Source organism: Panthera leo, chromosome D4, assembly GCF_018350215.1.
Source record: "Panthera leo isolate Ple1 chromosome D4, P.leo_Ple1_pat1.1, whole genome shotgun sequence".
NCBI lineage: Eukaryota > Metazoa > Chordata > Mammalia > Carnivora > Felidae > Panthera > Panthera leo.
In genome coordinates this window covers 15,136,332-15,280,510 of record NC_056691.1, presented here as the reverse complement: position 1 = coordinate 15,280,510, position 144,179 = coordinate 15,136,332, and the positions used below count along the sequence as shown (strand labels likewise).

Here is a 144,179-nt window from a genome sequence, read left to right as displayed (position 1 = left end):
CAGTTCTAGGGTATGGACGTATCTCTGTGAAGGCCACTAGTCAACCCACCGCAGATGCGATACCACAATCATTACCGTTGCCCCACGATCAAAGAATTGTAATCAGGCCATTCAGATTCTATTTTATTTTTATTATGTTCCCTATGAGAAGCAGCTTAGCAGAATCTCTGAATCCGTATTTCTGGGGTTCAAATACAAGCTCTGTTATCTCATGGGTTCATAAATGTGAACACTTAAAAAATCTCTCTCTACCTCAGTAGCCCTTATCAGTAAAATGAGGACTTAAAACAGTACTTCCCTTAGAGGTTTGTCAAAAGAATAAAAAGTATTTAATAGCTGCAAAACACTTAATACTTGGGACGCAGTCATCATTCAGAAAACAGTAGCTTCTATTCACAGAAAAGGAATGTTATACCCTTAGGGATTACGAAGAGGGGGCGCTTCATGGAAATGGTGATATTTGACATAAATTTAAAGCATAAATGGGAAGAGATGCTAAGCAGAGAAAAACATTTGAAAAACCAGAGATATTTAACAGAACTTGGCATGGTTAAGAAATGAAGTGAGATATAAAATGGTGGAAGGTAAGCCTAGAACCTGGCTTCCTAAGCCAAAACCTCCAAATAATTCCTAAATCTTTAATCTCTCATACCCCACAACTAGTGGCCTGGCCTTACAAATTTGGCCACCTATATATTTCTCACTGTCCTGGCATCTTTATTCCCAATTGCCATTAACTAGATCTGGTCCATTTTAATCTTTTGTCAACTCTTTTTTAATGTTTATTTATTTTTGAGAGACAGAGAGAGAGAGAGAGAGAGCACGAGCCAGGGGAGGAGCAGCGAGAGAGGGAGACACAGCATCTGAAGCAGGCTCCAGGCTCCGAGTTGTCAGCATGGAGCCCGATGCAGGGCTCGAACTCAGGAACTGTGAGGTCATGACCTGAGCCAAAGTCGGATGCTCAACCGATTGAGCCACCCAGGTGCCCCAATCCTTGTCAACTATTATGACAGCTTTCTATATTAGCCAAGACCGCAGTTAGCAGCCAGTACGAACAACAGGAACTTTAGAATGGCTTAAATAAAGAGGATTTATATTTCTGATATAACAAGTTGCCTAAAGGTAAGTGGCTGCTTCCACTGGTTCAACAACTCCATGAGAGTTGGGGTGATATCTCTACCACTATGGTCTTTTTCTTTTGGTTGCTATAAGGCTACTGCAGCTGTAGCCATCACATCCATATTCAAAACGACAAGGAGAACCACCATGTCAGCCACACCTGTACAATTCTAACATTTAAGAAACAGTGAGTTTCCCAGAAACCACAAGCAGACATCTGCTTAAGTCTCATTACTATAAGAGAAGCTGAGACGGTAAATATTTGGCTCTCCATAATTTCACTGCGCAGAAAAGAAGGCTTAGCTGTAAAAAAGGAGAGCAGGCTGGATATCAGCTGGGATATCCAGCTGTAAAAAAGGAGAGCAGGCTGGGAGTCTAATTCACTCACGAGGAGTGGTCTTGTCTCCAGTCTCTCCCCAACCAGGTCCCACTCCAATGGTCCAATCAGCTTCCAGATAGATGAATGTGATCGTATTATTTCCTTAACTTCCAGTCGGCCTGCAGAGTGCGTGCCCTTCAATACCACCTGTGACTTCATCTGTCTTTCCAGTGTCATCTTTTGCTGTTTACTCCCTTATGTTTCGTGTTATGTCTGCTTTCTCTTTGTCTGTTTGGATTTTGTCTAGAAGACAGGAGAGGCTCAACACCTGTGTGTGGTGTGAATGAGAGAATTCTTCACACATCCAAAGGTTTACCCCTGTCTCTCCAGTTTTTACCATTTCCTTGGCCTGGTATGTCCTTAAGCTCCACATTGTGGACCTGAAAAATGCCACTTTAATCTTCAGGGCTCACTTGATTCTATGAGACCTGCTCTGGCTTGCTCTCTTTTCTCTTTCTTGATTGTTGCAGTAGCTACCGTATCACCCAGATCTGCTCTTCGGGGTCAACACACACATCTCAGCAGTCACTGGGGAATTTCTGTGGATGATAGCTCTCCAGACGATTTCGCCCTTGGTTTCAGGAAATCCCCTAACTCTGGGCTTCCCTCTCTTCCAGGAGGCTGCAGCTAGCGACTGACTGATGTCGAGAAACAGACACCCTACTGCTTTGACTCGCTCAGGACAGCTGCAAAGTCTCATTCCTACTGAATCACTCCCAGGAGGATCCACTGAGACGTTGGTTCAGCTGCACATACATTATGATTCAAGTTCCTCTTCTGCCCGAATCTGTTTTTCCTCCCTTCCTTGCAAATGTATCTTCTGGCAGTTCTCCTCAACAAGACTTCTATGTAGAAATTTCCATTCAGAATCTTTCCCGGGAAGCCAATCGAAAACCACTACATGGGAATTTGTGACAAATAGCATATCATCTTTTGGTCAGTCCTGGCCATGTAGGGATATTTGGCATTTTTATAAACTGACTGTTGCCTAAAGTCAGCTCTGCTGGGCAGGTCTGGACTCCTACCATCCCAGGAGGATTACGCATCTCGCATTCAAAGTTTAAAATAGGAAGATATTTTCTAGAGAAAGTGACATTTAAAAACTTCCTTAAACAACTAGAGACTTTATTTAAGGCTTCTTTTTTTGTCTTATCAAAATTACAATCATAAAAGCCACAATCCTACAGGCACAAATGTCTGTATCGATACAGAAGACTTACATTACTTTTTAACGTTGTCCCTCTATGCGATCACACCTTCGTGCACCCAAGCCCACCCCACTGCCACCATGCACGTAAATACCCTCCTACATACACACAAGCAGTGTTCTTGACAGTGAGTATGAGGTATCCAAGAAGTCTCAAATATAGGCCACCTACATTGGCACTTTCTCAGAAAAGTAGCTTAAATCTCTTTTCTAGGTGCGCATATAATATAGAATAAAATTGACTTGCTACCCATTTTGATAAATGCAATGGAATTTGGTGGATACACTAAAGGTAACCATCTGTGGATGAAATAGAGCAGATGGTGCCTGCCTGAGTTTCTTTGCTCCTGCCACGATCCAACCGTTTCCTTGCTGGTAAGAAACAGCACAGGAAATGATGAAAAATTAACTTCATGATAACCATTTGAGGGCTACCAGATATAGGAAAAAGAAGCAGTAAAATATGAGTTCTACACTTCTATTTTGATACCCAGTCCAGACTCCTTGGAATGACACCTTCTTAGAGAGACGTACGTGGGATATTAGTAGTGCCGAAACCTGGTATTTCAATCTGACGGAGTCCGCGATCAGAAGCTAAGGATTCCGCAGATCATTTCATTAGCCAACAATCCCTCTTAGAGTCCGAGATGCCCTAGTTGAGCAAGTATTTGCAGCCTGTTGGTAGATCACTGGATGCCTATCGGGGACCCCTGAGGCCAGTTGATGGCTGTGGCTCACAAAGGCAGTTGTAGTTGGTGCCTGTGTTAGACAACCGAGTGTCATCAGCAAAAAAGGACCGTGTAGCCTTAGGAGAGCCTCATTTTGTTCACTAAAACCTAATACCGATTCAATAAGGTACCACAGGAAAATACAAAAGTGGGCTTATATATCACTTATTACAAGTATTTGAGTATAAAGTTTGGCAAAGCAGTCAAAGCAGCTAATAACGCATTTCTACTTTTCTAACAGAGTGTCTTCTGGTTTCATACTGCGACATCGTGCTTCGATCCTTGGACCCAGACAGCCAACTTCTTTGGATTTGTCATAAAGAGATAATCAGCCAAGGACTTAAAATGTGTGCACAAAGATGCTAATCACAACATGATGACAAGGAAAATTCTGAAATCACCTAAATTTCCTTCAGTATAACATTCCATATGAGGACTACTTTGCATCCCTAGAAGGTATAGTAGTAACTCAATATTTATAACCATGGAAGAGGTTTACGCCATATTGCTTAGTACAAAACTGGACACCACACCACATGCACTAGGAAGAAATTATCTCTATAAAATTATACATACACAACCAAGCACGCACACATATTCACAAAGACATGGTATCTGGAAGCATATTCTTACCTGTTCCTAAAGGAATTGGAGAAAATATTTACTTCTTCATACTTTGCTGCATTGATCAAACTTGTTTACAGCGTGTGTATGTCATTCTGTTAATTTCAAAATGTCAAAATCTACTTTTGATTTGTTAATAATGTTTTTACACGTCACCCTTTCTAATCTGTATGTCCATTTCTGTACTTACTCTACTTAGTTACTCGTTTTTGCCTGTTATACTCCTATTTGCGTTATTCTGATTGCTAATGATATAATCCTCAACATTACTCGAAGATACCAAGTTGGTGGGTTGCAAACCTTCCCAGAAAACGGGGCTGATACACGTAGCATGAACCCTGACATGACCAGCTAGCTACTCTGACATGACCTCCCAGCAGCAGGGAGGAAAATGGATCCCTTGACTTTGAGGGCATAAGGCCTGGCGGGGAACGCGCAAACGTAATCAAGGGGTTGTCCAGTTATGCACAGGTGGGAGACATGCTGACATCAAAAAGAAATAAAAGATTTCTAATGTCAAAAGGCTAGAGAAGAGGGAATAGAGCATGGTCCTAGCTGAGTAGCTCACCTGTCCTTTCTGAACCTACATTTCTTTTTTTTTTTAAATTTTTTAAACGTTTATTCATTATTGAGAGATAGAGAGAGACAGAGCATGAGCAGGGGAGGGGCAGAGAGAGGGGGGACATAGAATCCAAAGCAGGCTCCAGGCTCCGAGCTGTCAGCACAGAGCCTGACGCGGGGCTCGAACTCCCAAACCGTGAGATCATGACCTGAGCCGAAGTCGGACGCTCAGCCGACTGAGCCACCCAGGCGCCCCTGAACCTACATTTCTTTTCTCATATACAGTTTGCTATGGTAATGAGAAAAGTGTGTGTCACGTGCCTGGTTTATAGTAAGCTTCTAACTGATGATAGCTGTGATTGCTATTATGACTAATACTGTGACTACTCTCACAGTGTTGCCATGAAGAAATGCAGTATTGAAAATCACATGCTGAGGGGCACCTGGGTGGCTCAGTCAGTTAAGCGTCAGACTCTTATTGGCTCAGTTCATGATCTCACGGTTCCTGGGTTCAAGCCCCGCATCAGGCTCTGTGCTGACAGCATGGAGCCTGCTTGGGATTCTCTCTCTCCCAATCTCTCTTCCCCTTCCCCACTCATAATCTCTCTCCCTCTCTCTCTCTTTCTCTCTCTCTCTCACTCTCTCAAAATAAATAAATAACTTTTTAAAAAAGAAATAAAATCATGTGTTGAATTTTATCATGTATCCATTTAAAACGGATAACTTATAGAAAGGAGAAAGGAGGGTTCTTATCCCACAACACCAGAAACTTTTCTTTTCTTAAAAACATCAAGTATTACCAAATTTCTACACTTCTTTACTCATAATGATTCACCCTGAAAGGAAGAACTTTTTCTTCTATATTTCACTAGAATGTAATAAAATATAAATTTTAATTTAACAGCACCTACTTCATTCCTAGAAAATCCAATTTTCTGTGCAGGAATTGCACAATTAATTTTGCCCTCGGATAGACAACGCTTGGTCTGTAGGATATTCTGCACCCACACTGTGGGATAAACTTTTCCCTTGGTCTCAATTTCCACAAAGCACAAGCAGTTGCCTTCAAACACTGCAGAATATTTTTCATTCTGATACATTTCATATTACCAGGGTAAGAAATTACATATAAAAATTGCACACGTTGAAAATGAAGGCTGCCCTAATGAGTTTCTTTTTAATTTCTCATTTCAGACTTGAAAAATAAATTGCAATCACACATATTGGCCTGTGATGCTGTTTATTAGCCTCATATGTCCTATATCTAACATGCGGTACCATGGCAAAGAAATAAAATCAATCAGCTAGTAAGTTTTCATCATCACAGCAATATTCAATATGAAGCTGTTCACATCAGATAAACTTTAGAATCTGATATTCAAAACTCCAGAATACAGATATTAACATACAATGATCTCTCAGGTAGTTTAGAAATGTGACTTTCTGGTTAATTTAGTACTTTGATTAACTGTATGGGAGAAGCTAATTAACTATATGGGACTCACTAATGGGAGAAAATACTTGCAAATCACATGCCTGACAAGGAATTAATATCCAGAATATATTTAAAAAACGTCTCCAACTCAACAAAAACAACAATCCAAGAGAAAAAGATGGACAAAGGACTTGGATAGACCTTTCTCCAAAGAAGACACACAAATGGCCAAAAAGCACGAGAGAGATCCTCAACAGCATTAATTGTCAGAGACATGAAAATCAAAGCAACAATATGGTATCACTTCACACCCATCAGGGCTGCTATTACAAGAGCAGAACAAAAAATCCCAGGAAATGACACGTGTGGTCAAGGTTGTGGGGAAATTGGAACTTCCTGTGCATCACTGGTGGGAATATGAAACAGCGCCAGCAGCTGTGGAGGACAGAATAGCAGTTCCTAAAGAAACTGAGCATATGATTGAAAGACGCTCCTTGACCAAACGATAATTAGTCTCCTCCGAACCTTCTCTCTCTTTTCACTATTAAATTAAAACCATTAATTCTGGTGTCGTTGACATACAATGTTATGTTCGTTTCAGCAATATAGTGATTCAACAAGTCTGTACATTACACAGCGCTCACAGTGATACCTGTGCTCTTGATCCCCTGCACCTGTTTCACCCATCCCCCCACCACCCCGCCCTTGGTAACTGTCAGCTTGTTCTCTGTATTAAGACTCTGTGTTCTGGTTTGTCTCCTTTTTCTTTTGTTCCTTTGTTTTGCTTCTCATGAAATTCGACTTTGAGTGAAATCATGGGATATTTGTCTCTGATTTGCTTCGCTTAGCGTTACACCCTCTAGCTTTGTAACATGTTGTTGCAAATGGTAAGATTTCATTCTTTTTGTGGATGAATAATATTCCACTGGGATATATACCACATCTTCTTTATCTAGTCATCCATCCATGGACACTTGGGTCGATTCCACAATTTGTCTGCGATAAATAGTACTGCAATGAAACATAGGGGTGCAGATATCATTCCAAATGATGTGTTTTCATACTCTTTGGGTAAATAAATCCCTCATAGTGGAATTACTGGTTCATATGATAGGTTTCTTTTTAGTTTTTGAAGAACCTCCACGCTGTTTTTGAAAGTAGCTGCACCAGTATGCATTTCCATAAACAGTGCACAAATGTTCTTCACGTCTTCTCAGAACCTTCTTTTTGACCGGGCCTTGTCCTCAGCCCTGTCTTCATTTAGCATAGTACACTTGTAGCAAGAATCCTGCTAACTCAGGTAAGACAGAATCTTTTACCCTTGATATCTGTTAAAGTTCTTCATCCCATTCCGTTGGTAACTAGTCACCATGGTCAGTCTTCAACAAGAGTCCTAAGTCAATTTAGCATGAATTCCCCTACCCTGGATGTGTTTTTCCATCCACTGACCCTCTCAATCTGCTCAATGGCCATAAATCTCTATCTGTCCTTGATGTGTTCCAAGTTGAACCCTATCTCTCTCCCCTATTGTGACAGTCTTGACCCCTACTGCAATAATCCTGAATAAAGTCTTTCTTACCGGCCTAACAAGTGCCAGAATAATTTTATCTTGAACATGATCCAAAAATTCACTTCTGGGTTTATACCCAAATAACCAAAAGTGGGTATTTGTACAGATACCTGTAACTCATGTTCATAGCAGTATTATTCACTATACACCAAAACATGGAAGCAACTCAAGTTTCCACTGGTGGGCAAATGGATAAACAAGATATGATATATACATGTAATGGAATATTACTCCGCCTTGAAAAAGAAGAAAATTCTAATTTCTATGCCACAATATGAATGAATGTTGAAGACATTATACTAAGTGAAATAAGCCAGCCACAAAAAGACAAATATTGCATAGTTTCACTTACATGAGGTGCCTGGAGATGTCAGATTTGTAGAGATGAAAAGTAGAATGATGGTTTCCAGGGAGCCGGGGAATGGGGAAAATGAGGAGTTATTATTTGCTGAATATGCATAGTTTACAAAAATTAGTTTCAGTTTGGCAAAATCAAAAAGTTCTGGAGACGCATAGTTGTGAAGATTGAACAATGTGGAATGTACTTAATACCACTGAAGTGCATGCTTAGAAATGGTTAAAGTGGTAAATTTTATGTTAAATGTATTTTACCACAATAAAAAAAAGCACTGTAATTGACATTCTCAAGTGAAAAAAATAGTTCTCGACACACTGAGCTTCTTTTTCAGTTCATAGCATCATAATACAGTTTCCACTTATTTATTATGTGTTTCTCATTCAGCTTATACCACGGTATGATTTTTTTAAAAAAACTTGTAAAAAACATAAACCAAAAAACCAAGAAAACCAGAAACAGGCGCATAAATACAGAAAACAAAATGGCGGTTGCCGCAGGGAATGGGGGAGGGGGGATAGAGAAAATAGGTGAAGGGGATGAGAGGTACAAATTTCCAGTTAGAAAATAAATTAGGAATAAAAAGTGCAGCATAGGGAATATACTCAAGACTGTAACAAATGAAGAGTGACAGATGGTAACTACATTGATCCTAGTGAGCATTTCGTAATACATAAAATTGTTGAATCACTATGTTGTATATCTGAAACTAATATAAGATTATATGTTATCTATACTTCAGTTAAGGAAAATGTGGTCTAGATTTTCTTCCAAGTATCCCCTCTTACTGATTAAAATTCTTTTTTTAGTTTAAGCCTTTATTTTTGTATTCTTGCTAAAACATTTCAGAACTAGTTAGCTGGCATTCTTTTTTTTACCCTTTATTTTAAAATTGCAGTGATTGAATACTTGAAATTTTCTTAAATAAATATAAAAGCTGCTCTTTCTTTGTAAAAATAATTTTAAAGAGTACTTGACCCCCCAAAGTAATTAGTATGACTGTATTAATAGGTCTGGATTTGACCTGAGACCTGATTTGACTGGATTTACTTCAGGGAACGAACCCATTTAAAGGGTTGAAAACAAACTCAAGAAGATATCTCGTCTGTTTGTTCTAAGAAGGACTCACCCATTCCCAGAAGGTGGCTCTTTATTATTCTATATTCACTTTTCTAAGACTTTGATTCAAAAGAATCTATTCTACTTCTTAATAATACTATTTCTGGTTCAAATTGCCTGTGTTTAACAATAGGCTCTTTATAAAATGTATTCCCTCTTTTTCTTCCTACTTAGGAAAGAATATAGTCTGTTTCTATAATGTGTGTGTCTGAAAGAGAAATGTGCCCCTATCTGTCAGGGGAATCGTGCCAGTTTAAAGAGGAAGTCAGTTTATTCAATTTGTCATTTCCCCTGGTACATTAATGTCTTCAAGTAAGTGGGACAAAATGTCTCTCAAAGAGAGAAATTATCCCTAAGGGGGGAAAAAACTTAAATCCTACAAGAGCTTTTCTTGGTGGCTGGTTGAGTGGCCATGCTTTCTACACATTAAGCTATTTGGTGAACAGAGAAGAACAATCTCCAAAAAATATTTACTCTCATTGTTTAAAACTATACAGTGGCTTGCTTAAGACGTCTATGACCTAAATCAATTTCTTAAAAACATTTTGTTTAAACCCCTCTCTTTTAAAAATCGAGATCGTCTTCAATTTACCTCCCTGGGGAGGAACCCTGAGCTGAAAGGACAAGGCTGCAAATGGTGGAATGACCAGTGAACATTTAATTGTGCAGACATCTTATTAGGATTTTAATTATTTTCATTTGTGCTCTGCTTACAAATACATTTTCGGTGATCTCTTTCTAACCCTGTTTTTTAAGTAATCCTGTAATTATTTACTTTAGCTGTTAGACTTCTTCTTCCTTCCGTTGGTAATGATTCTAATTCCTTTTCTACCTGATACAATTTGCCTAAACAAGATGTAGATTATCTAATTTACTCACCATTATATGCTGAGTTCCTACCCCATAGTATGAGCTCTATAAGCATTTGTTAAATACATAAGTGGATGAGTGCAGACCCACTAGCAAGAGTGATCCTACCTTCCACTGTACGATGACCTTCCCAAGTCATCCCTCCCTACCAAATTATTTAATCTGATCCTCACGGGACCAAAAGCATCCTTGACTGAGACTGTAAGAGATAAAGGAAACAGAAGAACCTCTTCTTGGTTGAGATTATAGTAGACCTGGGTGTCAATTATATCTGGCTAGGAAAAGTGTTTTGTTTGGTCCACACATTTCAATCAATGTCCTATATTTAGGTATTAGAAATTCTCACGTAAAAACTCAGCTTGTCTTAAAAGATCATAAGATCTGGCAACACTAGGTTCAGAGTTGGCTGGACCTGGAGTGGCTGACTGATATCCGTGGGTCGTGCGTATGTCTTTTCTTCTTGCTAGTCTTCCCTACCGGATCATGAGTCCCCCAGAGCCATCATAGCATGTTTTCTTTATAGCTGGGACTCAGCAGCCATGTGCAGAAGAATGCATAAATTATCAATGGGCCACAGACAGACCTTAAGGTCAATTTCGAGGAGGGGTTGAAATAGTTATAAGGGTTAGTCCTCTGCTCTCTTCCTCACCACATCCAAGCCCATGGCTTATCCAAGACTATGGCTTAACTACCATGTCTACCTTAAAGCTGGGTTGGCAAGCTTAGCCTGCCTCCTGGACCGTAACTGGAAATCTCTCACTGTCCCTTAGCAACTCGGACTATGTCAAGAGCTTAACCCATTGTCTAGTCAGAAAGTACTTTCCAGTTGACCACCCAGTTTTCTGTAACTCTTACCATTAGCCTCCCATCCGCATAACCTTGACATCTCAGCAAGTGTAGATTCCTCCTCTACTGACAGGCACATTCCACGAGTTGCCAGGTCTTATTCATTCCTCAAAATAGTGAATGTCTCTTTTCTCTTTCCTTCCTCTCTTGGAGGTCACGTTTTGTTATCTTGATAAACACTTAATTGCTCTTCTTGACTCAAGTCTCTTGACTTCCAATATAGATTTATTCATAATGCCAACAAATATTTATCAAATGTTTACCACTCTCTTAGGAGTTAAGGGTTGAGCAGTGAGCAAAAGTGAGTCTCTACCCTCATGCAATGTGTAGCCAGCAAATGCACGAACACATACATAATCATACAATGCCAAAGGGTAATAAATTATAGAAAGAAAAGCAGAGTAAGAGAATCGGTTGTGATGCAACACAGAGGTACAACTTTTAAAAAAAAAATAATTCTTTTAATGTTTACATTCCTATGCAATTAAAGGGAACTTATCGCATATAGCTGCCAGATTAAACTGCGTTTTTCTCTTGGTGACGCTGAGTCTATACCTGAGACAGAATCATCACTTGAAGAGTCCGCTTGAATGTGCCTTTATGTTCGCCTGCAAAGCAGTATGTCACAGTAATCCAAGCCCATCCTGTAGCATTTTGTGTCTGGGATGAAATGCTTTGCTCCATCAGGAGGTAGCTTTCTACACCTACCACAAGGGGGAGCAAGTCTTCTCCGGGACTTAAGACCATAATTCCACTCCACACTTGCCGCCCAGATAGTTTAGCTCCTCCATACTTGGTTCCCATGAATTTTTCTATTCTTGGTTTTTTGTTTTTGTTTTTGGTTTCTTTTAATCTCCTGCATGTCTTTCCCACAACAAAAGGGAAATTCCTTCTTCACCTTATGTATAGCACCTTAGAGTTTGCTTGACTCTATTCCTCTAGCCACTATTTCTACTGGATTCTTAATTCTCTATTTTTAAAGATCTGGATATCTAAAATGGCACCAGCACTTGTGGAGAATATTTATTGTTGCAAATAATTCAAGGGGAAACCAGAAATGGCCTTTCAGTCAGCAGCTTACATGGACGGCAGGTAACATATTTTTGTCCCTCAGTTTACCTGAATTATCAAATGCAGTTAGGTATTAGATACTTGCCAAATAGGAAAAGTTCTTTACTAAAACTGGGGGTTCCAATACTGTACGTATATACAGGCTGGCAGGAAGATTAGAAACAATCTGAACTCAAAATTTCCAGTTGGCCAATAAAGGCATTAAATCACAGAGTGTCAGATGATGTTGCTGGTTCAGGAACTCGTTTATGTGCATTGTTCTTCCCATGAAGCCATGCCACCTCTCTCGGGATCAAGAGGCAAAATCTGAACTCAACTAGTTTTCTCACAAGTCTTGCAATATTCTGCTGATAATCATTATAAAAATGTTGCTTTGAGTTCTGAATACTTCAACGCATCTTATACCGACACATAGTACTATCTATGTTAATTGAAGTAGGTCTATCTATGCTGATTTGAGATGCAGACTGAGTGAAGGAAGCAAGTCAAACAATAATAATGAAAACAATGGAAATAAGAGTAATACCCCATAAGGATGACTTCTGTTTATATAAAGAAAACTGTATATGTCAACGCACGGATAATATTCTGGAAGTATGTACCGTCAAAACTGCTCACCGTGATATTCTAGACAGGAAAGAAAAAGGAGGAGGTGAAATGCCTTCCAAGGAGGCTTTCAATTTACACTGTGCTTACTTCCATACTATTTGAGGTTTTGCAACAAACACGCATGACTTCTGAATTTATGACCCTTTAAGAGGCAAAAATCAAAATCATAAAAGGAAACACCACAGGAACATTATTAGGGGAAGAAAATGGCACTTTTATGAAAGGCCCTTGAACTTGATGAAAAAACAAAGACATCTGTTATTTTCCCGCTGAAAATACAGTCGGTGACTAACCAGCACAATAATAAGAACTCAAGATACAGGCCTAGTGGTGACTTATAGTGAATCGAATTATGACTAACAAAGAATGGACTTTTTTTGCAGAGGGGTTAAAAAATTCTCACGAGCTACGTCTGTGTACATCACGGACTCTACTATTCACCACAGTGGATATCCAGAAGAGATAAAGACATCTAGGCTTTTTTACTGCTCAAAGTTCAGGCTCAGAGGTGTTTCACCCTCCAATACTTGGCCTAAAAGAATGGCCAAACCCTGGGAAGTTACTACTAGGAAGCTTTCTGTAAACTTCTGACTAGTGTCTTCTTATGTCCACTAATCCCCTGTTAGCTTTGCTTATAAAAATGTAATTACATTAATGAGTTTCTTTTATCTAAATTGAGCTCTATAGTTTCTCCTTTCCTAAAATTAGAACATAAGAAATAATTTTGAACCCTTTATATATTTCATGTCCTTTATGTAATATTCATATGTTTTATTAAAGGAACATTTATCCCACTCCTCTCCTGACTCCTCACATTGCCATAAGGAAAATGGTATTCAGTCTCAACCTCCAACTTAGAAAGGTATTAAAATAATACTTCTTGCTTTTAAAGAATGTACTCTTTTTTAATTTTTTTTTATTTTGGAAGAGAGAGAGAGAATGCATGAAAACAGGAGAGGGGCAGAGAGAGAGGGAGAAGGAGAATCCCATGCAAGCTCTGTGCTGTCAGTGGGGAGCCTGGTATGAGCCCAAGAACTATGAGATCATCACCTGAGCTGAAATCAAGAGTTGGACACTTAACCGACTGAGCCACCCAGGCGCTCCTAAAATAAACTTTTCTAATCCCTTTCTCTCCCTGGCCATTTCTCCCTTGGCTGAAGGAATGGCTTATCTGATTGGTGAGTTCAGTGAGAATCTGGCCTTCTTCAGTGCCAGGTGTCTCCATTGGCTGAGATGTTTCGTGTTGAAGTTCTTGTCCATGAATGGCCTTGCACCTCGTCTATTGTTCTTTTTCTCTTGGATCGTTCTGTTCTCAAGTGGAACATGCTTTCATTCTGCTGCTCTTCAGTGCCCACTTGTCTGCCATTCTCTACTTTCTCCACCTTAGATTGGGGGGGTCAAATCCTAATGAAAGGAAGACCCACAATGTACCCAAATCCAGTATTATCAGAATAATCCTGATTCTGGATTTTGATCCTCATTTACCTCCTTGGGTTATCTCTAAGTTGTTTATGACCCATAGGAAGAGATGTGCGTGTACTTGGTAAGCTCGAGAACTACATATCCAAGTGTCTAATATGTATTTTCTCTTGGGGCATCTCAAAATAACCTAAAAAAGTTGGCACACTCAAAGCTAACTCATAATTTTCTCCCTTGGGTGAAAATAAATTAGCAAAATAGTAAGTCCCTTTTGGGTATCCTCTGTCATAGCAAATGACATTAGCTTATTTCTAGTTGTACAAGCCAGAAACCAGAAGTCTTCCCTAACCTCTTTCTTCTTTGTTTCACATATCCAATGCATTACACTTCTCTCCATCTCTGTCCCCTCCACCTTATTCTAAAACACCCTCATCCTTCACCTGAATTACTGCCATTGCCTCATAATTGGTCTGCCCACATGTTCTCTGGTCTCTGTTCAATGAGCTCACCATGTTATGGCCAGCAGCATCTTTTCCATGCCATCGATGGCATTTTATTTCTCTTTTAATAGACAAAACTCCTGGCATAGAAAGCAGTAGGAGTGAGCAAACTTTTCCCTCTAAGGGGCTAGATAATAATGTTTTAAGTTTTCTGGGCTATAATTTCTTTGTTATAACTTTTCAACAGTTACGGTAATGATCAAACAACTATGGACAATGTGCAAACAGATAGGTGGCTGTAGTCCAATAAGAGTTTACATATAAATCCAAGTGATGGGCTGAGTTTGACTCATAGGCTATCGTTTGCCAACCCCTGCCCTAGAATATTCTGCATATCACAACCTTATTTACCTCTCTGCCACCACCAATGCCACTCCAATTCACTTCCTTCATGCTTTTATTTTATTATTTTTTTTAAATGTTTTTTTGAGAGAGAGAAAGGGAACATGTGAACGCATGAGCAGAGGAGGGGCAGAGAGAAAGGGAGAAACAGAATCTCAAGCAGGGATTGGTAGCACAGAGCCAGATGCAAGGCTTGAACTCACGAACTGTGACATCACGACCTGAGCCGTGATCAAGAGTCTGATGCTGAGCCACCCAGGCGCCCCAGGAATAGTGTCTTTCTTTTGTTTATCATTGCATCCCCTGGCCCTAATGCCACTACATAGTTGGCACCATCTAAATTCTTGTTGACTGACTGAACACATGAATGAATCATGGGTGAATTGTCCCCACTCCACCACTAGCAGCCTCCGACGTCCTGTTGTAACCTGTGCCTCTATTCTCTAGCCTTCTCTTCATAAAGTGTTTCTAGTGATGTTTCTCTCTCCCTCTTTCCATATCAATCTCCCTTTTTCTGCATCATTGGAGGACTTTCTATTGCTGTGAATATACCTCCATGTCCTTCGCACACGTCTGTCTTCTCTGGTGAGTGTTCTACCTTTGGCTCCCAGATAGTCATGCCACAGATTGGTCGAATCTCTCCAGCCTCCTGGAACACATTTGTAGTAGAACACGGTTGCTTTTATTCATGTGTTGCAATGGGAGAGAACGTGCATAATGAAAAGCCATAGGAACATCTCAGTAGAAGGGTGGTAAAAAAGGATGTAGAAGATTGGGGGAAATGTTTGGTAATTTGAAGGTAGAATTCAAGGAAGCAGGGCTTTTGCTCTGGATTGGTTGCTGCTAGCAAGAAGTGAGAATAATTCTTTGATCGGCGGGCTTCTTACTTATTTTCTAGGAGGTAGGGAAGAATGTGGCACAGCTAATGCTGAGATTGGTGAAAAGACAGTGGCAGTGATATTAGCCAGATCAGGTATCTTGGGTCTTTTTAATCATTTGGACAAATGTTTCTCTTTTTATGTACTCAAGACATGATTACAAAAGGTCCTTGTTGTTGCTTTGATCCAGGAAGGTTACAGAATAGCCTTGCTTTGTTTTGTTATTCTCTGAACTTGTTTATGTTCAATAGAATACCATGATCCACCTGTAAGTGGCAGGTCTGATCCCCATAGCATGAAGGTCTTAGCATAGTGGCAGCTCCTGATTTTCAGGGTTGCTGTTCTTTTCCTCAGAATGGGTCCTCTCAGGGAAGAGTGGGTGCCCATGAAGGATGCCCAAACACACAAAGGTTCTCTGTGCTTAGTTCTGTGTCTGGTGGTCTGGATCCAGGCAGGCTAACCTTGGCCAACATGTAATAGAATTTCAAGGGTGAATACTTTTGTTTATCGTTTTTCATTTTGTCCTAGTTAAAAAGTCACATTAAGTTATGAAGTTAGATAGATAAAATTCCCCGCTTCTTGAAAACCGCATGGCATTCTTTGGCCTGTGCTCACTAGTATCACACAGATAAGATAAATACAACAGCCCTCAATAATCTCCTCCAGTATATAATTAAAAAAAAAAAAACCTCTTGGAGCGCCTGTGTGACTCAGTCAGTTGAGGGTCAGACTCTTGGTTTCAGCTCAGATCATGGTCCCAGGATCATGGAATCAAGCCCCGCATTGGCTCTGTGCTGAGTGTGGAGCCTGCTTAAGATTCTCTCTCTCTCTCTCTCTCTCTCTCTCTCTCTCTCTCATTCTTCCCCTGCCCCCTCCACACTCTCACTCTATATAAAAAAAAAAAAAATCTCTTGAGTAATTTTGCCAAGATCATCTGTACATTATCGACTGAGAAGGCAAACAACTGAATTTTGGAAAAGTGCCAATCTGCTAGCACCGATTAATGGCTGTAGCCACTGCCCCCAGGTATGGCATGTCCAAAGGATTTATGAGAGGTCACGTGTAAGGCAGAGCCTGAGGACTGTAGTAAGGAAGGGTCTGCATTCTGGAGGCAGAATCATATTACTATTAAATAGTCCATTGACACAAGAGTTACATAAACTTGGGGCACCTGGGTGCTCAGTCAGTTGAGCATCGGACTTTGGCTTGGGTCATGACCCCAGGGTTTGTGAGTTTAAGCCCCACATCTGGTTCACTGCTGTCAGCCTGTGAGCTCAGAGACTGCTTCAGCTCCTCTGTCCCCCTGTCTTTGCCCCTCCCTTGTTCACATTCTCCCAAACATAAATAAATATATTTGTAAAAAGTTACATAAACATGCATCAGGAGGTAGGAAGGCAAAGCACCTCATTTACCCAAATCCCCCTGGAATCAGTAAAGCATGAGTTCTGGAAGTCTCTGTTCAGTATGTATTTTTGAGAGGAGACTTGATCCTATTTGAAGCTATGCAAAGTAAGTGACTGGTCACCAGGACAATACTGAGGCCATTAGATTTCGCTTCTTGGCTGGAGGAGGTGGTGTTGAATGTGAAAAAAAAACTTTGTGAGTTTCAAGTACCACACACATATAGTGAATGCATATTAACGTTATTATTATTTATCATTTAATTGCATAAAGTAACCTACAAGTGTGTAAATATTAGCATGTGCATGATTATCCGGAAGAGAGAACATTGGAAATATGGTTCCTGGGGCACCTGGGTCTGGCTTCAACTCAAGTCATGATCTCATGGCTCGTGAGTTTGAGCCCCACATCGAGCTCTCTGCTGTCAGCGCGGAACTCACTTCGGTTTCCGTCTCCCTCTCTCCCTGCCCCTCCCCAGCCCTTGCTTTCTGTCTCAAAAAAACAAAAAAACAAAAAAAACAAAAAAAAACAAAAAAAACACAAACATTAGAAAACTAAAAAACTGCATGGGTCCTGAGAGAAAACTACTCAGAAATAAAAGGATTTAAAATGAGACCTCAGGAATATATGGCATTTCTAACATTCACACTACTTTTAATCTTTATCTGTCCTTAACAAGGTCCTTATCCCATCCCCCCCATATTCGCCACTTTTCTTGAGTTCTAATATTTTCTTTTTTTTAGCAAATATGCTGACCCTGAATTTCACACACTAAAATCACCAGGGATGATTACTCAACTCACCTACAACAAACAGGTCTGCAACCAGAGATATACGCCCTCTCTTGGTAAGGAGTCCCTTCTGTCCACGGTAAATGCTTCTAGTGTGTTACAAATTCTTCATCTCCCCACCTCCTCAAGGGACCTTTTTCATAAATTCTCCCTCTCTCTCTCACTGTCTCTCTCTCTCTCTGTCTCTCTCTGTCTCTCTCTCTCTCACACACAAACACACACACACACACACACTTCAATGTTTCCTCCGGTCTATAAGCTGTTTTATTTCAACACACAATATGATCAAGTCTCTCTTATTACAAAGAAATGCCTTCCAAGAGCCATATTTTTAAGAGCCATATTTTTATTAGTTATTCTCCATTTGGGAAACAAGATGTAGAGATATCTTGTCTCCCTAACACACACAAAAATATTTTCAACAGTTACCTAAACTCATTGCTTCTCCCGTTTAAATACCCATTTACTCATTGACCCACTGGCATTTTTCTCCTCTACCAATTATTCCTTGGAAACCATTTTGACCCAGATCACCATTTATGTGTAGGTTACCATTGCATAGCAAATTACTCCAAAACTCAGTGGTTTAAAGCAAGAATAACTTATTATCTCCTTTGGTTTCCATTTGTCAGGAAGTTGGTCAGGACTGAATGGTCACAGCCTATCTCTGCTCCATGATGTCTGGAACGCTCAAGGCTGAGGGTTGGAATCATTGGAAGCCTTGTTCATGCACATGTCTGTGAGTGAGATTTTAGCTGGGACTCTTCACTGGAACCCTTACATGTGGCCTTTCCCTTCTTCATAACATGGTGGCTGGGTTCCAAAGGCAAGCACCCTGAGAGAGAGCCCAGTGGAAACTTTATGACCAGGCTTTGGAAGTCACATAGCAACACTTGGTCCATTGGACAGACAGCCACAGATTCCCTCTCAGGCTCACTTGTATCATCCTGTTTCTTGCATGTATCTCTGTCTTAACACAACATGGGAATAGGAACTTCCATTAAATTGAGTTCAAGGGGAAATACAAACAAATTTGCAACTTAGCTAAAAAACAATGATAATCAAATGAAAATAAGAATTAAATTAAAAATGATAACCAAGACATTCTATACGAGCATCTATGAGATGCAGTTAAGACAGTGCTTAGATGAAAATTTCATTGACCTTAAAGAAAAGCTAATTCCAATGGTATTAAACTGTGTCAGACCTTAGAAAAGTAAGGAAAATTTTCAAGTTTGTTTTGTGAAACAAGAATAACAATGATTTTCGAAATTTTATCTTTAATGGGTAAAAGAAGCCTATTTATATGTTATTATAATTGATACATTTAGTCTGAGTTCTATCCTTTTATATTACATAGCCTGTAGACCTATCTATATATGATCTGTATTCTTTGCTCAGTTTTGAAAGTTCTTTAGATATTTTCTTATATTTTCTCATTTTCTTATATTTTCTAGTCTTCAGGTCTCAATTCAAATGTCACCTTCTCAGAAAGGACTTGTCTAACTTGGCTGAGACCTTCCATGCCACCTCTCTGTTTTCCACTCCTCTTTAAGTTTCTTCATATCATAATCAGTACTTGAAGTTAACTCACTGGTTTATTACCTTAATACTGGTAGTTAAAAAAATGTTATGCCTGAATGTTATTTGAAACTGTATGGTTTTTTTTTTTTAATTTTAACTTGTACTCTTTCTAGTAATGCCTCACTCATTTTAAGCATTTGGTAAGTTTGTTACCACTGGATTGAATGAGTGAGGACTATAACCTTATGTAAAATGTAAAATATAAATGGTGATGATGAGGATGAGAGCTAATATTTGTGGAACATTTACTATAATGCCAGGCACTGTTCTAAGACTTACATGTTTAACTCATTTATTCCTTACAATAATCCTCTGATAGGTACCAATGATACTCTCCCACTTTACAGATGAGAAAACTGAGGCACATAGCGGGTATGTAACTTTCCCAAAGTCACAGAGTTCGTAAAGACTTGCTGAAGGTTAAGTAAGAAGTTACAAAGGCTATAACTGTATTTCAGATGGGAACTATGTGTAAAATAATGTCATCCTAAAAGTGGAAGGATTGTACTCATAATATTTTATTTTGTCACTATTGTGTCCTATGTATAATTCTTATCCTTTTATTGCATTTTAAGTTTTGAAAGCAAGCACTTTAAAAGTACCCATAGATCATAGAAGGATGCTAAATTAATAGTGACAAAAAAAGTAGCTTCTATTTACACAGCACTTTCTATGTGCCAAGCACTGTTCTTACTGCTCTAAATATATTACTTCTTTTCATTCTTATGATAGTAGCTGATGCTGTTATTTGCATTTTATACATGAGACATTGAAGCACAAAGAAACTTAGTGACTTTCCTAAAGCCACTGGGTTTGTAAATGGCAAAGCCAGAATCTGAACACAGTCAGTCTGGTTCACAGTCAGTGCTTACAGGTATTATGTTCTATTACTCAGTAAATGCTTATGGGTGATTAAAGAATCTCAGAAGACATATATTTCATTATAGGATAATATAATTTAAGGCATGATTTATTCATATACTTATCTATCCAAGTTCCAGGTTTATACTCTTGGATAAACCAAGTGAGAACACAATCTAGGTTTTAGTGAATCATACTGGGTGAATTAAGAAGTACATTTAAGAAATACTTGATTTTCAGAGTCTATAATTTCTCTTGGGAACACAATGATCACAATGATCATTAATTAAGGTGAATTTTTTGAGAATCACAGCCATGTTTTATACTTCTTCAATAATGTTCTTTAAATGGTCTCCTCAAGATGCAATATATATTGCATATTAGTAAAAAATACCCATGGATTTATAGAAGCATTCCGATATTTAAAGGCATAGTTGCCAAAACAAACTTTCCAAACCAGCAATGACTATTTTATCAAAAAACAGGTTATGATGCCTCTTCAGACATAACCTTCTTTAGAAAAATATAATTTATTTTATTTTCTACAGAGTATTGATTAATTCCATATCTGAAAAGAAAAGAAAACAAGATGTGATTAAGTGCAAATTTCAAGACGAAACTTGGAATCTTCCTCATATTCTTGACTACAACTTATCACGAAACAAAAGTAATATTTTCCAAAGGAAAATCAACAAGTGTTAACAATAGCAACTATGATTATAAGCCACTGTTGAACTGAGTATGTGCATGGGGCCTTAAGAGCTATCTTGAGATCCCGGTTTTTAGATGAATCCATTCACAACAAGATAAAATACATCACAGCCACCGGAATACATATTTCATTGTTTAAGACTTTCTGAATCATCAAGCGGACCTACTAATGAGGCATTGGTATAACATGAGGACACGAATTACTGCTTCTTTAAATTAAAAAAAAAAAAAAAAAGACTAGTTTTTTATCCAAAGAAATAAATTTGTACAGTATCTTATATAAATTTCTGGCATAGAAATATTCAGTAATCACAGAATATAAAAGAAAGGAGATATCAAAAACTGCCACTACAGGGGGAAAAAGGACATTTTGTAAGGATAAAAAGGGTTAGAGAGAGTTAAAAACTAGAAGGAAATTAACCATTGAATGATAAGCATGCAGAAGGATTTTTCCCTCTCCTTACGTGTTCTTTGTGTTTCCGTATCTTCGAGAATCAGCTGCAATTACATTTAAATCTTTAAAGTGTTACAAACTTCTGCTACAAAAATAATAAAGGGAATAGTGATTTATTTGAGAGGATTAGCAACTGAAAATAGTAAATACATCTCCTGTATGGCCTGACAACCGTAACTTTTATAATTTCAAGATTAGTAGTTAGTTTAGCATTAAATAGCAGTGATCAGCTCAGCACCTCAGGAACATTAATAATAAATTTATAGTGCCTTTATTGAAACATTTCTATAAAATTTAAAAAATATATATCAACTCATATCTCCAATGGTACACTAAAGAATCACCAGAGTGTGGCATCATCTATAATATGACCTACCAATAAAAACTAACAGTAACAGGTCATAAGAACTCACCTCATCTATATAAGCAATGTACATACCCCTGGTTATTATAACTATCCCAAATAACATAACTTATTCATATTAACAGTTATAGATATTGTAACAAAAGAAAGATCATTAGCATCAGAGGGACCCACCTTCTCAAAGACTAAAACCCCCATGTATTGTCCACTTTAACTGAACTTAACTAAATATTTTTGGTGAGTGACAGAGCTTCTCTAGCTGGGTTTAAATCCAATCACAGATTTCCAGGCCAGCAATTATAGGTTCTGTCATCTTCATGCAAGAACAGCTAGAAAATGTACATGCATCTCAGAAAAAAATATTATAAACCAATGCATATATGTAAACATCATTACCCATGCTGGGCTTCTCATTCTTGCCAGAGTTTTATGCCAGCGAAGAGAACTTTCTTCTAGGTCGTTTATCTTCACCAATCCTTCTTCTTAATCTCACAGGAAATCAAGGCTTACTTTTCTTTGGTCCGTAAATAAGCATAGCTCTTCATAGGTGAGGAAGAACCCCAACTAACAATTTTGAATCATTTCCTGAAAATTCTCGGAAGTTTCACTTGACCAAACTCACTCTATAGAAAATGAAAAATCCTTATCCGCAACAAACTCCATTTCAAAGCAGTTTGAGGGAGAGGGGAGACAAACAAACAGCCAAAAAAAAAAAAAAAATTACAGGTGGAACCCATGGTGGGGCAGGCAGCAAAAGAGATCATTTGAATTTAAGTGGAGCACTTCCAGGAACTAGAGCACGGTCACGCTTTCCCATGTTCTTCTTGTCCCTCAGTCTGTATGGAGATCCAGACGGGACTCCCACTTCTTCCCAGTTAGTCAGCTGGAGTCATGCGCTTCTGTCCTCTGAATACAAGAATGGTTTCCTAGCCTCTGCATACAGAGGTGATCTGCTTTCATTGTGAAAACCTTCACAGGATGCAAGAGAGTACATGTTGGATCCTTGATTGTATCTGATTTGGGGACCAGTGAATGGAGGCATAAAGGTCTGCATTGCAAGAGAAAGGCAAAACCGCCTGCAAACAATTTCATCCTCACTGGGGACTTCTTTTGGGGGCTTCCTACAAACTCCTCCGGAAATAGCTGACGCTGATTCACTTGCTTTGGGGACACACTTTATCATGGCCAAATTTTTTATGGCACTTGATTGTGAGATCTAAGATAAGTGATGTTGCTTGGCAACACAACAGCCCCCACCTAGACCTTTTCATTTTGACTTACCTAAATTCAAATTTTAAACTTTCAGAAAGAGCACAGATGGTTTTAAGAGTTAGCATTTAATATTTGCAAGGAGAAAAGTGTTCAGTTCTAATTTATTCTCCTAGCACAAGAAATTCTAAGTTTTTGTGCTAAGCAATTCCATTTATATCCATGTGAGATGTCTTGCCATTTCCCTCAGTCTCCACCCCAGCTGTTCTCATCACTACCCACACTCAAAAAAATTTCTCTCTCTATGCGTTTGTGGTCTTAATTTCTTCTCTAGAAAGGGATGTGCGGTAATCCAAGTAATGCCTCAGCCTAACATCGTATCATGATTGATAAAAAAGAAAGAGGTAGAGATGGAAGGAAAGAAGGAAGGAAAGGAGGGAGGGAGAGAGGAAGGAAGGAAGGGAGGAACGAAAGAAGGAAAGATGGAAGGAAGGAAGGAAGTGAGTTTGCATTTGAACTGCCATTAAAGAAATTGCTTTACTACCTGCGACAAATATGACTTTCTTCTTTTTAATACATTTTATTTTTAAGTAATCTGTACACCCAACGTGGGGCTCAAACTCACAACCTTGAGACTAAAAGTTGCTCATATCACCAACTGAGCCAGCCAGGCACCCTGACACACATTACTTTCAAAGGGCTTTATATACAGAGTAAATATTGTTAAGATTCAAACAAAATGTAAGAAGGGTGAGTGGACATTTCTCCAAAATTTAACAAGTCAATAAATGTTTGTAAAGAATTTAAAAGATATTTATCAAAATATAACTTGGGGCACCTGGGTGGCTCAGTCGGTTAAGCATCCGACTTCAGCTCAGGTCCTGATCTTACAGTTGGTGAGTCTGAGCCCCACGTCGGGCTCTGTGCTGACAACTCAGAGCCTGGAGCCTGCTTCAGATTCTGTGTCTCCCTCTCTGTCTGCCCCTCCCTCCCTCACGCTCTGTCTCTCTCTCTCTCAAAAAATACATAAACATCAAAATATAACTTATTAAAACAAATTATTTATACATCCAGACATGAGCAAATGATTTATAATAGCATATACAATAGAGAGATATACTCAATATCCAATGTGGATAATAACATTAATGTTGTGGATTATTTATTTATTTAAAGTTTACCTATTTATTTTGAGAGACAGAGAGACAGTGTGAGCAGGAGAGGGTCAGAGAGAGGGGGAGAGAAGGAGAATCCCAAGCAGGTTCCGCACTTGTCAGCACGGAGCCTGATGCAGGTCCTGAACCCACGAACCAGGAGATCATGACCTGAGCTGAAATCAAGAGTCAGATGCTTAACTGACGGAGCCACCCAGGCACCCCAATGTTGTGGCTGTTTTAACGAGAAAGATGGCAACAGCGTATTGGATTATTAAGTTAAAAGTTGGTTTCAAAATTTGCATGGGGTACATGATCCTATTGTTTTGCAAATATAAAGATGTGTGTACATGTGTAATAAGGGGAGTACCCTATTTTTTTAAATTTTTTTTTAACGTTTATTTATTTTTGAGACAGAGAGAGACAGAGCATGAACGGGGGAGGGTCAGAGAGACAGAGGGAGACACAGAATCCGAGACAAGCTCCAGGCTCCGAGGTGTCAGCACAGAGCCGGACGCGGGGCTCGAACTCACGGACCGCGAGATCGTGACCTGAGCCGAAGTCGGCCGCTCAACCGACTGAGCCACCCAGGCGCCCCAAGGAGTACCCTATTTTTTAAAATAGTACGATGATGGGTGATTTTTATGTTTCTCCATTTTTCTCCATAGACACCTAATACCTTTAAAAGGCACATAAGCCAGTTCAAGTTGTTTATCCGTGTCGTGCGGTGGACAAAGTTGATGATCAATTTCATACTGTGCCATTACTGTGCTGGCCGCAAAGCTAGGGTATGTCATCTCCAAACACACTCTTCTATGCACTGCTTTGTGATGCTGAGGCTGTGAGGCTGTAAATAATCTTTCTCTTTTCCAGCTGGTTTCTTGTTATATTTGGCCATTAGGGGCACGTGACTGGAAGGCAAGAACGAGAGGAGGAGACATGTTTTCCATTTCCTTGTTTCTGTGGATGTCATCCCATTAACGACCTGTCACTGCAGCAGCAGCAACAATTTATGTCACTCCCCAGCCTCTTCCTGCACGCCCAGAACATCCCTTTGGTAGAACCAGCGTAAAGTGGTCAGTGTCCTCTCCCAGTTCCTACCACCATTTACCAAGTCACCTCTAAACACGCCATGTTTGAGTGGAGACCGGAGAAAGTTCTGCAGCCAGTTCAGGCTTCAGGGCAAGCTGCTTCTCCGCTTGCAGACCCCCCCCTGCAGGTTCAAAGAGTCTAAGTGTGGACAGGGCTGCCCCTTGGGGGTCTCCGGCAAGCCCCGACAGGAGGATCACAGTGCAGAACTTTGGGGTGTGGGAGCAAGTCTAGGTTCCCCTGAACATACTCTTTTCTTCTTTTGAGGAACAGTCCTGGAGTGATTTTGGATTCTTGTGGAGACTGAACTCCTAACCACGGGACATCAAAATGACCACATGACCTGAACTGTCCCTCACAAACTGTGTATTATATGACCCATCACGTGGGAAGATTGGGCAAGTGATTAATCATCAAGTGGATGTGCTTTGAAGAGATGTACCCACTGCATCTACCCACACTCAAAAAAAATTCTCAAAAAATTTCTCAAAAAAATGAGAAGGTGTTGCGATGCCTTCATTTGTCCTTCAGTGCCCTTCTCTGACACCTATTCCTGCTTCATTTCTCTTAACTTACCCATGGTCACAAGAGAAATAACTGTCAAATCTGGATTTGAACCCAGATCGAACTGACCCAAACGTCCATTAACCAATGACTTGATAAAGTGTGATATGCCCATACAATGGAATATTAGTTGGCAATAAAAACGAATGAAGTATTCATACATGCTACAACATGGATGAACCTTGAAATCATTATGCGAAAGAAGCTAGACAAAAAAGGCAACATAGTGTATGATTCCCTTTGTATGAAATGCCTACAGTTAATGGGCACATCTGGACAGCCAGAAGATGGATTAGTGGTTGCCAAGGGCTTGGTGGGGCAGGGAATGGGGGCTGACCGCTAATGAGTATGGGGTTTCTTTTTGGACTCTTGGAAATCTTCCAGTATCAGAGGGTAGCGATGTTGGAACAAATGCAAATATGCTGAAAACCACTGAATCACATACCATAAAAGGATGGATTTTATAGTATGTAAATTTTATCCCAAGAAAACGGTTCTGAAAACTGTAATTAAAACCAAATAATGAAACATGGAGATGAATAGCTTCATTAGTTTTTACTCTAGGAAAATGATGATTTTTATCTTTGTTCACCAGCCTAAAATAATTTCAGAGAATGGTTTTCTGCATTTGGGGAGTAAAAACCGCTATTCTGTGTTATGTGTGCATACATTTTCCCCAAAAGGCTTTCAGGCAGAGAGCACTTTAATTTTCCAAGGTGTTATTATATTGATCTTTGAGATCTTGCAAAGTATTTGTGATACTGTGCTAAAAAATACAGCAGGAGGGCGAAAGTACGAATAGCTAATATAAAACAAATGCCCAGCTTCACTAAGAGTGAAGTTCATTTATAATGTAAATGAATTGAACACAAGGCCATCACCTCTCCCCCTCAGACTGGCCAACGTTGGAGTGAGTGGTAACAAGTGAGGAAGAAAACTCTCCTGCATTACTGATGGAAGCATAGTCATAGCTTTGGAGGAGAACATTCTGACACTATATACTAAAATTCATAATCTGTGTATCTTTTCATGCAGTAATCCCACTCATTACATTCTAGCCCATTGAAATAAAAGTATCAGGGGGCACCCGAGTGGCTCAGTCAGGTAAGCATCTGACTTCGGCTCAGGTCATGATCTCAGCTTGTGGGTTCGAGCCCCGCATCGGGCTCTGTGCTGACAGCTCGGAGCCTGGAGCCTGCTTCAGATTCTGTATCTCCTTCTCTGTCTGCCCCTCCCCGGCTTACACTCAGTCTCTCTCTCTCTCTCAAAAATAAATAAACACTAAAAATTTTTTTTTTAAACAGAAATAAAAGTATCAATGCATACGGGTATAATAACAAAGATGTATTTGACACCTTTGGAAACAAGTGAATGTCTACCATTTGGGGACTTTAATATACTGTATGGTGATGACTTCATGTAATATTTCTTAACCATCAAAAAGAATGAGCTAGATCTCTATATATTTCCCTGGAGACATATTCATGATGAAAGGGACAAGAGCAAGATGCAGAGAAATCTGCACAACATTTCATTTGTGTAAAACAAAGTAGCAAAATGTGTTTTATGTGTGCCCTGTGTATTTGTATGTATCTGTATATGATTCTACGTGCATGGAAAAGAGCGTAGAGAGACATATACCAGATAGGATAATTTTTTGTTATCTGTTGCTGCTTTGGTGACTGATACTCATGACTGAGACTCCAGCCTGACAGTGGTTTCTCAAGATCTGGGGAAGGGAGGAAGGACGGCTTTCTTTCAGAGTTACGTGCAGCTGAGGCTGTTGGAGCTTTGCAGGTACCGCCTGGATCCAAGAGAAATTTTTACCTGCTGTCATTTCCTTACCTGAGTGGTGAACACTGAGTCTGTCCTTGAGAAGTAACGAATTGGATTTTCTGGGTATGTGTTCTATTAGTCGATCTGCCCCTAACTATTAGTAAGATTTTGCAACGTGCAAATAAAATGTAGATAACAAAAGGAGTGAAAATTTCTATTTTGTTATATAAATTACATTTCAAAACTTATTCTAAGTCAAGTGAAACCACTTTTATTAAAGGTCTTCCAGCAAGATAAATTTAAAGATAAATATCCTATAAAGATAAAGTTCATTATGTATTTCAGATAGAGTGCTTTCTACTCTTCAATTTATCGTAGAATGTTCACATAAATACTCTCCTTTGCTACTTGCTAATTCTCATGGAGCTGAAAATAGAATGTGATCAATTAAATGTCCATGGCTGGCGATGAACTTATGAGAAAATCCACCTTTTCTTATCTTTTATACATACATCACTAGTTTCAATGCGTGAAAAAAGAGAGCTGTGTTGTATGTTAAGAAAAAAAAATTAATTGCCCCAATTCTAAAACTGTATTGTTAAAACAGTGTGATATGTGTGAGGTCTTTTTTTCTATGCATTGAATATTTTAAATTAACAACTTATTTTGCCCCAAGTATTTTGCTAGCCACTGAAAATTCAAGGGCGAGCCAAGTATCTTTCCCATTTCCCTAGATCTTGGATTCAGTTGGAGCATTGCTCATATAAACAAAGAACAGTGGTAAAATGTGATGCAGTGGCCACAATAAAAGCAAATAAAAATGTTCACTTCATTTATAACTTTCCATTTTTCCACTTCCTCTTAACATAATAAAGTACAATGGTATGTATAAATGCTTTGATATGCTGATGTGTCTTTAACCACCAAATAAAATGTTACTATTGATCATTTTGAGAAAAGGGAGTTTATAAAAATGGTGTGAGCTAAATGAATTGCCTGCTAATTCTAAATATTAGGCGTTTAAAGTGGAGAAAAACATACATGGAATCATAGGTATATATTAGATCTAATAAAATGATTAAAATTAGATATATTTCATAGTATGTTTAAGAATACATAAACGTTTTTCGATTAGAAAAGCTGTTTTAAAATACTCTGTCAGATTTTTCTCTCCTTTCCTCACTCCTCTTATTTCTCCATCTGCTCAGTGTCGGAATTACAGTGTTAAAGCGTGTCAGGTGTTAAAATAAAATTAAAAAAAAGAAAGAAAGGAAGGAAGAACAACAACAATAACAAAAAGGGAAAGCAAAGAAAAGTCAGAAACACAACGTTCACAAAATGCATATTTAACCAAATCTGGGAGATCAAGTCAGACCGCACTTGGTAAATACTCTTTGGAGACAGTAATACTCAAAGCTTGTGTTTGCTGTTGTGCTTGGAGTTTGCTTTGCGTGGGATCTAAGACACCAGATGACCAGTAATCTCACTTGCCCTTTCTTTTTCTCCTCTCTGCGGGCTCTGCACACACCCCATTTCCCCCGCAGCCTCGCCTGCCCCTGGCCATCTCCCAGCTCCCTTGCTCTCCTACAGATGTCTGAGATGGTTAGGATTCAGCTGGTCACACCTTAGCCTGTCAGGACCCGGCGCCTCCTATGCCAAGCATTGGTTCATCGCTTCATTTCCTCTCCAAAGGGCCCGGGGACACGTCGGCCTTGTTAGAGGCCAGTCTCAGGGAGCCCAAGGCGGCGGCCGTTTCCCATTTGGTTACCTGTCATCTCCCCTTATGCTTTGGCAGTCTGAGACACCTACCTCGACCCCAGGGAGGGCCACGCCAGGGAGGGCCAGCCGTGGGCTACACCATTTCACGCAAGGCCTTTTGGATTTAACCTGCAAAGGTCAGCACTGATGGCCGCGTACGGGTAGGCACAAAATCGTGGTAAATTATTCTTAAGTTTGAGTTTGGCTTCACTCAACTTCTGAGGGGAACTCCGAGGCGCCTGAGCTTTGAAAGTTTAACACACGTGACCGGTTTTCACAACCACCTTGGGAGACAGACGGGTAAATAGGCCTTCCCGTTCCATGGCATTCCCTTCACTATCCATCCGTGTATTCACTCAACAAACTTCTTTGTCAAGACTCAGAACACTCTGTACCTGGCACTGTTCTTGCAGTGGAGCTACAGAGAGTAATAAAGTACCGTTTCATGGGAGAGCCATATAAATTAGGCAGATATGGCGCGGAGTAAATGTAACAGATCAGCAAAGAAGAACAAAGGAGAGTGTATCCGATAAAGTAAGATAAGTGGCTGCACGCAAGGCCCACGTGTTCCAAGAAGGTAGTGCCCGAGTGAAGCATGAAGAAGAGTTTACCAGGAAAACAAAACACCCTGGCATATTCCGCCCCTATTCTAGCTACACTCCCCTAAAACCCTATGGGGTTCTCATTAGGGTTCGAATCCAGGTTTAATGCAGTTAGGAATGAGGCAACGTTGGTTAGCAAATGACTGGAAAAAATGGGACAAGGCAAACTCATGCTGTCTGACTCATATTTAATGATTTTTTTTTCATGAAACAGTATTATTTCCTCAGGAGGGGCTGCTTCTGATTTGAAGAAAGCATTGATAGTAGAGAAGAAGTGAATTATAAAATGGAGATAATTTAATGTCCTCAGAAGCCAGAGAACAAAAATAAGTATGAGAATTTTTCTGAAATACTCCCAATATTCTAACTCCACCATACAAAATAAGTGGACAAGTGTCCATTTATCTGTTAAACTGGGCTTATTATGCAGTAAATGTTTTGTAGTTTTTGCAAAGTATAGGCTACCACTCAAACTTCACTAAACAAGAAGAGAGTTTAATTTATAGTTAAATTCCATACTGAAGAACTTTCCTTTCTTTTTGGGGGGCGGAGGGGGGAGGATCATCAGAGACCTTGAAACATACTCCTACCCAGCCAAAGAGGATGTTTTAAAATCAACAATTAGGGGAAGTAAAACAAGTAAAAGAATACAAATGCATTCCTCTTGTAGACTTTCCTGGAAAGACAGCAGGAGCTACCTCACAAAAGATCACTAAGAAAAATTACCAAATGGAAAACCGGGAGACTGGAAATGTCTGTTCTGACAAAGTTTGTGGTGTAGTCCCGGACCCTTTGAGTCATCAGGGTGAGGCCTTCTCTTTCCTTTTGTATAATGGAGAAAACAGTCATGATGGTGTTCCAATATATAAGGTTTTCGTAGACAAATAATATGTGGGAAATAAATTAAAACATAAAATACTATGCATAAGGTACTAAAAAAGAATGCTTTTATTTATTATTACAAATCAAGTATTTTGTGTATATTAATAAAGAAGAATATTTATAAGAGCAGCTATTCCAGAGAATGAGTTGATATAGATAAACACCTTAGGAAAACCCTAGGTCTTCTCATGGGCAGGTTATAACAATTCCTGTTGTGTTGCCTGTAGTTTATTTTATTTTATTTTATTTAAAAAAATTTTTAATGTTTATTTATTTTTGAGAGAGAGAGACAGAGACAGAGCACGAGAGGGAGCAGGAAGAAAGAAAGAGAGACACAGAATCTGAAGCAGGCTCCAGGCTCTGAGCTGTCAGCACAGAACCCGACATGGGGCTCGAACCCACGGACCGTGAGATCATGACCTGAACTGAAGTCGGACGCTTAACCGACAGAGACACCCAGGCACCCCGCCTGTAGTTTATTTTAAATACTTCAACATAGGTAGTATGAGAGATAGGTAGGGTAACTCAACTATAGTCTTCATACTAGAGTAGATTATTAGCACTTGAAGTATTCTAGTTAGGATAACTAGAAATCATTTCAAAGTTGCTAATCATGGTTGTATTGTTTCCAATAATAATGGCCTCTAATATCCCCATCTCCACCTGCAACAGGACAGAAGAGATGCCTGAAACACTTTTTTCCATGGTAAAAATGATATGAGAACCTGGTGAGCCAGGCCCGTCATGTTCTTCAAAGCAGTGCCCTAGTCCTAGGAGTCCTGTTCCTTCCCATGGCACGTGGGCACGACAGAAACCACACCTCATCCCCCCTAGATGACTAGCTGGTTCTCAAGACTTGCCAGATGGGCCTCCCTCCAGAGAAGCATTCATGCAAGTCCTGGTGGACAACTGAGGATAGAGCTGGAACTCCACATAGTCTGGGGGATAGGTTGTTGGAACGTTTTGTCCCTTGTTGGTGATAAATCTGTGGTGTGGACTCGTATCTGAGACTTGCTTCTGTAATAACATCCCCCTTGGTACTTGGGAGAGGGAACCACAACTCATCACCACCTCAAGTGTGAGGAGACAGGGAGAGAAGGACAGGAACTAGAAGCCAACAAAAAGGAGCGTAACAATTGAGAACGGGCAAATTGGCTTAAGCCACTTTACCAAAACTCTCTTTTTAGTATTATTTGGAATATCAATCCAAACTTTTCTTACAAATGTAGCAAACACCTACCTACTATAAATAGCAGACTTATGGAAGAGACTATTACTTTGTATGCCACCATGTAAGTTCTTCTTTGAAAGTCTTCCAGGAACATATTTCTCGAAAATAGTGTTTCTTCTGAGAAACTAGTGTGACTCCATCTTTTTTTAATGTTTATTTAATTTTGAGAGAGAGACAGAGCATGAGAGAGGGAGGGCCAGAGAGAGAGGGAGACACAGAATCCGAAGCAGGCTCCAGGCTCTGAACAGTCAGCACGGATCCCGATGCGGGGCTCAAACACACAAACCGTGAGATCATGACCCGACCTGAGCTGAAGTTGGACGCTTAACTGACTGAGCCACCCAGGTGCCCCTGATTCTATCTTTTTAAAATAATGACAGTCATATAGCCTATTTTATCTCCCTTTTTTCTCTAGTTTACTGAAAATTTTAAGTCTGATACTTCATTATATGTCCTTTGGGTTTAATTTTAGTCTTCCTCCTTGATACGGTTTTGCTTTTTTAAATTTGAGTCAAATTGTTCTGTATTTTATTATTACACTGGGGTGTTATTTCATTTTTTATCTTACATTCTTCCTATTGCATGGATTTGAATTACAAACATATACTTATAAGTGAACTTATCATATGATATGGATTTCAAACAACATGACTTATATAGGAGAATCTTGCAGCATGAAAAAGATGACCTTTCTCTACAAGCCTATTTTCTCTCTCTCTCTCTCTCTCTCTCTTTCTCTTTTTAATTCCAGTTGGTCAAAATATAATATCATATTATTTTCAGGTGTGTAATATAGTCATTCAAGGATTCCGTATGTCACCCGGTGCTCATCACTCCTTAATCCCCATCACCTCTGCTCTGGTAACCATCAGTTTGTTCTCTATAGAGAAGGGTCTGCTTCTTGGTTTCTCTCTCTCTCTCTCTCTCTCTCTCTCTCTCTCTATCTCTATCTCTATCTCTTTCTCTCTCCCTCTTTTTTCCCCTTTGTTCATTTGTTTTGTTTTCTAAATTGCACATATGAATGAAATCAGATGGTATTTGTCTTGCTCTGACTTATTTCACTCAGCATAAAATTCTCTAGCTCCATCCATGTCATTGGAAATGGCAAGATTTCATTCTTTTTTATGGCTGAATAGTATTCCATTGTGGATATACACCACATCTTCTTTATCTGTTCATCTATAATTAGACATTGGGCTGCTCCATATCTTGACTATTGGAAGTAATGCTACTATAAACATAAGGGTACATGTATCCCTTTGAATTAGTGTTTTCATATTCTTTGGGTAAACACCCAGTAATGTAATTGTTGGATCATAGGGTGGTTCTATTTTTTAGCTTTTTGAGGAAACCCCATACTGTTTCCACAGTGGCTGTACCAGTTTGCATTCCCAACCACAGTGCAGGGGGGTTCCTTTTTCTCCACCTCCTTGCCAAAACCTGTTGGTCTTACGTTATTGATTTTAGCTAATGTTAATACGTGTGAGGTGATATCTTGTAGCTTAGATTTGTAAGTGATAGTGAACATCTTTTCCTGTGTTGGTTAGCGATCTGTTTGTCTTCCAACCCTATTTTTTCGGAGTAAGCAAATGAGAATTCAGAGAAATTAATGAGCATTAGAAGCAACAGTATGAAAGTAAATTTTCAGAGTTGTGAACCATGAAAAAATAGAAAGTGTGTGCATTTTCAATAAGAAATTTCATCAATGTGTATCTATAATTAATAAATGGTTTCCTCAAACAATATTAGAATAAATGTTCTCAGTATACATCTTTTACAAATATCTTTAATGTATGCTGTCATACCCAGTCTTTCTAATTTGAAAGTTTGCTTAAGCAAGTTTTTAAATCAATAATATTTTTTTAAATCATTAGAGGGTTTTTCTATCGCCATGACTTCCACCCTTCCCACCCCCCAAGCTAATGAAAAATATGGAATCAAGTCCAAGAAGTGCAAAAGAAGGTTTAATGCCATTTTGAAATATGGGCTATTCTCCTTCAAGTGCTGAAATCTCTCCTTGCAGAAAGTCAGGAACTTGCATTCAAATGGGTTGAAGCCACTGCTCAGGTTAGCACTCACTTCTAAATCTTTGAAGTAGTTAGTGGCCCAATTTGTCCCCTTAACGTTTATTTCCTTTGTACCCAATGTCTTTGAGGTTTACCATTAGGATTAATTTCCTAATCTTCATGTTGTAGTAGTAATCTCTCTCATCAGTCTAATTTGAGTTAATTAGAATCTGTAGTTAGGTCTCAACCTGTGTTATAGTCGAACAACTGAAAAGACAGGCACAGACATAATTATTCTGTTTTATTGTCTGGAGGAGACAGAAAGCCAGTGGGGCTTCCTTATTAGGTTAATATCTACCTGACATCAAAATGTTTCAGTGATACAAATAGCAATGGAGACACTGGGCATTCCACACCCGTCTCTTGTGGCCTTGCCCTACCCCTTACAATCCAATTAATGCAAAGGTGATGGGAGAAGAGAAATGTTCTACATGTCAAAATGACAATGATCATTACATGACTCACAGAATGATAGATGGTGATGGCTTTGGGTAAATTCATGCTTTTACTTTTAAAATAAATTATATTTTTGTCATGTTTTATCAACACCCCCCCCTTCAATTCATTATGAAAAAAAAAAAAAAAAGTCTGTGTTGGAATAATCTCTCTTGGTGACCACAGTGACCTGATAGACATGGGAGTTAAACAAATATACAATGTTGTGGGTCCATCACCTCCAACTGGTAGTCAGTCTGGTGGTTGTGGTGTGGTTTGATACCCCAAAAGGGAACTTTGATTTTGAGCGTAGGTTGCAAGGCCAACTTTTGCTGTAAAGGTTATATACATTGCATTCTTCAAAATCTGCGTGGTTTCATCCTATTCTGAATTTCAATGAATGAATAGGCTATTAAAACATCAAAAGAGAGCATAATATTTGGTATTATTACATATACATAGCATTTATTGTATTCAAGTGAACTCTAAGCCTCCAGTTCAATGGTTAAAAAATAGTAACTGTTAAGAATATAATCAGTCTGAATGGGTTATTAATGTTTACCAAACTGAGGTTTTTAAAAAAACCGTAAGTTCCAACAACATTTGTTGTATATGTAGAAAGATCTAAAACCCACTCCTTAAGAAAATTCTAGTTGAAAATCACTGGGAGCCATTAGAACATGAATAAATGTAAAACAAATGAAAAACAGGTTTTAAGGTACCAAGATCAGGTGGTAGGGAAACAAAATAAATGTCAGCTACTTAAGAAATCTACATTGAATAAGAAACTACTTAATACTCTTTCAAAAGGGATATTAAGGAATTATCTTAAAGATATTCTCCTCAGAGTCCTGTAGATTCATAAAAGTATTAGCTAACTTGTTTTGTTCTCATCTTTGAATAAAATATATAGCATGAAAACAGTAGTTCCTATTCACTAAAAATAGATTTTAATTGACTGTAATGTAAACTTGTTTCTCAAAGGTAGCTGTTATAGTCAGAATATTTTCAAGGGAGGACTTTTGTCGTGGGCTCACTGAGGTAAATTGTACAAAACCAAAATTATAGTAAGTAATGCAGTAAATAAATTAGATTTGCGGGGGGGGGGCACAACATTGCCATTTACATTTTAATACAAGTTAAACGACAAAATATGATTAAATATTTTTATGAGAAATCAAAATTCTGATTGAATTTTGCAAACAAAATTATGATTGAGTTGTGTCCTTTTATTACAATATGTTCTTAATCTATAAATGTTACATTCATTTTAGCTGCAACGTTTATATCTATGGGGCTGCCTCATGAGTTATAGAGATTGCAATTTTATTTGCAAGGGGAAAATGAGGAAATTCAGTTCCATGTCTTTGTTGGGAAATGAGCACAATGCATACTTACCTTTATGTGTCTCCTTCAAGAATACTGATAAAATATGTGTGAAAGTTGGGAAAATAATAAAACCTTTGGCAAATGTAAGGTGATAACAGAATTCTTACTGCATCTACCTAGATGATTTGAGCAGAAAACAATTCTCTGAGAATGCATTTTGTAATATTACATGTTGCATCTTGATGTAAATACAGAGTTAGCTTGCCCAGATGCTGTCTTTGTGCCATTTAGAAAGGAGCCCCGTTTTCCAGACAAATGCAGGTCACTGCCAGCGCCATTGCTTGGTGGGTGATTGTGGGCTGGATCTTGTACTTAGGAGACCTTGTTTTGTGAACAACCTTTATGACTATACATGTGACTCAACAGATGTGCTTTAATTTACAAATTCAAGTTTTCACTAAAAATATTAACCTTAGGGACACCTGACTGGCTGAGTTGCTAAAGCGTGGGACTCTTGATCCTGGGGTCATGAGTTCAAGCCCCAAGTTGGGCATAGAGCCTACTTAAAAACAAAAACAAGAAAGCCTTACATAGGCTCTGAACACTTACTAACAGTTGAAATCATTTCACATGGAGAAACTCATGCCCCATGTGGTTAGATTAGTTATAACTATGTGAAATGCATATAATAAAAAATACATGCATAATAATTAGTGACAGGTTTATTGGATATGCCACAAATTCTGTAAACTGCAAAGATTGTTAAGTTTTAATTGCTATTGACAATGTAGATCAGTGTTGTTCCATTGAAAATGTAATGTGAGCCATGTTTGTACTTCAGAAATTTCTAGCAGCCACATAAAAATATTAAAACTGGTAAATTTTAAAAATTTCACTAATGTATTTTATTTAATGCACTATATCCTAAATATTATTAATCTAACACGTGAACAATATAAAAAATTACTGCTTTGTTGTTTTTCGTTTTTTTCCATGCTGTTTTTGAAACCCAGTGTATATTTTGCACTTAAATCACTTCAAAGGATTTGATTTTCATCAGAAATACTTCATCTGTACTTAGATTTCATAAAATTTATGGTTGACAAAGTTGTCCCAAGTATAGTTAACATGTTTTTTTTTTAAGAGAGAGAGAGCACGAGTGAGGGAGAGGGGCAGAGGGAGACAGAGAGAGAATCTTCAGCAGGCTCCGCTCTTAGCTTAGAGCCCGGCAAGGGGCTGGGTCCCACGACCCTGAGACATGACTTGAACCGAAATCCAGAGTCAGATGCTCAGCCAAGTGAGCCACCCAGGTGCCCCAACATTTTTTAAAAGTAAAATTAAAAAGCCAATTCTTCAGTCAAACTACCCATATTTCAAGTGCTCAATAGCCACATGTGACCTGTGCATGGTTAGACTGTGTAGCTACAATAAAAATGTTCAAGTATATGTTTCTCAATCAGCAGATACACTTTGGGATATGTTTCAAGTATGGCTCCTGAATATATAACAACTTTAAAAAAACAATATTCAAATAAAGACGTAAATCATTAATCAAATCCGAGAAATAGTATTTTAACAAAAGACATAGGCTTCTAGAAAAGATTTTGTAGAGTAATAGATGTTTACTTTGTTCAAGTACTAGTTTCCTATATTTGCTTATTAATTTACTCTGCTGTCATCTTTTTCTTTCATAAAATGACTTAAATCCGTAATAAGCACATTCACAATTTCCTACTTTAAAAAAAAAGCATCTTTTCTTACATATCTTTTAACTTGGGACGTTGTACGTTTTTACTTTCAAGGAATAAAGGAGAAAATTCAGTACATTTTTTTGTTCAGGACAGTGGCCCTTCCACAGATGAAGAATTTGGAGAAGACAGGTTTGATTTGTCACACTAACTTTTATTTCTTTTTAAGTTGCAAATTAGAAAATGAAATGATGAACACAATTCTGAATAGTCACACTCAACCATTCTCTTTCCTAGTCTCTAGAACAGTGCAAGCATTGCAAAGATTTCCCAAGCATTAAAAAAAACAATGTTTACTGAAAGTTTTAGTGTGCTATTTTTCTCTACTTTTATATCCTTCCCATATGTTCTGAAGAATGTTCACTTTTTAGTGATAAGATTTATTATTTTGATGGAAAAATTCTTGAGAATCTGTTCCATTACATTATTTTGTACTACCTTTGTCACCATTAAGTTAACAGGATGAAAAACTTGAATATATGTTCTCTAGAGGAAATCAAAATCCAATATGATATAATAATCTTCCTTCTTCAAGAATATGGATACATATCATTCAGATTCCTGATTTTTCTTTTGCTTAATTGACCTTAAAAATGTATTAATGTCGGGGCACCTGGGTGGCTCAGTCGGTTAAGCGTCCGACTTCAGCTCAGGTCACGATCTCGCGGTCCATGAGTCCGAGCCCCGTGTCAGGCTCTGGGCTAATGGCCCAGAGCCTGGAGCCTGCTTCCGATTCTGTGTCTCCCTCTCTCTCTGCTCCTCCCCCGTTCATGCTCTGTCTCTCTCTGTCTCAAAAATAAATAAACGTTAAAAAAAAATTAAAAAAAATGCATTAATATCATATGTAAAAACATATGCTAAATGTGTGCACCTAATAAATATTTCAAAAATTGAATATTTTCACTTTTCTTGATTTTATTCATTGAAAATACATGTACCTGTTTTCCTTCAAAAAAATCTGTAAATAACTTCCTTTTGTTTCACACTTCAATGGGATGAAAAAGATAAAATTTTTATAGTGGAAACTCATATAAATTATTTTCCTTATAAATTATTGTGCTGTTTCAGAATTATATGCTGAAAAAAATAATACTACAAGCCTTCATTGTCTGAATGTTTTATATGAATTTTGCAACCCATGACCAGTCAGTGAGAGGATCCAAAACACAGGGAGAGAATTAATCGTTAAAGTTTCAGGTCTTACTTTACTGAACCTTTTCAGTTTGCAAAATATATTCAGCGATATGGGCAGCTTTGTATCTGGACAGTTTTGTGTCTGGACTTGACTCGGTGTGAATTTGAATGACTTTTATGGTAAATGACACAGACTGGCCCTATGTTCACAGATTGTTCTTTCTCCCATTGAAAATTACAGAGTGCTCATGTAATTCTCTTCAGAGAGAGCAGATGTCTCGTTATGTTCCTGTTCATGATGTCCTGTGATTACAGAAGCATTGTAATATTTATTCCAGCAATGTAATTCATGCCACCATAAATATGCCAAACTGTCTGGTAACTCCATGAAGAGGCAATGAATTGTAGCGACAAAGGCGTGTTCTAGGCAGAGAATGATGTGCAAATAAGAAAGCATGCTGGCTCATCTCTTTAAAAGAAAATAGCTTTTACAAGACAAATCTTATTGCAGGAAGTTTGTTAATACACCTGGCAATTTTTATACTGGCATTTTATTGTATGTAGTGCTGCATGTAATAAGGAGTACACCAGTTACAGTGTAGAAAAACATTCTTTTCACATATTTTTATTTTATGGCAATAGTTGCAATGGGATTTGAGCTCCAGAAAATACAAAGGAAGCTCTATCTTGCAATTCATTGCAAGTTTATGTGCTAAATAAATCTTGTTTTGTATTTTGGTATTCCTACTGGAAAACGTTTTTCATCAATGTGTCATGCCATATTTAGCCATACAAATGTATTTATCCATATGTTTCACAAAGAACATCTACTCCTGTTTAAATTTAAAAATACTCTAGTTAAAGCATAATGATTTTTCATAGTCTTTATTTAAAAAAATATATCCAACCTTGTTCTTTTCTAATACAAAGCTGTTGAGAGTTGTCACTTTTTATGCAGAAAAAGAGTAGGATAACTTCAGGTCAGCTTTGCCCCTTCACATTTCTGTATAATTTTGGACTTTTTTTTTTTTGAGAGAGAGAGAGCATGCAAGCAGGGGGAGAGAGAGAAAAAGAGACGGAGAGAGAGAGAGAGAGAGAGAGAGGATCTCAAGCAGGCTCCATGCTCAGCACGGAGCCCGATGCGGGGCTTGATCCCACAACCCTGGGACCATGACCTGAGCTGAAATCAAGAGTCAGATGCTCAACTGACTGAGCCACCCAGGCTCCCCTAATTTTGGATTTGGGATTTTTGATGCCAAGGCTAGAGAGCTAGAGAGCTAGAGCTAGAGAATCCACTTGGGATTTTCTGGTACTTTCTTCACTCTTCCCCTAAAGTACTCTGGGTTTTTTGCCTGCAAGTGCTAGGCTCATCTTCTCGTTAATGAAACTTAAAAAGATAAATAAATGTGTGCTTCTTCCTCCCTCCATTCCCATAAAAGCACACTCCTCCCACAGCATCATCTAAAGACCATAACGCATTCTGCCAGGCTGCATTCCCTTGTCACCCCTCTGCTTCCCTCCTCAGTAAAGAGGAACAGAGTGAGAGATGTGTGAATTGGTGTGGTTCTCAAAACCTGTCCCATACCGGAAGCATTAGAAACACCTAGGGACTTGGTAGGAGATGCAGATTCTTGGGACCCACCCAACCTACTAAATTAGAGCACTAATTTGTGTTCTAACAAGTCCCCCTGCTGATTCTGAGTTTGAGAGCTGTTGGCATACAAAAAGGCAGCACAGAATTGCCCCAAATCACGTAGTCAGCATTAAAACCAGTAGAGAAATCATGTGCCCTGACTCCCAGCTTGCCCAAGACTCCACATAAGTGAACGTCATGTTCTTCTTGAGCCTTCTTTGGGTAATTTGGGAAACAGAACTTCTCCAGGACTTCACTTAAGTTGGAGAAATTTATGACGGCATTGATTGTCATATTTTAATAATGCAAACAACAAATGAGAGTATAATGAATAACGAACACTTCTTATTAAATATTTCTGGACTTTGAAGATCATATGAGAGATAATGGCTCCGATTAGACTCTGTTGTTTCTGTTTCTAGGAACATGCTCCTACCAACGGGAAAACCTAAAGGTTTAAAAGCGCTCACTAAAATCTTTGTGAAGTCCACCGGTGTTTCTGAGAAGTAAGAAGTCTCTTGCAGGATCACACCGATGTACTCAAATACCGTTCTTACTTTTCTTTATCTTGGTATCAGAGAATTCATTGAAAGCACATCGGGGAAATGGTCTTCAGTTCTCTTGGCACCTTCAGACGTTCCAATGCTTTAGTACTACGTCGTTTTATTGGCCTCAAACTTGTAAATGAACTATGGGCACCATCATAATTGTTTTGCTGTTTGCAGCTAAGATTTACTCTGGATCTTTCTACTCATAAAATAGTTCTTTCTCAATTTGTTACTGGTGATATCTATGTATTTTCATTTTGTATATTTTTAAACGTTAACACGGTGGCCTGTCTTACCCTTCAAAGTATTTAGGGATCTGACACAGTCCATAATTTGGGAGGAAAAATGAGCCGCTTTGAAGTTAACGTTTCAAAAAACGATCCCCAGAGTATCCTACTATGGCACGAGCTTGACGTTTTCAAAGGGGGCCGGCCCCAGAGCCATTTTATCACAAAATAGTTTTAAACACCCTGTATGGCAATGCATTTCTCAAGTCACAAGTTGTGGAAAGAAGACAGGTTTTCAAGGGTGGTTATACTTAACAGGCTTGATTTCCCTTATACCTCAGGTATCTCCCCCCTGCCCTCCAACCCTGCCACTGTCTTAGGAACACTTTGTGTTAAATACAATGAAATTATCATCACCTGGGGGTTTGCTCTGACAGACATAATCCAGGTGAAACACATTTGTACGAGGCAGCCAAGTGTACGATGTGGTGTGCCAGTGATGGGATTCCTTTTGGTCTGTAAATTGATAGGCACAGCCGGAGGGATTATGTAAATAACAAGGGAATGAAATGCAGTACAGAGGACGTAACTCTATCCCAGGCTGCGAAGCAAGAGGCAGCATGTACCTGGCACACGCTGGACCGGAGTGCCTAAAAATGGAAGCAGTTACTTTTTATAGTCGTGTTTCTCCAGGGGACCTATTCTACACAGTTCTGTTAGACAATCTCAGTCTTCCAGTGCTGCTGCGGGAAGGTCTAAATCATTCTGTAGATGGCTGCTTGCAGCTCTCTTGGAACAAAGTTTCGGCTTTTGAAGTTAGTGTGCCCTGTTTTCATATTTTAAAAAAGTCTGTGATGTGCCTCATGCTCGAAAGGAATGGTTTCTTGCATCATCTCCTAGGATCATGGTAAATGCTTCTTCATCTCATTTATAGTTATTTATCGAGTTCACCTCTTTAAGACACAAGTGATCCTATTTTCTGAGAATATAATGCTAACAAAACCCAGTTCTGTAATAACCCAGTGGATGTGACAGATTCATAGACACCCGGGTGTGGTAAGAGCCCAGACAGTCTTAAAGGGTCTGAGAAGGTTTCCTAGATATAAGTCCTAGTAATGCTAAAACCTGAAGTTGTAAATAACCCAGTGAAGCGAAGAGGGAATGTGGGGAGTGGGGGGCAGTAAAAAAAAAACAAAGAAAAGGAAAAAGAAACGGAGAGATTTACAGATAGAGAAAAATAGCATAATAGTATGTTCTGATCCTCAGAAGCAAGAAAGCTAATTCTGTTCAGAGAAATGACATCATATGATGAAGTTTAACATTTATGGGCAGGGAAGTGAACGGTTGGCTCGAAGGTAAGCAAGATGTACAGCATGAAGCAAATTTAACACTCCTTGCTAAAAAGCTTGAATTTTAGCATCCAGATCACAATGGGAAGCCACTTACCAGGTTTTAGCAGGAAAGTGACAGCCAGATTTGGATTTCAGAAGGATTTGTCTGGCTCTGTGGAAAAAAGATTAGAAAGACCCAGGTACAGGCAAGATACATCAGAGTGACCAATCTTGAGGCAGTCCTGTCTGTCTGCATTTCTTGTTTTTTTCCAATAAGGAACTGTTTCGAGTGCTCATTCAACCATTTTTACCTGCAATGGGGACTTTTCTTCAAATAATTATCATAGAAACACAACTTGGAAAACTATCTCATAATTATATGGAAACAAATAGCTAAGGTCATTAGGTCTAATCCCTGCCTTCAGTACAAACCAAAGTCTTAAAAGTCAAGAACATTTACCTAACCATTATTTCTCTGATATGTTGCAATTGCCCCGATGGGCTATTCTGGTATTTTCTTGCCCTTATAAACAACTCTATAGCATAGTGCCTGGAAAACTATAGAAGCTCAATAAATATCTGATGAAGTATTATTTAAAATAGTCTCTTCTGTGATCATATAGTCTAGTTTGGGTATAGAAAAATATTTGGATCTTTTTTCTACCAAATTTCTGCATATATCTCTTCCTTAAGGAAAAGCTTTCCTTAACATAGCCAGATCAATAATATCCTTTCTCTGAGCATTCAGTCTAGGTTGGGGGGGGGGGGGGAGAGCGTGCTTGATGGAGGGGGTCTTTTAAAGAATAAACTTTTAACTGTGAACTTCGACATCAAACTAATTTAACTCGAATCATTCTATAGTGGCAAAACACTTTGGACATGGCCTTTCCCAATGCAATGGAGGAGAAAATGTTTCACCTCTAAGCAGTCATTCCTGTTGTCATATATCACTACATCTATGGTTCTCCTTTCTACCTGCTTCAAAATGAAGGCCATTAAATGTGATGCTTAATTGCAAAAATATTTATCTACAGATTTACTGCCCACATATCGGGCATGTAAAAATCAAAAGGCTGCCTTAATCTTGGCTTTGAAGCCAAGATTGCTCCAGGGAAAGTTGAAAGCTGCTTAACCCCAAATGCTTTTCAGTACGAGCTGATTGCTTAAGGACTATCTGCAATCTGGTGTGGGATGGGGATCTATTAGTCTACTCATATCATATTTGATGCAGAAAAATTTATCAGCCATCCTTTAAACATTTGCGTGGAAGTAATTTTTTCTTTTTTTTTTTAAGTAGGAAAAACTCATGTTAATGTTTAATTTGCCCTCTTTAGATATGTCATTTGAGTCAGATTGTTATCATCCATGGCAAATAAGTATCTTAATGAGCAGCTTGGGAGTATAAAGTTCATATGGAATCACGCATGACAAAGATTGAAAGGCAGGTCCATCTCGTCCAAAGCATCGTTTCTCAGCTGGGGACACAGAGGACTTGAAACCCCAAATGCCTCCACCTGTCAGGCTCACACTGCTGATTTTTGGACGGATGGAGCTGGAGCCCTAGACTCCTAACATAAATCTGGGCTCTCTTCAGTCGATCCTGAGTCTCAGTTGTTATGTTGGGATTTTCAAATTGGAGCTATTAATAGACTGTGAACTACTGAAAACAAAAACAAAAACAAAAACAAAAACACACCAGTCATTTGTACGGAATAGTTTTATATTTTGATCACCAATTATAGTCATTGACCTTTCTGGAGGATATTTTAGTTTACTGACCTGTTTTTTACTTCCCACTGCCAATAATTACCTAAAATTTCACAAACGCATGCGAATTATATATATAATATAATATATAGTATGTGTTATATTATGTAACACATTATATATTGTATAGTATATTAGATATAATATGCCATATTATATATATTATATAATATATATACAATTTTGTGTTTCCTATTAGCTACATATATCCAAATTAACCCTTTTGGGGAAAGATTTTGAGGATAATTCTTTTTTTTTTTTAATTTTTTTTTTTAACGTTTTTATTTATTTTTGAGACAGAGAGAGACAGAGCATGAATGGGGGAGGGTCAGAGAGAGGGAGACACAGAATCTGAAACAGGCTCCAGGCTCTGAGCTGTCAGCACAGAGCCCGACGCGGGGCTCGAACTCACGGACCGCGAGATCATGACCCGAGCCGAAGTCGGACGCTTAACCGACTGAGCCACCCAGGCGCCCCAGGATAATTCTTAACATAATCATTGACTAGCTTTCACAGATTGTTTGACTAATTGGTAACTCCTATGATATATTAACCCATGTTATCTATTCACTGATTCCCTAAGCCACGGAAGTTACCTAAATAAGAAACCAATTATTTTTTCTCTCAAAGCCTTGTTCTTTTAATAGGATGACTTGGTTCAGAACAGGCACAGACAGTATAAGTTAGGCACAGTCTCCTAAAAGACAGAGCAAGAGGTACTCTAACAAGTCTTCTAACATCATTCAGGATCCTGGGGAAAGGTATATAGAGATCCACTATGACATGCAGAGGAGTCAAAGAATTGCAAGAGCTTGTGATTTTGAACCTAACACTTCCTAGGAAATTGTAGTTTTAATGAGAATTCTGTTCAAGAAGCACTCTCAACATCAGACCTTTGAACCCAATGACTCATTGTCCAACCATGGCCACCATGACAGCCAGATTCAGAGAGATACCCGAAAAGAGCACCTAGCTGATAACAGAGCCCTGACATTTCTCTTTCAAAGTTTGTTCTTTGAGTTGCACCGCTTCTCTTTCACAAATCTACTATCAGGGTACCTCTCCCCAACACGGTTATTTCTCGGGGATTATTACTTTCATCAGCTTTTATTTATTTTCCAGGAAATACTAATGATGTGATATGGACTATTTCATATGTTGTATTTAATATTGTCTATAATATAATCTCATATATAAACATAACTGAAAAAAATTCTTGAGCTAACACTACGTTCAGTTCATTCTAATCTATTTGATTTTAGTCTATTGCATTTAATTTTTTTAAATGCTGATCTCAACCCACTAAATTCATACCATTTCATTTTCAGTTTGAAAATTAATCTGACTGATTATTTGATTTGTCATTTGAAAATAATGTTTTAACCAAATTAAATTTTTTTAAAGACATGGTAAAAATAATTTGTAAACCTTGTTAATGATTTTCGGTTTTACCTTACAGGTCATAAGAAGCTGTTGAAGAATTTTAAGCAAAAAAAAAAAAAAATGGGGTGGTCCTGTTGGTATTTTATTTTGTACCCAATTAATATTTTAATTAGGGGTAACAGGGAACGCCTGAGTGGCTCAGTCAGCTAAGCATCTGACTTCTGCTCAGGTCATGATCTCATGCTTCGTGGGTTCAAGCCCCGCATCGGGCTCTGTGCTGACAGTTCAGAGCCTGGAATCTGCTTCAGATTCTGTGCCTCCTTCTCTGTCCCTCTCCGACTCGCCTTCGATCTCTCTCTGTCTCTTAAAAATAAATAAACAAAAAAAAATTTTTTAAAGGGTAACAGAAACTAATGAAACATGACATTTCAATTATTTTTCCCAACTATAAATAAACTGATAGAAATTATTATTAAGTCTGATTTAAATATTTCTTTGCAGGATGCCTGGGTGGCTCAGTCGGTTAAGCATCCGACTTCAGCTCAGGTCACGATCTCGCGGTCCGTGAGTTCGAGCCCCGCGTCGGGCTCTGGGCTGATGGCTCAGAGCCTGGAGCCTGCTTCCGATTCTGTGTCTCCCTCTCTCCCTGCCCCTCCCCCGTTCATGCTCTGTCTCTCTCTGTCTCAAAAATAAAAATAAACGTTAAAAAATTTTTTTAATATTTCTTTGCAAAAACAGTGACCTCAAATTACCTGTGATCAAAAACATTCCCTGGGGCTCCTGGGTCGCTCAGTCAGTTAAGCTTCTGACTTCGGCTCGGGTCATGGTCTCATGGCTTGTGAGTTCGAGCCCTGCTTCTGGCCCTGTGCTGACAGCTTGGAGCCCAGAGCCTGCTTCATACTCTGTGTCTCCATCTTTCTCTGTCTCTCCCCTCCCCACACTGTCTTGCTCTCTCTCAAAAATAAATAAAAACATTAAATTTTTTTTTTAAAAACCACTCCCCACTTTTTTTCCGGTTTTATGAAACATAACTGACATATAACATTTTGTAAGTTTAAGGTATACAACATATTGATTTTTTGCACGTAGATGTCACAAAATGGTGACCACCGCAGTTTTAGCCAACACCTCCATTACATCACATAATTACCATTTCTCTTATGTGGTAAGAACATTTAAGACCTGCTCGCTTAGCAAATTTTAAGTTTATAGTACAGCATCATGAACTCTTTCACTATGCTGTACAATAAATCCCAGAACTTACTTCCAGACTTATAACTGGAAGTCTGTACCCTTCCTCCCAACCCCCAGCTCTTGGCAACCACCATCTTAGTCTCTGTTTCTCTTTTTGGTATTTTAAGTGTTTATATGTGTATTTATTTGGAGAGAGTGAGAGAGAGCACGCACGGGCGCACACCCACAAGTGCAGGGGCAGAGAGGGGGAGAGCAAGAATTCCAAGCAGGCCCCATGCTGTCAGCATAGAGAGCCTGACTTGGGGCTCAAACTCACAAACAGTGAGATCCTGACCGGAGCCGAAACCAAGAGTCGGACGCTTAACCGACTAAGCCACCCAGGGGCCCCTCTCCTTTTGGTATTTTAAAACACAATTCTGGCTGTGCCATGGAGCGTGCCTTGGGGGAGACGGAGACATCTGTACAAGAACCTGGAGCTTCACTTAGCACCAGAGGGGGATCTGCTTCTTATCACAGCTTAGCCCCCTGCGTCCAGGAAGCAATTGGAAGGCCAGGGTTTTAAGGTGGTGATTTTTCACGTGGCAGCAGTCAGATCAAGGAAACAAAGAAAGTACTGCAAGGGGGTTATGAAATTAGTCTAGTCTTCTGGAGCTGAAATTTAGAAACTTCAAACTATAGAGCCCACTGGCGTGTCAGGCCTGTGTATTTTATTACCCAAAGTGCTTAGGTATTTTAATCGCTCAAGTATTCATTCACTCAAGTGTATCGAACAATTACCACATGCCAAGATTGTGCTAAGTGTCAGGGTTTTAGAGGAATAAGGCAAATCCCTGGCCCTGAAAATGATTCACGCATCTTCACCTGAAAGAAAACAAATCTCGTGGTTTCAGTATTTATTTCCCTTTTGCACTTCCTATGTACTTACTAAAACTCAGAAACTCTAGCCTGGCTTTGCTTTACTGACAGGCACCTCTAGTATCAAGGAAAAAAAAGTTTAAAAAAAAAACAACAGCACCATGGGAAAAAGCGAAACTTGAGAGAACATATCCAGAGCCACTTGGTTCCAAATGGACCTTCTGAAGGAGATTGTCCACAGTGAAAACATCTTTTGAGGTTCTGTATTTTGTTTTAAGAGTTAGCATGCCCTTAGTCCCACAACGTAATCTTAGTGTATGTCTTTTTAAAACACATTGGGTTAACTATTAAGAAAATCTGTGGTTCATCACCAAGAACTGAAAGATGAATGAAAGACACTCTCCATTATTCATACACACATCTCTCGGAATGTATTTAAGCCATCAGCAAGTAATGTTGGCAACAGCTGAAACAGGTTTACGAAATACTAAAGGACATATGATAAAGATCTGAGCAGTAACACAGAACCGAAATAAGGGTTATTCAAAGCACACTTTCCCCCCAAACTCTAGCCCACAATAACTCCCTCTGTGAGTAGCAGGCTTCGGGGGAAGATCAAAGAACTAACACTTGAGACTATATCAAGAAATCTGGTCGTTAAAGAGCCAAAAATGTAGATCTGAATCTTCTTTCAGATTAACTCAGGATATGAAGCAGAAGAAAATGGGCAAAAGAACTTTCCAGCGAAGTGAAGAAGAAAACAAAAGTAAAAGAGAAGACAGCCTTAATCTATATAGCTCACAGCGGACCCCTAAAATATGGGCACTCAAATATTGTATCTGTTACCTGTAGCCTGTCACTTCCCCCACTAAACTGCTGATTATTTGTCCTACATTCCTGAAAATTATAAATAAAACCACTATAGAAAGTTTAAAATGCTAACTGACAAACAAGGAAGTTCTGGAAACTGTCCAACACTCCTGGTGGTTATCACTGCAGGGGGGCTGCATTAAATGGCAAGCCATTCTTGGGTATTCACTATTTCTATCTGTAGTTTGTCATACCTAATGAATATTTCTTTATTAATTCTTAAACTTGCAAAATAAAACAGTAAAACTTAATGATCTCTAAGGCACTTTAACCTTAGGATCTTATATATTCAACCCTTTTGGAAGGATATGCCAGTTGGTTAGATTATATATAACATAATACACACACACACACACACACACATACACGGACACACACCTGAAGTGTAACATTTCTGATAAAGGCATCATGAGATGGGTCTCGTGGAGCTCTGAATGCTACCACCAACTTGATCAATAATTAGTATGTTAAATAAAAGTGCCAGGGTGCCTGGGTGGCTCAGTCGGTTAAGCGTCAGACCCTTGATTTGGCTCAGGTCATGATCTCACGGTTTGGGAGTTCAAGCCCTACATCAGCCTCTATGCTGACAGCACAGAACTTGCTTGGAATTCTGTCTCCCTCTCTCTCTGCCCCTCCCCCGCTTGCTCTCTCCCTCTCTCTGTCTCAAAATAAATAAAAATAGACTTTAAAAAGAAAGAAACATTTTTCAACAATAAAGAGAGTTCCAAATGGGCATTTGACTTCATACAGCATCTGTTGACAAAGACTATGTCTTTAACCCGAGGAAAATGCAGTTTTCCCTGGATTTAATCTGGATGTTAGGACTTAACCTTTAATTTCTTGCACAGTGAGTCAGCATTATTTGGTGCTGGTAAAGCAATAAACTAATCTGCACACTAGCTGTTATATAACCCATAAAAATAAAATCTACGCCCTTCTCTTTTCCCATGGCACTCTCATAACCTTGTACCTCCTTACAACCCCCAAAGACCATTATGTATGGTCTTTCGCAATCATGCGTGCACCTTGTGTATACACCTGAGGTCTTGTTTGTATTTGGTTGCTGCGGTGGTACCCACAAGAGCATTTTTGTGGTAGGTGTTGCTGTTTGCACCAAAACTCTAATTCAGACTCGACCTGTAGACACCAGAACTTAGGAGACACAAGTGAACTCCATGCGACTACGCTGTTCTGTATGTCAATACTGCTTCCCATAATTCTGTGACTTCTGTCTTCTGGTCTTAGTAGAGATAATTACCTCTTTGGTAGAGACTTGAGGAGACCAGTGAAAGCCTTGCTCTGAGAAAGAGGCTACGTGGCAAAAAAAATGTTGAATGTGCTTGATCTTAATAGTTCAAGTCTTGCTAAAATGGTTGCCTTTTGTTATACAGCAGTCATTTTGTGACGGTTCATGGGAGGGAAACATCATAGAAGAGATTAGAACATTACCTCAAGCATATTAGTTCATGAACATATAATACTTTAGTTTATCTAAAATGTGTGAGTCTTAGGGGTGCCTGAGTGGTTCAGTCAGTTAAATGTCGACTTCGGCTCAGGGCATGATCTCACGGTTTGTGGGTTGGAGCCCCGCGTCAGGCTCTGTGCCGACAGCTCAGAGCCTGGAACCTGCTTCAGATTCTGTGTCTCCCTCTCTCTGTGCCCCTCCCCCACTCATGCTCGCTCTCTCTCTCTCTTTCTCAAAAAAATAAACATTGAAAAAAAATTTTTTAAAACGTATGTGAGTCTTAAAGCACCTGTTCACCTCTCAGTAAGTAGAAACATAGACTATTGGATGGTACCCAGTAGATCCCAGTCCCAGAAGGAAATACTTTTAATGAACTCCATTACTCAGGCCTATAATCTCTTGGATTGTTATATAACATTTCACTTCACTATTTGAAAATGCTTGCAAACCACAGAATGTCTTTAGCATCACAAATAAGTTACTGTGCCAACATGCCTCTGCCGTCCTGCTGAGCCGCGTTATTCGATGCGTTCTCTTAGCACAAAGTATTTTCTGAGGGACTAGATTCACTTGGTTGGAAATATCATACTTTCGATAACTTTTTCACACAAAAATCGGGGGTCCTATTTCATGCATGCATTCAGTCAATCAGCACGTGTCTGTTCAGGTATTTGTCGGGAGCTATAGTGTAGAGAAGAAAGCGAAGAGAGTTGAGAGATGGTTCACGTCTTCTAGCTGCTCAAAGGCAAGCGAAGGAAACAGGCACATCACCCTAATTATAAAACAGTATGATTAAGATTATAAGCAAGATCAGTGCAAAGTGCCATAACAATAGAGAGGTTAGCAACTGACGGAACAGGTAGAACTGAAGCTGGGAAAGTAACACTTGAGCTGTTTGGAGAAGAGGAACAAAGGTCTGTATGACGGAGGGCACATAATAAATTACAGAAACTTAAAAGGTTATATTAGGAACATTAAGATGATGGTGATTTGTATGGTAGTGACATTTTCCAACCTGAAGGATGGTAGGGAGTACATGGGAGATGACAGGGAACATAGAATGAGTCTGGTGTACCTATGTGCCAGGCAAGAGGACTGTTCTTACCCCATGCGAAACCGAAAGGCTTTGAAGGACTTTTGAGCAGGAAACTGGAGATACACTGCAACTTTATTTTAAAGTGATAATTCTGGGGGGGACCGGGGCGGCTCAGTTAATTAAGCATCCGACTCTTGATTTCGGCTCAGGTCACGATCTCACGGTTCGTCATATGGAGCCCTGTGTTGGGCTCTGCGCTGTCAGAATTCTCTGGAATTCTCTGGAATTCTCTCTCTCTGCCTCTCCCTGCCCCTCCCCCACTCATGCATTTGTAGGCACACTCTTTCTCTTTCTCTGTCAACAGAAAATAAACTCTAAAAAGTAAATAAGTAAATTTAAAAATAGAGTGAGAATTCGGGTGCTCTTATTTAGTCAACATCTGTTAATTTTCAGCCGTCCCCCCACCCCCAGCCTTTGTTTTGCATATTGTCCCTTCTTCCCTGTGCTCTTTGCGATTCTGGTGGGGCTGTCTTACCACAATTAGTTCAGGCACGTGGTACAAGCTTGCTAATCAGCGTGGTCCAGGAGTGCACCCTGACCCTAGAGAGCTTAATACGGGCCTTTGAGGGTAGGGAGGGCAGATAGCATCCATGCAATGGGGCATCATGCTGTTTCCTCTGGAATGTCTACCTACGAGGCTCAGGTAAGCCTATGCTCCTCGACCATCTTCATCACTATGTGGCCAGAACCTGCCCTAAGGAGGCTGATTTCGAAGAGAGGTGAGCTGCGGGATGGAAAGAGAGAATTCTGATGCCATCTTTTGAACGCTTGTACCTAGCTAAGTTAAAATCAACTCTACTCTTCAATAAATTATTTTTGTTGTTGTTGTTTATTTCATAAGCATAGTTTGATCTCGGTATCTGTGTTTGTAGTTGAAAATGTTCTCACTAATGTAGAGTGAAAGTCAGATAAGCGTGAAAGCAGACAGACGTACTGAGAGGAATTAAAGTCATCTGGATGAGTGAAGATAAGGGCCTGAACTAAGACAATGGAGCTAAAGAAGAGAGTATACATCCAAATGTATGAACCCTGAATGAGTGAGAGATTTGGTGAGTTATTAGATGTGAGAGAGAATGAAGAGTGACAGATGTTATCTATGAAACACTCTCCACCATAACACTGAGGCAAGTGAAAGGGTGCATTCTTAACTAAAATGAATGAATGAAAAAGCGGGATATGATTTAGTTCTCCTTGGGGCTCCGTCCAAGGAAATCCATATGGTTTACTGAACCCTGGTGAAGAGCCAAGATGAAGAAACAGAGGCTGTGTGTCCAGTTTTTCCCTGGTGCTACGGGAGTCAGGTTCCAAGCCCAGTGTAATCAGTTAGCATGGCACTTGATGTTCCTTCATCTAAAAGCTGGGCACTGTCAGATGTGACATGCCAGCTAAGCCGGGTGCCCACAAAAGGATGATGCTGGCTCACGGTGCTCTGCTTCTATGTTTGCCACTGCTTTGAATGGGATAGAAACTTAAACCCACATCTTTGAAGCTGATCTTTGTGGGTAACTCCAAGCAGAGCAGCAATTCGATCTCCAGTTCCCAGAGGTATTAGTGATAGTGATTTCAGAGCGATGATGCCACATCTGTGCCAAAATGCAGCTGGAAAAGAAGTCCTTTGCCTCTATTCAAGAGCTCAAGATTAATCTTGTGTGATTTGTCCAATATGATGGAACGAAAAAAAAGCAGACCGAACAGGGGCTTAAAATAGATGTTAGCTGTTGAGAAAAAAAAAAAAAAAAAAAAAAGTCAAGTTATACAGTAGGTGGTATAAATCTGTAACCTCTAAAGAGCCCATTCAAATTTTCATGGAAAGCACCAAACTTCAACATAAAGAGGGTGACCAGGAGACCCACTGGTGAAGGGCCGTGGACAATAATGACTCAAGGTACCCTGTTTAGCGTCATGGACAATCAAATAAGTGCTTATTAAAAACCAAGCCAAAGCAAATTATAATGTTTAAGTGAAATCATCATTTTTGAATTAAGTATGATGATGTTTAATTTATGGTATTTAATGCCATGAAATATCATTACTCTTAGTCAATATGCCTATTCCTGAGACTATGTACTCAGGATATTATTCAGCATACGAAAAAGGTATATGGGGGTGCCTCGGTGGCTCAGTCAGTTGGGTGCCTGACTTGATTTTTGACTCGGGTCATGGTCTCACAGTTTGTGAGTTCGAGCCCCGCATCAGGCTCTGCGCTGACAGTGTGGAGCCTGCTTGGGATTCTCTGTGTCCCTCTCTCTCTGCCCCTCCCCTGCTCTCTCTGTCTCCAAAATAAATAAATAAACATTAAAAAAAAAAAAGAAAAAGAAAAAGGTATACGCATAAAATGTCCATTATTGCACTCTCTATAATATAAAAAAAAAAAAATAGAAAAAGTTTGACAAAGAACAGGGAACGAATAGACAAAAATGCTCCAAAAATGTCATAGTTATAAATATCATAGTTATAAAATCAGTTGGAAATATGGAAAGTGAGATGATTTTTGAAATAGAGAAACAGTATACAAAATCATATATATATATTATGTGGACAAAAAGTATACATTTAGACAAAGACTAAGTTGACCCAAATAAAGAAAACAGAAACAAATAATACATGTATTAAAACTTAATTTACGACTGAAATTAAATGAAAGACAAACTATTCAATAAATAATGCTGGATAACACAAAGGCAAAATCAATTCCAGGTATATTAAAAAAACTTTAATGTGAATCGTAAAACTGAAAACTTTTAGAAGATAACGGAGAAGAAAATTTGTCTGGCTTCAGGGCAAGGAATAACTCATCAAACCATATAGTAAAAGCATTTACCATGGAAGAAAACTAACACCCAATTAACCTCATGAAAATAAGAAACCTATGTCTATCCAAAGACACCCTGCAAAGGGTAAAAATACACAAATTGAGAGGAGATATTTGTCACATATGATTGACAAGGTCCGGTATGTAGACTGTAGCAAGAATTGAAAACTGGGTGAAAGGCACGAATGTATACTTCATAAATGAAGAAACATAAGTAGCCATTAAACAAGTGAAAATAAAAAATAAATAAATAAATAGAGAAACAAGTGAAAAGATTCTCAAGCCCATTAATAATCAAAGGTTAGAAGTTCAAACCACACTGAGATATGTTTCATACCAAGGTTGCTCGACACAATTGCATGGATCGCGCACTGCTCAACTCCAGGGAGCATCATCCTTATCCACTCGAATATGATGCCATCTCCTCCCCCTCAAACTGTGGAATGCATTGGCCCTGTTTTACAACCAGCAAACTGGCAGAAATTCAAAAGTCTGCACTATGGGCAAGGATGCAAGGATGTGAAGCAGTAAGAACCTCGGCCACTGCTTACTGACGTGTAAATGAGCTCAACCACTTTGAAGAACAGTTTGTCTCCATTCAGGATGATTAATGGAAGGTTTAGAAGAGGAGTGGGAAAGAGTATTGAGTAGTGATGAACACAAAAATAAGCAGATATTCAAAATAAAATGTGAAATAGCACTGAAAGGCGTAAAAGTTTCCTGATGTACTTAGACGCTTGGCCACAAAAGTGAGGAAAGTAGATCAAGATGAGATAAAAAAAAAAAAATCTGTCAGGATATATTACATGTTTGGGTTTTGTTTTGTTTTTTAATGTTTATGTTTTGGAGAGAGAGACACAGCACGAGTAGGGGAGGGGCACAGAAAGAGGGGAACAGAGGATCCGAAGCCGGCTCCGCAGTGACAGCGGAGAGCCCGACACAGGCTTCGAAGTCTTGAACAGAGAGATCATGACCTGAGCCGCGCAGGCTCCCCTACACTGGATGTTAACTAACTGGAATTTGGATAAGACCTTTAAAAAACAAATTTAAAAAAAAGAATTTAAAAAAAAAAAACCTGCCAGGATGGATGGCGTTAAAGTTCCGAAGACATCAGTAGAAGTGAAGTTGAAATAATTTTCCAAGCTATTTGTGTTCGTATACAGACAAGACATGGGCCAGCAAACTATGACCTGTGGATCAAATCCAACGTATTTATGTTTTATATCCTATTTATGTAGACCTTGGACCAAATCCAGCCACTACCCATTTTTGCAAATTACTGGAATAGAGTCACATCCATTCATTTACGTAGACTCCATGGTTGCTTTAGGTCTGTCACAGTGAAAATTCATTGTTGTGACAGAGATCATAGGGCCTGCTAAGGCTAAAATATTTATGATCTCACACATAGAGACAGTTTGCTAACCCTTAGACCAGACCATTAGGTAAACAAACAAACAAACAAATTAGCATGCTTGGTGCAATTAGAAATATGTATTTTAATGAAATGATGAGACGATTCTTGATCACTATTCTGCAGAGGAATTACAGAGTTCACATATACTAAGTTGAAGAGAAACTGGACGAGAACAAGGGCCAGAGCGTGTTCATGCCAAATTGATATCAAGTTGTGACTAAATATAACAGACTTTGTGATATCTAGTAAGCATAGTGGAAAATCTTGGACAGATTGCCAAATATTTCCTATGAATTGGAAAAGTCTTCTGTCATGTGCAAGATAGATATAACTGACCCAACTTAAAAGATCAAAAAAATAAATGGTGAGAGGTTCAGTTTTGCCACTAGATTTTCTGGATATTCTGTTGGCTTTTTGACTCTTCTAGTTACGGTGACACAAGAGCAGATCATTTGTCAGAGTGAGACTAAACCACCTTAACTGATTCCAAAAATCCAGTGATCTAAGAATAAAAGCTGTCCATGTCTCTCTCCCATAAATGTGCCTATGAGTTCACTCTAGGTTTTCAGAGATCCCTACTACTTGAGGTCATTCATAGATCAGATTCCTTCTGTCATTGCAATGCCATCCCTGAGAACTGAATCCTCACCTCATCTAGCTTCTTGCTGGTGGAAAAGGAAAGAGAAGACGGAGGGGGTAGCCTTCATGTTTGAAGTCCTGGACCGAGAAATGGACACATAACTTCTGGAACTGTGCTGTGTAGGCATGTATCAGTCTCAGTTCTATTGATTTGGAAGATGAGGATAATGGATTCTGGTGGACAAGTAGCATTCTCTTTCTTACAAGAGATAATAGTCTTCTATCTAGAAGAATTCATGCTAAACAGAGATTAAAGAATATGATTCAAAATGTGAAGATCATAAGGTAATTTATAAATGGTGTTTGCTTGAAAGGAAAGCCCAGAAAAATTCTCCAGGGTTTTCTACTCTTTTTTTTTTTAAGTTTATTCACTTATTTTGAGAGAGAGAGAGAGAGAGAGAGAGAGAGAGAGCACAAGCAGAGGGGGAACAGAGAGGGAGGGAGACAGAATCCTAAGCAGGCTCCATGCTATCAGCACAGAGCCTGATGCGGGGCTTGAACTCATGATCCATGAGACCATGACCTGAGCCGAAATCAAGAGTCAGATGCCCAACCGACTGAGCAACCCAGGCTCCCCAGGGTTTTCTACTTTTAAACTGAATTATGAGAAACATGCAGAGATCTTCTCACCCTTCCACTAGGGGATGAGAGGAGGAAATGTAATATCTTTCCAGTTACTGAAGCTTCGATATATTTAGCTTTTTGGATTATGAAAAGAAAGCTGGCAGAATGACAACATGGTCACAGAACAAATTAACCTCAACCTAAGATAACAAAACCTGACAGTTCAAAGCTGCCACAAAGAAGAATTCCGGCCAAGTGACATGCTCATGGTCTCCTTGCCTCTCAAGGCAAATAAACATAAAGTTTTGTGAGAAATATCCTTGTATGTTAACCAATGAGGAACACCATGTATCTTGTTTTACTAACCAGATTAATCACAGTTTTGTGGATGGAAAACTGTGGTGCTAACAACTTTCCAAGAATGCTTTGGACCAGGTATGCTGGTTGGGGATCCTGGCTCTTAACCGTAATATGAGTGTTTCTATCTATGGCCAATCAAGTTGAACCATCACGAGGAAATGTGGAAAAATAAACCATCAGTTATTCAGAAGATAGACACTGGGTGGCCTATACCCAAGTCTAAGTACTTTACTAACATCAATGCCAGTAACTTACAAAACTTAAAAATAATTATGTTAGATCCTGTTAATATGCAAGGCACTTCCCTCTGTACTGCATTTGGTACAAGGCTGAGTGAGGTGGGCCATTCCCTCAATTTCTAAGCCTCTGCAAGAATGAGCCAGGGTATGTATGGGTGCTAGATTTAAAAATATAGCAAGATAGAGTTAATGCATTTTTATAAAATGTAGCAAGGCAAAGAAGGTAGGGAGCAAACTGATTTGGAATGGTCGGTCAGGAAGGGTCAGGAAGACATGAAACTGAGGCTATAACTGACCTCACCAAACTCAGTTTTCTTGCCTGCACAAATGGGAAGAATATTTGCACTTTTCATCTGTATCTTTATAAGAACAGAGAGCAGAATTGGGTTCATAATAATGCTAAAAACCCGTCAGTTGTCATCATAGCTATTTTTGTTGTGGTTAATGTCATTCTTTGAAACTTTGATTTTGAATAATGAACAGGATTCCAGTAGCTACAGTTTTTGGAGTGTATAAAGTCAGGCAGACGGAATGGAAGCATCAGCTGCTGGATACTTCATTGGTATGAACCCAGAATGCAATAGGATTTAGTATGGATTTACTAAGCAAAATGCCTTTCTAATCCAGATGCCTAAAAGGGACTCTGAAGCACCGTGGTTTTTCTGTCCTTGGTTCTATATTTACAAAGAGTGATTTTATTTGCTCAATTTTATGAATGTCCTGTTTTACACTCTTCGGGGAGAATACCACCAGCCTCTTTCTATACGTTCCCCAGGGTAAAAGAATTTGTCCATGCACACACAGCGCTAGCCCAGATTTGGAAGCACGTAAAAGTTTTTTGCTATGGGGTCAGCCCCCACTCAAATGGTAGTTGAGATAAGAATAGGTATACAAGGTCAATTTCAATACCCTGGAATGGTCTACTTGGGTAAGGCATGAGTGACTCACAATTTCATGAAACAGACTCGAATCTCTATACACAGGTGCTTGCTAAAATCCAAAGAAGCCATTTTTTTGGCATTAGCTGTGTATTTCTTGACATTTCACAGCTTGGGAATTGAATTGGAAGCCTAAGTTTGTACTGGAGGACAAAATTCTCATGGAAAATCAACTAGTTAATGCACAATGAACTTTCCAGAGCTCTTCCAGGACTCTGGACTGTTGAAGTTCATTTTCTTGAGGAACAGTTTGGATAGCCTACAGATAGTGTTAGATTATATGTGTTTATGGAGTTCATGATCCACTTATTTAATAAATCATTCTTTATATAGGAACTTAAGGGAGATAAATGTGCCATTGCTTTTTGGTCTCGGAAAGTTCTATCCTGGGAGAGCCACCTCCCAATGGTTTAGAGGGAGGCTTTGAAATGTGGGCCCAGGACAATCATGATGCTATCGCCTGCGGGAAGCCATTTCCTATGTTCACACACCATTTGTTTTCAAAATGTTTAAACTCCACATTCTAAATTGCTGTTCCGTGCTTTAAAGCTATACTCGCCTGGCTTCAGACAGAAATAAATTCCCAATTCTCAGGATGTTGTACAAACCCTTTCCAAAACTAATCAGGATGACTTACGAAAAATGTTGGTTAGTACCTAGTTTTGTTTTATTCTTTGAGGGAGGGGGGAGATGTGAGAGAAACCATCCTTTATCCTCTAGAAAGTGATCGGAAACAACAAGAAAAGTATACAAAAGTTACCCTTTTGGAATATTCTTGAAGTGTTACCCGATACATGCTAATCATTATTTATGTTGTCACAATATCTAAGGATTGAGAATGAAACAATAGGACATGGGAGCAAAATATTTTAAACGGCATGAAACTCATATTTCCCCAGGGCAACCATTCCTGGATCGGTTTGAAAGGAATAAAAACTGTTTCTCAGGGTTTTCATATCCATGTTGCTGTAAGGTCCAGAGCCCCATGGAAGAATCACCCATTATTTGGGGTGTTTCTTGGGTTGTCATCTGTGGTCAAGAATAAGCTTCTATTTTCTTCCCCTTTATATGTTTCAAGTAATTCATTGAGGTGAAATTTTCATACCATAAAATTAACCATTTGAAAATCAACAGTTCAGTGGTGTTTAATCCATTCACAGTATGGTTCAACTACAACCCCTCTCTGGTTCCGAAATATTTCTGTCACTCCAAAGTAAAACTCCTTACCCATTCATCAGTTTCTTGCCAGGCTCTGGCTACCACCAGTCAGCATTATGGCTCATCTGCTTCCCCTTTTGTGACCCATTCCTTTGAGTGAGGGCTCTTTCCAGCCTTTTATTGTCCACAGAATCACCTGAGAGCACCTTGTTGCTGCCATTTACAGCTGAATAAAGCTGATTCTAGAGCCAAAGGTACAACCTGTCTCTTGGTGGTCACTAAGCTTCCAGTACCTATCCTAGCTGCTGGAATACTATCTTATCTCCCTGGCTACCTTATCTTTTGGGCATTGCTCTGGGGCCTACATCTTTGCTGCCAAAGTTGATATAGTAGAGTCTCCAAAAATGCCAGTGAAAATGTATTTTCTGGGTTTGTTAATGCCTTTAAGCCAATATCTAAGGAATAAATCTGTCTCTTCCCTTTTACATGTCTCTTTATCATGTAGGTAATAGAGATAAATTGAATACCCCTGGGATTACTTCATGTATATGTAAAAATGACTTTGCGTTAGTCAATGACTTTTTAGTTGATTAATTTCAGCCTATTCTTTCCCTATCGTTATGATGTGAGACCACGTTTAAAAAAGGGAGTGCCGAATCAAGAGTAAATCTCCCCAGAAAATAACAAGTTGTGATCAGTTTCAACCCTCATCTCTGATAACCAAAGCATTATATAAACAGAGATTTATTTGTCCGATGCGATTTCACTTAGAGAATTATTCCCAGGAACATCATAGCCCCTCCTTTAAGAATACTTCTAATGAATTAATATGGTCAGTTCTCAAGACAAATCCAAAAATATCCGAAATCTAGTGAACTTTGAGGTTAGACTCCATCTAGAACTCTAAGTACAAATTTAACTTAGTCTTGGAGCAGTAATAACCTGGTATGACTTTGTAACTTATTAGCATAAATCAGCCAAGAGTTTCTATAAAGGGACAAAAGCTGAAATTTCTGGAATAGCTCCAAATCAAGGAAGCTGTTCTAAACAGATACACCTTGATGCATATAAGTAATAATGAAGCAAAAAAAAAAAACAGAAAAAAACTATAACAGACTAAGAACATTTTCTGATATTGATTGCCATTTATAAGAAAAAGCTTCCCCAAAGTATGTGCAAACTAAAAATAAACAAGTCATAAGCCTAGAAGTTTAATAAGCCAACTAGGTTTACTTTAAGAAAAAAAATTTTTAACATTTATTCATTTCTGAAAGGCAGAGAGACAGATTACAAGAGGGGGAAGGGCATAGAGGGAGACAGAGATCAGAAGCAGGCTCCAGGCTCTGAGCTGTCAGCACAGAGCCAGCCACGGGCTCGAACCCACAAACTGTGAGATCATGACCTGAGCTGAGGTCAGACGCTTAACTGACTGAGCCACCCAGGTGCCCCAGGTTTACTTTTCGTTAATGACTGTGTTCTTTTGGAAAAGTAATTTCTATTTCACTCACTTTAGCAGACTAGATTATGTGGAAATTCTCCCTAAAAAACACAACTAAAAATGCAAGATAAAAATATAACAAATAGCTATCAAAAGAATATTTGGCCCAAAAAGAAAGCAAGAGAAATCCCCAGAAAACAAAAGAAGAGAGGAAACTAAAAATTGGGGCAAACTATTCCTGCCCTTGAGAATGTGTTGCCTTGATAGCCAAGTAAGGAGAGCAGTCAAGGTTGCATGAAGAGGAGATAGAAACCAAGAAACTCGACTTCCTGGAATGATTGACGCTCATTAAAGAAAGTAATAGAAAAATATGCCCTCTGAATCACTGGGTGACTAGGCAACGGCATGGCCAGAGCTCCTTAGCCTAGGCTGTGGGTGTAAAAAAATTCTTTCTTCTTTGAGATTTCATAAACAAAGGCTTATACTCGCTGTCTGTGTCCTATCACTTAGCCTTGAAGCTACGGTCCCTCCCAAATGCTAATGAAAGAAATCTCAGAAGGCTAACAATCCAATGTTCCTTCTTCCCCCTTCCAGTACAGAGTAGCAAAAATAATTTCACATCTTAAATGTAGTTCTGATAAAGTGGTGAATTAAGAACACTCACTGAAACGTCTCTGTGATTCTCCTTTCTGCTATGGAGATTTGTATAAAAATGAATAACCCTGCTCTATTTCATAACACATTCTTGGAAGTGTTATTTCTACACATGAGCCTTCAATGACATTGAGACTTTGGAGATTGGTGCTGTGTTTTGTGAAATATAACCTCAGTGGACTTTTATGTGTTTTACCCAAGTAATTCTATTTGCACTGACAAATATTCTGAGGTTTCACTATTAGCCCAGAAGTACATTAGGCTTTTGTTTTGTTAGCATTTCTGTGTAAAGATATAATACATCTGTGATTCTGTTGAATTCTTTAGTTAAATGATGATTTCAGACTCTTCATCTTATTTAAATCAACACAAGACAACACCAAAAAGAATACGATGATTTTTAAGATAATCAAATGAAATTCTAGAAAGAAAAAACAAAACAAAACATAGTCACTGAAATGAAAAGCTTAACGGATGCCCTAAATAGCAGATTAAAAACAGCTGAATAGAGATTAAGTAAACTCGAGTATAGATTTGAGGAAAAGGTTTAATACACCACACAGAGAAAGCAAGATGTGGGAAACAGAAAACAGAAATTCAATAATACAGAAGCTAAAATCAGAAGATACAACATACGCGTAACAGGAAGAAAGACTGAAAATCGCCAAAACTAACGAAGGCCATAAAACTCAGATTTAGGTATCAAAATAAACCCTAAAAAGTATAAAAATAAAACATACATTTAGACATATCATAGTAAAAATGAGAGTACCATGAAAAAAACAGAGAGTACTGATAAATGACTGACAGAAAAACAAAGCTGCCAATCTAGAATTATCATTTAACCTAACTTTCATTTTAAAAACTGAGAAAATTTTCTCAATAACTGACTCTGATAATGGCAGAACAAATAATTTGGACTGAACCCTCCACTGAAGAGCAATGAGAATCTCTGGACAAAATATTTATTTAAACAAGTGTCTTATAAGCAAAACTTGCTAACAGATAGTGAAATGCTCTCAGGCCAGATTCCAGGGCAGGATGGAAGTCCTGAAAAGGAAGCCCACTGTTTGGACAATCTTCACATTGGGGGCATTTCCTCATTGCGGATATATAACATCTGAGTAAGGCTGTGCTGCCCATTTGGCAATCTGGTGGCACTTAGCCCAGAGCATGCAGAGACGGAAAGGGTAGCCTTGATGAAACCCTTCTACTTTGATTCTAGAATACTAAGGCCCAGAGTTGTTTGGAGAGACCTAGAGATACCAGGAGTCTAGCAGTAGCAAATACACACATTCTTTGGGAGAAGATAACATCATTGTAGTTCTCTGATTGTTTCTAGAAACAAATTTTTCAATCGAATGCTTCATGCCAAAGAGCGAGCAGAGCCAGAAGAGGGGAAGACGACATGAAAAAAAGCCATAAAGAACAAAGGACAAGATGTATTTCTCAGTGCAGAGGCTTAAGATATTGGGATTATCAGACATAGACTTCAAAAGATCTGGATTTAAAAGACAAAATTGAAAATTTCATGAGACCTGGAAACTAAAAAAAAAAAATGATAATAAAGGAAGATGTCTTGAACTAAAAATGGCCATTATCAAAAGCTGCCTGGGTGAATTATTTAATAAAAATTGGACGCAGATTGGGGCACCTGGGTGGCTCAGTCGGTTAAACGTCTGACTCTTGATTTTGGCTCAAGGCATGGTCTCGTGGTTCATGAGATTGAGCCCTGCATCAGGCTCTGCCCTGAAAGCATGGAGCCTGCTTGAGATTCTCTGTCTCTGCCCCTCCTCTGCTCGTGTTCTACCCTCCTCTCTCTCAAAATAAATGAATAAACATTAAAAAATATTGGATATAGATAAAGGAAGAATTAGTAAATCCATTTGGATAGAAGAAATTTTCCATAAATGAAGCCTGGACAGACAAAATAAGGAAAAATGGAGAAGAGAAGGTACATGAGTAAAGGATACAGTGATATGATCTATAAAATGTGGCTGGAGTCCCAGGAGAAGGGAGAAGTTTCAATGGAATCCCAATTGAAATCCCAGAAGCCTTTTAGGGAGATTGACAGACTGATTGTAAGATTTATAAAGAAATAAATAGGATAAAAAAAAACACAAACAACTTTGCAAAAGAACAATGTTGGAGGGACAACACTGCCCGATTTTAAGACTCATGATAAAGTGATAGTTATTACAACAGTGTGGTACTGGTCTAAAGACAGAGAAAGAGATTAATGGAATGCAATAGAGAATCCATAAATAAGCCTACATATAGGTGGACAGTTGATTTCCTACAGAGGTACAAAGGTAACCTCATGGAAAAGAAATAGTTTTTTCAATAAATGGTGCAGGAACAATTGCCTAATTCATATGCAGTTGTTGATACTATTTTCCTTTTTTTAAAAAGAAATCATTATTTTATCTGCAAGCATGTCCCATTTTAATCAAAATATTTTTGTACCTTTTTTCTCTTCTATTGGTCAGTCTTGCAAAGGATTCCATCTTATTATTTTGTCCAAAATGTCAACCCTTTGGCTTTGTTAATTTTCTCTATTTTGTCTCTCTTTTTTTTTCCCCATTTAATTAATACCTGTCTTTACTTTTATTATCTCCTTCTTTCTACTTCCTTTAGGTACATACTGCTATGGATTTCTTAGCTATTTAAAATGAATATTCAATTTGAAAAATTCTTCTTTAACTTAAGTTTTCAGGAACAAAAATTTCCTTTGAAGTGTTTCTCTTTTTTGCTGGGCCTCGCAGATTTTAATACATGGCAATTTTATTATTGTACATTTCTAGATATACTGATATTTTCATTCCAGTGTAAGTCATCAAATGTAAATCCAATTTAGCTTTATCTCCTGCATGCAGGGATTTTTTAATATTAGCAAAATCCATAAATGTAACTGACAACATACAGAATTTAAAAAGAAAAAAGAAACATGAAAAGCTAAGGTGATATGAAAGAAAATAAGTTTACAACATTCAACACATTCATAATAAAACAGAAGCTGTGACTAAAGTAAAAATAAAACAGAACCTTCTTTAAACTAACAGTGGGTTTTTACATATAAACAAACAAAACCCATTATAAAAATCTATCCAAATGAGAAAACACTAGCAAATGCTGGAGAATATAGATCCACAGGGTCCTTTTTCCATTGAAGGCGGAAGCCTAAATTGATAGAGACGCTTTGGCGTTATATCCCAAAGTGTAACACTCATGTTCCTTAAGAACCAGAAAATTTGATTTCAGATATATACAGTCAAGAGAAATATACACAAAAAAAATTTTTATAGAAGCACTATTCACAATAGCAATCCCCAAAAACCCATTAGCAAAAGACTGGATGAATAAACTATTATCAGAAAGGTATAATATCCAGCAGTCAAAATAAAGAACCTCCAGTGATATTCAATAATATGGATGACTCTTATTGGTATAATATTTAAGGAAAAAATAAGTTCATTTTTATAAAGTTAGAAATAACTTTGTGGAGCACCTAGAAACACAATGGAAGTCAGTCAAGAGAATAATGAATACAGGTTTCATAATTCTCCCATTTGGGTGAGAATGAGGGGACAGAGCAATCAGATGAAGGACCACAAGTATACGTGTAGGTTATCTTCCCAGTATTTTGTTTTGCATAATGGCTTGTTGGTACTTATTGTTATTATACATAACTAATTATAGAACCTTCCTCCCACCCACCCCCACCCTCAAAAAAAGAGGCCTCTGAAGTTCTAAAAATCCTTTCAGGGTCACTGCAAAAAAACAGAAGGCACACCTGGCTGGAGTTTTGAAGATGATTTAATGAAGGGACTCTTTACAGAACGTGGGCAGTCCACGAAGGGTACTGAAGAGCTCAGAACCCGAAGATATAGACGTGGAAATGGTGTTCTCAGAGCCCAGTAAATAAGGGAGTTGTAGAAGCCAACGCTCCACAGAGAGGGACACTCAGCAGGGCCTCGGTCTTGGGAGGAAGATGCCGCCCTGCCAGAACATGCCAGAACGTGCCAGAATGTGCCAGAAAGCACCAGAGTGTCGCTCAGACAAAAAAGAAGCAAGGGAGGAAGCACTCGGGCTTTCCTCTCCTCCTACACGTCATTCTCCGGTCAGCACCTCCTCCCCCACCCCCACCCCCACCCCTCATTTCTACTGGTTAAACTAAATCAGAAACCAGGGAGCAAGAGAGGTAAGATTTGAGGCAGTGATGAAATGGAAGTGGAGTGGAAAAAAGTAAGATTGCCATGCACACAAACATGTAAATAAACATCTATCAGCAATCACATGGATATGGGGAGGGATGTAAATAAAGTGTTTCAAGTATTTGGATGAACCGAAGAAAAAAGTAAAAGCACCAATTAATTTTAGACTCTGATAAGTGACAAAATACCCTTAGTATCTCAAAGATCCATTAAAATAACAATAAAGACAATATGTAATCCCTAAGCTGATAGAGGGAATGAGGAATTAATTTTTAAATTAATTAAAATGAATGTACACTAAATGTAAAATTAACATTAGTTTGGTTTAATTTAAAAAAAATTTCAATGTTTATTTATTTTTGAGAGAGAGACAGAGTGCGAGCAGGTGAGATGCAGAAAGAGAAGGAGAGACAGAGAATCCGAAGCAGGCTCCAGGCTCCAGGCTCCGAGCTGTCAGCACAGAGCCTGACGCGGGGCTCGAACTCCAGAACTGTGAGATCATGACCTGAGCCAAAGTCCGACACTCAACCCACTGAGCCACCCTGGCGCCCCTAATTTTAAGACTTACATCTTAAGTTAATTTAAACTAATTTTTAGAAAAAAGGTAAGAAAAGAGAGAAAAAGAACATAGAGTAAGTAAGACCAAAGTATTTCATAAGATGGTAGAATTTTTAAACATAAATTTGTCTGTATATTGTATTACATATCAATAAAGGAAATGATCCAATTAAAAAAGAATGTTTATAAAATTGCGTAGGTAAATAAAACCCAACTATGGGCCATTTGAAGAACCATATGCAAGACATAAAGATACAGACTTTTTTTTTTTTTTTGCTTTATTTATTTATTTATTTATTCATTTTTAATTTTGTTTAAATCCAAGTTAGTTAACATGCAGTGTCATAATGGTTTCAGGAGTAGGATCCAGCAATTCATCACCCACACACAAAACCCACTGCTCATCCCAACAAGTGCCCTCCGCAAAGCCCATCACCCACTCACCCCATCCCCCCACCCCACACCCCTCCAGCAACCCTCAGTTTGTTCTCTGTGTTTACAAGTCTCGTATGGCTTGCCTCCCTCTCTGTTTGTATCTTATTTTTCCTTCTCTTCCCCTAGGTTCCTCTGTTTTGTTTCTTAAAGTCCACATATGCATGAAATCATATGGTATTTGTCTTTCTCTGACTTATTTTGCTTAGCATGATACACTCCAGTTCCATCCACGTTGTCGCAAATGGCAAGATTTCATTCTTTTTGATTGCCGAGTAATACTCCATTGCATATATAAACCACATCTTCTTTATCCATTTGTCAGTCGATGGACACTTGGGCTCTTGCCATAATTTGGCTGCTGTTGGTAATGCTGCTATGAACACTGGGAATATGCAGAGATTAAGTAAGGAGATGGAAGACGACATATTATGCAAACCCTAACTGAAGGAAAAGCTACTGTAGGGATAATCTCTCCAAGGAAACTCTAGGGCAAAATCATAAAGAGGAGCAGAGAGAGCTTATAATGATAAAAAAGTTCAATTTCCTAGGAAGATGTAGAGATGCTAACTTTATAAGCAGATTAAAATATAGCCCTACTAATGTGAACTGCAATGATTGAGGGGTTGTTTATTGCCAGCCAACAGAGAAACGAAGAAATGCACTTCCAAATAAATCATGAGTCAGGGAAGAAATCACAATGGAAATTTGAAAGTATCTTTAATTGAGCAAAAATGAAAATACTATATTCAACTTGTAGATGTCACTAAAGACACTCATAGAGGGAAATATAGAACTTTAGAGGGAAGAAGGATGAAAATAAAATGATGTAAGTATCGAGAAGTTAGAAAAAAGGGACACCTGGGTGGCTCAGTCAGTTAAACGTCTGACTTCCGTTCAGGTCAAGGTCTCACAATTCATGAGTTCGAGCCCCACATGGGGCTCTGTGCCTATAACTCAGAGCCTGGAGCCTGCTTCAGATTCTGGGTCTCCCTCTCTCTCTGCCCCTCCCCTGCTCATGCTCTCTCTCTCAAAAATAAAACATTAAACATTAAAAAAAGAAGAAGTTAGAAAAGGGACAAATGTCGAGAGAAGAGAACGAAAGAAAGTGAGGTTATGAACAGAAATTAGTCAAACAAGTGAACATACAGTAGAGAAAACCAACAGAGCCAAAAGTTCTTTGAAATACTACCAACATTGACAATCTCCTGACAAGAAGACAAGAATGTGAGCCTCTATGAGACTCTCAAAGAAGAAAACTATAGCAGAAGAAAGGGCTAAGGTAAAAGAATGAGCAATGGCCAAAGAAATTTTTATATAATTAAGTAAAGTAAAATAGGAATTGATTGAACAGGGCAATAATTATATAATTATGATTCCTTTGGGGCAGTGGAACAAAAATTTGTAGCAGGCATATAACATGTAGAATAGGAATAGAGAATCAAGAGATAAAATTTTCAGAGTCCTTAAATTTTGTGTGAGATGGTGATTAAATGTATACATATGCTTCTAAGTGTGTTAAAATTTTTAGGTTAACCAATAAAAATAGATGCCTGAAGTCTGGTGGTACCGTTTTTGCATGATCAGAAACAGGAAATTCAAGAAAGAGATTCGATTTTGGGAAATGATACCAGGTTCAGTTAGGGTTCTTAAAATATAAACGAAAGGACTAGGTTAACTTAATTGAGTGCAACATCCTGTTTATAACAGAGATATGTCGGGTCTATGTCAGAGCGCAGCGGTTCTCAAACCTAAGCTTGACTCAGAATCACCTGAAGGGCTCATTAAAGTACAGACTGCTGGGCTCTATGTCCAAAGATTCTGATTCAGTAGGTCTGAGATGAGGTCTGAGACTTTGCATTTTGTAGAAGTCTTCCGTGAGAAGTGGATGTTGCTGCAACTTTGGACCTTGACAAAGTGGAGCCAGAACTGCGTCAGTGGTTCTGACAGCTGACTACGCTTCAGAACTACCACAGGACCTTTGCATGCATACTGATATCTGGGCTCAAACCACTCCCAGGGAATCGGAATCTCTGCCTTGTTTTGTTTTGCCTTGTTTTATGTTGTTTTGAATTCCCTGGGTGATTTCAGTGGGCCAGCAGGCTAACACCACTCCTTGGGTCTTCTCCTTTAGGAAGTTAAAATCTAGGTTTTAATTTTTTTAACTAAAAGAAGAAACGTTTCAAATGTTTCTCGTTTTCTTGTTATACACTGCATGGGTTCACATGAAACAAATATGTAGGCTCTTGAGTTTGGAAACCCAGGTATATGACTATGTGACATGCAGCTCAGGTGCCCAACAGGCAGCTGACATGTAAAGCCAGGAAAGTTCAGGAAAAAAGAAAAAAAGAATGCATGGCATTATAAGTTAGGCTATTGGCGATATCTTAATGTAGGGTGAGAGAAAAGGGGATAAAGATGGGACGATATACAAGGTGGGCTTTGAGGTACTGATATTGCTCTGTTCCCTGACTTAAATGGTGATTTTGTTTTGTTCATTTTATGAGTATTTATTGAAACGTACGCTTATGATTTTTACAGTTTTCTATATATGTATGGTATGTTTGACTTTAAATGTTTTTTTTTAAAGTGTTGAAAAAGCTGGGGCGCTTGGGTGGCTCAGTTGGTTAAGCGTCTGGCTCTTGATTTCGGCTCAGGTCATGATCTCATGGTTTGTGAGTTCAAGCCCCTCATTCGGCTCTACCTTGACAGTGTGGAGCCTTGCTTGGGATTCTGTCTCTCTCTCCCTCTCTCTGCCCCTCCCCAGCTCACGGGCATGCATGTGCATGTGTGTGCATGCTCTCTCTCTCTCTCTGTCTGTGTGTCTCAAAATAAATAAACTTTTCTAATATATGTTGAAAAAGTAAAAAAGCAAAACCACAGCATTGACACTTCTGTTTGTATTCACCCAGTTTAAGGCACAGTTTCCTCTGCTTACCAATAGTCACATCTCTGCTCCAAAACCTGATCATTCACATGAGCCCTAGTGTTTCAACTGCATGATTGAATTAAATGTAATTTAAATTGGAGATTTATCTGGAGGAAAAGGAGTATTGCATTTATGAAAACTATGTGTAAAACTGAGTGTTACACAAACACCTAACCTTGTCAAGTTGTTCAGCATGTTCCTGTGTAATCTACGCACAAGACCATGGTAAAACAACATGGGAAATGTCATAAAAATCTCAAAGTAGTCTACACTCACATTGCCTCAAAAATGCCGTTAGTGGGGCGCCTGGGTGGCGCAGTCGGTTGAGCGTCCGACTTCAGCCAGGTCACGATCTCGCGGTCTGTGAGCGGTCTGTGAGTTCGAGCCCCGCGTCAGGCTCTGGGCTGATGGCTCGGAGCCTGGAGCTTGTTTCCGATTCTGTGTCTCCCTCTCTCTCTGCCCCTCCCCCGTTCATGCTCTGTCTCTTTCTGTCCCAAAAATAAATAAAAAAAAAAACGTTGAAAAAAAAAAAAAAATGCCGTTAGTGTCTTTAATTTCTCTCTCCACTTGGAGGAAACAAGTGCACTGTGAAGGCCATGCAAGATTATTTCAAAGTCTGGCAGCTGACCCAGTTCTAAGAAATGTCTTTGGCCCGTAAAATTTAGCAAACACCTATATAAGCTAAACTCAGGATCTGAGGGAGGCTTTAGCCTACTGTTTGTTTCGGTGACTTTACTAGTTGATCAGTGTCCTGATTGTGTCAGATAAGAGGGGCATCTGCCAAAACAAAGAGAGAACAATGGAAGGGTGTGTGAAGGGCAGGAGAAATCAGAGGTGAGGAGATATTGCTAATTGGAGAAGAATGGCGGAGGAACAGAAGTTAGCCCTCAAATACGTTCGCTCCTGTACTCAAATGCTGCCTTCCACCTCCATTTTTAACACCAGCACGCCAACCAAGCACAGATCCTGTCGCCACATACAAGACCCACTTTTTCCAAATTATTAAAGCCCCAGTAGGCATAAGAACAATGTGGTGTCTGCAGAAATTGCAGCGATCCAAAGCAGAGGGATATATCCATTTCTGGATTAACCAACCGGCAGACTCATCCAGCCATGCTTAGGGCAGCACTGAGGAGCCAGGGAGGGAGATGTCACCCAGCATAAAAATTTAGCTCCGACAAATCGACCCTGGATTTTGAGAGCAGAAAATGTAAAAAGAAGCTATTTTTTATTTGACCAAATAGTTATGTTTGTTTCACAAATTTGAGTGGTTTCTATTTTAACTACTCCACGTGGGTGGGAGAAGGTAAGGTTCCATTATCTTTCCAGCGACTAAGTCTTGAATGGAGCTCTGGAGGGATTCCTTATAAAATAAGGCAGTAGTTTCAACAGTAGCTGGAGTCATAGTTTGTATGTTTCTTGGTATAATGACAGCTTTCACAAAGGACTGGAAGAAGTTATGAGATTCAAGAAAAGAATAAATTATGTTTCTCTTTCTGCCCCATCCCTCTGCCCCATCTGTGCGTGTGTGTGTGTGTGTGTGTGTGTGTGTGTGTGTGTGTAATTTAGCTTGTCCATACGAAGGTAAGGAAGATTAAACATCTTTTGTTTATTACTCCCAACTTCAAGTCCCATACATATAAAAATGCAACAGGGGTGCCTGGATGGCTCAGTCGGTTGAGCGTTCAACTTCGACTCAGGTCATGATCTCACAGTTCCTGAGTTCGAGCCCCACATCGGGCTCTGTGCTGACAGCCTGGAAGCTGTTTCGGATTCTGTCAACCTCTCTCTGTCCCTCCCCTGCTTGCACTCTGTCTGTCTGTCTCAGAAATAAATGTTTAAAAAAGCAATAAAAATAAAATAAAAATGCACACCCCTGAGTCCAGTCTTAAAGTGGGTCTCCCCTGTGCTCTCACCAAAGCCGTGTGCGGTGTGTGAAGGAGGGAAGTGGTCTGATAAAGCCTTCCATCCGTGCAACCATTCCCAGGAATACACTATTCCACAAGGCAAGCTCTCGGGACGGGCCGATGCTTCCTTCAAAAGTAGAGATCGCAGGCCCTGTGGTTTCTGGGCAGAAAAACAAAATTTGCCCTTCAAGTAAGATTAAAGTTGGAGAGTTCCTGATACTACAATCACGGTGCTTCACCCATGAAAAGATACTTGGTAAATATTTGTTGGAATCAAATGGGCAGGTGTGGTAACCTGTTTCCAAAGCTGTTCTTTTTACCTACCTTCAGTAATGTCTGCTGTGAAGGGAAATCTTCTTATGTAATTATTCAGTGAAATAAAATCAAGGACGAGCATGCAGCTAGTGAGCTGACACGACAAGTGTGTTGGACAGCAAGTGAACCAGTGTTTGCATCCACAGACCGCTGCAAAGCTGGAAACAGAAAGACAGCAGCAAAACACAGCTGTTTGGGCATGGCCGGAGCACCGCTCTGCAAGTTATGTAATAGCTGTTGTATAATTGTGCATTTAACTCAAAACACATTTTTAAAAGACAAAACAATTAGATTTTCCAAAAAGAGAGCAAGAGAAAGAGGCAGGGACAGAGACAAAGAGAAAAATAGTGAAATAACACAGACGTTTCTATCTGGCCTTCAAGCATGTGGTGCAACAGGCATGGTCCTTGGAGATGGTGGTTTCAGAAATTGAGGGCTGGCCCATGAGCCCGATCTGGCCTGCCTCCTGTTTTTGTAAATAAAATTTTATTGGAAAACACCTATACCCATTAATGTATCTATTGTCTATAGTTTCTTGCATGTAGAGTCGAGTAAGTTACAACAGAAACCATCTGGGCCAGAGAAGCAGAAAACATTTTCTGTCTCTTTAAGAGAAAATGTTTGCTGACTCTATCTTAGATGAGTAAAAGGGCTAATAACTGTAAGTGTGCGTGAGGGTGACTATTCACTTAGGGAACCCAACTGGGAAATGAAATTCTGGTTTTGCACTTGTTGGATCTGTGATCTTAAGCAAGCTACTTGCTCTCTCCTTATCTGCAAAATGGGGAACCAAGCAAGAATGGAAAGAGAAAGTAAGGCTCCTGTGCCTGATTTGGAGCAACTGTTTAATAAGCCTACATTTCCCTACCTAAATCCCATATTTGGGAGAGCTGGCAATTTTTCCCGGAAAAAGAAATTGTCATTCTCAACTCTCAATAATCAGAATTAAGAGTATCTGTGATTTTCCATCGTGTTCCTATTGTAACTTTTGCTTGAGCTTCAATACAATAAAGTCTTGTGTTTAAAATGGGACGCGTGCAGTTAATTTTTTTTTTTTAATGTTCCCAGACTGAAACATTCATTCTAAGAAATTGAACGACTTAGGGTCCTGTTTAAGTCCACTTTTTGTACAACTGCCTGTATCAATCACTGATAAATACAGCCAACTTCCAAAACCAAGGGTTACTTTCATTTTAGATGGTTTTAACAGACGCTATTGCCATCTTGCTATACGGGTGACTGTGTGTGACAGTGTACTCGGAGATCTGTAAAATTCCTGCTGACCTTTCTGTTCTCCTATATAACAAAGATAACTCGGAGCTTCTGCAATCACAGTAGGTCTGCTTACCCAGCACCAAGAATACACGCGATTGGTAGGATCTTTTAAACCTGACTCGAGGTAGGGTCTGTACGGAGGGACTTTCTTCCCACTCTGCTTTTCTGGCGCATGGACTGATTGGCTGCCAGCATTGTCCTGAGGACACCTGGCCAGGGACCTCCCCTCACCAGCTTCTTCTGAGAACAAGTGCCCTCTGAGACTCTTTTCCAATCCTCAAATTCTCTGATTCCAAGTCTGTCAGAGAACGGAAAGTTTCACAGTAGCATAAAAAAGCACGAAAAGCCAAAAAAAATAATAACTGGCCTTAGTGGCCAGAGCAGCTGCACCGCATATCCTTATCACAGGTTTCGGCTTTGTCAATTAATTCGTCTGCAAATAGTGCCCTGTCTCCAGATGTAGTTTCAATGCTGGAGCACTGGTTTCTTAAGGATTTAAGTTTAAAGTCAAGGGCTTCCTGCCCTAGGTGTTACAAATAAGTAGTGTCGTTTTCTTTTTGCTCCGAGTTTGTTCATCCAATCATATTCCAGTATGCAAATAAACCTTAGCCCGTGCAGATAAAAAGGAACAAATAAAGCCAAGGGCTCTATCAGAACCAAATCGCTGAGCCTGTCACCTGTGTTCCAGCAGCCGAACCAGAAATGTCGTCTTCAGGCACGCCAGACTTACCTGTCCCACTCACCAATTTGACATATAAATATACTAAGGTTAGTACAATTTATATTTGCTGCTTTGCTTCAGGTTGCTAAAAACTACATGTGTGGAAAGCATAAAAGGTCAATGTAAGTAAACCTTGTGTAAAGAGCCCTTTGCAAATACAAAAATAAAAGGCTTGCAAAATGCAGGTTTGGGTTTGGTATCTTGATCAAATAATGACTTCTAGATCGTACCAGGCAACTTTTCCTAAATTTATTTCTTAAAATATTTCTCAGTGAAAGGAATTCTCTTCTGTGTGAAAGGTTCTTGCACCAGGGTTCAGTAGACTTTACTAAGCAGTTCTATTAACTTCAGTGTAACCCAGCATGCATGATAAGAGAGGCCAATACTTACTAGAGAAACTTACTGGAAAGAGCCAAACAAATAGGAAATGATCTTTTTCTTTTTTTTAGGAAATGATCCTTTTTTTTTTTTTAAAGGAGAAACCGCACGCTGAAGTAAATGGTTTTTCTATATGTTTAATGAGTGCCAAAATCAAAGGACCCACGTCTGATAATTGGAGGAAAGCTCCTGTTTCAAAAACTCCAAATAGACTTGCATTATTTAGCATATCTAGGGAAAGAAAGCATTCTTATTTCTTTCTTCGGCCAAGTTTGTTGCCATTGGAGCAGATGCATAATTGTTAACTGATAAATATTTAGAGAAACCAGAGCAGGAGCCAGACCTGGACTTAAAAATCCACAGCTAGGAAGAACGAGGAAATGGATCCTGTTTGAGTTGTTCAAAAGTATCTCTGAACTTTGCCTGTTTCACCCTGTTATATGCCTGCTTTCCTGTGAGAGTCTAGAACTCCCAAGCGAACAGATAAAACGGGCAAACAAACCAATCTGAACAAAATCACTTAAATTGGCTTTATGGTACACTACGGACAGCAAGCGAAGAGAGGCACCGTTCCAACTTAGGGAGAGCCATTTTGCTTTCTGAATTAGCCAATGAAAAATCAAGAGCAATACAGCTTAATGATAAAGCAAAAGCCCCACTATTATTTATTTCTTCCCTTACTTGTAACCTTGGATGGTTTTGAAATCCTAAGGTCGGTTACATTTTCATTTTCATAAGCACAACAGATGAGGAAGTTGCTCAGCTGACTGATTCTTTTCCTTAGGAAAAGTATCTGCCGAGATCAGATTGTGCCTTTAACATGGTGATCAGCAGCTAGAAAATGTATTGAGGTGTTATTTTTATGATGTTTTATTCAAAAGGAAAACATGTTTTGAATTTAATTTTATTCCAAATGCAAACATGGAAAAGGGGGGTGAGTCCATACCCTCCAACAATTTGCACTTGGGAAAGGTGTGCCCAAAAGATGACAAGACTTCAGTCTTCCGAGCTTCCTTACTCCAAATTGGTCATTCACAAAACATCCCATCTAAAGCAGGCACATTAAGAAATGCATTTCATAAATGTCAAAATCATTGGCAATGACTAAAAATTATCTTACTACTATTATTACAAGGTCTTTTTTTCCCCCTATGATATACTTGGGAAGATATTTTCGTAGTTCCAGAATGCCACATTTTAAAAAAATGGTGGAGCGCCTGGGTGGCTCAGTCGGTTGGGCATCCAACTTCAGCTCAGGTCATGATCTCACAGTCTGTGAGTTCGAGCCCCACATCAGGCTCTGTGCTGGCAGCTCAGAGCCTGGAGCCTGCTTCGGATTCTGTGTCTCCATCTCTCTCTGCCCCTCCCCCTGCTCGTGCTCTGTCTCTCTCTCTCTCAAAAATAAATAAACATTTAAAAAAATTAAAAAAACTGCTTTGCAGAAGTTTGCGATCTTCTTTGTTATGTGTACCTTGAGGAAGCTCTAAAGTGAAATATTCTTTCTACTGCATTAAGCTTCATTTAGTAGCTGTGAACTGAGCATGTAAAAAACAGTAGTGGATAAATGAAATGGACCTTAAAAATCTAGCATGCAAACACAGATCTGACGATCCTTTAACACAGAGAGATGTTTTTTAAGATTGGAATCTCCTGTTCACTTCAAAGCCGGTAGAGGAGAACACCCCTCCAAGGAAAATGAGAGCCCTGAGTGTTCAAAAGAAGGTACAATTCAAAGAGCAGCCATTTGTTCTTGTTTTTAAGAACTTTTCTGGGTAGAAATACCCAATGCAAGGGAGTGAATTTTGATTGCTCACACATCTTCTCTATAAATCTGTTCTGCTCAGATAGCATTTTATTGTCTGATTTATTAGTTACAGCGTTTTTACACTTGGGAGGACACCAGTTATGTATGTAATTAAATCTAAATGGGTGAGCTTTTCAAATGCCTTTGCATTCGCTTTTTACTGTGCCCCACTGAAGAATCGTATTGAATTTGTACTTGCAAGAGGAGTTGGAAAAATGATGGTTATTCACTAAGTTGCCTGATTGCAAACCATGGAAGGAGACATTTTACAGTGTGTGTGGAATTACCTTCAATGGCCAGCCCTTAAACTCTGTTATCTGTCTCTTACTATGTTAATGTCTTTCTCTATTGTCACCAGAAATAATCTCGATCACTGGGGCAAGGTGGAGAGGAGGGACAGAAGAGCAGGGTTGAGTAACAAAAAAGTGATTGCAACTCCCCATTCTCAAGTTTGAGACTGCTTTTCACCCAAACCAAAGAAGTCAGTGTTGCATATCTTTTATGACTTATTCTCTATTACAGTCTGATTATGTTTTTATTGTTGTTGGGGTGGGTAAAACAGAGGTCAGCGTTAAGAAGTTGTTTTAAAAAGATACAAACATTTTTAGAAGTTAAAACCTTAATAACATCATTATGAATCCACATAAACTCGGATTCCATTCTTAACCTGATTTTTCCCCTTTGCAATTGTAAATGAATCCCATATCTACCAGCTCATCCGTTTTACTGAGGCTTTAAATGAAGATCTTCTTCGACACTTATGGGATTGTTGGGCAAACTACATTGCCTCCCTCTGCCTCGGTTTCCTTCTGTGTCAAATGGTAATAATAAAGGTCCCAATTTCCTAAGGGAGATAAAAGCATTAAGTGAGTTGAAAGCATATAAAGCGTTTGAAATAGTGCCTGGCACATGGGAAGTGATTGATTAACATTGGTTATCCCAGTCCTATTTATTTTTCTGCATTCTTTCCAATTTTCCAGAATCTTCTTTTACTCAGCCTTTCCAAGACCTCAGCCTTTCCAAGCCTTTCCAAGACCTATCACATTGGTGCGAAGTTCCCAGGGTTTATCCACTATTTCAGGGATCAAAACTTTTCTCTTACAGGATTCAGTAACTTTGTTTTCCATTCTCACTTTGCAACATTGTTGTTTTACCTTAAAAAAAAGAGAGAGAGGGAGAGAGAGACAGACAGACAGAGAGAAATAGAAAATTCAAGAAGATAAGCTTTCTCGGATGGGATTCAGACCCCAAAATGTTTACCTTAACTCACTGAACAATAAGATGTTCATACCAGAAAAGATGTTCATCTGCTAATGACATTTCATACACTTACAGACACAGGCACTTACACGCAGGAAATAGTTGTAGCTAAAATTCGTTGTGTTTACGCTGTACTAATGACTAAGTTATTTGCATTGATTCTGTTTACTTCTTAGGATAACCCTAGGAGGAGGTTCTTTTTCTTGTTTTTTAGATGAGGAGACTGAGGACCAGAGTGGCCAAGAAACTTGCCTTAAATCATACTGCTAGAGGGGCGCCTGGGTGGGTCGGTCAGTTAAGCGTCCAACTCTTGATTTTCACTCGGGTCATGATCTCATGGTCCTGCGATGGAGCCTCATGTCAGGCTCTGCTGACAGAGAGAAGCCTGCTTGGGATTCTCTCTCTCTGTCTTTCTCTGCCCCTCCCCCGCTCATTCTCTCTCTCTCTCTCTCTCTCTCTCTCTCTCTCTCTCTCTCTTTCTCAAAATAAATAAACGTTAAAAAAAAAACAAAACAAAACATACAGCTGGAAAGTGACACAGCTAGACTTTGAATGGGACAAGCCCTGTCTAAGATCCAGACCATTACTTGGGAACATGGGGTTGCTGGATTATTCTGTCCTTTATTCTGACTCTCATTTGTCCATTCCTGATTACTGGAGGGGACTTGACCATGAGCCTTTCCAGCTGCTGCTCAGCTGTTCCCAGGCCAACAGGAGGAAGTTGGCGGCCAACTGAGGAAAAAAAAAAAAAGGAGAACAATAGGGAAGCTTGGAAGCAAACAGACATTCTGCTTTGATTGAAAAGGTGGGGTTTGGGCTGGGAGAGGCTGTGATGCAGAGGATTTAGAAATAGGTGTGCAATGTCTATGGGAACTATGTGTCTTCAACTCCTATGGAATCACTTTTTTTTTTTTTTTTTTTTTTTTAATTTTTTTTTCAACGTTTTTTATTTATTTTTGGGACAGAGAGAGACAGAGCATGAACGGGGGAGGGGCAGAGAGAGAGGGAGACACAGAATCGGAAACAGGCTCCAGGCTCCGAGCCATCAGCCCAGAGCCTGACGCGGGGCTCGAACTCACGGACCGCGAGATCGTGACCTGGCTGAAGTCGGACGCTTAACCGACTGCGCCACCCAGGCGCCCCTGGAATCACTTTTGTTTGGAGTAAGAGATGACCTTCCTAGATTTCTGGTATCATCGTATAACACATCGGAGTTAAAGATACTTTTTTGGTAGAGAAGAGTTATAAATCACTGCACACTAGGGGCCACGGGCCAGTATCTCCTCTTTAAATTCTTACAGCAAACAAATTCAGGCTGCGTGCATTTCCAGCTACCCCATTCTCTTCCCTCCTCCCATTTTCCCTTCCGTTTATTTAACAAGTCACTGAATTACCACTCTGTGCTTGGTCGGATGTATAAGGAGGCTAATAGGGTTCTTGCCTTAGGGAGCTTATGTTCTTGGAGGGTGTGGGGAAGAAAACAAGCAAGTCAGTGAATAGTTTCATCATAAATTTTGATAAATGCTAAAGAGGACAACTGACGGGAAGAGCTTGCTTTTGATGAGCTGTTCGGGAAGGTCTCTTTAAGAAAGGGACATTTAAGGTGAGCCTGATTGATGCAGAGCATAAAGTGTCCTTGGAGACCTGGGGGTGGGGGTGGGGGTAGGGGGTTGGGGGGAGAACAAGGAACCGGAGGTGAGGGCAGGTGCAAAGTCCTTTACAGGGAAGAGCCTGCTGTGTTCAAAGATCTATCAAAAAGCTAACAGGGCTGTAGTAAAGGGAGGCAGAGAATAGAGCAGGTGAGGCTGGAGGAGGAGGCTGTGGCCAGACCGCCTGACGGATTTTGTAGGAGGGAGACCACGGAGAGCTGCTTCAAACAGAACGGGACTCAAGTTCAAGGCAAAGCTGACTGTGCGGAGGCCCTGCTTTCACTTGGGAAATGTTGCTAACTCCCTTCTGATTGAGGCAATATTCTGTTTGCTTTTGGCTTGCAAGCAGTCGAACAAATCGCTGGGTGGCTGCAAGGGACGGTGGCTTAACAAGATAAACGAGGCTTCGATTTCCAGCTCTTCTACTTATTTCATGCTATGACCTTGGCCAGGCTTCTAATCTCCTTGAGTTTCAGTTACCCTGTCTGAAAATTGGGAATAATAATAACTACCTTGGAAAGTGGCCGTGAGAATTAAGTGAGGGAATTTGTGGAAAACGCCCGGCACTTATTAGCTGCTTGGTCCAGGCTCTCTTTAACCCTCTCCTTCCCAAGAGGACTCCTGCAATTCTCTAGGGATTCTATTCCTGATGGACATGGAATGAATTCTTGCAACGCCTGCCATAGTTTAAAAATGCTTACATCTACTGCTCTCATTTGAGGCTCCTAAGTAACCCGTGGGAGGGAGTTAGAACATGTTACTAGTGTCCCATTTTAAAGCTGAGGGAACCGGAGTGCAGACATCTTCAGTGATTTGCTCAAGGTCACATGGCCCTCAGGAGGCATGGATGGAATGAACTGGATTTCGAAGCTTCTCATTTCAGATCTGATACTTTTCCACACTATACCATTTCCCCCTACACACTAGCCGTGGTCCTACTCGCATCCTCCTGGATGGTCTCTAACAAGAGCTTTCAGACCCATTGCTTCATTTGTATTGTGCCTTCCTCACTCTGATTGAGAGAGTGGACATTTGGATGATGAAAGAAGAGGTATGATTTGGGCACTAGATCCCCAGACAGGTGGACCAACAAGAGAGAAGGCGCTCTAGGGTAGCGCTTCTCGAATTTGACTATGCAGGTGATTCAGGGAGGATTCTTGCTGAAATGTAACTTCTGATTCTGCAGTGAGGTCTGAGATTCTGCATTTCTTTTTTTTTTTTTTAATTTATTTTTGAGAAAAAGAGAGACAGAGCACGAGTGGGGGAGGGTCTGAGACAGAGGCAGACACAGAATCCGAAGCAGGCTCCAGGCTCCACACTATCAAAATGGAGCCCGACGCGGGACTCAAACTCACAAACTGTGAGATGGTGACCTGAGCCAAGGTCAGATGCTTAACCAACCGAGCCCCCCAGACGCCCTTCAGATTCTGCATGTCTAACAGACTTCCACGTTTTGCTGATGCCACTCAAAGTGTGGCCACTTGACCAACAGTAATGGCCTAATAGTTTTGGGTCAACCTCATAATTTTACCTGTAATGACCATCACCTAGTTGCTTAGGGACCTGACTTTCTCTTTCTCTCAGAAAATTACATGCAGCCAGCTCAGAATCACTGACCTTCCCCCTTCAGAAAGTGCCTGAGTCCAACGGGAGCCAGGTGGTGGCCACGAGCCCATGGTGGAACCAACATTGATTTTGCTCCCGGGAGGTAACCATTCAGTACAAATGCAATGTTTTAGCTCATCTCTGAGGACTACTGTCTTGGCAAATCATTTCATTCTCTGGCACCTGCCTGCTTCAAGAAACCTAATCGGCAGCAATCCTAAAGTGAATAACGCATACTCTAAGGGATGGTTTGAGCCCAATTTCACGAGGAGTCTTGCCACTTCAAGTGTTCACGTGATTTCTTTAAACTGGACTTCACCTACTGGATTTGTCAGTACCTTCTTGCCAGAATGAGAGGGCTGTGTGAGAAGACTCTTAGGGATTATGGGAAAAAGCTCCTTTGCAGAGGGACCCAAAGTTAAGGTCGTGCCTCCGATGTGGCATGAGTAATCTGTGGGCTGATGTAATACAGATGCATACCTGAAACCTCATGGGAAAACAGGCATTGATAAAATGGTGATACCTTTCTCTCAAAGCAGCAGTCACCTGGCTTGTGGTGGTGTTGCTGATGGTGGCAGTTTGGGTTTTCATGATGCTGCTATAATTATGGCCAAATCCCTCACCCACTTACCAGGTTTAAGTAGCAACATAGAGCCATGTTCAAAAGAACACGGGCAATGGTTGCTTGATAACTCGAGCCACTGCTAAAATATCAGAGGAGCAGATATTTGTGTGAACCCTGATGCTATAAACCGATATATTGTGAGCACGTCTGTGTATCAAAATCTCCCCCCCACAGACACTGTTTGCAAGGGATGTAAATTGTTGCTAATATTTGGTTTTCTGATCACACGCTGTAATATCTCTACCTGATGACTGTATTGTAATGCTGGAATCATTAACGAAAATTTGTTTCCTGGGAATCTATCTGCACAAATATCACAGATGTCAAAACTTTGCCTGAACAACTACCAACTTCCCCCTCCATCCAGGTCCTATCATGGGACTATTTCCACTGCTCTCCTGATCCTTACTACGAAATTGAAACAAGGCAAACAACACATAACTGAACTGCGCTCTGTATCTGGCACTCTCTTTGGAAGGGAGAAGGCTCCCATGCAAGCAATTGTATTGTTGAACCTTAATATCGTGAAATATACAGAGAAAAAAAGTACGAACTTTCTGGTGCTTCTGCATCTTACCTCTTTGATACGGTGTATGCGTGATGTGCAGAGGTCATTGATGAGTACTTTTGTCACCTGTGGGACATAGGGAAGTTGTGGTTCGAAACAGACATGGCTTCTCATCTTTTCCTTTCCTGAGTTGAAAAAGCTGAAGGGCTTTTTCAAACAAGAGTAAAAGAGTATACATTCGTGTTACTGAAGTCAGACTCTAATATAAAGCAGAAACGAAAGGAAAATTTTCTTTCTCCTACAATTGTTTTGGTCACTCCCATTGTTTTCATTCCTCTGACTACAGTTAAATATTTTCCTCCCTTCTGTTATTTCCTCCTTAATTTCCTTTTAGATTTTTTTTTCTTTTTCTTTTTTCTTTTTTTACTTTCAGTCTCAACATTTTGCTTTGCTGCCTCAGGGTTTGGGGTGAAGGTAGTTGCCAGAGATGTAGCTTTGATTCTTTTAAATGTTTAACACCTCCGCCTGACTTTTGTTCAGCCTCTCCTATTATTCATGCCCCATCTTAATATCCCCCCTCCCCCTCCAAAGTCTTTGGTACTTTTGTAGGTGCCTAATGCTGAGAAGAGTTTGCACATTTACAGCATATACCGCTTCCTGTACATTTACCCATCACTCCACATGCTGTGACCCAGGTTCTCAGTTTTGGAAATGCACACAGGGGACATAAGATGGGGAATTCCGTTACCCTCCCTCACCCTTGGTGTATCGCAAAAGAAATTCTCTGTGCATTGAAAATGTGAGCTATTAACATCCCTCTGCCACTGAGAAAGCGCTGGCTTCCCTTAGAGGATCTAAAGCCACTGCTGTAGCCCCAAAGAGGTGATGTGACCTTAGGGCACCTTGGATATCTATTGGAGGGAGTCAGGGCCTCTCTCCCCTTTAAGGCAACAGGTTCCAAAATGTTCTATCAACAGGAAAGGCTAATAGGTTTTATTTTGCCTATTAGTCAAATTCGGCTTGATCCAAGCCAGAAATATTTTGAGGAAAGGGCTTATTTATTTAGAATTGTAACTTTATGCCAAACACATTAAGACATAATTTTTACCCTGGAAAGCCCTTTTTTTTCTCTCAAAATTATGATGTATTCTTGGGCACTAAACTGCATTCAGGAAACGGCCACTTCTTTTTAAAATCAAAGGTCATGAGGCATCCCTTAAAGGCTGACATATCTAAAATTTAAAAAGTAAAAATCAATTTTTAAGTTTCCTCCACATTCCCATTGATTGTTTCCCCAAATGAGAAGCACTTGATGTCTAACAGCATGCATAGGAGTCTCTAATTCCCAATCAATATTGTGAACTTTAAGCTGAGGTCTAGTTACATATATTATTCACAAGTATCCTGCGTCCCAAACTCATAATTAGCATGTAGTTAATACAACAATACAACAGTTAAATAGGACCCAAGATTTTTTTTCTTTTATACGATGATCCCTTTCCCCCCAAAACTTGCTGAAGGCAAACAGCAAATGGAAAATGAGGTTGTCACCATAATAGGTCATTTCCACGGGACTGAAATAAGTTTCATGATTATTATACCAAACATCCGTTAGGCTACACGGCTTCACATAACCATCTTATACAACAGAAAAGATGATTATTCACAAACATTTGGTCACACAGTTAGCTGGAAGGCAGATGTCAAATGTAAAACCCACAAAATTAAAGCAGAAAGAAAAAGGTCATTAAGGTAGTTCTTGCCCAAACACTTCTCCACGGCTGAGGAGAAGAAAAGGAAGGGAGGGTACCTGGCCTTTACAGCCACCTTGGTCATCTCATTATGTATGCTGGGCTCTGTTTGTTTGCCGAAAGGCCCCTGTTTGGGGGAGAACGCATATATCTCGTAATCCTAAGACTGTATTGCTATCTCAGTATACTCTTCCAGCCTTATGGACGCACGCCTGGAATGTTAAAAATTGTCTCCCAGCTAATCTCCTGGGACTCTGGCTGCTCTGCTTCAAATCCATGTTGGGTACATTCACATCAGCATTCCTAAAACACCCATTTGATCCTGTCATGCCCTTATTACATCCAGAACAGAGTCCAACCTTCTCACTCTACAGACCAGATCAAGATTCACTACAATCTGGCGTCCTTTTCATCATCGAAATTTATCTATGACTTGTTTCCACAAATTCTCTGCCTGTGTCCCGTGTGTTAACACGTGTCCAGAGGCTGGTTCCTTCCTTTGCTCTTGTTCCCCTTCTTTCCACCAATCCGATCCTATCCTTCAGGGATGCATTCTTCTGGCCCATTTCCTACCCTTTTGTGAGTTCCACCCTGCAATTTACTGACTAGAGCACTGCTCTGGTCTTTACCCTACAACCTTCCATTTTTTTACTGGCTGATCCTGATGTGAATACGTGCTCTTCTTTGATCACAAGCCCCTTGAAGGCAGGGGCTCACTCTCTCATGCTTTCCCATGGTACCTTCCAGGGGCCTCAGGTATTTACTCACTATTTGGAAGAACATAAGTAATTTAATAGCAGGATATGAAAGGCTAGTTGAGGAAAGAGGGGAAAAGAATGTTAAGTCCAATTGGACCAACTAGGGAAATCATCACGAGGCGATGATACTTTAAGTGAGACTTGAAGTATGAGTAGAAGAAAACAGTGAAACTCCAGCCTGAGGAACAGCATGAGTAAATAAATAAATAAACAGCATAAATAAATCAGTGAGGCTTGAAGTATGAGTAGAAGAAAACAGTGAAACTTCAGCCTGAGGAACAGCATGAATAAATAAAGGAACAGCATGCAGCAGAAGGGCATGGTGTTTGCGACAGTAGGATGAAACTAAAATACAGGGTAAATGAGGAAAAAAATAAAAAGTTGGAAAAGCATATTGGGGCTATTTATGGTTAGGAGAAGCATATCTGGAAAACCTAGAAGAACCACCTAAGTGTCCCAAGGAGTGGCCAAAATGTGAATTGGGTTGGTTTAGGAAGATTATGATAAGGGGGGGGGGGGGGGAGATTATATTTTAATGAGGCAGAGGTGGGGGCAGGAAGAACAAGCCATCTTTTTATGAGAGTATAAGACAAAGTGATACCAAAGGATAACTAGGAATTGTGTGTGCCATTAACAGGAGAGGGAAAGTGTGTGTGTGTGTGTGTGTGTGTGTGTGTGTGTGTGCCTGTGAGAGAGAGAGAGAGAAGGAGAGAGAGAGAGAGAGAGAGAATGTGTAAGCAGCATAAAGCTAGGGATGACAGTGAAACGAATTTGGGACACATTGTTTAAGATGTTTCCCAGCCATCCCTTGGGAAGAAAAATACAAGAAAGTAAGGACTAGGGATGCATAAAGGAAAATACTCTTTAAAAGTAATTACAAGATTCTCTAAAATGTGTTCATGAGGGCTAGAATGCTGATGCACTCGTTGGGCAAGTCAGTAGCTTTTTAATTCTTTTAAAAAATGTTTATTTATATTTGAGAGAGAGATAGCACGTGTGTGTGAGCAGGGGAGGGGCAGAGAGGGAGAGGGACAGAGGATCCCAGGGGGGCTCTGCCCTGACAACAGAGAACCAGATGCAGGGCTTGAACTCACGGGGGGCTCAAGCTCACAAACCGGGAGATCATGACCTGAGCCAAAGTCAGAGGCTTAACTGATTGAGCCACCCAGGTGCCCCAGGGCAAGTCAGTATTGAATTTATCTTTCTTCGAGGTGAACTCAGATGACATCATGTTTTTCATGAAGGACATTAGCTGCGTGCCATTACCCTTTCCCACACCTCCATGGTTGTGTCCTTGAACCTCTAGTCTCCTCATCAGAACTGCTATGCACCCCCCTCCCTCTTTATTTATTCATGCACATTTTTTCCCTGTCAATTCCAGGCTAGCACTACAGTTTTTCGAGCTCCTCTAAACACATGGGCTGATGCTGTTTTGACCTACAAATAATTGTGTTGGTGTGAATAGGCAGATAAGAAAGATCATCCTTCCCTTTGTTTTTTTTTTTTTCCAACAAATCACAAATATCATAGTGTGCTCATGTGCAGAATATTATTGGTCTTACCCATGTGTATCTACTGGATTGTTGGTCTTTTGATTCAATTTTAAGTTATTTATTCAAGAATCTTTGATGGACCTTAAAAATCACCTGAAGGAAGGGGCGCCTGGGTGGCTCGGTCGGTTAAGCATCCAGCTTCGGCTCAGGTCATGATCTCACGGTCCGTGAGTTCGAGCCCCGCGTCGGGCTCTGTGCTGACGGCTCAGAGCCTGGAGCCTGTTTCAGATTCTGTGTCTCCCTCTCTCTCTGCCCCTCCCCTGTTCATGCTCTGTCTCTCTCGGTCTCAAAAATTAATAAACGTTAAAATTAAAAAAAAAAAAATCACCTGAAGGCTGAGATTGTATTGGACTGTGTGGATAAACCAGAAAACCAGACCAACATAGTTCTTGACCTTATCTTACAAAGCTTACAGCCTAGGAGAGAGGGGAGACATTTAAAAATGACTTTTCAAAAAAGTGACAAGTTTTACGATGGAAGTTTAGGAGACCAGGGAAACAGTTTTGAGATCAGGCTGTCTAAGTAATCTTGTCAATTACAGAATATAGAATTAATTGTACTTAAGCATTTAGGGATACATGATAATATACATTTTATTAATTTGACAGAATATTAAGCTATGGTATAGACATGACTTCATAGAATAGCTAAGTTAGTGTAAATTCACAGGTTATTTGAAATATATACAATATGAGTAACTAAACTAAAAATGTATAATCTTGATAGCTACCACTGGGGAATTTTTAATAGCCAACTGATTTGTATTTAGTATAGCAACAAATTTAAACCTCGGTTTGGGGGAGGGGGGCAGTGTTTCAATACTTTCTTCCTCTGGGTTGCACTGTTAATAACTTATCTTTAAATATCAAGTAAGGGGCGGTGTCTGAATTAAGATATATGTTAAAAATATAGTGCATATGTCACCCTTCATTTAAAACTGCATGTATCACAGTGATTCTGTGATTCACAATTAGATACAATAATTCACGTTGTAATAATAAATCTAATGGAAGGTTGTAATACATAATGTTCAATAGCATGCTTTTGGTGACTTTTATGTTTCAAAACTAAATAAGAAAAAGGGGAATAAACAAGAAATAATGAAATGAGAGAAGGGACAAGAAATTCTAGCTTTTTCCAGAAACAAAACATAACTTTATTTACCACAAAAGGAGGACTTCTTAATTAAGCTTTGCAAAATATTTTTACTCTGTAAAATGACACATCAAGGCCCTATTAGGCTCCATAATGAAGCAAAGGTTGAAACTCATACTTTTTAAATGACATACTAACATTTTAAAATATTACTATTCTTTCATACACAGAACAAAATCCCATGTTTTCTAGACCCCTCTGTCTATTTAGATGCAAGTCTCTTAGATATCACTAAGAAATCTAGTGCCTGATTTTATCTGAGGGCAAATAAATGATTAGATAATCTCTTTAAAAGAATACAACCCTTATGCCTTGAAAAAGTCAATGAAAACATTTCACTCACCAATTTTTTTTTCTACGCAAACTTCTTTTAAAACCTACCTTTAAAACAGTAAAATAAAGGATCAGAAAATAGTCACTTATGATACCAAATCTCCAGCAGCCCAACATGAGAAACTTCAGAATCTGAAGTGAAAAACTGAGATGATTAATCGAAATTAAAGCCACCAAAGCCTCTGCCCTTACCTCAAACTCAGATAGAAGCACTATTTGTAGATTTTTTTCTCTGGTCTGTATTTTCTAGGGTTCAAACGACCTCATACCTCAGTGTAATTTCAAAGTATTGCTTTGTTTTAATAAGTGTGTGTACACACGCATGCACACGCCTGTGTGTCCGTGTGTATAAATGTCTTGAACGTCCCAAAATGCCTTGTAGGGTGGGGCAGGTGAGGTAGGTGAAGGAGGTAAGGTTTTAACATTGGCCTCACTTAGGCCTATTGAAATGCTGTAAGTCTGTAAAAGAACTTCTGAAAGTTGCTGCATATTTAAATGCTCCTTTCTTTTCCTCTCTATAGATTTTCATAAACAATGAGTGGCATAATTCAGTGAGTGGCAAGAAATTTCCTGTCTTTAATCCTGCAACCGAAGAGAAACTCTGTGAAGTAGAAGAAGGAGATAAGGTGGGTTTCGCAGCACATAGGCCGGGTTTCTTTGTTGGTCAACATCCTGAGCTCCCAAACAGGCCACAACTTGTAACATGTCATGAAAATACCATTTCTGAAAAAAAAAAAAAAAAAAAAAAATACCATTTCTGGGGCCCTGTGGGAAAATTTTCTTGGTACATAAAGGGCACCCGTAGCCTTGTGATAATGATGAGCCTAGGTTTCTGGGTGTGTTGTGCTGGGTTTTTTTACACTATTTCTCCTTGCTCTCTCTTCAATTTAAATAATATTGGGGTTTATTGTACAAACAGACTATATGTAAAGTGATTGGTCATAGACGGATAGAGTAGAGAAATCCCTTATTCTTATAAAATTTTTTTCTTTTTTTGGAGCGCCTGGGTGCCTCAGTCGGTTAAGCGTCCGACTCTTGATTTCGGCTGAGGTCACGACCTCATGGTTTGTGGGTTCAAGCCCTGCATCGGGCTCTGCGCTGACAACACGAAGCTTGTTTGGGATTCTGTCTCCTTCTCTCTCTGCCCCTCCCTCACTTGCTCTCTATCTCTCTCTCAAAATAAATACAAATAAACTTAAAAAAATAAAGATTTAAAATTGTTCTTTTTTAAGTTGCAAAATGAAACTAAGGAAACAATGTAGGACGTTTGAAATGGTATATTGCCAAGTTAGTTGATTAAAAATCATTGAAAGAACATTGATTAGTACCTTTAAAAATTGAACTTTTAAATCACTAAAACTGAACCATTAAAGGTATTGTTGCTCTCTATCTAATCACGCTAATAACAACAAAATCCAATTTTTATCATTTTTTTAAAAAAATTCTAAATATTAATTTAATCTTCAAGCATCCCAGTGGGAAACCTATCATTTGCGACCACTTTCACAAATGATAATGAAATAGCAGAACGGACAAGCTGGCTAATTTACTTTAGGTGATGTTGCTAATAAATAACAAAATCAGTATTCAAAGGCTGTCCTTCTGACCCCAGAGCTTGAGACTGGCAGGGCAACCTTACTTTGTGATTATTATAAAAGTAAGATAGGGTAATATTAAATAGCCTGGGCATGAGGAGAGTAAAAGCCTTCAAAATTTTTATATGAATATATACCTTAAAATGTATATGTGTTTCTCAGTCTTTTTTTTAAATTTTAATTTAATAATTTAATTTAATTTAATTTTATAGAAAGAGAGAAAGAGTGTGAGCGGAGGAGAGGCAGAGAAAGGGAGAGAGAATCCCAAAAAGGCTTTGCACTCAGCATGCAGACTGTTACGGGGCTCTATCCCAAGACCCTGGTATCATGACCTGATCTGAAATTAAGGGTCAGATGCTCAACTGAATGAGCCACCCAGGTGCCCCTGTTTCTCAGTCTTTAGTAGTCCAAATGTTATCAAGCTTTAAATCTCCGTCTCGTAAGGTATCAAAAGGTAAATTATTTCACTATGTAAAAAGACCACTGAAAGATGAAGTCAGGATAACAATCCAAAGTGCATACCTTTTGTGGCACAATGTTCGGTTCGCTGGGTCAGTGCCATGTTCCTACCCAGCTCCCACTCTTTCATTACCTTCTACCCACTTGGTGAGATCACCGAGGTGAGATTAAGCCTTGCAGATCTATTTTAAGATAGCCATAGACCTGAGAGGCTCGTTTGGGTTTAGAGAAGCGCCTGGATTCAGGTGGCAGTATTATCAGAAGACATAAGATCCGTGCCTCAAGGGGCAAGAATGCAGAGTTTAGCCAGAAGGGTCGACAGCTTGAGAAGTAGAAGCCTAATAGAAGGGAGACAAATGTCACCTGCTTTCAGATTTCACTTTGTGTATACACCAGAGTTTATCACGGGCTTCTTATCAGCTCTGGGGAAACAAACAAACAAACAAACAAACCACAACTCTCTTTGGTTTTGGCTTTTTCTCAGGCCTCCCCCAAAACGTAGGAGTCCCACCTTCACCACGCCCAGAATCAGCCTCCATGACTGCCAAGGTCATGGTGCAGCCCTTGGAACCCAGTTCAGATCATTATCTGCAGCGAGACCACAGCTGCTCCATACTTTATTTACCCTCTTTGAGTTTCTGTTGCTTTTTGGGTAAAATGAAGAGATAGGGAAAACTTGGGGGAGGTTAAATAAGAAAAGATGTAAAATGTTTTAACAGTGCCAGGCACATAAAAAAGCCTCAGTCTTTTTTTAAAAAAATTTTAATGTCTTCTTTTTTGCTTGAGAAAGAGAGAGACAGAGTGCGATGGGGGAGGGGCAGAGAAAGAGGGAGACACAGAATCGGAAGCAGGCTCCAGGCTCTGAGCTGTTAGAACAGAGCCCGACATGGGGCTCGAACCCACGAACTCTGAGATCATGACCTGAGCGGACGTCGGATGCTTAACTGACTGAGCCACCCAGGCACCCCCAAAAACCTCAGTCTTTATAGGGTTTTACACTTCTTTAAAACACCCCAAACTTCCCAGGTAGCATTGCCCTCTTCCTGTGTCATTAGAGGACATTATACGCACCTATATTATCACCCTTGTGTTGTATAGGTTTGGGTTAATTTGTCTGAGACGGCATGCTTCTTGTAGAGACCAACACTGCATCTCACCTTTATATTTTCGGGGTCTAACACTCTCCAGGTAACGGATGAATGAGCTAATCTCCTCCGTCAAGCTCTGAGCTTCCATATACTCCACACACCTCATCTTAAAAATCTAGTACTAAATTAACTGTTGACTAAGGCAGTGGCTCTCACAATTTTGCGTGCAACAGAATTCCCTGGAAGGCTTGTTGAAACACAGATGGCTGGGCCCCACCCACCCCTAGAGTTTGTTTCCATAATTCTAGGGTGGGGCCTGAGAATTTGCATTTCTGACAGATTCTCAGGTGACTCTGATGTTGCCAGTTGGTTGGGGTGGAGGTGGAGGAAAATGCTTGGAGAACCACTGAACTAGGTATTAATAAGTTGTATCCCCTCTGTTAGCATTTAATGGAGGGCATGGACTTAATAAGTAAAATGTGTAGAGTTGGAACCTGCACTGTGATCATCACCCTGCACCTCTATGAAATGTGACAAGACCAAACTTGAGCAGAGATATACTGATGGTCCCTGGTCACATGCTCCAGGAGACCTGGAAGTCTGTGTACTTTGGGCTATTCCTAGAAATAAGAGGAGAATGTGTTCTTCACATTCAGCAAAGAGGAATGACGTTTTATCAGAGACTTCCAGAGATCTACGCAGCACTGCATTAAAGCACCATATTACATCAAGTGTCCTTCTTGTTGCTTGAGTAGCTCTGGAGACTCTGGGGTGGTGGGGAAAACAATAAAGGGCAAGGTAAGGTACATTTGAGCCCCCTGACAGCTGCCTCCTCTTTCTCTCCAGAGGCATAAATGCTACTCAGGAGTAAGACCGCAGAACTGGTTGCAGTTTGCAATTAACAACAGAACAAGTATTCCGGATGCTTTGGCTCTGGTGCCTTGGACATCTCTCTTTGCCACGGGCTTCCAACTTTAGTTTCATCATTGAAACAAATCTGTGCCAGGAGTTCCAGCTGAATCTCCTCAGGCAGTCTGAGGACTTTTCTTGGCATCGTGGTGGCATTTACCTTCTTCCTAAACCGTAGTGAGGGAGAGCTGATGTTCAAACCTGAAGCTTTAGAAACGTTGGTCATTTGTTTGCTGTGTGCTTTTTGGCAATTTTACTCCTGCTCATAGCAGAGCAGCATTGTCTGTGCAAATGTAGATCAGGGACACTCATTAACATCCAGCAAAGCTTCAAATCAGGTCACAATGCTAATCGAGTTGCTGGATACTTGATCATTTGAGTTCAGTTGTTTATGATATAAACTGTTCAGGGTAAGCAACAGTTTGCTTAATATTTAGCACTCTTGTCATCGTGTTCTCTTTCAGGGGTAATCTACTAACGTTTCTTTCTAAGTAATTATTGCTGGTCTCACAGTTTTGCCGACAAATGTGTATTAACTTCTAACGTTGCTTAGTGAAAGGTACAAATCTAGTAAATTACACAGTCACCGTAAACCTAATATTCTGGAACTGACTCTTTAGATAATGAGCCAAGAGGTTTTGGGGATTTAATTTATGAGCAGAATGGAGCTAACAATGGGCTATATACCGCCTTTCAATGGTGTTATAAAGAAAGGAGGAGGGGCAAGAACAAATGGAAGTTACAAAGCAAAGCACTGATGTGGGTGGGAACTGTTTTCTTTTCACTTCACTGGCTCTTTTAGGCTATATTGACTAATCCTGAAAACTGCTTTTAATACTAAGCATGACCTAACAAATAATTGGTGGGGATAAAAGTAAATGTCCATTAAAGTAAGTGCTTATGACAAGTGTAAAAGTAAAACTGGTCTGAGAACTATTTTCTCCAAATTGGAATGGATTTAATATGGAAATGCACATCCTGGGAGTGATAGAAAAGTTTGTCTTTCCTTAACCATGTTTAAGAGGACTTTCATATTTTATCTTCATTCGATCTGCTTTCATACATTCAGCTTTAGTCCCTTACTTCAAAAAAAGGAACATTTTAAACACTCTAAGGCAAAAGCGTTGTTGATGGTGGCAAATCTGAATGTGCCAAATTGTTTACTGGTTGATTAAAAAGCTAATGTCCTTGCAGATGCTATAGTCCCGGAATAAAAAGCCAAGAGATACTAGTCGTAAAACTTTTATTATGTTTGTAACAACAAGCTTCATGCCTAATACGGTTAATGTAAAGGCTCTGTTACATAATGGCATTGATTAAAGTATGATTTACGATGTGAATGTCAATATAAGCAAATTATTTATATCAGGAGCACTCTTCTATAAAATCAATGTAATATGAAGAGTTTAAAAGATAGGTCATTAAATTATTAAATATTTATTAACTGCCTATTGTAGGCCCAGAAGAGGAAGGAATAGCACAGCTTTTAATACAGATAGCAATAAATATTCATTGCAAAGATCACTATCAGGATATTCTTGCAAAGCTATGAAATTGGATTTTGGAGCCAGATGTGAGATCTAATTTTGGTTGCTAGGTTTCCTGCTGCATTTCATGTCCTATAAAGCAAGGTGCGTGGTGCTTAACCGTGGTAGAAACTGTGCGGTTATGGAGGGTGTCACTTAGTGCGTAGAGCTTGGTAAACTCTTAACTAGTAGCTATTATCAAGCTGGATTAGCCTGGCAAGAGCTTAGGTAGATTCTGGTCTTTGAGCTGGGTCTTTTTTTTTTTAATGTTTATTTTTGAGAAAGAGAGAAACAGAGTGTGAGTGGGGGAAGGGCAGAGAGAGAGAGGAAGACCCAGAATCAGAAGCAGGCTCCAGGCTCTGAGCTGTCAGCACAGAGCCCGATGTGAGCCTCAAACTCATGAACCGTGAGATCATGACCTGAGCCGAAGTTGGGTCAGAAGCTCAGCCGACTGAGACACCCAGCTGCCCCTGAGCTGGGTCTTAAAAAACATGTAGAATTTTCAAAGTAAAGGAGTGTGCTGGTAGAACATTCTAGGGAAGGAGAATGGCGGGAGCAAAGATGAGAAGCAGTTGGGCTAGACAGAGGAGAAAAAAATGTAAACACAAGTTTGGGTAGGTGAGGTGAGGTGGTGCCCCATAACGTTGGGTCTTGAAAATCAGGAAGAGGAGTCGGGCCTTAGGACCGTAGGGCAAGGGGAGACGTTGCAAATATTTGAAAGGGAAAGGGATCACGTAAAATTGTTTGAGGAAGATTAGCCTGATAGCAGTAGAAAAGACAGTTTGGTGAGAGAAGATAACAGACATGGGAAGATTAGCAGCAGTATGAGATAATAAAGCCCTAAAATGATAGAGGGCAGTGAAAACTGAAAGGAAAAAATTAAAATATACTAGAACTGAGAGTTGTTTTAAGGTTGTTTTGCCACAAATATGATAGCACTTGTTACCACTTAGTGAACACTCAATGTAATGTCTGTCACATAGAAAATGTGTTTCCAGTGTTACCTTATTTAATTTTCAAAAGGACAGTCTCCCATCTTCGCTATTTTATCATTAGCAACCTGATGCCGAGACTTACAGAATAGTGTTTGACATATTTTTGGATGGGTGGAAGGATGGATGGATGGAAGGAAGGATGGATATCCCAAAACTCACAGAGATAATAGATGAGGAAACAGAATTCAAACTTGAGTTGTTTTCTTCCAAATCTATGTATTAACCACCATTACTCTATTTCTATGCCTGCAAGATAAAATAGAAGATAGGAGAAAAGGAGGATTATAACCCAAAGGACACAACCACAAAAAGGTCTTTATTTCAGGAATGTATTTTCCATATGACAGAGTTAATTGTCTTGAAGTCATTTTTTCCCATATCCCTTCGAGAGGCCAGCATATATTTTATAAGCTGTGGTATCCACAGATCCTGCTGGCAATTTCAGACTCTTGTGTGTTTTTTTTTTTCCAAACACTGCTGTCTGAAAATAACTTGGAAAAGGTTAGAACCCATGGCCTAGAACAACGTCCAAATATAAACAATCAATGTGATTAGCTGAATACCCAAAATATGACTATATACATATTTAACCTCAAAGGTTAGGCAGTGAGATAAACAAGTGTGTGATGTATTATAGTGAAAGCATGTTTACTTGTGCTCGGTGAATATTATCACTGCATCACACCAGATTACACTTCTTTTAATTTCGAAAAAAAATTTATGTATTTTTAGAGAGAGAGAGAGCGCAAGCAGGGGAGAGGGGAAGGGGGAGAGACAGAAAGAATCCCAAGCAGGCTCCAAGCCGCCAGCACAGAGCCCGACGCAGGGCTCGAACTCACGAATCATGAGATCATGACCTGAGCTGAAACCAGATGTAGACAGCTCCTTCTCTATACCAGTTTCACTCTGCTATGCTTTATTCTCTCTACACAAGAGGAATGAACACACGATTATGATTTTTACCCTTCAACAGCAAAACCCAGTTCCTATACACCTGCAGTAGGTTCCAGATGAAAGTGTATAGGCTTTAGGGTCACCGGCCATCCAAGAAGATACACACCATTTTAGTCGATCTTGAGCTTTCCCTGGAACTCTTGGTAACACAGTCACCAAAGCAGTATCACGTAGTGGTGAAGAGCAGTCTCTACAGTCAGAGGCGCTCCGTTTAAAATTCCCTTCTGCCACTTCCTGCCACTGACCTTGGGCAAACTTCCTCTCTCTCTTTGCTTCACTTTCTTCATCGGTAAAATGGGGAACGTATTTGTCTCACAAAATTCTTAAGAATCAAATGAATTGGGGCACCTAGGGGGCTCAGTCCGTTAAGTATCCCACTTCGGCTCAGGTCATAGTCTCACGATTTGGGAGTTTGAGCCCAGCGTTGAGGCTCTTGTGCCATTAGTGAGGAGCCCACTTCAGATCCTCTGTCCCCTTCTCCCTCTGCCCCTCCTCTGCTTGTGCTTTCTCTCTCTCTCTCTCTCTCAGAAATAAATAAACACTTAAGAAAAGAATCAAATAAGTTAATGTGTGTAAAGTAATTAGAACATGATTTGATATTTGTATGGGAAGCCTTTCAGTGATAGCAATACTTAAATACTATAATATTTCTATTCTAGGAAATCAAGCCTGAGTTCTGTGTGTGGAATTCATCATTCCAAAGATTAGGCAGCAGGTATATAATTCCAGTATACGATACTTCAGTTTGTACAATGTGCTAGACATTGGGCTAATGAGGACACAGCATCTACTTATGAGGACCTTTAGTCTGTTCTATAGGGTTCCTGCCATTGGATTCACTAACGCGTTTAGGCTACTGAATTGAATTCCCTTTGGCTTACAGGAGGATATTGACAAAGCAGTGAAGGCCGCAAGACAGGCTTTTCAGATCGGCTCTCCATGGCGCACCATGAATGCTTCAGAGAGAGGGCGGCTAATATACAAGTTGGCTGACTTAATTGAAAGAGATCGTCTTCTCCTGGCAGTGAGTATTAATCAAACTGGGCAGGTAGCGAGATCTCTAGAAAGTACTCGTTGTTTGGATTGGCACGTCGGTTATGTTTTAGTCATCACTACATGCTCACTACAAACAAAACGAAAAGACCTCGACCAGCTCCACTACAGAAAATCTTATCAGTGAGCTTATTCTCGAGTGGTAATCTGCACTCTAGTTCCAGACGATGTTAATTTCTACTTGTGTAGATTCTACAGTCTAAACCTTGGCAATCCAAGTTAAACCAACTTACACAAATTTCTTTTCTCTATTCTAGAATTCCTTAGAGCCTTCAACGAGGTCACATGCAGTTAATAGCCTAGAATAGTACGCTGGGTTTCTCCAACTTACTTGAACACGGGACTCTTTTTATGGAAAATCTCATACAATTTGTCAAAGGTGCCCAGAATATTTCTCTAAAATAAACCTATTTCTCTTTAATCTAGCCCACCAAGACACTTAATAAATAAATGGCTGCTTTTTCCCCTCCTGAAATGTATGCATCCACAATGATCTCGATTAAATGATATTCTCTTTACAGTTGAAAAAGGTGAAGAATAAGGAAAGAAATCCAATCGTGCATGGCTTATGATAATTATATTTTAATGTATACTGATAAAAAAAAAACATTTTGGCAGTTAGATGAGTCAGTAAGTAAAATGGGCGGGGTGTTTCCTTATTTTCTTCTTAGTTAGGTATTATAGTGAAGCCAATTGAACCTAAACCAATACCAACCAAGATCAAGTTTCAGAGCAAATTTTTATTACCTTTAGAATCTCTTACTGGCAGTAACAAAGAAGCCTCTATACTTATTTTTAAATCAACAGGAGCAATTATAGTTAATCAAAGAACTATTTATTATTTAAAGGTTCAGCGTAATTCAAAGTATGCAAAAGTGTGGACTTAGGAGTTACACACAATAATATTACATTAACCAAAATGTCCTGGAGGAAGAAAGCAGAATTTGCCAAAACTTGACTTTTCTTATTTAGCTGTTCTGTGGAGTGTAGAGGGCTTGCTCCCTCTGTCTGATAAGATCCTAAGGGGGAAAGAAAATCAGGACACGAAAATCACGTTTGATCTAAGTTTTGAGGTGGCTCACAACATAATGCAGAGACAGAAGATTGTCTGATAAATGAGGAGCTGTTTTAACAGTTTGTCACCTGGACATTCCTGCCCTGGCAGGACATGAGGTCCCAGAGAGCTCTTAAGAGTTCCTGCTTAAGGAAAGGAGGAAAGGAAGACAGGTCATCTGATACCAATAGACGGTTAGAGCACTAGACCAGAAAATGTTGCGCTTTACAGCCTGACCACTCAAACAAGAATTATGATAATAGTGGCAAAACTGGGAGTTTCACAATTAAAACTTCTGCTGAAGAAAACTCATGAACTAAAAGACGCAGGGGTCACTGAAGTTTGTGTAACTTGATTGATTATATCCAAATGGCATGCAAAAATTAAAAATCATTGAGGCACTATTGTTTTTAATTTTTTTAATTTTTTTTTTTTATTTTTGAGAGAGAGAGAGAGAGAGAGAGAGAGTAGGGGAGGGGCAGAGAGAGAGAGAGGGAGACACAGAATCTGAAGCAGGCTCCAGGCTCCAAGCTGTCAACAAGAGCCCGACTCAGGACTCGAACCCAGAAATGGCGAGATCATGACCCGAGCCGAAGTCGGACACTCAACTGACTGAGCCACCCAGGTGCCCCAATCATTGAGGCACTATTAATAGTCCCTGACACTTAACTGTCCCACAGTTGTATTTATGCACTAAGTGAAATTTTGTTGGGGCTCTGATCCAACAGTGCACATAGTTGCACTCACTCTCACCAACTGCGTGTCTATCAAATTGGAACCGATTCCTAGAAAGCTGGTCAGCTGGAGGACAGTCAGAATGAGATAGAAGGAAGGAACACTAGGTAGGGGTTAGTAACCAGAATCTCACTGCCCTTTCTATCTGGATCTTGGTATGTGACCTTAAGCAAGTCTAAGTAAGTCATTTTAGCTCTTTTTTGTTTTACCCCCTTTGTTAGAAAGGGAAGGTGATATAAGATGGCTTACAGGATTTCTCTCTATTTCCAAAATTCTCTAACACATGATCATTCAAAATAATAACGCTGTATTTTTTAATCTAAAATGTTTGTGGAAGTTTATGTTTGAGGTTTGATTTCTTTTTCAGACAATGGAGTCAATGAATGGTGGAAAACTATTCTCCAACGCATATCAGATGGATTTAGGGGGCTGCATAACGACATTACGCTACTGTGCAGGGTGGGCAGACAAGATCCAGGGTCGCACGATACCCATCGGTAAGGAGCTTTGAGAAACCACCAGGGATGGGGGGTAGGTGCGAGAAGATAACTGTAGAGCTGAATTATTCCAAACCCTCCTTTTTAAAGATGTCACCCAAAAAGGCAGTCTTATTTTCACCTTGACTTTGAGACGATGCAGCTCTGAACTTCTGCTAAGATTTATCACATAGCTTTTTAACATTGTTTCTGCATAGTCACACAGAAAGTACCACTACAGATGTGTTAGACAATTTTAAAGCAAGACCAGTCTTGTGCCCACAATCACTGAATTAGGGCAATTGTCTCTCTCATGGCACAAACTGTTCAAAGCTGGCCTCAAATTATTTATTGTGTATTCCAGTAGTGGCATTTATACCCCTCCTATAATGTAATTATTTAAGTGTCTTTGCATGTTCCAGAGTGAGTCAGTTATGGTCATCTGTGCCTGGTCTAACTCAGTAGTTACAGCAGATTAATTAAACAAACCAATTCACATTGATTTATTTCAAGTAGCTTCAAAGTAAGATGAGACTGTGTTTACAGCCCAATTTAAGAATTTGTGTGAGTAGATGTGTATGTATGTGTTTTATTATTTCAGTAGAGCATGCACATAATGAGATATGAATATAAAGAAGCATCAGTTTGGAAAACATGATGGGTAGAATTTAATTCCTATAAATGCACTTACTGGCTGTAGAAGTACAACACCCCCTGGGCTGGCCCTCCTGGGTATTTTCAATCTCATGACAGCCTCCAGCAGGTTAAAAGTGATAGCCAGGAATTAAAAGGGGGGGGGGGAGTGAGACCATGGTAAAAAACAAGAAATGTGGCTATGTTAGAAATTCTTGCTTTACCCTTTGACGAGGGAGAAACCATTTTAAGTACAAATAGACTTGATAAGGAGCTTTCTTGCTATGATAGCCAGGAAGTTTTTGTGAGAACTAGAATAGAACAGAACAAAATGTGCCATGTAACCTCAGAATGACCACATCAAACTTTGAGGTATATCAATCAATGAAATCCAGATTGCAAAGCAATGTCTTTTACTTCTGACACTTTTTTTAGCAGTGTCTTTTACTTCTGGCATTTTTTTTCATGGATTAATAGAGTCTGCTTTTATTTTTTGGTAGGAAAAAAAAAGCCTTTACAATCAGCAATAGGCTTGTAGGGAGATATATTTTTTTTAATTCTACTCTCTTCTAATTTTATTAGTTTTACTTCAAAAAAATTCTGCCATTACTGATAGAAGTTAGAACTGTCAGAAATAGCACTCTAACAGGTATTTTCTTAGTCATACACCTTTTACCTTTTTTCTTTTTCTTTTTTTTTAAGTTTATTTATCTATTTTGAGAAAGAGAAAAAGAGAGAGAGAGAGCACATGTGCGTGTGCACGTGCATGAGTGGGGTTGGGGCAGAGAAAGAGGGAGAGAAACAGAGAATCCCAAGGAGGCTCTGCACTGTCTGCACAGAGCCCAGCACGGGGCTGGAACTCACAAACCATGATCATGACCTGAGCTGAAACCAAGAGTCTGATGCTCAACTGACAGGGGCACCTAGGTGCCCCCCTTTTACCTTTTTTCTTAAGAAAGAAAGTAAACTTTGAGAATGAGGATAATTTAGAATAAATAGCCCTTCTACATGGGTGAGAGATAGAACTAAATATCTTTCAGATATTTTCTGGTTTCACATCTTTTCCTTGACCTATATCAGTTTTATGGTTCCTCTCATTTCAAATTAGTATTTCAGAACACAATTTTTCATTTTGTAAGTGGTTGCAGATATGTTTTCTTGGTTTCCTAAATTTTTGGTTTTGTTTTTATTATTATTTTTTTCAATGTTTGTTTATTTGGAGAGAGATAGAGATAGAGTGTGAGTTGGGGAGAGGCAGAGAGAGAAGGAGACACAGAATCCAAAGCAGGCTCCAGGCTCTGAATTGTCAGCACAGAGCCAGACGTGGGGCTCGAACTCATGAGCCATGAGATCATGACCTGAGCTGAAGTCAGATGCTTAACTGACTGAGCCACCCAGGCACCCTTGTTTTTGTTTTTAGTTATTGTGTATACCTTTCTGTAAGTATCAACCCAAACCACCATCCCATGTATGTCAAATATGCTTGTCCATAAATGATTATTTTATTTTCCAGATGGAAACTTTTTTACTTATACAAGACATGAGCCTATTGGTGTATGTGGCCAAATCATTCCTGTAAGTTGGTTTTCTATATCATTTTCCATTTTAAAAAAGAAAAAATAGAATTCTGTTTCATTTGGTTAAGAAGCTTTATCCAACATAAATACGTTCTCAGAGATTTGCTAAATGTGGACCAAATGTAGTAACTGATGAGCTTAGGTCTCCCTGTGATTGAACTCTTTAGGTACAAATGAGTTAGTCCAGAATCGTGTCTATATTGTGGTGTATCTCTTGAGTGTTTCAGTACTTGAGTGTGTTTCAGCATTGACATTGACATTTACTGTATGGCTTGTTTTTAAAATGCTGTGTTATATACTCTTTTTAAGACCCGTGTTTCACATGTAACCAAAGTGGTCATCACCAACTTCTCTGCTTCTATTCTTCACTTTTTATCTCCTCATTGAGACTTATCATGGAGAATAGTAGCAACCGGTGTTCATGTCCTAAATGCCTGTTTTCAATTAAAATGGAAGGAACTGTTGGACCACTGTATGAAATGTATCCTACCTTTAGTAGTATTTTTAAGCAGAATCATGAAGATTTTCTTTTAAACCCCCAAAAGAGGAGGCTACCTAACTGATTTCGCCAACATATTCAAAGAGGCCAAATAAAAAGTTGGCAGAGTATTCTAAAGTTTTTGATTATTTTTTAAAAATGTTTATTTATTTTGAGAGAGAGAAAGAGAGCAGGTGCGAGTAGGGAATGAGCAGAGAGAGAGGGAGAGAGAGAATCCCAAGCTGGTTCCAGGTTGTCAGCAAAGAGCCCAGTACGAGTCTCCATCTCTGAATCATGAGATCATGACCTGAGCTGAAATCAGGGGTTGGCTGCTTAACTGATGGAACCACACAGCCACCCATGAAGTTTTTAAATGAGGAAGTCACAATGAATTATCTTCTGCTCCAATGAGACTGAAATGCATACATACAATTTTTTGAATGAAATTGCTCATTACTTCACAAATCTCAATAAAATTAATAAAAACTACAAAACCCTGGGCACTAATAATGGCTAATATTTATTGCATGACTATGATGAATCGGTCAGTCTGTTAAGTCTTTGGCCTACTTTCTTGAAGAATCCTCAGGATGACCTTCCAAAGTAGAGAGGATTTTTATTAGTACTTACAGATGAAGAAATCATCCAAGGAGAGCATGTAACTTGTCTGAGTTCACTGGGCTAGTCAGTGACTGAGCTGAGATTTGATCCAAGTTCTTAGCCACCAGACGCTAAACTTTAATGTCTTTAGTGAGATATTTGCCTTAGAAATAAACACATACCCACATACCCCCATACCCCCACACACACTCACATACATATAATTTTTATTATTGAAGTATAGCTGACATACAGTGTTATATTAGTTTCAGGTCACTGTTAAGTCTTACTATTGGGTGTGTAGTTACAATAAATGATCTATAAGGAGGGAGGAATAATCACACTTTTCAAACACGTACAGATAACTTCTAGTGTGTTTAATAGCAACGTTTGATTTTTAAACCATGCAGTGATTTTTTTTCCCCCTCCAGTAGATGAAGAACTCATAATAACAGCCCTTGATAAAATTGTATGGCTCTCTTCCACTCCCGTCCCACATCTAGCTTATTTGGAGCTTTTTAGCATTTATGAGTTTGCTTTTAGCAATTAACTGAATTCGAATACACCAGTTGACCGCACAAAACTACCACAATTATTATTTCACATCGATGGGTAGTGGATAATGTAGAAGTTAGATTGGCAAAGGTAGCTTTCAGTGATACAAAGAATCTATTGTTATATATTGCTTTCTAGTGGAATTTCCCGTTGGTCATGCTCATTTGGAAGATAGGGCCTGCCCTTAGCTGCGGAAATACAGTGGTTGTCAAACCTGCAGAGCAAACTCCTCTCACTGCTCTTCACGTGGCATCTTTAATACAAGAGGTGAGTTTCCCCCATCAAAATATGCACAAGAACTCGGGAGCCTTCATTTACAATAAGAAGACCTCACTTCGTGCTCCCCTAAACTACCTCCCAATGGCTCCCGGCCAGTGATGAAGACAAATTTAATATGGCTGCCAGTTGAGATTTTTTGCAATCAGCCCAAATGAACCTCTGCCCAAATGGAGGTAAGATGCCAGATTCAAAGGCTTCATGTCAAACAGTCACCTTATGATCACTTTTGTTTGTTTGTTTCTTTTTAAAAATTTTTTAATGTTTATTCATTTTTGGGAGACCGTGCCCCTTGTTTGTTTCTTTGGCCTAACTCTCATGAATGTGACTTCATGTTGAAACTGAAGTATCCTTCTTTTGAATATTGAAATGAAAATTCGTTTATAACCGGTACCGATGGCCTGGAGGTTCTGCGATTTAAAATTAAAAAAAAAAAACTAGTCCATTCGAAGGTTGGAGGCCTCTCTGCTCACTTGTAATATCGTGCCACATAATTTTTGAACACATCTACCCACAAGGGGACGTGTTTATATTCTGTTTTCTATTCCAGTTTCCTCTGCATTTGCCTTCTTGCTTAACAAGTGGCAAAAAAAAATATGCACGTGAAATTTATTTCCATCCACTGTCTGGATTGTGTTAATATCTTTTTTCTTGCAAACAATTTATTGCCCATTGTCCTTCATGTCTTTCCAGAACTTAGAAAACAAGCTTTAGTTACTAGACACTTAAATTTTAAAAACCTGAGTGTAAATCTTAAAACTATTCTTCACTTTAAAAAACAAGGCAAAGATATATCAAAATGGGGCATGTTGGTGCCTACAACATGAAATGTGACTGTGCCCATCTCAGGTACACACTGTTTTCTACCTCATCATTTTTTTAAGCAGGAGTGAAATCAGTCTGTGCCACTTAATCATGCACGGGATGACAATTCTTATCTAATGTTTTACTGATTAAATATTGCCAGTAGGCTTTTGCCACCCAGTTGATAGGCCCTGTACAATCAATAGCTAGAAACTAAAAATGTAAGATCCTTTTAGATTTGCCGATAGGTTAATAAACGCATTGCTTTCCTTCTATGTGAGTAATTTACCAAGGTCTTTTACCTATACTATCTTTCTGAGTTACCGTTAGGAAACTTGAGACAGCCATCACTGGGGCAATGACCCATAAAAGTCAAACATGGTCTTACCCCGAGGAGAAATACTTCCCCAGCAATGCAACTCTTGAGGTTATTTTAAGTGGGCTGAGAAATGAAATAATAATAATAAAACCACATAAACGAATCTTTCCTGGTAGAGAAACTCATAAGCTCGGCATAAAGAGGCAACTTTGATCCCATACACTCCTCTTTTTTGTCGTAGAATGAGATTCTCAGTTCTGTTGTAAATATTTTACTTTGTATCTTCAGGCAGGTTTCCCTCCAGGAGTAGTGAACATTGTGCCTGGTTATGGACCTACCGCAGGGGCGGCCATTTCTTCCCACATGGACATAGACAAAGTGGCCTTCACAGGATCTACAGAGGTAATCAGTTACTGGGGCCAGTAGTGAGGAATGTCTGTGTCTCCAGGTGTCAGAAGCGTGTGTTTTATGTAACTGTTTTTAAGCCGACGTTTCTTTAAAACAAAAGTTCTTTTTAATGATTTGTTCCTTATTCAAGCCTTCAGACGTGTTTATAGAACATAAGCAGATGTAGTTGAGATGAAACGGAATACCTGTGACAAACTCGGACTACAGTGAACTGCTTTTAGAATGTTCATTCCTTTCCCTGATGAGAACTATAGCCGATTGGACCCTGTCATGTGATTAGTATGGTTTATGATAGAAATTCTAAATAGAGCCACAGTGATTTGTATGAATGAATGTAATTTTACCCTGTAGATTACGAAAATTAAATTGCAGAACATCACCCTTAGCTCCTTATTTGGGGTTCTCTGTTTCTTGATCATTCTGAAAGGGAGCCAGCAACTCAGCTTCCTGAATGTTACTGCTGGTTTAGCCTAACTTCTATGCCTTTTTGGCTCCAGTGCGACCTTCTGGAAGGCTAAAGAACAGGGTCTCAGCCATGGGCACCGCAAGAAGAGGCAGGAAGGAGAGAGAGAGAGAGCGCTTCCTGGAAAGTGGAGTTTGGGAGAATAGATTCCCACCTATTGAGATGATTTCCTATTGCAAGCAAAAGACAGTGGTAAAATCATACTGTACCAAGTAAAACACAATTTGAGTCCTCTTATTGGATTATGTGACATTGTTAGAAGATCAGTGCAAACCTTTTACTGGTATTCAGTAGAAAGTTTGAAGAATGAGAATGCTTTCCTATAAAGTGGCTGTTAGAAATAAGATACACAGCAAGACGTGATAAGATACTATGATATGTGTTGACTGCTCTGAGGGCATTCACAGGAAGAAATAAGGAATGGTGATGTCTACGTAGGTGTTAGGACTTGCTCTGAATTTTGAAGAGGGGTTACTTTTTTAACTCCCTTGGAGATTGAGAAGCAAGAAGAACATTCTAGATAATGAGGAGAAGCTAATTGGATTATTTTATACTCCTACTTAGCCACTCCAGTATAAAGAAACATCTACATAGAAAATTAAAATGGTGGAGGGGCGCCTGGGGGGGCTCAGTCGGTTAAGCGTCTGACTTCGACTCAGGTCATGGTCTCGCGGTCTATGGGTTTGAGCCCCGCATCGGGCTCTGCGCTGACAGCTCGGAGCCTGGAGCCTGCTTCAGCTATTCTCTCTCTCTGCCCCTGCCCTGCTCACACTCTGTCTCTCTCTTTCTCAAAAATAAATAAAACATTAAAAATTTTTTTTAAATGGTGGAAAATCAAAAGTTAGTCTTCTTGATTTTTTTAAAAAATTAAATACTTATGTACTTTTTCTTACATTTCATAGACATAGAATAGAAAAAGTTTACATTCTGCAAACCCCTAGTTGATGTGAGGGAAAGCAAATCCTGCATTCGGTGGGACAAAATAATTGGAAATGAGACATGGCAATAAGTTAGAAAGTGGTAAAGTCACAGATCTGAATCATAGCAGAGGAGATAAGGGCAGGAAGGTACAAACTCCTCAACTGAGCATTCTAGACCTTCCCCCAAAGGACTCCATGCATATTTCCTCCTCTAGATCCCATGCCCACTCATTCTCTAGTTCATCTGGGCTGTTGCCGGACCCCCTCTCTGGAACCACTGCCTATTTGTCTTGGCCCATCCCCAGGCCCCTGCAGCATTTTGGGGGACTTTACCTGCCAAAAATAGAAAAACTTTGAGGTTAACAGCCTAGGCAACATCTGGGTTCAAATTCTGACTCTATCCCTTTACGCAGTGTGTCTTCCGAAAGTTAAGTATCATTGCTAAACTTGCATTTCTAATTTGTGAGTGGGAGTAATAATGTCTACCTTAGTGTACAGAATAAAATTGACAGAGCTAATGAGTAGTAAACACCCTACTAGCGAGCACCCTATAGAGGACTCAGATGTATCCTTTCCTTCTTCCAGGGTTGTGCCCACTAGTGGCCACACCTGCTATGATAAGGCTGCTGCCACATGTTACCTCTATGGCTCTCTCTGCAGTTCCGGGGGCATGCTGAATTTTTAAAATGCTTATTTATTTGTTATTGAGAGAGAGAGAGACGGAGAGAGGCTGAGAGAGAGGGAGAGAGAGAATCCCAAGCAGGCTGTGTGCTGTCAGTGCAGAGCCTGACACGAGGCTCCATCCCACAAACTGTGAGCTCATGACCCAAGCTGAAATCAAGAGTCAGATGTTTAACCGACTGAGCCACCCAGGTGCCCCCATCCTGAATTTGAACCTCCCCTCCTGTGTCCCCATTAACCATGGTACATGATTATAATAGCTCGTGCTCTTTGCTTGGTCGTGGATCTCTCTCCTTTGCTGACCATCCTCAAAGACTATTTTATGCATTGTTATCTGCAGAAACCAGTACAGTAACTACTTCTGAATAAGCATTAAATAATCAAGTGTAACCAAGATGATTTTAGAGGCCACGCAGAAAACTCGGTCTTCCTGGGCTCTCTTTTAGCTTCAGGTTTGTGTTTAGCAGATAGCAAGAAACTCACCAAGGTCCGTGAAAGAGGCAAACAGGGGATTCCGTCTTGCGTGGTCCTTATAGCAATGACACTCTTTCTAAAAATCCTTCTGGTAAGAGAAGAATGTTCATGCCTCATTCGATTCGTTTAAAACAGAATCCAACATACACTGTGCACGGTGAGATAAGCTCGGCTATTTTCACGAGCATCTGCTGTTTCTGCCCCACATGGCAATGCCACATTATCATGCCACATATTGTTGACCATGGTCTTGAAGGTTCTTATCCTTCTCATTGCAGAGCTTTTTTAAGAAAAATGATAAACCTTTACTTTTTTCCAAGTAAAGGAACAAAATCACAAGACAAAAATTGATGTTTCCTTCTTTTAGCGTTAGCTAGACCTTTGAGAAAACTCAAACAAACCTTTTGTTTGCCATCTAAACTTGTCCTAAGCAGATGTGTAACCTTCCTCTCTTACTCATACTTCTAGCCATTCTTCATTCTCATTCTTCTGACATATGTGGCTTTAAGAAAAATATCTCCAATCTTATTCCCTTCCCCAAGGCAAAACTTACCTACTTTAATCAAGTTTCCCCAGTAAATGTTTCTAAGTTAAAAAATTAAGAAAAAAAAAAAGATGCAGAAAGAATTAAATTCAAAGGAGGAAAAGAAAAGCATATTATGTAGGAAATACAGAATTCTTAATCATCTTAAATGAAAATTGAATAAGAAGTATATTACAGAAAGAAAATGGTATATAAGAAAAATTTCAGACAGGATTTCCCCACTGCAAGCATGTTAGTTTCTCTTTATTCACCCATATTAAAGGGTTTGTGCACAACATCTTGAAATAAGATAAAAACATTGACAGATTAATTAATGCTTTACTCTGTAATGCACAGTAGCATTCGGCTCAGTAACCACGTAAAAATCAAACACACACTCAGCAAGCATCTACTTATCTTTTGTTCCATTGGGATAGAAACTTTTTATTTAACTCTGATGTGTCAAATAGGAAAAGAAACCCAGAAGCAAGATAAAATGAATCATCTCTCAAAAAAGCAAAGCAAAGATCATTAAGTACATTCGGACTTCAATAAAACTAATGAAGAGGAAATAGTTGTAAAGCAGGCCAGGTTTTAGAGATGGAAAAATAAAACAACTACAGAAAATAATCTTGATGGGATGTGATCCACAAAGAAAAAAAATGAAAACAATGTCTTTCTCTGAAGAGAGGCAGCAAGCATTAAAGAAGAAACCAGAACAGTAGGATTCCAGCTAGCTGAAGTAGCAGCAGAGAGCACAGATCCAATTTCTTTTTTCTAGCTCTACTGTTCAAAGGTGTGGAGGGAGAGGGGAAGGGAAGAATGCAGGGGGGAGACAGAGAGAGGAAAAGAGAGAGAGAGAGAGAGATACCTGTCAGTCAGTTCATAGTTAAACAAACCCCCACCGCGACAGATAGTGTTAACAAGAAATACACAATGATAGGATTTTATCACTGCTACCAAGGAGGTGATACCTGTTTGGGAAATTGATATGGACACAAATAATACAATCCGAGGTAGACACTGAAGCAATCCTCATGAGCGTTGTATGGGGCAAAAGAGGAAGAAAAGGTCATGTCTACCCAGAGTCAACAGAGCAGGCTTCAAAGAAGTGTTCAGATATCAGCTGGACCCCAAGGAAGGGCAGGACTGGAGTCAACCCAGGTCACAAGGAGCACGTGATGAGAAACAGAGATGAGATTTGGGGGTTAGTGAATATGACCGTTCGGACAGAGTTCTCTGGATTGCAGTAGAGGGATAAAATTAAAGTAGGTAAGTTTTGGCTGGACCGTGACATCTCAAGTCCATCAGTAGAAAGGGGAAGTTCTGATTAAAATGAAAACTACCTCCTGTCCAGTGGTGTTCATCAAGGTCAGCGGTGGATCTTTTCTCAGGAGCGTTTTTCGGATTCATCGTGTGTGCTCGGTTGGAGGAACCTTTGATATCTGAAGGTGCCAGTCTCGAAAAATGCCACTAATGTCTCTCCCTAATGAAACGTAACTATGGCACAAACATTGTCTAAATTTCGAATGACAAATAAACCCACCTTCACGGGAGCACACTAAGCCTCCTCCTTTGTAATGCTCCATTACAGGTTGGCAAAATGATCAAAGAAGCTGCCGGGAAAAGCAATCTGAAGAGGGTGACGCTGGAGCTTGGTGGAAAGAGCCCCTGCATTGTGTTTGCCGACGCCGACTGTGAGTGAAAGCCACTCTTAACTTTTCACCCCTCACCTTGGTGTCCCGTAATGCCGTACGGAGAACCTGAAGTTTATAAAAGGGTTTGCCCCTAACGTCAAAATGTAAGGCATTAATGAGAATCTAGAATTACTCGTGAAAGTCTCTCAAACTGTCCTAAAGTACAACACCTAGATAAGTCTAACACAGACACTCTTTCCTCGTGATTTGGAATAGTTTGCTATTTCCTCAGCTGAACTCCAGGCAAACTAACTGTTTTGCACTTAGGAGCCATGGTGTATTCTTAATTAAGTCTATGCCTTTAAATATTGGCATTGGGTTAGGCGTGGTGAAATTGTACTGGGACCAGCTAGGGAGACAGTAAATTTCACATTTGTCCTTTCCCTTCGCTCTGGGTCATACACACATTAAATGAAATGGCCAGGGGAAAATGACGCCTATTATTCAAGGAATTTCTCCCTCTCTTCCTCTTCCTAGCAAGTGTAGTCAAATTTACATATATTCAATCTCCAATCATGATCTGACTCCACTATACAATATCCCAGGTTCATTCTCAGTATATTACCGAGTAAAATCCCATAGTTATTTTCTAAATGGATGTCAATTAGCAGAAATAGGTTGTCAAGCATTCATCTAGCTCTTTCTTTAGCAGTTGAGGTATGTGGCAATGAACAAAAATGGCTGAATGTGGTCGTAACTGAAGCTTTTCAGACCACACTACCTTATTATATAGTCTACAAACGAGATTCCTGATTTTTACCAAACCTTTCTGTGAACTGTTTCCACTACAACGTAAGTAGGTGTGGTTAGTTCACAAAAGAAATACAACAGCACTCGACTGACATATGTTCAATTAAGTCTTCAGCATTTAAAAAATTAAAATGCAGAGAAAACTTTCTTCAGGTTGTTTAGGACTTAATAATGACGCAACCTTTTCCTCCCTTTCAAGACCCATTCTACCATCTCAAATACATAGGGAAGAAGAGCTTAGAGGCATATATGAAATAATACAGTATATTTTAAATAAAGTTGGAGAATGTTTTTTCTGGAACAGGGTTCTAAAGCTTGGTGAATGATTCTGGATATCAATTTTTTTCAGAAATAACACTTTTCCTATTGATCAGGGTGTCTAAAAATATTTTTAAGTTATTTAATGCAATTGATAGTTCATATTTTCTTTGTCATGTAGTTAAAACTTGGAGCCTGAAATATTCATAGTCACCTAACTAAGTATAAATGGAGATATTTATAAAAATCGTTTGCAGTGGGATTGGATCTTGTGACACTTTCTATATTCTTGGTAATACCTATATCAAAATTGTAATAATAACCACAATTTTTTTTAGATTCTATATTTTTTGCTATCATTTCCATATCACAGAGAGGATTAGAAAAGGTAATTTGTCACCTGGATGGTAAGAGGTGGGATATATTGAATTTATGTCTGACTCTGCAACTCATAAGTTTTCTACACCACCATATTGCCTCTGACAGATATGTATAAAAATATGTAACCTTTGGAAAATAACTCTTCTTCAATGTGAGCGTCTTCTTTGCAGTGGATAATGCCATTGAATTTTCCCACCATGGATTATTCTACCACCAAGGCCAGTGTTGCATAGCTGCATCCAGACTCTTTGTGGAAGAATCAATTTATGATGAGTTTGTTCGAAGGAGTGTTGAACGGGCTAAAAAATACGTTCTTGGAAATCCTCTGACCCCAGGAGTCAGCCAAGGCCCTCAAGTGAGTATAAAATGGAAGGAATAGCCTTCACAGAGGACAAGAATAAAGTGCCCTCTTCAGGCTTACTTATTACTGAATAAGATTATTTCCTTGCCACAGATCTTCCTAGGTGACAATACTGTATCAGTTTGGTATTTAACAAAAATAAATAAATAAATAAATAAATAAATAAATAAATAAATACAGCACCCGATTTAAAGAAAGCATCCTTTCTTGTGTGTTGCCCCCTCTTCATGTCTTGAAACAGTTTAGAAGCATGTCGGAAATGAAAGATGTGAGGAGAAACAACAAATGCTGTAGGTTTCTTGTTTTTCCCCACCTGCACACCTCTTGATTCCCGTATGTGGTCTCCGTCCACTTTGGAAGTTTGTATACAGTCCTATCATTTATATCTTCCTCTGAGTCAGTCCTTTTTCTCAGTTTACATCCCACAGATGTGGGCAGGAAGCATACCTCTAAACTCTCTCCAGTCTTCAGTTACTCTGATTGGCCTTCTAATGGTGGCCTGGGTGTCCTAGAAGGTCCTGAGTTCCCGGCTCTGTGACAAACTTCTCATTTTAGGTGGAGAACCCTAGTTCTCCAACAACCCTAGGCTTCCCAGTTTTTTCTGTCTTCTTAGACCCATTATCAACATGAGAGTCTTGTTCTTGTCCAAAAGCTATCTTTGCCCTTTCCTTCCTTCCTGTTCATTGTCTGTTATGCAAGCTCCTGGATCTTTGGTTCTAAATTTACTCCAACCTTCTGGGACCTTGATGTAGAGCAGTGGTTCTCAGTTGGGAAAGGGGATGTTTCTACTGGTATCTAGTAGAGGGTAGAGGCCAGAGATGCTATAAAACATCTTACAATGCAACAGGCGAGCCCCACAACTAAGAATTATCTGCCATAAAATGCCAATAAGGCTGCTGTTTAGAAATCCTTCTCTAGAGTCTAGACATTAAGCTTAGAGTCTCTATTCTTTCACACTAAAAGTTATACACTGTTCCATGCTGTTGATTTGAAGCAAACACTAATCTTAACTTACTAAACCAAAAATAAATGTGGTTTACCAAAATACTGAATTTACTGGGATAAGTACCTGGCAAAGCCAAAAGGAACAAGGAGGATATGATACCTGACCTCATGGAGTTTACAGTCTGGAAAGGTTAAAAGGATGTTTTGGGTTCTTCTGCTCATGCAAGATAGCCAAGTAGGAAAATCTCAGGATTTAGACAATGCCAGGTATTGAAACCTAAAAGCCCTAAAATAACTCAGCTGGCAAATGAAGTAATACATTGATTTATCTCAATCACATGTGTTTTTTTTTTATCTTTGAGTTAATGAGTACATAGAATTGATGATTTTGCTCATATTAGGTAGGTTTTCAAATGGATGCCAAGACATATAATAAATTTGATTTTGATTTGGTCTCCAATTCTAAAAGAAGGATGGGATTCTAAGCTTTCAGTTTGATTATTTCTCTCTATAAATGACTACCTAGCTATGTAAAAGTAAAGCATTTTTCCCATTTGATGTATTGATAGATAGATGATAGATAGATAGATCTAAAGAGGAACAGGGAAGGAAAGAAAGGGGAAATGAAGAGAATAGAATATGTAAGATACTTAATATTAAACATTGTTGGGCAATACACTCTCCCATTGGGGGATCCGTGCAATTCAACCAGAGGCTCAAAAATTGATCTAGAATACCTCATTCTTCCTAAGAGAAAGGAGTTAAAATAGACTTTAAGAAAATTCCTATTCATAGGATCTTAAGTAAACAGTGATCTAACTGCTTAATATGAGGCCTTAATCTCTATAAGCAAATAGATTTTCATCGCAAGTTTTACTGAGTAAGTAGAATAAGTAGATTTTTGAGAAGACTGAAAAGGCCTTGAAACTTCTTCGCCCTTAAAAATATCTGTTGTTATAAGACAAAACTTACAGAAAGAGACATTTATGCACTAAGTACATTTATAGATACAAGTATATGTAAATACATATTACATATATACACACACATATATACATATGTGTACAGTGTATTATATATACATATATATAAATTTCTTAATGGGTAAAGTGATTTTCCAATTTGATTTCACAGCCCAAAATGTGCCTTTTTAAACACCTGGAAATGTCTATATTTTCATTTGAAAAAGAAGTAATGATACCAATATTAAATGTTGTAACATTATCAGCACAGTTGCATTTGTCTTAATGCGGAGAGATGGGCTTTGGAAATCGAGGTTGGATTTAAAATCTAACCTCCCTGAGGCTCTGTTTTCTCATCTGTAAAATGGGAGTAGTAACACCAATCTTGTAGGGTCATTGTGCAGTGAAATGCAATAATCTATATAAAGCATCTATCTAATTGCCTGGTTCACAGTACATGCTCAAATGTCTGTTAAATAAATGAGAATTGCAGGTTCCCATTTACAACTGTGGTGACAATTATTATCACAGATCAATAACTCCATATATCTGCTCTCATTGCTTTTGTTGATCTATGGTCTCCAAATAAGTTGAAGGATGTGTCCGTGTCATTTCCCCCTTTGTCTTCTTTCTCAGCCCACGAACCCTAAGGAATGAGAGAGTTTGCGCAAACACATCAAAATGTATACTCTGAGGCTATTACAACGCCATGCCCTATTACATTTCACAGACTAGCCCATGGGCTAACGGCCCATCGCACAGTAGAGAGCCCCTGCTACATCCTAGCATTATTGAGAAGTTCCTGAGGGCCAAAAGGAGAGCCAAATTCAGATATGGCCAGTCTGAAACCTTCTGAGGAAGATTAGTATGTATGGTGGATCAAAATCAGCGGGACTCAACTGAGTATGTCCCGAAGTATAACTGAAAACTTCCCTCACTAGGCCTAGCTCTAATGCAACATTCCCAATCTTTCCTGTGCATTTGAATCACCAGAGGATCTTGTTAAAAAGGCCAATTCTGACACAGTAGGTTTTGGGTGAGGCCTGAGAAATGCATTTTCGCCACCAAGTAATGCTAAAGTTGCTGGTTAGAGAACCACATTGTCATTTGCCAGCCAGTAAAAGATGAATTCCTATATTTTTAGAGGTTATTGGCCATCGAAGTCTTCCAATAGTCAAATCCTTTCAGCCTTTACCTCCCAGTGCATAAGCCAGACTAGCACGGTCACCAAGTACCACTCTGGTCATAGGCAGGGAAAGGTTATGGCCTAGGGCCATAACAATCATGATTGTTTTGAGGCCACAGTCAAGTGAATATTTTGGAATAGGCCAGGGAAGCTTTGCACGGAGACACACGGATGCTTGGTTATTTGCTGACAAACCAGAATATTTTCACCAGACAGAACTAACAGCACCACTTAGTCTGGCTGTAGAAGATATTATGCAGCAATTTAAATATCAAACCAACAGTTCTTAAACCAACCCTACGACTTCCTTAATTTGCTGGAAATGAAGGAACGTTTTCTTTGGAGACTATTCAATTAAATATCGTGCACTACGGAGGATTGAGCAACGTCGTACCAAATATCGTGCCAGATTTTAGAAAACCTTTTCTGGTTTCAGATAGCACGTAATCTAATTGGATATGGGAGCTGGTTTGTGTGGTCAGAGGTCTTTGAAACCTTTTTCTGGGATTTAGAAGATGGGGGAGATTGCAGGGTAAAAGATGATAAAGAGCAACACTTTTTAAGTAGTGAGAAAAGACAAGTTGAGCTAGCAAGAGGGTCCCCCCCCCCACTTGACTCCTGGATCTTCAATTGTTTTCCTTTAAAAATTTTTAATAATGTTTGTTTATTTTTGAGAGAGAGAGAAGGGGAGGGGCAGAGAGAGAGGAAGACACAGAATCCGAAGCAGGCTTCAGGCTCTCAGCTGTCAGCACAGATACACGGGGCTCTAACTCACGAACCGTGAGATCATGACCTGAGCCGAAGTCATGACCTGAGCTGAAATTGTGACCTGAGCTGAAATCGGATGCTTAACCGACTGAGCCAGGCAGGCGCCCCTAATCTTTTTCCTTTAAAACTAAACCTTAACCTGCTGAGAGAGACCTGAACTGAAGAGGATGACCAGACTGTGGTCAGCATGGATCTGGCCAGAGGAGATAGGAATGAGGAGAACCAAAGAGAGGTCTAGGGATCGGCAAAGTCCCAAAACATCTGCTTGCCAATTGCCATATTTAATTAAACCCATTCCCAAAGTTCTTTTTTCCTTTCACTCTTTATTTCACTTTGGACTACAGTAGTCAAGTAAGTATGTTTGACTATGAACAGGCATTTTTCCAGGATAAATACATAAATAATGTAAATAAATAACACTTGTTTGCAGTGATCATGTGCTTTTCTTATGTAACTATAAAACAGATACTAAATACAAATATTTATCTTTAAGTGTTCTTTCCAGAAAAGTCAGGAGAATAAACAAAGAATTAATCTGAGCCTCTGTCAGCTATTTTGATAGGATATTTGACTTCATAACAATATTCGAGCATTTTGAAGCCCTCATTAACAGGCTGGGTGATGTATTACTTCCATAAACTTGCTTTCTTAATTCATTCACTTATTTTCCGCTCCGTATGATATTTTTCAAATAGATTGACAAGGAACAATATGAAAAAATACTTGACCTCATTGAGAGTGGGAAGAAAGAAGGGGCCAAATTGGAATGCGGTGGAGGCCCCTGGGGGAATAAAGGCTACTTCATCCAGCCCACAGTTTTCTCTAATGTTACAGACGAGATGCGCATCGCCAAAGAGGAGGTAAATGCTTTCATCCTGCTCTGTTCCCTTTGTTGCCAAGTTTTCTCTACGTGTGTGGGTACAAAGTGTCCCTTTAAAATTCTCAGTTCTTTGAACATCGTTATTGGTTTGCATGTAACTTTCCATTTCTGTTACCGATAAACGTTTATTTGTGATCAAGACTCAAAATAGTAAGGGAGTCATGAGCTGGCCAAGAGTTTCCAGCCAAGGGCAGATCAGGATGCTTAATAACTTCTAGGTGATTCTTCCACAGCCTGAGAGATGAAGAAAACTTCATCTTCATTGTTTCTTTTTCTCCTCTGGAAATAATATATTTGAAGATTATTGGATTGATTATTATTACATGATATGAAGGATTTTAAAAATTTTTTTAAGTTTATTTATTTATTTAGAGAGAGAAAGAGTGAGAGAGTTTGGAGGGGCAGAAATCTCAAGCAGGCTTTGCACTGCCACCACAGACCCAGACACGGGGTTCGAACTCACGAACCATGAGATCATGACCTGCGTCAAAAGTTGGACACTTGGGGCGCCTGGGTGGCGCAGTCGGTTAAGCGTCCGACTTCAGCCAGGTCACGATCTCGCGGTCTGTGAGTTCGAGCCCCGCGTCAGGCTCTGGGCTGATGGCTCGGAGCCTGGAGCCTGTTTCCGATTCTGTGTCTCCCTCTCTCTCTGCCCCTCCCCCGTTCATGCTCTGTCTCTCTCTGTCCCAAAAATAAATAAAAAACGTTGGGAAAAAAAAAAAAAAAAAAAAGTTGGACACTTAACCGACTGAGCCTCCCAGGTGCCCCAGATAGGCAGGATTTTTTTTTTTAATGAAGGCACTTAATTGTGATATGCACTGGGTGTTATAGGTAAGTGATGAACATTAAATTCTACTCCTGAAACTAATATACACTATACTTTAGCTAGAATTAAAAAAAAAAAAAATACTTGAAACAAAATTAAGCCTCTTATTTTGAGGTAATTGTAGATTCAACTGCTGTTATGAGAAATGATGCAGACGGGTCCCATGTGCTTTTTACCCTGTCTCCTTCAAATGGGAACATCTTGCACAACTATAGCATAACATTACAGCAGGTATGTTGACATTGAAACAGGCAAAACACCGAACGTCTCCTCACCACATAAATCCTTCATGTTTCCTTTCGAGTCAAATCCATGTGCCTCCTACACCACACTGTCCTTCACCCTAGGCGTTCCCTTAACCACTTATCTGTTCTCCATTTCTATTACTTTGTTGTTTCAAGAATTTTACATAAATAGATTCATTCTCCATGCAGCCCTTCAGGATTGGCTTTTTTGGTGTTTTTCTCACTCCGCTTAACTTTCTACAGATTCAACTACGTCGTTGCATGTAAGGATAGTTTGTTCTTTTTTACTGCAGAGTAGTACTCTGTTGTATGGATGTACCGCCATTTAACCATTCACCTACAGAAGAACGTGTGGATTGTTTTCCATTTGGGGCTACTATGAGTAACGCTGCTATAAACATGGGTGTGCATGTTTTTGTAAGAACCTAAGTCTTCCTTTCTCTGGGATGAATGCCCAGGAGTACAATTACTGGGCCGTATGGTAGACGGAAGGTTTTTTTGTTTTTTTGTTTTTTTTTTTAATTTTTTTTTTAACTTTTATTTATTTTTGAGACACAGAGAGACCGAGCATGAACGGGGGAGGGCCAGAGAGAGGGAGACACAGAATCTGAAACAGGCTCCAGGCTCTGAGCTGTCAGCACAGAGCCTGACACGGGGCTCGAACTCACAGACTGTGAGATCATGACCTGAGCCGAAGTCGGCCGCTTAACCGACTGAGCCACCCAGGCGCCCCTAGACGGAAGTTTTAAAGAAACTGGCAAACTGGTTTCCAGAGTGGCTGAACACTTTCACGTTCCCATTAGCAATGTATGAGCAACCCAGTTTCCCTGCACCCTCGCTCACATTAATGTTGCAATTGTTTTTGATTTTAGCTGTTTTAGCACTATGTTGAATAAGAGTAGCAAGAGCGGACACCTTTGCTTTGTTCTCTATCGAGGGGGAAAAGCATTCAGTCTTTGCCATTGAATGTGATGTTAGCTGTGAGATTTTCGTAAATGCCCTTAATCAGGTTTGGGAAGTGCCTTTCTTCTAATTTGTTGAGAGCCAAAGGAGAATGGTTTTGTCAAATGCTTTTTCTGTGTTAACTGAGATGATTATGCGGTATTTTTTTCTTCATTCTACCAATGTGGTGTATTATATTAATTGATTTTTGAATAATGAACCAGCCGTACATCTCTGGAATGAATCTCACTTGGTAATGGTGTGTAATTCTTTGTATGTATTGCTGAATACTATTTGTTAATGCTTTTCAAGAACCTTTGCTGTGGTTGATATTCGTCTTTAGTCTGAGGGATATTGGTCTATAGTTTTGTTTGTTTTATAATAAGAACCATTTAGTGATTACTTATTATATGCCAGATATAGTGCTAAGTGACTTATCAGCACCAATATAAAACATAAATATGTTCCTATGAAATATATTAAATATAAATATTTTATTTATATCATCAATACATATTTATATTTATGACATTTGTATTTATTTTTATAAAGTTTAGTGTATATAAATATATTTTTATAAATAAATATAAAATATTTACTATAATGTAAAATATTCTCATTTCATTCTCACATCAACCTCTTGAGAGGAGTATTATTATATTCTTTTCTTTAGTCTTTTCTTCCCAGAAACAAATGCTCTCTTTTATTATTTTCACCTATTTAGAGTGGTAGTATTTTTCTAATAAAAACCTCAGGGCATTTATAAAGTGTATAATTCCTATATTACATTGTTATGACTGGTTATTAAATAAAATTAAACATAATATTTCGGTCCAAGAATTTTCCTAAGTAACGACATGGTAGTTGTTTTCAGCGTCTACACATTATACATATTTTATTACCCCTATGAATATAACATGTCAAACTTTTTTGAACCTTTTTGTATTGTTATGTGTTCTGGGTCTTGAGTTTGCCTTTGATCCACAGACTCAACTATGATTTGGGATTCTTGTCCTAAATAGTAAATGAAAAACCTAAGTTCTGGAGCAGAAAGGGGTAGGTCACATGGCTAGCTAAAGGCAGCTTAGGAGTATAGCCGATTCTCATGACCCCCGTTCCCCGCTCTTTCTACTGTGACCTACTTTTGCTCATACCAGCTTCGTTATCCATCCAATTCCACTTAACCGGACATTGTAGAACCCCATGGAGCATGTGGGAAACTTTCTGCTAAAAGGTGATAGAATGTGAACGTTACAAGGAACATTACGAATGATTTAAGCCAAAAGTCAAATTTATAAATGAGGTAATTAAGATGCAAAGAGCTTAGGTGACTTCTTACTGTTACAGAATTGTAGATAGCTTCATCAAACTAGAAGGATCTCTTAAGCCCACCTCTCCAATCTCCACTATGTCCATCCGTTTGCTCCTGACTAATGGCCAGCCAGTGTCTCTTTAAACAAATCCATCAATGGGTAACTCATTATTTCTTAGGCTTTTCCATGTTTAGACAATGCTAAGCATTAGAAAGTTCTGCTTCTGGCGGCCTACGAATCCCTCCTCTTATGTTCTATCTATTGGCCTCATACCTGCACTCTGCCCTTTTCCACATAAAAGCCATCCGTATAATCGAAAACAACGTTTGTCCCCTACATTACTCCTTACCTTCCCTATGTTCTTGGCCCTGTTTTCAGCTCTTACACTTCGTAATTTTCCTAGACAAATATATTTCAGCTAAATATTTTGTGAGCACAAACCAATTGACATCAAGAAGATATTATCCAGAGATATGATATGTAACTAGGAAAGGCTAATTTGCACTTGGGAATTATGAATAATCTACCTCATGGAGAGAGGGGTTTTAGCAAATCCAGAGATCGATTCATTGACTTTGGGCTACGAAGGTGTTACACAATATGCATTACAGCAGCAAGGCCCTGCCAACTCAAACATACTGAATCAGAATCTTTTCATTCAGTGAACTTGTATTTCATGTTTGTGATACAATAGAGAATCTGGGAGAGTTATTTTCTCTACCCCCCAAAATGCTATCAAGGAAGAGGGGAAGTGCAGAATCAGATTTGCAAACGGTAAACAAATAGGAAAAATAAACCATAACAAAACAGATGCATACGGATAACCAAACAGTTTCTCCACATCAATTCAGCCCTCCACTGATTTTTTGCATTTATTTGCATATAATTTTTGCGTGTGTTGACAAATATTTGTCTTATTAGAACTGCCGTTCTTGCATACCATGGGAAAGAACAAAGTAAAACACCATTCAATCCAGGACGCATTTATTGTGTCCCTATAATATACATAGTAGAGTAGCTTTGCTTGTTTCAAAGAAGACTTGAGCCACGTGCTGTACTCAATTAAAATTATGTAAGATATTAACATACTTATTACGGTTGCTGCTATATATCTGGTTCCCAGGTTACGGTATTATAATTAGATTCACAGCCTTAGGATTTGCACTCAGCCTCTGTGGAATGGTAGCCCCCAACTCCCAATACTTAGGTCAGTGATGAACACTGATCTTTGCCTCCCCTGATTTCCATTTCCCAGAAAATTCTCATAACACTCCGAAGGACCCCTCTTCCTTTAGTTTTAATATATGCTTTATAGAAACATAATACAGGAGTTTAAGTTTTAAGAGAAAACTCAGTCGCTTTTCTCCCATCTGGGGAGGAGATAAAGAATAAGTTGACTTCGGGCTGAGCTAACTAGAGAATCCAGCAAAAGTGAAAGAGTAGTTTAGGCTTGAATGAGCAAACTGTGATTTTTGTTTCCTATCCTGTGATTATGGTCGTTGTTAATGAAACCATGTTTTGGTTAGTGGTTGAAGGTTTAAGCTCTTTCAGTAATAGACTATATGGTTTGGTATATGTGAATTGCATAAGATTTGGCCAAAGAGTAGGAGCTGAACAAAAATTCATGTTGTTTCACCTAATTTGACTAATTGTGAAAAGACCTAAGTCCGATAGATTTCAGTTGGCGGTACACTGATAGCTAAGACAAATAATTATAATTATTATCCATTGTTGCTTTACTCATTTATCCAGTAGAACAAGTATTGGTTTCTTGGGTTTACTGTTTAGGTAGTGATTTGGATGATGAAGAAAACAAGAGAGAGAATATAACACATTCCTAAAGGTAAAAGAAACTCAGTTAGTAACTTTCTACGCAACGGTAAGTCTTGGAAGTCTAATTCCAACACCAAGAAAATAAATATTGCCTTATTTATCTGTGCTCCATTTTGTTCCAAAGGGAATTTAACCCATGACCATTGCCTGTCCTTACCTGCCATCCCAGGACCTACCATTTTGATTCCTAAATTTTAAAATACAAAATAAAATCTTGATCGGGGATAGTTTGTAGGGGAATAAAACTACAATACCATGTAAAACATTTAGTTTTCACCTGCTACTCTGATTTATTTCATTCATTTTCTTTTTACGGTATAGATATTTGGACCAGTGCAGCAAATCATGAAATTTAAATCTTTAGATGAAGTGATCAAGAGAGCAAACAATACCCTTTATGGCTTATCAGCAGGGATCTTTACCAAAGATGTGGATAAAGCCATAACAGTCTCCTCCACTCTGCAGGCTGGGACAGTGTGGTAAGTCAAATCTACATCATCTTGCCTTTTCACTGTTAAGTGCGTTAACATGTTACTTTGAACGTTTTTGTTTCTCTATTTACTTATTTATTTTTGAGGTATTCACATTATATTAGTTTCAGGCATACGACACAATAATTTGATATTTGTATCCACTGCAAAGTGATCACCACAATAACCTAGTTATCATCAGTCACTATACAAAATTAATTTTTTTTTTTTTTGTGGTGAGAACTTTTAAGATTTACTGTCTTGGCAACTTTACCAAATATACAATACAAAGTTATGAACTAGAGTTGCCATGTTGTATATCATATCCCCAGGAATTATTTATTTTATGCCTGGAAGTTTGCACATCTTGACCCCCCTTCACATATATCTTCCACGCCCCAAACCCCTGCCCTTCTGGCAACCACCAGCATCTATAAGTCTTCTTTTGTTTGGATTTTTTAAAGTTCCAAATGTAAGTGAAATCTTACAGTATTTGTTTTTTCTCAGATTTATTTTACTTAGTATAATACCTTCAAGGTCCATCCGTGTTGTCACCAATGGCACGATCCCCCTTTTTTACGGCTAAGTAGTACTCCGTTTTATGTACGTATACATCTTTATCCAGTCAGCTGTTGACGGGGACTTAGGTTGTTTCTATATCTTAGCTAGTGCAAATAATGTTGCAGTGAACATAGGGGCACATACGTCTTTTCGAACTAGTATTTTTATTTTCTTTAGATAAATACCCGGAAGTAGAGTTGCTGGATCATATGGTAGTTCTGTTTTCAATCGTTTGAGGAATCTCTCTGCTGTTTTCCATAGTGGCTCCACCAATTCACATCCTCGCCAAAAGCACAAGAGACTTCCCTTTTCTTCACACCCTCACCAATACTGTTATTTCCTATCGTTTTTGAAACTAGTCATTCTAACAGGTGTGAGGCAATATCTCCAGCGGTTTTGATTTGCATTCCCCCGATAATTAGGGAGGTTGAGCCTCTTTTCATGTGTCTGTTGTCCATCCACATACCTTCTTTGGAAAAATGTCTAGTTAGATCATCTCCCCATTTTTTTACTGGACTGTCTGGTTTTTGATTGTTTGTTGCATGAGTTCTTTATGTGTTTTGGATGTCAACCTCTTATTAGATAGATGATCTGAAAACACTTTCTCCCATTCGGTGGACTTTCCTTTTGTTTCCTTTCCTTTGGTTTCCTTTGCGACGCTTGAGTCTTTTATGTTGCTGTAGTCCCCACTTGTTTACTTTCGCTTTTGTTGACTTTGCTTGTAGAGTCAGATTCAAAAATTTATTGCCAAGACTGAAGTAGCTTACTGCTTATGTTTTTTTTCTAATATTTTTATGGTTTCAAGTCTTAATTTAAGTCTTCAATTTATTTTGAGTTATTTTTTGTGTATGGTGCCCAACAGTGGCCTAGAGCCAGTATTTTGCATGTATTTCTCAACAACACTGATTGAAGAGACTGTCCTTTTCCCATTGTCCGTTCTTGCCTCATTTGCGATAAATCAATTCAGTATACATGCATGGGCTTACTCGGGGGTTTTCTATTCTGTTCCATTGATCTGTGTGTCTGTTTTTATGCCAATACCATACTGTTTTAATTATTATTGCTTTGTAGTATAGTTTGAAATTGAGGAGACTAATGTCTCCAGATTTGTTTTCCTTTTTCAAGATTGCTTTGGCTTTTAAGGATCTTTTGTGGTTCCACACAAATTTTAGAATTGTTTGTTCTGTATCTGTGAAAAATGTCATGGACATGTTGACAGGAATTGTATTAAATCTGTAGATCGCTTATGGGAGTATGGACATTTTAACAATAGTAATTCTTACAATTCATGAGCACAGAATATCTTTCCATTTATTTATGTCTTCTATTTCTTTCATCAGGGTTTTATAGTTTTCAGTACACAGGTCTTTTACTTCCTTAGTTAAATTTCTTCCTAGGTATTTTTCTTTATCATACAATTATAAATGGTATTTTTTCTTAATTTCTCTTTTTTGATACTTCATTTTTAATGTATAGAAACACAACTGATTTTTGTAGAGTCTTTTCATGAAGTCTATAAGGTTTTCGATGTATAAAATCATGTCATCTGCAAGTAGTGACAGTTTTACTTCTTCCTTTCCTATTTGGATAGCTTTTCTTTCCTTTTCTTCCTAATCACTCTGGTAAGGGCTTCCAATATTATGTTGAAGAAAAGTGATAAGAGTGGATATCCTTGTCTTGTTCTTGATCTTAAAGGAAAAACTTTCAGCTTTTCACCATTGAGTATGATGTTAGCTGTGGGTTTGTCATATATGGCTTTTATCACATTGAGCTATATTCCCTCTATCCTCACTTTTTGAGAGTTTTTATCATTAACGGATGTTGAATTTTGTCAAAATTTTTATGCATCTATTGAGCTTATATGATTTTTACCCTTCATTTTGTTAATGTGGTGTATCATGATGTTTGATTGGCAGATATTGAACCATCCTTGCATCCCTGGAATAAATCCCACTTGATCATGGTGTATGATTCTTTTAATGCTAATGCAAACGTTGAATTTGGTTTGCTAATATTTTGTTGGAGATTCTGCATCTATGTTCATCAGGGATATTGGCCTATAATTTTCTATTCTTTTTTTTTTTTTTTTTTTTTTTTTTTTTTTTTTTGGTGGTGTCCTTGTCTGGTTTTGGTGTCAGGGTAGTGGTGGCCTAATAAAATAGTTTGTCTTTAAGTTTTTGAAAGAGTTTGAGAATGATAGATATTAAGTCTTTGAAAGTATTGTAGAATTCACCAGTAAAGTCGTCTGGTCCTGAAATACGTTTACTGGGAATTTTTTAAAAACTGATTTAATTTCCTCATTAATAATTGGTCTATTCAGATTTTCTATTCTTCATGATTCAATCCTGAAAAACTCTGATTTATATTTTTTGGAATTTATGTATTTCTTCTAAGTAGTCCAATTTGTTGGTGTATAATTCATGGTATTTTCTTATGATCTTTTTTATTTCTGTGGTACTGGATGTAACTTTTCTTCTTTCATTTCTGATTTTATTTTTTAAATCTCTCTCTTTTGCTCTTGGTGAGTCTAGGTAAAATTTATCAATTGGTTTATCTTTTTAAAGAACATGCTCTTGGGGCACCTGCATGGCTCAGTCGGTTAAGCATCTGACTCTTAATTTTGGCTCAGGTCAAGATCTCACAGTCCTGATTTCAAGCCCAACTTGGGGCTCTGCACTAAGGGTGGATCCTGTTTGGGATTCCGCACCCCATCCTCCCTCGTCCCCTTCCCCACTCTCACACACAGGCTCTCTCTCTCTCTCTCTCAAAATAAATAAATAAACATTTTTAAAAAAATAACATGCTCTTAATTTTATAGAGCTTTTCTACCATTTTTCCAGTCTCTATTTCATTTATTTCCACTATGATCTTTATTATTTCCTTCCTTCTACCAACTTTAGGCTTCATTTTTCTTTTCTTTTTTTTTTTGGTTTCTTTAAGTGTAAAGTTAGGTTATTTACATATGCATCCATGAAAAAAGGTAAGTTCAGGATGCTCTTATACTACTGTTTTGAGTTGCCCCTAACTTGAATTTTTTCAGACTCATTTTTTTTTATTTTTTTTCCTAGACTCACCTGTCTTATTAGACAAGCAGTTGCTGCCTTAAAAACCAAACCACACCAAAAACAAACAAAACAATACAAAACAAAATAATAACAAAAATCAAATTTGTTTTAAATTTTTTTTTTAAATTTTTAAAAACCTGCTATATTGGAAGAGCTTCAGAAGGGTATTTTCTGTCTGGCCTCCTAAATAGCTCCCCTAAAATATTTCATTGTCTGGCTAATATAGTATAAGTGTTACTAATTTCTAGGTAGTTGGCACTATGCTATACACAAAGGAGATGAAAGTTCTGCTTTCATCAAGTTAATTAAATGCTAGGACAATATTTATTCAATGTCCCTATGTCAGAAAACATTTAATTCTTATTTCAGTTTCTTTTTCTAAGATTATTAGAAATGTCTGAAGGTCTTAATTTGGGAAAACATAGTGAGTTTTGAGGAACGTGTCTATTCCTTTTTAACTGATTTAGACCCATTTTGAGAGAAAAAGAGAGAGAGAGCTGCACAAGCGGGAGAGGGGCAGAGAGAGAGAGAGAGAGAGAGAGAGAGAAACACAGAATCCGAAGCAGGCTCCAGGCTCTGAGCTGTCAGCGCAGAGCCAGACGCAGGGCTCAAACCCATGGACCGTGAGATCATGACCTGAGCTGAAGTCGGATGCTTACCCAACTAAGCCACCCAGGCGCCCTGTGATTTATATTATATCTTTATTTATATCTCCGAATTTTATACTTTAAGCCTATGCCTCACAAACTGCTACACTTCTGTCCAGCCCCCAATCTCTGGACGGCTTTGTTGGTAATTCCCCCCTCCCCAAACCTCACTTTGTTCCCTCAGTCTTGTCAACATTCAAAGTTTTATTTTCTTTCCTGATGATAAGTCACATCTACTCAGGTTAAAAATCCACTGGACATTGAAAGGTATTTATCTTTAAGAGACAGCCAAGCAGTCCTTGCCTCTCTCCGTAGCTCTGAAATCTTTTTTCCTAATCAAAGAGAGTCACCATTAATTAATACACTCTATGCTAGGCATTATTCTGCATTCCTTATGTTCATTATCTCGTTTCACCTTACAACAACTGTGCAATTGTTAATCTGTGTAATTTGTGCAATTTGTCAATGAAAAAACTGAAGTTCAGTGAAGTTCAGCCATTGATCAAAGCTAACACAATAAACGGCCGCCGAGATGCAGACCTATTTCAAGACTCTAAAGTAGTGATTCTCAACCCAGCTGTACATTAGTCATCTGGGGAGCTTTAAAAATAATAAACTGATTCGGCGTGGGGTGGTGCGCATAAAATCCATCAATTATATCAATCTCTGTGATTCAATATGGATTTTTATTTAAAGAGTATTTTTCAAAGCTCCCATGTGATTCTAGGACTGGGACTAGGACTGAGAAATTGCTCAAAAAGCCTGATTCTTTCTATAATGGGATGTTTTCTTTCAGAGGCTTAAAGTCAAGCAATAATCAGTCAGGATAGTGATTACAGTGGGATTTTTCTACGATAAAATTATTTGTAGGATTCAGCATTCCTAATGCATGTATGAATATTATCTCCAGTCACTAAAAACTTACTCAGTACCAAGCATTCTAAGAAGCATATTTGATGCATCATCTTACTTACACCTTGAAATAACCCAATTAAATATTGTCACTTCCGTTGTACAGAGAGAAAGCATATATTTAGAGAAGCCAGACACCTTTCCCAGTGCCAACTGGGTACTAAGGGGCAAAGCCAGGATTTGTGGGCTTGGAACCTCCCTTCTTTATAACAAGAAAGGACTGTGGAAGGAGAACCAATTGGCCAGGCTGATTGTTTTGAACTGCAGTTTTCTCCAACTGGATATTTCTTAGTTCTCCATTTACTTAAACTAAAATAGTTTCATTTCCAGTATAGGGTCAAAAGACTAAACTCATTTTCGGCACCTTTCAACAAAGACAAGTTTCAGGTTTTTGACTTTGGAATGCTATGTGCCTGCTGGATCAAGAAGCTTAGGACATCATTCTGCCCAGTGGCATGGAAATCCCCAGTCAGGAATTCCTCTGCTATTAAAACAGAGGCATATTCTTACTGCTACTTATTCTAGAGCATAATTCTAGTTCTGGCATTGTCCCAGACATAGTTTCCACATGGTGTATTCAAGATAACTACTGAATCCCAGGGTTGCTGGGATTTTACCCATAATTTCAGAGTAGGTATCTTATTTTGCAGTTTAAAGGGCAATTAAACAAAACTGAGACAAGTTGTCTTTTGAAAGCATACATTTTTTTAAGGAACTATGCTCCAGAAGGAGAGACTTGGATAAGAATCTGTAGTCCAGTGAGAATATGGAGCTCTGGGAATCGGGATTGTAAATGCTTTACTGAGGAAATTTGTGGATATTATTTCAGGATCAAATTAGTAACCAAACTTCATGCGTAATACAATGTATTTAGAAGTCACATTGTTGTTTGCCTATTATAATAACATCAAAGGAGAGGAAATACTTTAAAAATATTGTTTCTCCTTTAAATAGTATATTTTTCCTCATATATAATGAGAATCATATGGGTAATTAAATTTTGCTGTTGACTTTGGCCACCAGGAAATTTAAACAAATTGTTCATGTCCTGCGAAACTACATTCTAACCTTTCCTCCTTGTCTTGGCTTTCTACTGTAACTTTTTTTTTAATTCTAATTATTCATGTTTTTGTAACTATATTTGTTCATACAAGCATCTTTAAACATTTTATGAAATACGGCAAGGAAAAAACAAATTAATAGTGAAATCCAACTCCTGCCAAGGCCTGTTGTATGAAAGCAATTAATGAAAAAAGGAAACTGAGGAATGTGATACATGTTACAATTGCAAAAGATAACTGATTCTAGCCTGTTAAGTACACAGTCCTCAAGAGAATTATAAAGGTTATGAATATAGGCAGTAAAGAATATCCACCCACCAGACTCCATTCTCTGGCAAACCATATCCTTTCTCCTATGCTATGTTGCCTATCCTATTATCATTCAAAATGGCTCTCTACACACAGAGCTGTACCATTATATTTCTTTCTAGGCAGTACTTACCCATATACTTATACTTCTGCATTCTAATTTATAGTACTGCTTTTTTGTTAAATAACAATGAGTATGTAACATTGAAATTAACAAGGTTGTTAAAGAGCTTTCTGAATTTCTAAAATTCCAAATTTAGGAGTTATTTCATAGGTTATGTATGATCTACATAGACTTCTTTTTTTTCCTCAGGGTGAATTGCTATAGCGTGGTATCTGCCCAGTGCCCCTTTGGTGGTTTCAAGATGTCTGGAAATGGAAGAGAACTGTAAGAACCACTTTCTATTAAGACAAATGTTTACCTTGATAAAAATGGTTGTCACTCAATGGAATTAATCCATAGTTGCTATTTGAATTAAAACCTACCTCTGTTCTTCCCTGGAAATTCCTACTGTCAAATAGCTTTTAAAAGCTGGATTTAGCCCATGAGTGCAAAAAAGTGATGGCATAGGGGAAATATAACATATTAAGCTCCTACTATTCATAAGGGACCATGCTAAGCACTTTACCTTAGTTATTGAAATAATGCCAACTTTTACGATTTCTTCCTGTATATAAGAATGTAATCCATCTGGGAAACATTTCCACAAAGGAGGCAGAAACTACAAATTGGTGACTGTGAGAAGTGTGAATATATAAGAACACTCCAGTCATTTAAATATGCCTCTTAAACAAGTAAATCATGTGACTTTATCTCAAAAAGCTTTTCAGCGTAAGAAGAGTGATTCTCACGTGTTGAAATATTTTTGATGTGGAATCTAAAATTTTAAATTACCTCAATTAATTATCTTTTTGTACTAAAATATAAGCTGAAAGGGAAATTTAATAAGGAAAACATGTTTTATAGTCATGACTATGCTCAGAATATATATACAAAATCATTTACAAGCCTTTAATTGCTTTAGAAACTTGGGTGTATAGACTTTTTATAATGTGCATATACATGTGTATACACCGAAAGGGGTGACAAAATGTTTGGTTGATTTTATTCAAACAATTCTAACCATTTTATTTCTTAAACATTTCTTGTATTTATCAACACATTTTAAAAGTCATGCGGCAAAAAGACACATCATATACAAACCCTATGGAATCAAACATAGTTAAAGCTGTTCATTCTGTAAATAGCAAAAGCAAATGAGTCTCAGTTTCTAAAGGTCATGAATGCATTAGGTAGCCATCTACTTTGTCATTTGAATAAATCAGCGAAATTGAAATGACGCAATCTCCTTGGAGAACCAATAAAAAAGAAGGATGATAAAATGATCCATCCTTCTCCTCAATACACATTTGTTAAGTACTTGCCCAGGAGCCCCAGAAACATGATGCCACATCCCATCCTCCACATAATTGTGGTGGCAGGAGGAATATGTCAAAAGATAAGTAGTGCAAAATAACCTATACACAACATGAAGTAAATAGTCATAAACTGTGAGTTCATAAGTCATGAGGTAGAAGAGTGGATAAAATGCAGAGCACACAGCACTGAAGGACAGAAAACCTGGGCACCACCAGAATATAACATCCGTGGCATGGCTCTATCTTCCACAATTTTCATCCATCAGGTAAAATCAGCAATTGTGGGTGGGGATAGGAGTGGGAGAATGATGTAGAAGGTCTACGAGCTCCTTTCCATACTTAAGATTCTATAGTATTAACCCCTGTGATAACTCAGTGGATAAGAACTTACTGGCAGTTGACCCTACAGAAAATACAGGACTCGATCTAGGGCAGGAAACAAATGTAGGATGTCAGTAAGCAGAGAAGAGAGCATTCTTGAACACAACGTTACATGTGACACGTGGAGGGGTTTGTGAATTTGGATGGCTGGCGACGATTTGTGGAGTTGGAGAGTATGATACCAGAGTTAAATAGGATACAGATTAAGAAGTCTTGGCTTACATTTCATTAGTAGAGCAGTGAAAAGCCATGGCTATCTGTAGAATGGCGTTGGGGAGGTGGAATGACAAAGGATCAACATATAAAGGGAGCATGGCCCGGTAGAGGAAGCTTAATTGGACACTAAGCGACCTGCACTTGTATCCCAACTCCACCTTTTGCTGGCCATGCAGCCTGTTTCACGTTGTCCAACTTTGGAGCCTCCATTTCCTCTTATTCAAAATGGCGATGTTAGCAAGCCTCTTGAGATAGTCGTTTGAGAGTGAAATGACACACCCTGTGCCTGTTCGCCAGCATTCTGTCACAAGGTGAGGACTCGGCAAATGGTTCCTTCCTTCCCTGGTTTCTTTTCTTTACAGTATTCATTATTAGAGAGTCCTTTGGCAGAACCACTTTGTACAAAAAGCTGTAACAAAGGTTAGATTATTTTGAAGGGCGGAGTTCGTGGCTGGCCCAGCTACCTAAGACATTTCCCTAGGAATATTGAAGATAAAACTATCAAAGGGGACAAAATAACGAAGAAGGACCAAATAGGTCAATTTTGTTGATTATAGTTTGGTCCAACTTTATGGTTGAGGCATACAGAAATCAAATAAGGGAGGGCATGGAATGTCAGAATTAAACTTCAGTAATTTCTTAAAATTCTGGGAAATGAATACAGATAATTCCTTTTTACATCTGTATAAATATAAAGAAAAGAGTTAGTCTGTCATTTTTTCCTTCAAAAATTCCAGTTGAGGATGCTGTTAATTTCTACTTGAGACCAAATTTGGTGAACTTAATAAACAAGTCATTTGCTACAAGATGTTTAAAGAGAATTACTGAAGCAATAACCTCACACACACGACTCCTAAGGGCTCAGTTACAATTTATCCTCAAAGATAGGAAGGTATAATTGATCAGTTGGGAACAAATTCCTTAGAGAGCCGAAAATAGTGGTACACAGACCTCAGTGTGGTGGTAATACGAAGGGCCCAAACCAGGCTTTGGGTCTCAGATCATGGTGCTGGCCCTGCAATGAGTCAAGTGGTAGACATTCCTTCCTGTGTGTAATTGTGCTAATTTTCACTTCAGTTAACATAAGTCACTTGTGACTTTACTAGTAGATCACTGCAAACTCCATTGGTTCTCGGCACCTCACAAGCTCTTTCTTTCCTCCTGTCCCTTGGAGAAAAGGGGAGCATGAAATTGTTGTGAACCACTGGGCTTACAAACCAAGCTCGCAGGAATATTTTTTGTTTGATTATGTTCACCAAGTCAGTCTAACAAACATTACCTCTGTGCTTACTTAAGTAGTGCCAGGCTCAGTTCTGGGTACAGAGTGAAAAAAAAAAAACAAAAAACAACAGATGTAGCTTATTTACTAGTACCTTATTACTACAGTGTGGACCTTGGGTGAGAAGCAAGGTTATCATGTGTAAGTTTGTTGGAAATACTACTACTGAAACAGAATCAGCATTTTAATAAGGTCCCAGGTGATTGGCACATTGAGGAATTTAGCACAAAACTAGTAGCTCATAGACTGGCAAGATAACGAGAAATGCAAACAGATGTTTCTGTGTTATATTATAGACAGGAATGTCTATGCATTGGAATACTCCGGAGTGGGACTTAGTTCAACCTGAGTATGACAATAATGACACTTAGTACTCTCCTGAGAGTTTCAAGTGTCCCTGTAACAAAATACAATGGAAAGCCTATTGGCAGAAATCATGGGTTAATTTATCTAACTTTGTGAGACAAAATACTTACTAAAATATTATCCCTTAATGGGTTTCAGACAACTGAGGCTAAGCCCTTTAATTACTTTGAAGAACATGTTCATTGAAGCTTTTAGAAGGTATTTTCAGAAGCTTAATTGCCCAGGAAAATAATCAGTGTAAGAAGATTAGGTTACCCAAGAGAAAAAGATGTCTTCTACATACCTGTCTACCTCACCAGATGGGAGGGGTAGAAAAGGATCAAGATCATTTTCTTCTGCAAGCCTGCATGTGCCTGAGTGTTTTAATTTTAAGAGTGTTCCTATGTACATGCGATGTAGTCCTATCATCAAAATAATCCAGAGAATAAGGAAGCTCAATGCTTTTCGTTATTTCTTCAGCAGAGGGTAAATCACAGTTTCCAAAATGGGTAGGAACTCTCAATGAACCCAATAATAGGGTACCAGGATCCTAATTGATTAACTCAGGTTAATTCTTGGTCATTTGGTTTGGATTTAAGAGTTATAGAAGCAAATGGCAGTGGTTGTCTGAATAGAAAAACCCCAAACCCACAAGCAGCCCAAAGGTCTGAAATTGGGCCAATGAACCCTGTCTTCTCTCCCTTCAAAACAAAACAGAAAGAAAGAAGAAAGAAAGAAAGAAAGAAAGAAAGAAAGAAAGAAAGAAAGGAGGGAGGGAGAGAGGGAGGAAGGAAGGAAGGAAGGAAGGGAGGAAGAAAAACTGTAACAATAAAAGTCAGGATTTGTTTTGTTTTCCCAAAAGTCAAGAGATACTGTTAATACTACTGCTAGAGAATATTTTGTGTCAAACCGTATCAGGGCACTTTAGAATGAAAATAGAAGTCTGGCCATTTTTTGGCCCCTTATCACTTCCAGGCCAATCACACACAGTAAAAACACTAAGCTAAGCTGTACTTGAATTTACAGTTTTACTCCACTACTCAAGTGATTGTATATTACTACTTCTCCTCTTGTACTAATATGTCTTGTTTATTTGAACCTAAACTAGAAATGATACAATTCTTCTTGGACTGAACCGTCTTTTTTTGTGTGGTGACTGTTTGTTTATAGTCAAATAGAACAATGTCAAAACTGGACAATTTCTGTGCAAATCAACAGAATGTACACGGTCATTTAAAATGCAAAAAAAAAAAAATTGAAAATTTGCCCCACAAGGGGATTTATGTGAGACCAGATATCTTATGGGTGGCTGGCTGGCTACTATTTGAAATGCTTCTGTACACAGAAAATATTTTCCATTGTCCCTAACCAGATAGGCAAGAACAAATTTGTACCAAATCATGGACTAGTACAATTGTACTGCTGTGCTAAATTCTGTGGGTTTTCCCCCTGTCTAGGGGAGAATATGGTCTCCACGAATACACAGAGGTCAAGGCGGTCACAATGAAAATTTCTCAGAAGAACTCATAAAGAAACTACAAGAGTGGAGCAAAGAATCCTCAGTGGATAAGCATCTCCTCCAGTCGCTAATATATCGTAGTGGGTTTTAAATATAAAACTGTTCTTTTCTTGATTTTGTTTTAAAACGTAAGCTAATCGTATTAGCATTAAGATTATACATAGAAAACTTGACATGTAGCTTATTCTGAAAGAATCCTTTTTCTTCTGATATGTGACCCCCAAGTCCTATTGGTAATAAAAAGGATGGATTTGAGGCAAGATCTCTCTAAGCTCTGTGATAGTTACGTGCTTCTCTTTGTAGCTACTTGTCCAGAATAATCATGTTATAGAAGAGGACCAGTTGCCATGTAGCTTCTTTCTCTAATGACCCCTTAAAGTCCTCAACACACCCTTGAACTGCAGAGTAGATGTGTTCTGTTCCCAATAGTTTTGACGTCACTGGAGTTTGTTGAAATGTTTCCTAGAATGTCATGTCTGCTTGTCAAATGAAGTCCTGCTTGAAATACTTAGCTGTAATCTAAACGTAAAGCTTAATAAAAACAACCTTGCATGATTTTTGTCAAGTTTGGATTTTTTAAGTAGAAGTTTTGGTTATGGGGATTTACTCTACTCTCCCTGTCATTCAAAAGCAATGTTAAATTGGGCACAAATATGTATTTAAGAAGAAAAGTCAAAACCACTCATTCTCAAATAGGTAAAGAAAGAGATTTTCTTTTCTAGAGGAATTCTTGAAATCAATAGTAAACATTTAAAGTAAGTGGCTTCAGTCTTTCAGCAAGTATTTATTGAGTTTGTAGATAGTTCTGTGCATTACATTAGGTATTATTGAAAAAAAAAAAAACAGGTGAATAGTGGATGTTCCATTACCTCAAAATGCTTTGATTTAGTGGGGAACAAAGACGCCATACACCAAAAAAAATTTTTTAGTGATGGGGCATAGAAAGGGAATGAGAATTGAAGAAAACTGAAGAGCGTGATAATGTACCAGTGGGGTAGAGATGACCTTTAACTGAGGGAATTGGGAAGAACCTCATGGAAGAAATTTAACAGGATATGAACCTGAATAATGAGCAGATTTGCAGTGAATAAAGAGGAAAGAGGCTCCATATCATACTTTCTCTCAGGGCATGTTCCATTGGAAAAAATGGAAAAATTCTATATCATATTTTCCTCTCCTGGAGTTTCAAATTGCACCTTGCTGTTTTCTAGGTTCTGAGAAGTTCTAGCACCTGCTCAGTTTTGTTTGATACATATTTTCTTCTAAATTTATTTAACCATAGACCTTCCCTTTCTCCTATCAGTTAATACTGATTAACATTAAGGAATCCACATTGCTGGACACTGTTCTACACAACAAATTAGCACTGAGTGCTCTGAGGAGAGCTAGAGATCAAGATCAAAGCGGGGCAGCTGGAAGAATGAATGTCCTCAGTGTAAATTAACATATTTGTGCCCTCATACAGAGAACTTCTGCCTGGGTTCCCATGTAGAAAGTAAAAACAAGTGAGTATTTTGTGTGCACATATATTCTAAAAGGCTCTTCGTTCAGCAACCTAAAATGTTTAGATTAACATTTTTTTCAGATTCAGATTTTATAAAAATAATTATTTATCACCTTACATTAGCAGATACCTCAGTAACACTGTTGTTAGGACATGTAACAGCTGCCACAATGTATGGACAAATGCAATTCTTTGGCTTCTCAGACCCGAAATAATCCGAACTCCAACTGCAAGAATTTCTTCGGATTCTGTGGGCCTGTAAGATTTGCAATCTAGACTGTCTCGTAGTATTTGGGACCTCATTACTTTGAAATCCGGAGAAGTCAAAGGCATAGGGAGAACTGAAAGATCTTTGGGCGTTGAGAAGAAAAAATATCCAAATACAGAGGAGAATCGCATTTCCCCAAAACCAGACAATGTCTACATTTTTAAAAGATGTGTTTAAAACTATGCACAAATAAATTAATAGGCGGACAAGTTAATATTGTAATGGCAACCCACCAGAACATTTTAAAATGTAAAACAAAGAGGGCTGATCCCAGAGCAAGATAAAAGCCAGAAGCAAGTTTAAATATTTGAAAATTAAATCTTCATTGTATAAATAAGACATTACAGGATTAAACAGAAAATATCTGTTTTATATTGGCTTGCCCTGAGCCTCTAGACACTATTTGTATTTCTTTTCTTTCGATTTATAAAGCTATGCTGGCAATAATTCTTAAAACCTTGAAAAGTTAAAGGGTATTTTATTAGCCTATGCGCTACAGAAAATATAAGGAATTTTATCATGAAGAATTCAGTTCTGCAATCATTAATGTGATATCATTGTCCCCAGTATCCACATGGTAGAAAGTGTTTTCTGTTCCAGGAATGCCAAATGATGTCACAGATGTTGGAACTACTGTTCAGGTAGAGACAGTGTCAGGGATACGATACAAATGTCCGAATGTCTGCCCACCTCCTTTCCTCCCCGCACCCCGCCCCTACCCATTTTCTATGATCCATGCTTCTGGATTCCAGTGTAATAGCCAAGGGGAAATAGGGGGAAAGTATTTTTTCTTAAATTTTTTTTGTGGCCAATTGAAAATAGAACTAACTCAAAGTAGGGAATTTTAACCATTTCCTCACATACTTGGAGGCAGTGATGAACTTAGAAGACCCTTTTCCCTGGGTAATGCATGATTTTTTTGAGTCACATTTCACTTGGACCTTTAGAAGTGTACATATACCATCTACTGAAAGCTTTTTCTTCCTGTTTATTTTCTTTTCTTCTTTCTTTCTTGCTCTCTTTCTTGCTTGCTTGCTTTCTAGTATATCAAATAACCAGGTTATATTTTGACATGAAGCAGAAGTTCCCAATTGGAATTTCACTCGTTGATTTATCTTGGGATTTTTTTTAAAAATTTATTTTATATATTCTCTGGGGATGCATTTGAGCCTTATCATTTTGATGGTAAAAGAATATACTGGAAAGAATTGGAGATGGTGGCTGTTCTCTCTCGATATCAAAATGCAGTGACTGCCGGAAGGGCAGGGAAGCTTATTCTTACAGCATGCTGGGACTGTGGTATTCTGGAAGATGCTATCCTGAGTCAAGACACAAATGAGAGAGAAACAGCTCAATTATCACCTCTGACATTCTGTGGAAGGGTAAAGACGGCCATAAACTTCTTAGTTGGGCTTAAGATTGCAACACAGAATGGGGTGCCTGGATGGCTCAGTTGGTTAAGAGTCTGAATCTTGATCTCGGCTCAGGTCATGATCTCACAGTTCCCGAGTTCGAGCTCTGCACTGATAGTGCGGAGCCTTCTTGGGATTGTCTCTCCTCCTTCTCCTTCTCTCTCTCTCTCTCTCTCTCTCTGCCCCTCCCCCACTTACTCTCTCTGGCAAAATAAATACAGTTAAAAATAAAAAAAAGATTGCCCTACATTATGTCTCTAAATGGGCCCTTGGGTTCTGAGCAGTGGGTTTATCCCAGGGAAAAATAGTCACATCTGTCAACACCTATTTTGGCATTACCCTAATTCCAAAATCCCTAGAAAGTTAACTTTCTTTCCAAATGAAATATCTACGGCAAAGGTATAGCAATGCTTTTCACATGTTTACTTTAGTGCCATGTGCTCCCTAGCCTTTTGTTCTATTTAGAAAAATGGACATCTCTGGGGGGCACCTGGGCAGTGCAGTTGGTTAAAAGTTGGAGTCTTGATCTCGACTCAGGTCCTGATCTCACCGTTCATGAGTCGGAGCCCCCCATCGGGCTCTGCACTGATGGCACAGAGCCCACCTGGGTTTCTGTCTCTCCTTCTCTCTGCCCCTCTACCGCTTGTGTTCTCTCCCTTTCAAAATACATTTAAAAAAATTTTTTAAAAAGGATAGAAAATGGACATCTCTGAGTTTTATAGAAATGTTCACAGGAGGCTGACATAGTGTTTTCCAGGAGTGGATTTCACCGGATTTTAAAAGTTTAGTTTGGTTTTTGTCAAGTCACTTATTTAAAGATTCATCAAGCCTGGGGGTGCCTGGGTGGCTCAGTCAGTTAAGCTCCCGACTCTTGGTTTCAACTCAGGTCATGATCTCATGGCTCATGGGTTCAAGTCCCATATCGGGTTTCATGCTGACAGTGCGGAGCCTGCTTGGAATTCTTTCTCACTCTCCTTCTCTCTGCCCCTCCCCTACTTGCTCATCTCTCAAAATAAATAAGACTTTAAAAAGTAATAAATATTCATCATGCCTAGAAAAATATTGCCAAATATAAGAACACAAAACAGTTTCCTTCAACTTTTCATTTTAAAATAACCTCACTTTTGGAAGTGTTGCTATAGCAGTTCAAAGAACTCTCATATATCTTTTATTCGCTGATTTCTAATATTTTCCCTCATTCACTTTATCATTCCAATTCTCTGGATAGATTCACTTTTTTCTTGAGGGAAGCTCTGGAGAATAACTCTTGGATATCATGTCCTTTTGCCCCCAAATGCTTCAATATCTTTTTCTAGGAACAAGCTCATTCACAAAAGCCAGGGAGTAATGACCTAATTCAGGACATTTAACATTGACAAAATATTAGTATCCAATATACAATCCACATACTATTTTCTCAAGGTGCCCTTATTGTCCTTGATGGCATTTTTTTCTGCCTGTGGTCCAAAATTTGATCCAGGATCACGAATTGCATTTGGTTTTCATGCTTTTCTTTCGTCTTACTCTTCCTTACTAATGGTGGTGTAACATGTAAACACATCTAATATTCTGCCAGGTTGGTTAATGTCTTGGCCCGGAGAGAAACCTAGGAAACACACAAAACTCACAGAGTTAGCTAAATTAAGAGAAGCCAGAAAAGAGCATTAAATAGTTTTAAAGAATAAATACTTCATTTCTAGATTGATTATTAATTACCATCCTTCATGATAAAACTGAGAAGGATTCTGTACATACAGGCTGACAAACATGTCTCCGTTCTCGGACAATTCTGAAGAAAAGTTGTGTTCCCTTGAGGACGCTAGTCCCTACTTCTTACATGCATTATTGCAATACTGCCCATTTCCATTTCATTCCCTAGATTATTTGAATATTTTCCCATAATAACAGGTTGTCCGCATTCTGATGACATCTAGGGAGGCACCATAATTGTACTTGGTTACAAATCCCTTGGTGACTTAGAAACATCTTAAATGACTTTACTCTCAAAGCACAGTTGTGGTAGGAAGATCTTGATCTTTGGAGTCAAAGAGACGCTAAATTCTGGTTCTACCACTCACGAGTGGTATTAGCTTAGGTCAATTATTAAGCCCTTCCCATTTAGCCATCATTCAACAGGTAATGGTGGCTGTTGATACTTAGGAAGCAATATAATATTGTACATAAACCCATGGGCTCCTGGAGTCCAGCAATCTGGTTTCCAATGCCTGTTCAGCACCCACTGGCCTTGGGATTTGGAAAAAAAATAACCAACCTTTCTAAATTTCAGGTTTTTGTTTTTGCTTTTTAATCTGTAAGGAGGAATTAATACTGTAGTTATCTGAGTTATTCTATTAAAAGAAATAATGTTTGTAAAATGCTTAGTAAGCTTCGTAGCATATAACAAATACTCAATACATGTTACTGATCTACTGATGAAGATTCTGGAATTAATAATAACAATATCGGGGCACCTTGGTGGCTCAGTCGGTTGGGCATCCGGCTTCGGCTGAGGTCATGATCTCACGACCAGTGAGATCGAGTCCTGCGTCGGGCTCTGTGCTGACAGCTCGGAGCCTGGAACCTGCTTCAGATTCTGTGTCTCCCTCTTGCTCTGCCCTTCTCCTGCTCACGCTCTGTATCTATTTCTCAAGAATAAACATTTAAAAAATTTAAAAAAATTAATAACAATATCAACAAAGATAATAAAGTTTCTTTAGACACTATAGGAAGTATCTTTCTCTTGACCTTGACTTTGTATCTTCGGTAAGTTCTTTCTCTGGTTTCCTGTGTCCTAGCTATTAGGCTACCTTCAGTTAGGGCCATATAATTATGATCTGCCCATCCCTCCCCACCATCTTTTTTAAAAAATATCATTCCTTTAGACACAGGTGAAAATTCATTATCAAAGAAAGAGCAGAGTGGAGGACAATGTGAGCAAAAAACTTGGCTTAGAATCGAAGTTAGAAACTTAAATACATTTAGTACCAAAGTGGGGCTAGTTCTAATTAAATGAACCCAACTGCCTTTCACCCCTGAGTTGCCAGTCATAATGATTAATCCGTAAGCTAATAGTCAGGGACAGCGGGACTAAGAGAACAACAAACTGAAGAGGCTGGTTTCAAATGCAGCACGGGAACCTACAATGACATTGGTCACCCGGTGTTTGATTCAGAGACTCAGCCCACATGCATTCAGTGAGGATTAGTGGACTTAAAAGCACATGGCTTAGCATTTGTGTTCAATGTTCAGTCACCTTGCATTCATGCGACCACAAAATGTCAGAGCTAGAAAAGAACTTAGCGTCCTTCTAACCCAATAGCTTCATTTCACAGAGGCATGCAGAAATCAAGTGATGCTTGAAGCATCACTAAATTATCAGTGGCAGGGTTTAGCTAATAACCCCTATATTCTAAGTCCTAGTTCTATGCCACTGCCTGTGTCCCATGCGGTATCGTAGATGCTTACGTTGATACTTGATTAAATATGTAACATGCAGTGCTGTATTTTATTTATTATTTGTATTCCTTCTGTCTAAAAAAAGTAATGCTGCATTTTGTTTGCATGTATTTTATTTATTGGAATTTACTCCTTTTGTCTAAAAAGGGAAAAACCTCCAAGTGATAGGTTTTTTTTTTTAATAAACCTTCAACCACTTGCAAAGCAGAGTGTCATGATAGAGTTACAAAAATTAAAATCCATTAAATGTGCTAACTTCTTAACTTATCAGAAGTCTACTGTGTACGAAATATTGTGTATTGCAAAAGAAAGGATGAATATTAAGTCCTTGTCCTGTGCAAACACAATTTTAGGTGCCTTAGACAGGTTATTTGTTTCATATAAAAATGAAAAATCCTGCTCGTACCGTGCTTCCATCTAGTAGAGGAGATGAGAAATATACACGAAATCATGAAAATAAAAGATCAAATGTATGAAGTACCGTAAGATGGATAGCAACAAAATCTGCAATTGTTTGCGGGAAGGAAAATGGTCAGTTTCTGGAGTGACTTTCACGAAGTAGGCAGCACGTGGCCCAACCCGACACAGAGCAGCAGACCCTGAACACGAGCAAATAAAGCAAGGAGCATGTTCTATCCTGGAAATGAAAAGTAATAGTGGAAAAGCCCCACTTTACATGGTGAACGGTGAACTTACATGGCCCTGGTGGGTGGAGAAGTAAAGCTGGACAGGCAGTTTGGGGCAAGATCATGGAAAACTTGAATTCCAAGTTAAGCCATAAAAATTTAACAAGGAGAACTCTTAAAATCAACAGCAAATACATTGTTGTGGGATTTTTCTTTTTTTTTTTTTAAGTGGATTTTTTTCAATTAAGCTCTTAATTTTTTAGTCATTATAGATTCACATGTAGTCATAAGAAATAATAAAAAGAGATTCGGGGGCGCCTGGGTGGCTCAGTCAGTTGAGCATCCGACTTCATGATCTCACAGTTTGTGGGTTCGAGCCCCACATCGGGTTCACTGCTGTCAGGGCAGAGCCTGCTTCAGATCTTCTCTTCCCTTCTCTCTTTGCCCCTCCTCTGCTTATGCTCGCCCTCTCTGAAAAATAAATAAACATTTAAAAAAATGGAGGTCCAATGTGCCCTTTATCCAGTTTCCCCCAATGGTAACATCTTGCAAAACTGTAGTACAATATCACAACAGAACATTGATGTCATCGCAGACAAGATACGGAACCTTTCCATCATCACATGGATTCCTCAGGTTCCTCTTTTATTGTCATACCCTGTCTCTGCCACCTTTCTCCTTCTTTAACACCTGGCCATCTGTCCTCCATTTTTATAATTTTGTCATTTCATGAATCACACAGTATGTGACCTTTTTTCTCAGTATAATTCTATGGAGATTCATCCAAGTTATTGTGTGTGGTAAATTAAAATATATGGCTGCATTTTTACCACTTGGCTTTTTTTTTTAAGTTTATTTATTTGTTTTGAGAGAGGATGAGGGGCAGAGAGACAGAGAGAGAATCCCTAGCAGGCTCCACACCCCTACTCAATCTCACAACAGTGAGATCATGACCTGGGCCAAAACCAAGAGTTGGAGGCTCAACTGACTGAGCCACGCAGGTGCCCCTGCATTTTACTACTTGTAATGGGAAGCGTCTTGCCAGATCCTAAGATAGATACCTCTAGAGAGACATTCACTATTTTTTTCTTTAATAACTTCTCAATTGAGTGGGATTGTCTTATCATATTCCAACCAAGTATGAGTGTAGGATAACAATGAAAGGGTAGGTAAGTAGGAGGAGGATCTGTTGGCAGAAACAGAGAATGTTCCATTTCCTCAATTCTGGAAAGTGTAACTGAATCTAAGTTCTGAGTTAGATTTGAGAAAATAGAAGAAACAATTCTTTCAGCAACCGTGTTAGATACTCAACAAAGGCTTGAGGGTACAGTGCAGGGCACCATGGGAGAAAGGGTGCTTCATAGTCTTAGACAACCAGGCCAGTAGATTTTCTACACTATGTGTCTTCTTCATTCATTTCCATTCGTGAGTACTCCCCAGAAAGCTCGAGGTAGAAAGCATGTAATTTCTCCCTCAGGAGATTTTGACATACTGCCAAACAGACTGGTTTCCTCTGCTTCTCCCCCCCTCCAGAAGTTAGATTGTCTCCACATGAACCTGGATTGTTCTCTACTCTTCCAACTGCTAAATCCGGCTAAGACTATGGTGATCCTCAGAAGTACTCGTGACCCTCCCTGCAGAGTGGAAGGTGCAGCCGCCCCAGAATACCACGAAATATTATGGGATATCACCCAACACCAGAGAACAACACACAGACCAGCAGCACCCCTCTCTGACCACTTAGTTCACTCCAGCCACTATCATAGGCACACTCAATGAGTCATCTCATCACCTCTTCTCAACAACTACATTAGACCAGAACTACTTTCCTGAACTTGTGGGCAAAGAAACTGAGGTGCAGAAAATTCAGCTTACATGTCGAGTAAGTAGCAGCATGAGAATTCAAAGCCAGGCAGTCTAACTACATAGCCCTCCTCATTCTTAACCAATAAACTGTAATAACTGGGCATCAAAGCACAGTCAGGCAATCCCAAACTATAGAGTATAATTAACAAAACTTAATTTTTTTCCTTTTGCCTTAAATGTTGCATGAAAAGTCACTGAGACTTTTCAGATTTCAAGTATATTTTATTTTTCCTCCTCTTTTTGACCTTTAAGTCCAGATGTCCCAGACTTCTCTGTTATATTCTTCTTGACTTCTGCTGTCAAAAAGATCCATAGACTGGGAGGTCTTGGTGGCAGTTAACCCCCAAAGACACAGCTGCTGGAGAAGTCCCTCCATGTCTCTTTCATGCTCATTTTCACGAAGGAGCACACAAGGGAAGCCGTCATCTCATGCATTAAAATGTTCCCCAGCTTCATGATGCTCAAAACACTGGCATCCACAACTCCAGTGCCCAAGGTCTTCTTCAGCCAAGGGAATTGATTGTCGTACTTCTGTAACATCTCAAGACTTTTAAGCTGCTCTCAGCCGATGTTCAAAGATAAAAGGATTTTATTAGGGCTCATCCCCTCCAATAACCAAGGGAGTGCTAGTTTTCGGTCAAATCAAGTCTGAAGGGAAAAGGTGGAGGAAGATGTATTTACTTTTAAGAATTTTCAAAGAGCGAAGTGATGGTTCAGGGGAAAATCAGGGTAAGATTTGTAGAAGTAAGGAATGAAAGCACAAGGGGATTGGAGTCACAGGTGCTGAAGGGGAAAGAAGAACTGTATTTTCTTACAGCGTTGACTTTGGTGATGCTTTTTCATGGCTTCAGTCAATGGTCACCTTAACCCAGAAGCCTCCCTACTGCACGCTTGTCTCCCACTCGTCTAGTTATTTGGCTCTCCTATGTACTCCCCAAGATGCTCGGTCGATCTCTCACCTGGAAGTTATTGGTCCAAACTGTCACCCTCTGCTTACCTGTTTGCTTTACTCATCGGATGGAAAAGTTGCAACCTGAGATTGGATGCTTTGCTTTTATTTTACATTTTGAGATCCAGTATCGTGCTTTACCATGTATTAGAAGTTCAAATAAAAGTAACAGAGTGAATTTGCGCTCCAATACCCTGGTCCTTTGCAAGCTCTGTTTACACTTCCAAAAAATGGTCTCATATATAAATCATATATGTTGGATTTGCCACGACCCTGGTTTTGGCCATTGGCTCTTCCCACTCCTCTATGTCTGGGAATGATGGAAAGGGTATGGAACCCAGTGACGAAGAAAAAGAGACTAAGAGAGAGCCAGAGCTGCCCGTCATTGCATGGGCTGCAGGTAGAGAAGAACAAGCTAAGAAGATCAGAAATCTGCCCTTCTTCACCCAGGCAGGCACAGCGAACCTTACAAGAAATACTATAGAGATCTTGCACAAGAGAGGTAACTCGAACATCACACAGACTTGCTTCAAAAGAGCCAGCTCCCGACTCTGATGTGAGTAACTGAGCCCCTTTGGGTGGCATAACCGTTCTAGGTTTTACTCTCTTCATCTCCTCAGTGAAACGGGGACATAACAGTGAAAACTCTGGAGGGTTGGAAGAATCCACGTAAGTAACTAACTTAGCCTGATTCTCGGCTCACAGCCCCTGGTTCGTAAAGGTTAGCTGGGAAATCATTAACTATGAAATTATTCACGACAGCTAACATTTTTACTGCATTTTATATGATACTTGCCCACACTTTATTGTATTTGATCCTTGTGATGTCTCGTGAAGTGAGCTGGGAAGGTACGGTTATCCCACTGGATATATAAGAAATCCCAACTTGTAAGAGATTTACCGACTTGCTCGGGTTCACACAGGTAAGGCATAATGGCACAAAGATGACTCTGAAGTCTTCTGATTTCATTACTCCAGGCTCCTAGACAGTGCCCTTCCATCAATAATTGTTCTTTCTCTCACCATACTTTTAAACTCAGAGCCTGCTGGAGAAGCAGCTATGGCAAAGGACAGTAGCTCAGTACTGGGGAAAGCGTCAAAGGGAGGAAGGAAGGTGGCACATGGAGGCAGTGTGGCATTTCTCCTTCACTTTGCCAATGAACGTCAAAGGAGAGCCGCATGTGGTCAGCTCTGCATAGGGAAGGGATGCACGTATGGGATGCAGCGCTCAGTGTTCCTGGGATGACGACGCCGTAACATGACTTCCTCAGGGATGCTCTGTTTCCTTTCAAAACTCTGACCTCCTAACTCTTACTTGTTTCCTTACCATTTCTAAATAGTAAGTAGAGCATAGGGCAGGGTGGGTGGGGACAGTGTAAGAATAGAGGCTGTCTGTACCTCCATCCAGAAGAGATCCCTCTCTATTTGGGGCTTGAGAATTTGATCGCAAATCCCTTCATATCTAAAAGACGGACAAAAGCTTCAAAAGGAGGTCTGAATGGTGATGGAGGTGGAGCAATATGGAAATTTCTGGATCTGTCATCCAAGTAAATATTAGAAGCAAAATGGCCATTATTAAAGAGCCAAAAAACCTCCCCCAAACAGGATTTGCAACATCAGGCATTCTAAAAGGTAAAAGCCCTGAACCTTGCCAATCCTGGACCTTTGCATAACTGAAACTGAGAAGTCTGTCACAGCCTCTCCTCGGGCAGAAAGGGTTGAGGGTAGATGAAAATGTTTAGCTACAACCTGCCCTTGGGATAATTGCACGTTCCAAACGACATCAAACAAAAAGGCAGTCTCGACTTTACTGGCATGAAGTGCTATTAGGTTGTCAAGAATCCTGTGATCTCAAACTGCAAGAATAGGCAGAAAATGACTATGCAGAGGATATTAAAGGATTTCAGGATATTCTCTCC

The 144,179-nt window shown here is 39.1% G+C and overlaps 1 protein-coding gene across 1 annotated transcript; it reads left to right on the top strand.

The window, feature by feature from the left end:
- Positions 1-73,638: 73,638 nt before the first annotated feature.
- ALDH1A1 (aldehyde dehydrogenase 1 family member A1) lies at positions 73,639-132,734 on the top strand. The gene is made up of 13 exons (XM_042913135.1): positions 73,639-73,761; positions 87,615-87,719; positions 95,503-95,643; positions 97,829-97,958; positions 100,084-100,145; positions 101,919-102,047; positions 103,468-103,581; positions 108,243-108,345; positions 109,905-110,089; positions 114,652-114,816; positions 120,317-120,474; positions 127,334-127,408; positions 132,118-132,734. The coding sequence occupies exons 1-13, from the start codon at positions 73,696-73,698 to the stop codon at positions 132,188-132,190; spliced, it is 1,506 nt and encodes a 501-aa protein (XP_042769069.1). The 5' UTR covers positions 73,639-73,695; the 3' UTR covers positions 132,191-132,734.
- Positions 132,735-144,179: the final 11,445 nt, after the last annotated feature.

Coding starts and splice junctions, on each gene's coding strand:
- ALDH1A1 (XM_042913135.1), top strand. CDS start 73,696: ATGTCGTCTTCAGGCACGCCAGACTTACCTGTCCCACTCACCAATTTG. Junction 95,644..97,828: donor GAGATCGTCTTCTCCTGGCA/GTGAGTATTAAT, acceptor TTTCTTTTTCAG/ACAATGGAGTCAATGAATGG. Junction 97,959..100,083: donor GGGTCGCACGATACCCATCG/GTAAGGAGCTTT, acceptor TTTATTTTCCAG/ATGGAAACTTTTTTACTTAT.